General features: G+C 50.9%; 3 protein-coding genes across 6 annotated transcripts; 1 reads left to right on the plus strand and 2 right to left on the minus strand.

Annotated features, from left to right (window-relative positions):
* Window positions 1-7,223: 7,223 nt before the first annotated feature.
* On the plus strand, window positions 7,224-51,104 carry ZDHHC9 (zDHHC palmitoyltransferase 9). Of its 3 annotated transcripts, XR_016444022.1 has the most exons (11): window positions 7,224-7,355; window positions 8,181-8,455; window positions 35,491-35,651; window positions 36,224-36,382; window positions 39,942-40,079; window positions 43,455-43,501; window positions 43,793-43,897; window positions 44,807-44,910; window positions 46,105-46,288; window positions 48,187-50,261; window positions 50,321-51,104. XR_016444022.1 is itself a non-coding variant. In XM_090061713.1 (10 exons), the coding sequence occupies exons 2-10, from the start codon at window positions 8,289-8,291 to the stop codon at window positions 48,289-48,291; spliced, it is 1,170 nt and encodes a 389-aa protein (XP_089917839.1). In that variant the 5' UTR covers window positions 7,224-7,355; window positions 8,181-8,288; the 3' UTR covers window positions 48,292-51,104. The 3 variants fall into 3 exon arrangements, 2 of the variants coding, with proteins under 2 accessions (XP_089917839.1, XP_089917841.1); XM_090061713.1 differs by having other exon boundaries at window positions 48,187-51,104; XM_090061715.1 differs by lacking the exon at window positions 7,224-7,355 and adding an exon at window positions 7,460-7,478 and having other exon boundaries at window positions 48,187-51,104.
* SASH3 (SAM and SH3 domain containing 3) lies at window positions 49,790-76,539 on the minus strand. Its single transcript, XM_090061716.1, has 8 exons — window positions 71,265-76,539; window positions 64,166-64,261; window positions 63,380-63,529; window positions 60,437-60,578; window positions 58,955-59,112; window positions 57,661-57,867; window positions 55,083-55,233; window positions 49,790-54,497 (listed from the first exon to the last, which is right to left on the minus strand). Exons 1-8 carry the CDS (start codon window positions 71,319-71,321, stop codon window positions 54,310-54,312), a joined length of 1,149 nt encoding a protein of 382 aa, XP_089917842.1. The 5' UTR covers window positions 71,322-76,539; the 3' UTR covers window positions 49,790-54,309.
* A 1,050-nt stretch (window positions 76,540-77,589) lies between these two features.
* Window positions 77,590-99,516, minus strand: XPNPEP2 (X-prolyl aminopeptidase 2). 2 transcript variants are annotated; one of them, XM_090060981.1, is made up of 21 exons: window positions 98,592-99,509; window positions 93,797-93,870; window positions 92,510-92,620; window positions 92,052-92,115; window positions 88,849-88,953; window positions 88,348-88,434; window positions 87,906-88,052; window positions 87,321-87,422; window positions 86,838-86,919; window positions 86,346-86,541; window positions 85,530-85,619; window positions 84,972-85,081; window positions 84,427-84,504; window positions 83,860-83,931; window positions 83,312-83,372; window positions 82,678-82,747; window positions 81,716-81,820; window positions 81,075-81,134; window positions 80,666-80,742; window positions 78,057-78,155; window positions 77,590-77,975 (listed from the first exon to the last, which is right to left on the minus strand). In XM_090060981.1, exons 1-21 carry the CDS (start codon window positions 98,638-98,640, stop codon window positions 77,775-77,777), a joined length of 2,040 nt encoding a protein of 679 aa, XP_089917107.1. In that variant the 5' UTR covers window positions 98,641-99,509; the 3' UTR covers window positions 77,590-77,774. The 2 variants fall into 2 exon arrangements, with proteins under 2 accessions (XP_089917107.1, XP_089917108.1); XM_090060982.1 differs by lacking the exon at window positions 93,797-93,870 and having other exon boundaries at window positions 98,592-99,516.
* Window positions 99,517-124,860: the final 25,344 nt, after the last annotated feature.

Below are 124,860 nucleotides of genomic sequence, written 5' to 3' on the forward strand. Positions count from 1 at the left end.
GGCCCCAGGACCGAGCCCTGCAGAACCCCACTGCCCACGTCCCTCCAGGTTGAGAAGGACCCATCTACTACCACCCTCTGGGTGCGGCCCTCCAGCCAGTTGGCGACCCATTTGAATGTGAAGGTGTCTGCACCACAGCCCCCCAGTTTCTTAATGAGAACAGGGTGAGAGACAGTGTCAAAAGCCTTCCGGAAGTCCAGGAAGATTATATCCACTGCTACCCCTGCGTCTAATGATCTGGTGATCTGATCGTAAAAGGCCACCAGGTTGGTCTGACAGGACCTGCCACTGATGAGCCCGTGTTGGTTGCCCCTAAGCATGCAGTCTCCTGTTCAAACTGAACTGTTCAGTCCAGTTCCAAAAGTTTCAGTGAAACAAACAAATTTAAATAAAACCAATCAGAGGTCATTTATTTTAATATTAAAACCAGCCATCTATAAATACTGGGCCAGGGAAATTTGGAAAATTCTGCAAATTCAGGAAGACCTGTTGCCAATCTGTGTGCCACTCACCTCCTACTTCTCGAGTCTCTCCAGTCAGTATATGAGAATTTATGTTGTGCTGTTGTGGGTAGCCAGATAGACTTTGGGAAAAAATTTTGTTCTCATGTTTTAAGGTGCAAGCAAATAAAAGGTTGGGCTGTAGACCTGTTTCTGCCTCTTTTATCAGAAGGAGTGCCTGCCACTTTAAGGGCTTGTGCAGGCAAGTGGAGCCTGCAGGGTTGAACAGCAGAGGGACCTCCCCTTCCCCCCCCAGGAAGGATTTAAAAGGCGGGAAGGTGTGTGGTGGGAAGGTGTGTTGCCACTTTAAGGGCCTGAGCAGGCAGCAAAGCAACCTGCAGGTGACTGAGAGCCAGTCAGATAGTCACATGACAGCCAGGAGGCTGCCTGATTGGAGGAGGGCTTGGCTACTTGACTATAAGACCAGGCTCAGGGAGCAGGACCACCACTTGCAACTGGGAGGCAAAAGGGTGAACACTTCCCAGCGAGAGTACTGCTGCTCCCAGAAACATTTGGAGGTCAAGGGTAGGAACTATAGGGAAGGAGGATTTTAGGGACCCAGGAGGGTCCCAAGCCCCAAGGAAATGGCTATGGGCCTACGGAAAGCTAGGCCAGCGTAGGGAAGGAGCTTAAAGAGTGTGGGCCTACTGAGGGGCTAGACCTGCCTACACAGTTTCAATTTACCTTTGGGATGAGGCTATAAGGGGAGGTGGAGGCCTCATTAGTGCCCAGAGGGGCGCAGCCACAGGGTCTGGAGAGCCCAGCACCAGAGGGGCATCGCTACACAGGGCCAGGGTCCTGGAGATGAGGAAATTGATTAAAGCTAGTGTCTCAAAGCTGAGCCTGACCCAGTGAGTCTAGGCTAGATGGCCTAGCTATGTTAAAGGGGCAGAGGCTGAGTTGACTGAGGGAACAATACTTATATAGCACCTGAGAGGCATGGGGCATAGTTAAGGGATGGAGCTGTGCAATTAGCCCTTAAGGCAGGAGCTCCCCACCTCTGAGTGCTCTGGAGTGAAGACCTAATCTGGGAGCCACTAGGGTAGCCTCCCTTTTGAGAACCAAGAGAAACATGAAGGTGTGGCAGGAGAGCGAAGGGGAGACTGCTTCCAGAAGTAGATTGGAATAAAAGGGACTCTGGAGTGCCACCAGGAATTCTTGACCACCCTGGAGATGGCACCCTGTTACAAAGACCAGGAACCTGCTCATGAAGAGACACATGAACCTCTCAGTTGAGGACTGTATCAAAATAGGACTGTGAGAGCTGAATGTGTATTACATGAAAGCAAAAGAAGAAGACAGGGAAGGGACAACAGAGATCATATGGAAGAGGAAAACCTGGCACAGACTGTTCAGAAGCAAGACACCTGAAGAGAACAACGGCAAAGAAGATGACGACAATAGAGATGACAATAATGATGATTACAATAAGTGAAAGGACTGGGGACAGGGGAATTGGAAGAGGAATGAGGAAAGAGGAGAGGGGGAGCAGGGTACTGTGGCAGTCCCTTGCATGATTGTGACAGTTAAAGGTGAGGGTGATGGGCACATGGACATGTGGGTGTATGGAAGTGCAGGTGCGCAGTAGTTGTAACAGGAATGAGAAAGGTGTAACTGTAAAGGCATGTTTTGGACTGTTGAGTGAACCATATCGTCACGAGACGGGTTTGTAGAGGTATACGAGTGTGTGTGTGTGTGTGTGTAAAATGCATGATTGTGTGTGTGTGTGCGCGCATATATATATATATATATATATATATATATAAAAAAACACACACACAACACACACTTTTTTTTTTATATATATATATATTTAATGTGTGTGTTGTATGTCGGGTTTTTTGCAAAAAAGAATCAGTATATTTGCCTAATATAGGTGATATATTTTATAGTCATGCTCATTGTTGACTGCTTTTAATCAGTTTCATAGTTGGTTTCTATTACTAAGCACGTGCTGTTTTTTGGCAGAAGTTTAATGATAGATTATGTATTTCATAAGGTTCCTTGCACGTACATGTAAGGTAAGGGGCTTTTCCTCTCCTCCCCACCGTGGGGAAAAAACAAAAATGTATTACTGGTGCCCCAAGACTGGAAGGGCATCCCTATTCATTCAAGAAATCATAACAGGGAGACTTATCATGCCAAAAGTTGTTTTTGCCAAAAAGAGATTTCTTTGTCTGAATACTGCTGTATCTCACTTGCAGACATGCACAAAGTGCACTGAGATATAAATAGTGCTCCATAGGAATTGCCGTGAACATGTTAACAGTGCTGATAATGTAGCTCTACAGTCTAAGTATTGCTCTGTCTGACTTTGGAAAATCCATCTTCTAAAACACTAAGATACCTGAAAGCTCCTGGAATTGATCAAATTAGAAACCAAAATACATTTTATGTCACCTTTTTACTGCACTGCATATTTCTATAAACAATTTATATAATATTGTTTTCTTTCTTGAATTCAACATACTGCCAGGGGCCAGACCTGGTGGCTGGCTAGGAAAGCATAGGAAAGGGAAGCCAGAGAGGCTTGGGGATGGATGCCAGCTTGGTTAGGGCCAGTGAATTTGTCTAATTTTGGTGTAACCATCTGTGTTAGAGCAAAAAGTCCCCCAGTACAGTTCCCATTTTAAGTACGTCTTGGGCAGGGGTGGGGGATGGAAATTGAGTCTCAGTGGACTCAAAAATGGGCTCCTAGCCAAAATGGTCCTGTTCATTAGGCACCCTAAATGAAATGTCTTCCACATTGTTTTATTTCATAGAGCACATAATAAGGTTTAATAGCATATGTTGTATGCTCTTCATAATGATCATCTCTGATGTCTGAATGGGTGTCTGCTCTTTGCTTTTCAGGATAGCCTTTCAGAAAAACCCCTGCCTACTTCCTTAGGTTGCTGGGCAGTGCCAGAGGTCCTGCTTCTGTCTCTTGTTCTCTTATAATTTTGCTGGAACCCCTGCCTGTTTACATTATTAAGTGGAATACAAGGGATGACTTCTCTCTCTTCTTAGTTGTACAACCACATATTTGCTTATTACAGCAATTGTTCAGGCGGGATGGCACTGTCATTTCTCCCCCACTGGTGAAGAAGTCAAGGACTTCTTCACAACTCTAGCAGCACGGGGCAGAGCTGCTATAATGCTTCAGTGCAGTATGCTAGCAAGATGCATGACTCCAGGGATGTCCTACTGACTGTAGATGGCCTCACCCTAGTTGCATGGCAGCATGCTAGGGTCCTACTATGTTTCTCATTTAGTAGGTTAAATGCACAATTGTCCACCCAGTGGCATTCACAAATGTCCATCCCTGTATTTATTATGAAGGGAGAAATATCAGTATGTTTTCCTCCTATGTTTAAAATATGACATTGCCTAACTGAGAAACTTAGGGGCTAGAAGAACACTCATACCAATGATGAAATAAGAGTTAGTTAATTTACTTATAATTAACTAACCATCTTTACGATTGGTAGCATTGGCATCCTAAAAGTTAACCATTGTTAGCTTTGGAAATTTAGCTGCTTGCCTGTTGCCATGCATTTGGGACCTTAGTGTAGTAGTGAGACTTCTTCAAGTCCTGAGATACCTTTTGTGAACCCAGAGTCCAGCTTGCATTGTTGAGAACTCTAATTCTCAAGGACTGGTGGTTTCTGTTTTGATTTGCCCTGCAAGGGTGCCCCAGTGGATTACATGAGCTGGAGGTGATGGGATCATTATATTCCTTAGGGCAGGTTGGCAAATGTGTGGTCCACAGGCCAGATCAAAGTTGCAGTGCTCTGATCTGGCCCACTGGGCTACCAATTTTTTTGGGGGGAGGTGTCTGAGGGGATATGACGTGCTGCAGAATCTGGGTCCCTTGGGCTCCAGTAGACATAGTGGTTAGCAGCGGGAGGATGGAAGAAGTCTGATACAGACCTGGTCACCCTTTGGCCACTTCAACCATCACCACCACTGTGGCCCCACCTCCTTTGCTGCTGGCTACACTGCCACCCCATGATGGAACCACTACTACCACTGCTTCACGCACCATGCCAGAGCTCCTGCTGATGTCGCTGCCATGGCATGCTCTAGGCTGAAGTCAGCTCACGAGGAGCCCCACAATACAGATCCTGTCTGAGGGACAAGGTAAATTTGACACCCTTATCTTAGGGAATCTAATGAGTCAGTGATACGTTACCCAGCGTGTTAACTCCCTGCTCTGTACAGTGAGTAGTGATACAGTAATAGGGTGTAATTTGAAAAGAATACAGAAAAATTTTATTAAACATGAATTTAGCAACATAAGCTTAAGAAACCTCAGGGTTTTGTTCTAAATATTGATTATTAACTAAATCTTTCAGCAGAATTGGATTATTTCCATCTTTTTTTAAGAAAAGGGGGCGTTTTAAAGACTTATTCAGTCTTAATGACTATAAGTGACCAAACTTCGTTATTGTAGCTAAATCATTTTGATGGTCTTAGAACTGGATTTTTTTAAAAGAAAATTGCTAAATGTACAATAGTTGTGATACCTGATGACATTGAAAAAATAGTAGTATTGCTTATTAGGTATTTTAAAATAATTTACGTGGAAATAATTAATTTGTAGATCATTATAATAGGAAAGTCAATAACAACAATTCCAGATTAGCCATTTAAATTTTAGATTAAAAATATGATTGCTTAGACTAAAATTATAAGGTTAAGACAGAAAGCAGAAAACTTTGTTTTCAACAGAAAACTCTAACACCTTTCCCTCAACTTTTTTTTACTACCATATTTTCTTGTACACAACACTCACCTTTCCCCCCAAACCCAATCACTAGAAATAGGAGTGTGTATAATATGTAAAAAAATATGATAACAGCAGTTTTTCCTGCTCACCAGGCAAAAGCAAAAGTAAAGTCTAGATGCAACGCACAGGGAGCAGAATGGTGAGTAGGCTCCACTCCCTAGATGCTGCCACTCAATTACTTACCATAAAGAAAGATCTCTTTTTTTTCTTCATTCAGCCTTTCAAAAAAAGGATGTATATCTTATTCTAGAGTGCACTGTATGCAAGAAGATGAGATATATTAAAAACTATCTTGGAATCTAACCCAAACCTTAATCCATAACTCACATCATAATCCCAAAACCTCATCTACACTATTGTCCTAACCTGGCCCTGTCTCAAACAATATTCTGAAGCCCAACTCTTTGTAAGAATCTTCAGCATGGGATAAATAGAAAGGGCATTCCCAAAGTAGGCAGGTTCAGGCCACTGAAGCCCAGGAATGCTTGCTCAGGGCAGCTGGAGAGTGCAGGCAGCTCCAGGCTACACACACTCTTCTGCCTTAAAGCAAACAGATGGCTGCTGCAAAAATGAGCAGTACAAAATTATACTGCAAATTTTGGGGCCAGAGAAATTTTGGGGCATAACAAGGGGCATGGAGGTCTATTTGCTCGGCCTTTGTGTGGCCATAAATGTTTTCATAGTAGCACAAATGCAATGTTTATTTATACCCTGGATATACCCTGGATCTCGTGTTTATCCATCTGCAAAAGGGGTCCAGCTCATTAGAACTGGTGAAGTGGTATGGGTCTTGCTATGCAAAATCCTACCAAGCACAAGCCTGGGACACACATAAGTATTGTCTGGGTTTCTTGCCTTAATTGCCAGGCAAAGATAAGAGGGAAGCTGCAGATGGTGATGCAGGCAGAGCTCTGAGCCACCTGTCAGGGCGCTAAGGGGATATCAAATACATATTTTATGCTGTAGGAAATGGATACAGTACCAAAGTAGAGTGCACTCCTAAGCATGCCTGAGACCAAGCTGAAGTGTGTGTGTATTTGACTGCATGCTGTGGTGAGTGGAAAGAGTAAGCCCCTGGCCTTTTCAGCTGCTCTCAGAACATTCAATGAGTACCTTGATGGGAGTGCAGGAGGTTGTACCACTCAACACAGCATTTTGATTACAGGATGCTGCTCCAAGCCACATTTTGACTAAATTTATGGGGAAGATGCCCTCTGTCCCATGCTTTGTTCATGGCCTCAAACTGCACAATTAGCTGCCGTTGCCAGAACCAGAAATTAAGCTTGTCTCAAGACATCAAATTAAGCTTTCATTTTACACCCTTTGTCCAGGATCTACAGTACTGTTGGGCTTGGCTTGGTCGGCGACAACAGTATGTCATCTTGAGTACAGGGAGCCTGGTGTACAGGGAGCCTGGCATGCCTCTGACCCTGGCTCACGAGGACAGCACCTCAGCCTTAGGCCGAGGGGCATGCACTGCTCCAAGCACCACGAGGATCCTGCTTGCCCTTCTGTGGCCTCCGGGCGTGGTGACCTGGTGGGGTTAGACATGGCAGGCAAGGGCAGGATCGGGAGTAAACGTGTGCGCGGGCCCTGACACGCACCCGGCTGACATGAAGGCGGCAGAAGCGCCTGGGCCTACAGGGGCTCGCTGGGAGCGATCAGATCATCACCTTGGCAAGGGAAACCCTCCCCATGGGGCGGAGGGGACGTGTCCCCCAGAAAACGATGACGCTGCGTGTGGGCTGGGGGCTGCAGCCTCTCTCCGGGCAGCCTGCGGCGGAGCAAAAGGTGGAAGATGCCCTTTCCCCACCCAGAGCCGCTAAGGCGAGGATTGCGACCGGGGGTGGAGCGGGGCGAGGGAGGCAGGGAGACCAGAGGCGGCTGCAAGCCTGGGGCGCGGGAGTGACAAGCCCCTTAGCCAATAGACTGCGCCGGAGCCTCGCCTCGGCCGGGCCAATGGGAACTGCCGCCCCTCCTCCCTCAGCCATGCGGGGCGGGGCGCCCCCAGCTCCCCACCCGCAGCCCAGCGGCGGCGAGCGGCCCGCCCGGCCTGGCCCGGGGGCAGCGCGAAGCGCCGCCAGGTGAGAGGCTAGGCCGCGCCGCGGGCCGGGGGCGGCGCCATGTGCTGGAGAGCGGTGGCCCCGGCCCGGCCTGGCCCAGGGCAGCGGGCATTGTCCTTGGCACGTGCGGCCGCCGCCGCGGGGGTGGGTCCCGCTCCGTGTCACGCCGAGCTCGGGGCCTTTGTGCGCCCCCCGGGCCGGCCGGTGGGGCGGGAGGCAGGAGTGGAGCCTCCTCGGCCGCCCTTTGTGCAGGGCCCGCAGCTCCTCGCGCTCAGCGCGGCGCCATCGGCCGCGGTGCCTGGCTCGGGACGCGCCTCCTGCCCAGGCCGCTCGGAGCCCGGACACGGGGCGGGTGTGCTGCTGCGCTGCACTGCCGGCTCCCGAGGGGGAGCGGTGAGATCCAGGCTCTTCCCGTGCTGGTGTCGCGGCTTGTGGAGGCTGAGCCCGGGCCATGACCCCGTGCGAAGGCCGGCAGAGAGCGGGGCTGGGGCACGGGCAGCCCCTCCGGCCGGAACTCTGCTCTCAGGCTTCCTGTGTGACTTGCTTCCCCTCGGCGAAGTTGGGGCCAGTGCAGCCCTGCCCTGGGAACTGTAGGCTGAGGCCCCTGAGTCCTGAGCTTGAACGAGGTGCTAGCGTAGGACACCAGTGGGGTGCCAGGAATACTCCTATGCAGGCAAGCAGTCCTGGACTGCCTGCTTTCCCCCTCTGTGCATTTTGTGTATGGGGGAGCTGGAAGAGAGCTGGTGGGAAGGAGGGAGCACCATTTGTCATCAGCGTGGAGAGTTCCCTCAGTTGGCACATTCAAGGGGATTATCAGACCACGCTGATGCATTCTTGTCTTCCCAGTTTCTTTAGCAAATGATGCCTGGACTCTGAGGATGCCGTGTGTACCAACAAGTTTGGAGCAGAGCCTGGACGTTGCTTGGTTGCCCGCCTCCCTGTGAATGTGCGACCATGTCTGTGATGGTGGCAAGGAAGAAAGTGATTCGGAAATGGGAGAAGCTGCCAGGCAGGAACACCTTCTGTTGCGATGGTCGCATCATGATGGCCCGGCAGAAAGGCATTTTCTACTTGACACTCTTCCTCATTCTCGGCACTTGTGCCCTCTTCTTTGCTTTTGAGTGAGTTCATAGCAGGCTGAGATCCCTGCTCATGCAGGTGTCTGTGGGGCTAAAGTCGCTGTCATAGGTTGATAGTGAGAGGGTGAATTTGACCACTATTGCTGGGTTATGTTGGCTGGGATATGAATTAAGGGATAGGGAAGACATTTGCTGCTGACCTATGAGGCTCTTACCAGTTGGGTGCAGTGCACCAGCTTCAGTTTTGTAAGTGCTTGAGCTCCTAGGGCACTGGTGCAGCCAAGTTAATTTTATTCTTTTAAGAAAGCCCCCTTCAGAGATTCTCAGCCTGTGGCATGACATTGGTGGAAAGGAAAAGCAGTTGGGGCATGAGATTGTGTTTTGGGGTTGGCTTCAGTAGGCAACCTACAGCACCTCATTAGTGTAAGATAACTTTTTACGTAGGCTCAAGTCATGCTGTTTCAACTGTTTTTAAAACGACTTTGGTTACATTGGCACATTGGCATAACTTGTACAGACAAGACCTTGTTTGCTCATTATTGCAACTTTCTCTTCATGTGGCATATGTGGGAACAGAAGACAGAGTAAAGTTGCATTTTATAGACTAAATCAGAGATGCATAAGCTTTCATAAGCAACTGCTTGCTTCAGGAGTAAACCTAATTGTTGGTGGTAGTAAGGCTCCTTGAATATACTTGGGGCCTATTGCATTATAGAGCTTCTGCCACTTCAGCTGTGCTGGCATAGCCATTTTGGCAGAGCCCGTAGCAGAGACATGGCATAAGCTGACAGAAGGGTTTTTGCTACTGTGCTTCCTGGCAGTAGAGCCTGTGAGCCCCTTGCTTGTTCGACCCTTGCAAGTCCTGGGTCGAACTGCCTGTTCTATATAATAGGACTGTATAGTTCTGATTTAAAAGAATGTTTTTTCCTTCCTCCAAAAAACAATAAAAATGACAATCAACTTGCATGTGAGACTGAAATATAACTGGAACAATAAGTTGACTGTCATTTTTATTGTTGTGTTTGAGGAGGGTGGGAAGTGGTCAGTTTGAAATGGGATCAGTGTGAAAGGCGCAGACCGTACCTTCAGTTAACGACTAACGTTTAATCCATCGCATTGTCACATGGTTTGTATAGGGGGTGGAGACCTAAGAGGAAAGAGTTCCTTTTATGAATGGCCTATACACTGTCTCCAGATTATTACCATTTTGCACATTCCTTGGTATCTGTTTACAACTGATTCCTTAGGTGCACAGACTCTGCTGAGTTTTACCTTGCTTCCCCAAGGGCATTTTCATTGACTGTCCTGAATGATTCCCTGGGTAATATGACAGGTTGTATAAATGTCTCTGAGATCCAGAACCAAGGCAGACACTAAAGAGAAGTGGGAGACCTTGAATGTTGTACTGTGTTTGGCAAAAAAGCATGTCCTTCTGGTAATCTGTTCAGGGCTTGTCTGTTTACTAGTGTATTAGATGTCTCACTCCAGCTAGGAAATTTGGCTCAATCCCTAAGTCACAATCTGACCTGGACTTGCTCCTCTACTTACAGGGTTATGACAGAAACCCTTTCAAGTATCAAATGGCCTTTCTGGAACATCCTATAGAGATATGTCATATCTAAGCAACAGTAACAGAGGGGCTAGAGTTAGGCCATAGTCAAGGTCAGGTATAGTTCCCTTGTTCCTTTGGAACTCATTCTAGAGAGGAGTATAATGGAAGCATGAAATAGGGAAGTTAGGTTTCTTAATATTGGCTCTGTTGCTTAGTTCAAGTCACTGTGCAGGAATCATCACCTCTCTCTCTTTCAATTCCCCACCTGTAAAATAAGAATAGTTTCCTGCCTTGCAGCTGGAATTCATAGGTATAGAGGTATTTCTGGGCACATGCTTACTACGGTAGATGGCTACCCTTGTTCCAGCAGAGCAAGTCCGGGAATGAAAGAGCAAACTCTGTTTCATCAGTCTTGTACACTCTTGCCAGCTGCCGTCTGCTGGCACAGTCGCTATTAGTGGTGATGATGAGTGAGGTGGAGTAAACCAAGTTTTAGCAAGACTCAGCATAAGTGGAACCTGTAGGGCTGGAAGCATGAGATATACTTGCTACATCCACAGATCAAGTCAGTGACAGGAAATCTTGGAGGCCCACCCCACATCTCTAGGGTAGGGAAGGCCACTCAGAGGGTCGGAGGAGGACTGCTTCCATTCTTGCTCATTGAAGGAATCTAGCTCAATTTTTGAGTAAACATAGGTGATTTATTTTTAAGGGGACCTTAATGGTTTGTGGATTTTGGTTGAATTGACAAATAGTTACAACCAGAAAACTAAGAGATTTTAGGGAAGTTGAGATGCTTCATTTAAGTTCTTTGATTCAGATTTGTTTTTTGCATTTTTTGTATTTAAATTTCCAAGAATGGAGTTAAACCCCCAAAGCAAATTGCTTCATCTTGTTTGAAAGAAACATTTCATTTTGCTCTAAACCAGTTTTTTTGGCCTGAAATGAAAAATAAAAAAACCCTGAAACCTATTGTTGCACAATATCAAATAATGGGTTGGGTAGTGAACAGAAAGATTGGTTATTAGTGTAACTAATGTCTTGATAGCCTGTCTTCCCTGACACCCCTTGTTTGTGTGGGGGCAAAGGACAGAACAAGTGTTATCTTAATCTGTGTGCCTGGTAGTGTGGTGTCCTTTCTTGTGTTCATTTTAAGAGATGTTGGGTTGCTATTTTCTTTATTCAATAGTTAGTGTTTTTTCTCTTAGGGCCATGGCTGGAGAAGGAAAGTCCAATTGCTAGAAGAGAGGGCTGGATGTCATGGGGTGCTAATGTTGAGGTAACGTTGTTACCCACAGTCCAGGAAATATGCAGGAGGCAAGGCTTCTTGTGGGTTGTGTCTCTTATTGGACCAATTGCCCGTAAAGAGACCTTCCACAAGAATTCTTGCCTCCTGAGGGGTAGAAGCATCTTTCCTAGAGCTTTTCATGCTAATGAGGAAGCGTGTGTTGTGAATGTTCATGTCACTCAGTTTAATTCTATGCATAATTACACCTTCTTTTGGAGGTGAGCAAGACTTGGTAATGCCTGGAATGGGAAGTACCTGACTGCTCCTTCTGAGCCAGCAGTGACTTGTTCACATGTCTTGCAGGCCATCCCTGAGCAGAGTCAGAACCCTGATTGCAAGCATCCTGGTATTAGATCAGTCACTGCTGGTTTTGTATCTCATAATAAGCTCAGGGATCACTGTAAAAGCAGTTCAACAAAATACCCCCCTGCCCAAGGTGAAAGTGAGAAATGTTGTTGTTGAGCTTTGTTTGTATGATCAATTTTTTTAACAAAGCCAGACTAAATTCCAAGTGCCAGTGACTTGTGTCTCTGCTAAGATGACTTGGGGACACTCACTGCCACTTTCAGAGACATGGTTTTTTTGTTGTTTCTTTCTTAAGACCTTAGCTCTCTTTACTGGGTAACACTGGAAAGTGGTTCTTGGGTCCTCTTGAGGTGCCCTGTGAAATGATGATCAAGTACTGTGAACATTAACTGTAGCTTGTTGGGCAGCGGTCTGGCTATCATTGCTGAGTACTATATGAAATATTGTTTGCCATGTGATGATCAAAAAGTGAATTTAACACTGGGTAGAAAAAGATGGCAACAATAATACTCATTTGTAGAATGACATTGTATCCTGCCCAGAAATAGGGGTCCAGGGTTAAATGACAAGAGTGCTTAATGGCATGTAAAAGACTTCAGTTCAGTTCAAAGCTGGATTGAAGATGGAAAAGATAAGACCAAAGGTAAATGAGATACAGACTTATGAATAGGGTAAGAAAAGTAATTGGGGATTTATATTTATCCTCCCATAATATAGAACTAGAAGGATAGCAATGTAGTGGATGAGTCGTCATTGTAAAGCTGTTAAGGATATGGGGTTTTTTGTTGTTGTTTTGGCCTGGGTTTTTTTTTTTTTTTCACTCCTTGTATGATTAAGCTGTGGTATTTGTAGTCCCAAAATACTGTTGAGGCCAAGAACTGAGCAGGATCAAGGGGTATGGATGGCCACAAGTTGAGAGTTTCATAGTTTCTAGGGTCAGAAGGGACCTGAGCAGATCATCTAGTCCGACCCCCTGCCATGGCAGGAAAGAATACTGGGGTCAAACGACCCCAGCAAGATGTTCATCCAACCTCCTCTTAAACACCCCCAGGGTAGGAGCCTGCACCACTTCTCTTGGAAGTTGGTTCCAGACCCTAGCCGCCCTGACTGTGAAGTAGCGGCTCCTGATATCTAACCTAAACCTACCCTCTGCCAGCTTGTGACCGTTATTCCTGGTCACTCCTGGCGGTGCTCGGGGGAACAGTGACTCCCCCAATGCCTGCTGATCCCCCCTGACTAGTTTGTAACAGGCCACAAGATCCCCCCTCAGCCTTCTCTTTTGGAGGCTGAACAGGTTCAGGTTCCGCAGCCTGTCTTCATAGGGCCTGCCCTGCTGTCCCCTGATCATACGAGTGGCCCTCCTCTGGACCCTCTCCATGCTGTCCACATCCCTCTTGAAGTGTGGCGCCCAGAACTGGACGCAGTACTCCAGCTGCGGCCTAACCAGTGCCGCATAGAGGGGGAGGATCACCTCTTTGGACCTGCTCGAGATGCATCTGTGGATGCATGAAAAGGTGCGGTTGGCCTTCCTAACTGCCTCTCCACGCTGCCAGCCCATGTTCATCTTGGAGTCGATGATGACCCCAAGATCCTTTTCCGCCTCCGTGCTGACAAGAGGGGAGTTCCCTAACCTGTAGGTATGGTGCCGGTTGTTCCTCCTGAGGTGCATCACCTTGCACTTGTCTGTGTTGAAACCCATCCTATTCTTGTCCGCCCACCCTTGTAACCTGTCTAGGTCTGATTGCAGCCTGTTGCTTCCTTCTAGTGTGCCCACGTCCCCCCACATCTTAGTGTCATCAGCAAATTTGAACAGGGTGCTTTTTACCCCCTCGTTCAAATTGCTGATGAAGATGTTGAACAGTGTGGGCTCGAGGACCGAGCCCTGCGGAACCCCACTGCCCACGTCCTTCCAGGCTGAGAAGGACCCATCCACTACCACCCTCTGGGTGCGGCCCTCCAGCCAGTTGGCGACCCATTTGACTGTGTGGGTGTCTACACCATAGCCCCCCAGTTTCTTAATTAGAACAGGGTGAGAGACAGTGTCAAAAGCCTTCCAGAAGTCCAGGAAGACTATGTCCACTGCTACCCCTGCATCTAATGATCTGGTGATCTGATTGTAAAAGGCCACCAGGTTGGTCTGACAGGACCTGCCGCTGATGAACCCATGTTGGTTGCCCCTAAGCATGCAGGCCCCTTCTGGCCCCTCCTGGATGTGTGCCAGCATAATTTTCTCGAACAGCTTACCTAGGATCGAGGTAAGACTAACCAGCCTATAGTTTCCTGGATCCTTCTTCCTGCCTTTTTTGAAGATGAGGACCACATTGGCCCTCTTCCAGTCCTCCGGTATCTCACCAGAGCACCACGAGTGCTCGTAAAGTTGTGCCAGGGGACTTGCAGTGACCTCGGCCAGTTCCTTTAGAACTCTAGGGTGGAGATCATCCGGACCGGCTGACTTGAATACGTCCAACCCCTCCAGAAGCTCCCTAACTAAATCCTCGCTAACTCGTGGCCCAGGTGTGCCTCCCCTGGGGCCCGAGGGGGGCCCAGCAGGGAGATGGCTGTTCTGGTCCCTACTTAGGAAGACGGAGGCAAAGAAATTGTTAAACATGTTAGCTTTGCCGTCTGGTGTGACGACCAAGTTTCCCATTGCGTCCCGTAAGGGCCCCACATTACCCAGGACCTTCTTTTTACCCCCTATGTGTTTAAAAAAGGACTTCGTATTGTCCCTAATCTGGGAAGCTAGTCCCAGTTCCATCTCTGCCTTGGCCTTCCTAACTACCCCCCTACATCCCCGAGCAACTACAGAATAGCCCTCCCTGGTGATGACCCCTTCTTTCCATTCGGTGTAAGCCTCCTTTTTAGCAAGGAGACATTCCCAGATGCTTTTGGTGAGCCACGGAGGCTTGTGTGCTCTCCTGCTCCCTTTGATCCTCGTTGGGATGACCTTGCTTTGGGCTTGGAGGATCATCTCTTTAAGGAGCGACCACTCTCCTTGGATACCTGGCTGCCCTCCCCTCCGGGACCTCAGTGCTTCTCCAACTATCCTCCTTAGCTCGTTGAAGTTTGCCCTCCTAAAATCTAGGGCCACTGCCTTACTGCATGCCTTTGCCACCTTGCGCTGGATGGTGAATTCCAGCAGGCGATGATCGCTGTCGCCCAGGTAGTCGAGCACCTGCAGCCCCCTCACCAGGTCATCACCTGTGGCCAGGACTAGGTCCAACAAGGCGTCTCCCCTGGTGGGGCTGTGCACCTCCTGGGTTAGATGGAGGTCCTGCACTCTGGCCAAGAACCTACGTGAGCGTAGGTGAGTGAGTATTGAGTTAAAATGTGTATGGATTATACACTCTGAAGCGGGATAGTTTAAGCCAAAAGCACTCATGGTGGGGAGGGGAAACAGCTTCTCTTGGGGACAGTTTATAGAAAATGCCTTTTATACCTTTCTTTGGATCATCTAGAACTGGTTTCAGAGCTGGGATACAAATTTAACTAGACTTCAGTTGGGCAATCCCTGTGATTACAGGGGGCGGCCAAGCCCAGGGAGACGCAAGAGTCTTGTTGGCATCGTGAAAAAATGGACCCAACAGACTTGAGGTAAAATTTTGTGTTTAGTTCACCCTAGTAATTTTGCATAAAATTAGTGACTTGCCCTGCCTTGTATTTGCTAGGATTTTGTCTCATTCATTGCTTTAGGTTAGCTAATACATGTTAAGGACGTTTCTGTCTCTGTCTCTGTGTGTGTGTCGCCCCCCCACCCCCAAGAGCTAAAGGGCAGGGGACTTGCATTCTGACCCTCCCCAAAAGCAGCCAGTGTTTGAAGCCAAGTGCTTAACTGCAGGTATGGTGATAGAGAGTGCAAACCCATGTGCAGTCTTGTTGGGGATGTTTTGGGGAAGATCAGGATTGGGTATGTCCTAAATTTCTGCAGAGTTCCTTTTAAAGTAAGTTCTGGAATGTTGCCACTGAAATGGCCTCTGTTCTTTGGTATTTGCTTAAGTTGAGAGGGTCCTGAAGTTTCCCTGTTTTTTTTCTGCCCTGCTCCAGGCCTTGAACATCTTGTCTCTCCTTCTGGTGAAGAGGAAGGAATCCTTGGAGGCCAGTTCATAAGTTGCCAAATCAAGGGTGGGTGGGTAATGGGAGCCACTTGCCAGGTCTGGGTAGGCTTTCTTTGCCTATCTGCATGTGTGTAAATAGAGGTAGCAGTGACTGAGTTGGATGAGAAGACAAGCCATATTTTGTCCTTGTATATACACCTAACTGCACTCCCATTGCAGATTCCCAAACCTGGCCTACTAGAGAAGTCCTACAGCTGGCTGTTAAACTGGGTCAAGCCACAAGTGTTTTTAAACAGAAGTCGTTTCTATGTAGAATTGAAATTATCTCATTCTTGTGCATTTTCTATGACATTCTTGTGCATTTTTTGGGTCCCTGTCAGGATTATACTTCCAGCACTGTGGCTACTGTACTTAGAGTTCAGTTTCAACTTCCATGGTATTTTTACTAATGGGAAAAAATGTGGGCTCCCTTCTATGGCCAGAATTATCCCTTTTGAATTTATTTGGCTGGTGTTAAAACTGCATATCTGGATGGACCAGGTATATTTGAAAGGCAGCAAGTTCACATTCTATTGGATCTGTTAATATCTTGTTTTTTCCGTCAGCATGATTATAAATGAATAGTGGTACTTTTCTAAAGCAAACAAAGCTGGGCTAAAATAAGCTTTAGTAAATTTAGGTTTTTATTTGTCACTTTGTGCCTGAATTCTCTCTCACTTGTCTTTTTGACATATGTAGGGTTTTTTCTAACTTGCATTTTGTATCCTGAAAACACTCGCTGCTTCTCTCCCACTTGCTTGGCCTCTTCCATTATATCTCCTTTCCGTAGAGTTTGTCAATTGCTCTTTATCCTTTCTTCCCAGGAATTTTTGTGTTTATGGGGTTATCTAACACACCTCCTGTTCTCTTGTCAGGTTGTGAAAAGCGAAAAAGGGAATGAATCTCCTGGCCCTAAGTACTTAGTATGAATTTGATGGATATTTTATTTCACTTAGTTCAAGTCTGTCTGCCTGTCTCTCTTCCTCCTCCCTATGTACTCTGACTTTTTTTTTAGATCATCTCCTCTGTTTTCCAAGTCATAGCGCTTCCACTAGCCTTAACTCTTTACAGTTCTTTTCCTGGTGCACCTGTAAACTCAGGTTCTAAATGTTTTCTCGTCTTCCTGGCAGCAGGAAAACTGCTCTTTCTGTCTTTACTTTGGAGACCTCATGGAGTCCTTGGGACCTCCTACTGTGTTACTACTTTGGATGTTTAGAAGCTGATGAAAAAAATCATTGCTTTGTAGCTGAACTACTGCACTCCCCAGCACTTGACCATATATGAAGTCTCTGTTGCCTGCTTATGTCCTTGCTGAGTCCCACAAACACAGGGAAAGATATTGTTCTCTTCTATGAACACTCCCCAAGATGCAGAGAAATAGAAGGATTCACTTCAGAATTCCAGGAGAAAGCAAACTTAAGGTATCCCTCTGTCCTTGTTTCCAACACCGTCTCTCCAGAAAGGTTGCCTCTTTAAATAGTTTTCCACACACACATATTCTCCCATTTGGATGAGCTTAGGCTATGAGCCTTTTGATTTGAAGACCCCCCACCCCCCAAAGTCTTCCACAGTACTTGTTCCAGCCTCTCCCGTCAATGTCTCTCTGTGCACTCATGAATAGAACGCATGTCCCTGTTCCTTGGTTTCCTTCAGCTCTGTCAGTTTGCAGACTCATTCTCAGGGCAGGGTAGTTACTGTCTGGGCAAGGTGTTAGACCTCCTGGTCATATGAGGATGTGGCAGAGGCTCACAGTTCCAGGACTGAATGCCCCTCTGTCCCAGAGAATGTCTACCCCTAGAGAATATCCTTGGATTCTTATAAAGCATGTCAGATCTCATGTCTGTTAGTGACTGCTGATCAAACTCAGTATCCCAGGAGAACTCCCAAGCTGAGATATGGACAGGGTTCTCTAAATTGGCATCGTAATCTTCAGCTCCTAACATGACAGAGTTCATGATTGACACGGATGGATCCATGTGGAGCATGTCTTGACCATGGGTGTGTTTATCTTAGCACTGTTATCTCTGAATTGTCTGTTGGTCGGATGTCCAGATACTTGGAATGTCCCGTTGACTTTGTTGGCAGCACCCCCTGTCTTTTCTCCTGGTCTCTTGGTGCTGTCTTTTACTGTGGCATTCTTCGGTTCTCATTCTAGCACTAAGGGTGACTCTGTTCTGATCCTGCTTTTTCAGTTGTCTAGGGCTTTGATGTCACAGTCCTCATGGAGACAATTGCACCCAACACCATGGTCCCAATATCTGCCCAGTGCATTTCAGAACCAGCCCTTTTAACTCCTTGGCCCCTTTGTGCTTGCAGACTGCATGTGCTGACAGAACCAACTCAGTATTGTGTTTGTTCAGGGTAGAGGTGCACTGATATTATCACCAGTAACATTGGCACCAATAAAAGGAAAACTGACATTATTGGCAATCAGCTTTTTTTTGGCTGATGTGGCTGATAATGTCGCCGATTAAATGCTATGTGCATACGCGCAGCCACAGCACGAATGCAGCCTGGTACTGTGGAGAGCGGCATCTAGCTAGTAAGTTTGTGGGGAGAAAGGGGCATGAGGGAGGGAAGGAGCATGGGGAGGGGCAGTTCGAGGCCCTGATGGTAAGGGAGGGAGCGGGTCAGGGGCAGGTGCTGCCTAGCCAAAGCAGGGCATGGGATGGAGCCACAGCTTGTCTGGTGGGGTGTGGCTCCTGCCACTGTGTACCCTGGAGGAGGCATTGGAGGTGCTTGCCCCCATGGATCTGTATGGAGCAAGGGTGGGCTGCCCATTGCACACTTGGGGCCTGAGGCTGCACTGGCCTTTTTCTGGCTGGGGTGGGGCTGGGCCCAGGTTGTGCTTGGAGTGGGTGGTGGCAGCACTGTGGGGGTGGGAAGCTACAGTGAATTTTGGGGTGGCTGTAGCTCCCTAGTGCCCCCATCTGCCCTGAGCCCACAGCGGACAGCCTATCCTCCCTCCTGCTCACAGATCCAGGGGGTACATGCTCCCCATGCTTCCCCTGGGGTGTGTGCAGTGGCGAGAGCCACCCTCATACCTCCCAGATGAGCCACAGCACTGTTCTGCACCCTGCCCTGCTCTGGATGGTTGGCCCCAGCCCCACTCCCTCCATTGCTGTGGGGTGCAGCATCAGTCTGCTTCCCTTCCACCCCACAGACTTGCTGGCTGGACGCTGTTCCCCAAGCTCCCAGGCTGCGTATCAGTGATTGGATTGGTATCAGCCAATATGGCTAGTAATAATTGGCCATCAATATTGGCCCCAAAAATCTTTACTGGTGCACCCCTAGTTCAGGATCATGTTCTTCCCTCTCCTTCAAGTGCACATTGATCCTTCCCACTTCCCAGTCCATGAGGTTCCCTGTTACCCTGGCATACTTGTCCCCTCCCCTGCCCCCAGTGTGATGACAGGACATGATTGTTATCAACTTCGTTAGGTGGTGCTTCTCCATCCCTCTCTTTGTTGGAGGAACCCAGAGGCTTCCTTCATCTCGGACACATGACAAGGGACTTCAACCTTACTCGGAGGAAATTGTGGAGACATCTGTATATGTATTCATTGGCAGATACTTTGCATCAATCACATGCTTTGAATATGGCACTCATATTGTAACAAAACTATCCTACTGTCAGCCCATGTTTTTAAGAACAGTGGTTCTCAACCATTTTTGTACCAGGACCCATTTGTAAACAGCAATGACCTGTCCCTGGATCCTGGTTTTCTCTGATTTATAAATTGCAAATTCTCCGATTTTAAAAAAATCCAAAACCCGTGATAAAAATTAAAAGCCCCCTTCAGTGCTGTTGGTGTCCTGCACGCACCCCCCCACAGCCTCAAGAGCCCTCTTGGTGCCCCTCACAACAGACCCACAGGCACAGGCCTTGAGACAGAGGCACACACTGACACCTACCCCAGCAGGTAAGTGTGTGGGGGGAGGGGTGGGGGGGGGAAGGTGCTGGGGGTGTAGATCAAGAAGTGGGGGAGCATGCCCCTGTGCCCACTCCCAGGAGCAGAGGCAGGGGGTGAGGGCAGGGGTACCACTCTGCGGGCCACACACATGCCAACCGGCCTGATGGGGTTCACACACGGAGGCCGCCACTGCAACTCTGCCACTGCACCCTGTGCTACCATCCCATGGCCACCTGCACGACTTTGTGGGCAAGTGGTGTAGGGCACAGCAGTGGCAATGTGGTGGCAACCACCATGTGTGGGCCACATATCTGCTGCCCGGGTGGGAGGTGGAAAGGGGGGCTTGCATGCAGTGGCCACTTGTGCCCTGTGACTGGCTGCCTGGCTCTGCGCTGGTGTGGAGTGGTGACTGCTGCATGTTGGCTGGGGGGGCTTTGCGGGCAAGCACTGCTACCACAGAGCCATGCCCTTTGCCCCTGGATTGTAGAGGTAAGTGGGGTTTGGGGGCTGTGGGGCAGGGCTGGAGAAGATGGTTGGGGGCTGAGGGAGCGGGGGGAGGTGCTGCCAGCCCCAGGCAGCACACCACAGCCAGGAGCAAGGACCAGGGTCGGGGTGAGGGCAGGGGTGCCCCTCTGCAGGGGGCTTCACAGACAAGCGATGTGGGGCACGGTGTGGTAGTGTCCACCATGTGCGGACTGCGTACATGTGCTGGCTGCCCGGGGCAAGGGGAGGCTCGTATGTGGCTGGCTGCACAGCTCCGTGGCTGGCTGCACAGCTCCGTGGCTGGCTCTGCAGCGGTGGTGAGGGATGGGTGCTGCAGGGGCAGGGGGGCTCGCATGTGGTGGCTGCTGCCGCTTACTTGTGGGGCCGTGACAGCTGCTGCATACACAGTCTCCCCATGCTGCCGCGGAGCCATGCCTGGAGCTGTGCAGCCGGCTGCCCAGCTGCCACCACACTGCTGCTGCCGCCCTGCAGCTGGCTGCGCAGCTCCAGGCATGGCTCTGCAGCAGCAGTGACACAGGGAGGCTGTGTATGCAGCAGCTGTCACCGCTGCAGAGCCACCCACAGAGCTGTGGGGGGCTGCGGCCTGGAGGCAAGGGGCAGGTTGGGAGTGAGGGGCACTGGGCTGAGACTGGCCATTGATGTTTACAAATCGGTCCTGGTACAAAAAAGGTTGAGAACCACTGCCCTAGATCTCCCTTACCTTGTCCATGTCAATTGACAAGCTCATTGGTAAGATGCACAGAGTTCTTTTGAAAGGAACTCAGCTTTTATTCACACCCAGCACCTTCCTTGCTTGTGGTTGGAACTAAGATGGATCCCGGATGCCTGAACTTCTTCGGCACAAAGGTCCTACTCCTCAGCAGATTTATTGTTCGAATTGTGAACTGTCTGTTCTGAATTGTAAGATTGTCTAGTCAGCTTTGCAGCTGTGTTCATTTGTAAGGTTTCAGGGGCTGTTTCATATCAGAAGCGAGACTTGTGTGCAAAGCTGCCTTGAATACAGTGGACATAGTATTTACTCTCCATAGCTACTATTATAATTCTGTGAAGGTTGTTGGGGCTAGTTGGCTCTAGGTTCCTTTAAAAAAAAAAAAAAAAAAAAAAAAGGTCTAAAGCTCAGTGGATTGCCACCGTTTTGAGGGCACTTAACAGTTCTAAAACAGACCCTCCGTTCATTGAAGGTCCCAAGGGCATTCCCTTGGTGGCTGCCTATCCTGTTCCAAGCTTTGCTTCCACTAGTTCCAGTCCTGCAGACATGCTGTAGTAAGTCCATTCTTCCTTCCGGCACCGCCCCTTCCAACTCTGCATTGTGTGAGCATACAAAGAAACTGACTTTCTGATCCCTCCTACCTCATCTCCCATCATAACAACATTTGGGTTTTGATGGCACATGTTAGAGATGCTTCCTAAGCCCTCTGCTGCCTCCTTTTCATTGCCACTTGTTTACCTTCCTCTTGATCTGGATTACAGGCTGGGGTTCGAGGGCATCATGCAGAAGAGTAGGGGCTAAAGGGTTCCACGCAGCTAATTGCAGGCAGTCCTAGACCAGTCCCACCTGGTGCAACTGGTGCAGGCACTTTTACATGAGGTCCAGCGGTGGGGGCGGGTTGCGCTTTAACGAGAACAGCTCTGATAGCTGGTGTAATTAAGATGTCCCTGCATCTTGTGTATCAGCATGCTTAAAAATGAGCTTTAGTTCAAGCACCCCCACCAACATTTTTAAGTGCAGGGATGCTGATACACGAGACAAAGGAGGCTGCTGGAGCATGCTATATATTTAAAAAATGTTATTTATGTCAGTAGCTTAAAATCCTTTTTATTATTACTAAATATCAGTTTGGCATTGGCCAACATGGTTGGTTAATAATCGGCTATCAGTATCGGCCAATAAAATTTTTATTGGTGCACCCCTGTTAATCAGTAACTTCCTTTTTCTGCTCTGTGGAAAATATTGGGGCGAGTGGCATAGAAGCATTTTGCGAAGGTACAGGTTCATCACTTTGACTTTCGGGAATAATCCTACTTGTTCTTCCATGTAGAAATTGGCACAGCCCAAAATGGTGCTGAAAATATTATGTAAGTTGTTCCCTAGAACTTCCATTTCAAGTGCACCATGGAAAGACCAGGCAATCACTTTTGACAGTAAGACTGTCCTGCAGCAAGTAGTTGCTCATGCCTGTGCTGCTAGTCTCCAGTATTAGTGCACTATGAGAGCTGATGTGTCTCCAGTTGAGGATGAGAACCACGTTTGCAATAGAGAAACTAGCTTTCTTCTCTTCAACATATTCCCATTTTGGGGAATTCACAATCTTTGGTCAGATTAGTGTGGAAAACTATTAATCAAACAAGGAGCTAGTAAGGAAATTAATGCTGGGGGGGGGAAATGGTAGACTAGCTAGGAATCCCTCAAAGGGACCTGCACATCAGCAGAAAATAAACATAAGCAACTCAGTAAGGACTAGAAATAGATTTTGAAGTGCATAAATATCCAAGAACCCTTCTCTACTTTCCCCCCCTTTAGGAGGGAAAACCACGCAAGTCGTACAATACCAGAAGCGACAGTGGTCACAATGATAATACAGAGGCATCAAGGCACCTAGCTTATAGCACTATTAGGGTAGCAGCTGCCAGATGCGACTCTCCCTGCGTTTGGATCCTTTGTAGCGCCTTATGTTGTTTTGGTAGTACTTAGGCTGAGAATAGATCAGTTGTTAGTTTAGAAAAAAAATCTTTTTTGTATAGCTTGTAGAGAGGTCTTTGGTTCCAGTTCCTGGTTCTGTGCTAGAAGTGAGGGTGAAAAAACCTGCCTTTTAAAAAGCATGTCTTGTCTAGTGTCCACTAATCTTTCTGGTGTTGGATGCCCTTAAGAGAAGTGGTGTTTGGGATGCCTGGGGTTCTCCTTGCAAGAATATCCTGTTTAAAGCGTTTTAAAGTCCAAGCAGTGTCAAAACAGGCCACAAGCCTTTTGCTTTAAGAAATTTTGACTGCAGTCTCTCGGTTCTGATATTACTAAAGGATCTGACCTGAGGGGGAAAAAAACACTAGTTTCTACTCTAAGAATGGCAAGACAGGTGCTTTCTGTTTTGTGGTTCTTCTGACTCCTCCTAGTCTGGTTCCAAAGTGGCTGCCAAGTAGGTTTCCTCTGTCATCACATCAGACTGAAAAGCTTACAGACTCCATTGCTGTCAACTTTTGAGACAGGAGCCAAGCCATGATTGAAGTTGCTTGGATCTGCCTGTCCTTATTCTAAAGCGGTGGTCTCCAAACTTTTTTGATCGCGCACCCCTATCAGTAAAAAACTTTTGAGCACACCCCCCCAATATATGTGTTTATTTATTTATAAATTATATACATGTACTAATATATTATGTACATTATAAAACATACACAACAAATAGAAATTAAAAAAGGATGAGATGAAAAAATGAATATAAATAGAAGTTCTAATATTTTCTTCCCGCACCCCAATGGATCATCTTGCACACTCCACTTAGGAGACTACTGTTCTAAAGGAAGTAAATAAATCCAGTTGTGAAACCTGGATTGCCAAAACTGCAACACTGGACAGTAATGAATTGGACAGTGTGTTTTTGAAGTTGATCATTCTGAGTGAAATTCAGCTATCCTTGTTCAGCCTCAAGCTCCATCATTAACAATCACAATGGATGCTTCCCAGAGTTGGTAGGGAATGCATCTCAGTGGAATAACAGTTTCTGAGATCATTTAGAGTTGGCAAGGAAAGAACATAATGGAGCAATATTCCATGTAACTATAATGGAGTTCAGGGCAATCTGCTTAGCTCTCAGTTTTTTTATTTTGCATCCAGGAGGAAGTTGGGCAGGGTATCACAGATCAGACAACAAAATGGCAACATATTACCTAAACCAGCAGGAAGGCACATACACTAGCCTGGTAACTTGACTTCTTCTTTGCACCACTTGGGCAAGTATCCAGCGTGGTGCAGAGGAATCAGTTAAGGGCAAAAAATGTTAGATCTGTTCAGCAGAGATCTTGTACATTGTATGAGTGAGAATCGGTTTTAGTATTTGGCATTCAACATTTACATGTTTTTAGACTGCTCTGTGCCATCCAACAATGCAGAGTGTTTTTCATAGAAAATTAGGGTTGGAAGGGACCTCGGGGATGAGCCCCTTCCTCAAAGCAGGGCTATCCTCAACTAGGTCATCCCAACTAAGGCTTTGTCTAGCCAGGTGTTAAACTTCAAGGATGAAGAGTCCACAACCTCTAGGAACATGTTAATGTTACCCAGAGTGTTTTCCTTCTTTAGACTAAATAAGCCCAGTTCCCTCAGCCTCTCCTCAGAAGCCGTGCGCCCCAGCCCCCTAACTATTTTCCTTGCCTTCTGCTGGACTCTCCCATTTGTCTACATCCTTTCTGTAGTGGGGGGCCCAAAACGGAACACAGTATTCCAGATGTGGCCTTACTAGTGCTAAATCGAGGGGTATAATCAACTTCCCTTGACCTTGCTGGCAACATTCCTACTAACGCAGCCCAGTATGCCGTTAGCTTTCTTTGCAATAAGGGCACACTGTTGTCTCATATTTGGCTTATTGTCCACTGTAACCCCCAGGCCCTTTTTTGCAGAGCTTCTGCTCAGCCAGTCGGTCTGTACCAGTGCATGGGATCATTCTGTCCTAAGTGCAGGACTTTGCGCTTATTCTGGTTGAACCTCATGAGACTCCTTTCAGCCCAATCCTCCAATTTTATCTAGGTCAGTGTGAATCCTAGCCCTAGTCTCCAGCGTATCTATTACTACCCCCAGCTTGGTGTCATCTACAAACTTGCTGAGGGTGCATTCTATGCCATCTTCCAGGTTGTTAATGAAGATATTGAGCAAAACCAGCCCCAGGACCAACACCTGGGGCACTCCACCTGATACTAGCTGCCAACTAGACACTGAGCCATTGATTACTACCCTTTGAGCCTGACGCTTCAGCCAGTTTTCTATCCACCTTACAGTCCATTCATCCAGCTTGTACTTCCTTAGCTTGCTTCCAAGAATGATGTGGGAGACTGTATCAAAAGCCTTGCTAAAATCAAGATATACCACATCCACTGGTTTTCCTGCATCCACAGGTCCAGTCATCTCATCGTAGAAGGCAATCAGGTTGGTCAGGCATGACTTGTCCTTGGTAAATCCATGCTGACTGTTCCTAATCCTCTTTTCCAAGTGCTTAGAAGTAGAGCAGGTCCTCAAGGAATCCATGATTTTTCCAGGGGTTGAAATGAGGCTGGAGTTCCCCGAATCCTCCTTTTTCCCTGTCTTAAATATGGGGATTGTTTGCCCTTTTCTAATCATCCAGGACCTCTTCTGATCACCATGAGTTTTCAAAGATGATGGCCAGTGAACCTGTTCTTTTACTGCTGTTGATTGCTCACCTCCTCCCGAAACTGTGCTGCCAGATGCAGTAGTCTGGGAGCTAATCTTGCCTATGAAGACTGACGTGAAAAAGGCATTGTGCACTTCAGCCTTTTCTGCATCCTCTATCATTAGGTTGCCTCCCCCATTCAGTAAGGGACTCCCACTTTCTCTGATCCTTCTCTTGTACCCTTAACATCCCTTACTAGCTGCAACTCCAATTTCACTTTGGCCTTCCTGACTTCATCCTTGCATGCATGAGCAATACTTTTACACTCCTTCCTAGCCATTTGTCCGAGTTTCTACTTCTTATAAGTTTCCTTTTTGTGATTTAGTTTACCGAAGAGTTCCCTGCTAGGCCACGCTGGTCTTCTACTAGTCTTCCTGCACATTAGGATGGTTTGTTCCTGCATTCTCAGTAAGGCTTCTTTAAAGTACAGCCAGCTTTCCTGGAGAGCTCAAGAGTGGGTAGTCTCGCTACACTGGACATCTTTCTCATGAGTTTGGTAAGGATGAACAGACCTGTCCCCCTTTCTTGCAAAAGTTTGTGCCTCTCTTAAAACCAGTTAGTGCAGGGGTGGGCAAAATATGGCCCATGGGCTGGTTTCAGCCTGCCAGCCCATTCTGTCTGGCCCGTGGGGCCTCTAAAAATGTTAGAAAATTAATTTTTATCATTCCCTCACTGCCTCTCAAAGATGACAGGCAGCCAGTGGCAGCAGGAGCCTGGCTCTACTCCGCCCCTAGCCCCTACTCCCTTCCCCGTCCCACCTTCAGCTCCAAACTAGAAGCCTCTGTGGCTTCTGGCCTTGCGACCCTGGCGTGGTGTGTCCCGTCCCCCGTCCCCACTCCGTCTAAGTGGAAAGTAAGGTAAGATTGGATGCAGGTGGGCAGGGGGAACGGACTGCTGGAACAGCCCAGTGCCCAGAAGCCCCATGGTGCTTCTGGGGTCAAGCTGGAAGAAAGTGGGGGGGGCAGAAGGAAGCTGCTGCGGAAAGCAGCGGGGGCCCCAGGGGGTGGCGGGAGCATGCACCACTCAGCTGCTTTTCCTCCTCACTGGTGCCAACCCGGCCAGGTCCATCTCTTCCCAAGCAGCATGTGACGAAGCAGTGGCTGGGCCAGCTTTGCTGTGTGTCACTTGGTATGGGACAGGCCCAGCCGGGTCAGCACTGGCTGAGCCACGTGCTGCTTCTCTGCACCACTCAGAACGGGTTGGCACCAGAGAGGTAAAGCTGTGGCTGAGCCTGTATCAAGCAGCATGCGAGGAAGTGGCACACAGCTCAGCTGCTGCTGCTTCTCGCTGGTGCTGACCCTGCCAGGCCCATCCCATCCCACGCAGCAAAGCTGGCCCAGCCACTGCTGCCCTGCATGCTGCTCAGAATGTGACAGGCCCAGCTGAGTTGGCAACAGCAAGGAGAAGCGGCAGCTGAGCTGCGGGCTGCTTGGGACTGGGCAGGCCAGGCCAATGTAGGTAAGTGCGCATCTTTTTGCAGCTGTTCACAGAGCCCCGGGAGCTCCTGTCTCAGCCCAAGGGACTCCACCCCACTCATGCTGAGCCCAGTGTGCACAGAGGCTGAGCTGGGAGCCCCCCAAGCCCAACGTCCTGCCCCTGCCAAGCAGCATCCTCTCGCAGACAGGGTGGTTGCACCTCATCCCATGGACCTGTGTGGGCCAGACTCCACTTTAGGTGCTGCTGGGGTCCCAGCTGTGGCTCAGATCTGTGGAGCTCTGGCACAGCCCCCACTCCTCTCCTCCAGCTGCCACCTCCCCAAGGGCCCGGCCAGGCCAGCCTACCTGCAGTGCCTCTCCCTGCGCCTGCTTCTCCCCGCGCGCCTCTCTCTGTCTCTCTCTCTGAAGTTTTATTTATTGTCACCAGGTTTAGAATTTTTAGAAAACCGGGCACTTACCATAAAAAAGAAATATTTATGATTAACTGTATTAATATGTAGTGCATCCTGCCATATACCCCCTGCCCCAGTTTTGGTTTTTTTGCCATGCTGGCACTCCAGTACCTTACAAGGTAGACATTGTGGTTTTTTCAGCGCTCTGGCCAAAAAACATTGCCTAGCCCTGGCATAGACCACGTGACCAAGTGTAACTTCCAGTTCCAAAGCCATACTACCCCCTCCCAAAAGCAGTACTTCTGGGGGGCAAAGGGAGGGACTTCCAGTGGCCAAGAGTAGGGATTAGGGGGTGGGACTTAGGGCCACAAGATGGCGACTAGGGGGTAGGGCTAGCCATGCAGTCCTCGACAGCTCACCAAAATTTGTGAAGTGGCCCTCCAGCTGAAATAATTGCCCGTTCCTGAGTTAGTGTCTTAGGTAATACTCTGCACTGCCTCATACCAAGGGTGATAAAGATAGGATTCAGCCATGACGACGAGTGTGATAACCCCTTTAGTGTGACAGAAGACTGGTGAATAGATCTCTTACATGTATCTGATGGAATGTGCAAGTATTTTTCATTGTTATTTGACGTACTGTCTTGAATTCTGCAGCCTTGTTGTCACCTGAGATTTGCTTTTACTACTTCTCATGCGGTATAGGCATTTGAAACCTTGTACCTTTTAGAGGTTCAGCAAGTTTTGACAAATGGTGGAAAAGAGTAAGAAGATAGATACTCTGATGTTAGTGGTTTACATGTGTGACTTGGATAAGTAAGAAACTTAGATACATTGATGTTATTCTGATTATATTCTTCTGTGGCTAAAGCTTTCAGATCTTTCTATATTCTCTGGAAGTATTCATAGCAGCATATCACACGCTCACAAATCTTTTAATCATTGCCCGTTTTACAGTCAGATTTTTATGAGGGGATGAGTTTTTATATATTTCCAACAGTAAAGGACTTGGCTCCATCATTAGATATCAGTTTGGCCTTAATGCAGTTCGTGATACTTTTTTTGAGCCTGCGTTTTGTTTTGGGGGGGGGGTTGTTTTATTTTTCTGTTGAGTATTTTTAGAATAGCCATGCCATCAGCCAGATCAGGACATGAACTACTTGCCCTCATGACAGACCTACTGTTCATCTTTCACAGGAGTAAACTTGGGTCTGGATTTCTTCCCAAGGTAGTACAATATCTTGATTCCACATCAGCCAAATAATTCATTTTACCAGTGCCCTTTTCTAGCCTTACCCTAATAAAAGGAAGTCAATATTACTTGCTTTGATCCTACTAATGTAATAAGCCAAAGTATTCTTAGCATCTAAAGAAGTTTTTCAAATTGTTTTTGTAATCTCTCTCCTATACAATTAATTGTATAGGTCATAGTATTTCTTCACTCCTCATCTAAATAGCCAAACAGAGTAGAGGCTTAATAGGATTGCGTGAATTATTCCTCCGACCAGGGGTAGGCAATGTTTTTTGGCCTGTGAGCCGAAAAACACCATAATGCCTACCTCGGAAGGTGCCGGAGTGCCGGTATGGCAGAAAAACAAAATGGGGGCAAGGGGTACATGGCAGGATGCCCTGCTTATGCCCCTGCCTCCCAGCCCAGGCTCTGTGGCTGTCAGCAGCTACCCCAGCTCTAGGTAGCTGCTGGAGCCTGAGCTGTTCCCAGCAGGGCTTGCAGTGTCCCAGCTAAATGCCGGGAGCAGCCCGGGATCCTGCCTGGCAGCAGTTCCCAGAGCCCAGGCCAGCTGCAGCCAGGAGGCTCCAAAAAGCTGTGCCAGGCTCCAGCATCATCTCCAAACTGGCGCATGTAGTGGGCTGGCTACAAACAGCTGTGCCAGGCTCATAACCTCTGTGCCAGGAGCGGAGGAGAGACAGGGTCTCGGGGCCCCTCCCCACCACTTGCTCTGTGGCATGCCTGCATGCGTTGGTTCGGAGCTGATTCCGGAGTCCGGCACAGCTGTTTGGTGCCTCCCGGCTGCAGCCGGCCCCAGCTCTGGGAAGCTGCTGCCAGCCGGGATCCTGTGCTGCTCCCAGCAGTTAGTTGGGATGCTGCAAGCCCTGCTGGGAGCCGCCCAGGCTCTGTTGCTGGCAGCAGCTACCCGGAACCGGGACTGACTGTGATGTGCCAAGCAAAATGTCCTTGCATGCCACACTTGGCATGCATGCCAGGGGTTACCAACCCCTGCCTCAGACCAACATCAGAACCCACTTTCTGCCAGAGCGATGTGTCCTCCCTGAACAAGCCTTAGGCTTATTCCAGTTGAAATCTGCAAAGATGCCATATAAAGCACTGTACGCTTCATTTACAGAACTCCCGATCCTTACTTTTTGGTATCTGGATCAGATATTTTAGTCCTAATGTCTGTTTGGTGAGGCCTCCCAGAATTCCACCTCTGTGCCTGGGGTGCTTCATATCAAACTCTTTGATGCAGAAGTTTCTTTAAAGTGGCCTCTGCATTATTCCCTGCCTCTGCCGCGCCCCCCCCCCCCTTAGGAGTCCTATAAAATCCCCGCTCTGAGGACATGTCAGAAGGTTTGGAAGTAGTCAAAAAGTGTTTTCAGAAACGCAGAGGAAAGGATTAAGAGGGGCATGTGTGCATTCTGCTGGATATTTAAAATGAAGAGGGGCCAAATGACATCCCTGCGAGTCTGAATATGCAAGCTCCACTTAGAAGAATTCATCTGTTAGCTGTGCTTTACAGTGTTGTGCTGCCTGAGCTCTTTTCACACACAGATTTGCAGCAGAGTCCCCAAGCAATTTCTTTCTTCCTCTCCCTCTTCGGCTTTTTTTTCTTTCTGGGGTCAAAACTCTGCTTGTGATTTTTCACATCTGTAGTTGGCAACTTTTTGAAACCATGGGCTGGAGTAATCCAGCTCCAGTCTGAGGTGTGCTGGTGTTGTGAACCAACCACTGCTGCTTTTGCCTAGCCTTTGGGGGGTGGGGAAGTGGAGCCTCCTACCACTGAAGCCTCTTGGCTCTGCAGGCCAGACAGATTTAGTGGTTTTGTGCGCCCTGTATTGCCAGCCCCAACCTTACCAGATTCCAAATTAATTGTATCTGCTTGGGAGAGAGACTTGCATGTGATTTGGAACAGGTCTGTGGAGACTTCTGTTTAATTTGCAGCTGCAGCTGGCACACACGACGTTGGAATGCAAGGATGGGTGGACTAGCAGAGAACTTTGTACTGTTGTGGGGCTTCTCTCTACTGCTACGCTGGTCACCCCCTCAGACAGGACACTGCAGCACTAGGTAGACTCAACCAACAATGACCAGAGAGCAGGGGGAACTTGTATGAAGAGTGCAAAGATCAGAATTCCTGTCCCTTGGGAAAGGTATTACTTGAGACCTCATAATAAGTGTGCCAAAAACTTGTGGTCTGGAGAAGAGAAATTGGAGGTTTCTGTTCTCTGCTCCAAAATGCCAAGTGGAGTCAATGAAATTGAAAGACAGCAAATGCAAATGTAGCAAGATTTTTTTTCTTCTGTAGTTTTTGTCTATGATTCAGTATTACAAGAAGTATTTCAAGGCAAGGACTTAGTAAGGTTCAGGGAAGACGTGATATTATATGGTTAATGATCAAAAGGGGATTTCTGGGCCATGGAGTTCAGTCCTCTGCCTTTTTAGGAACTTATTAGCCAAGCAGGGAGTCTCCAGATCACGTCTGCATTCACCTACAACTTCAAGAACAATATTTTAAACGCCAAGAACACCTTACAACATGCCATAGCTAAATGCAGAGGAGCCCAAGATGCTGTCAATGTCTTGCCACTGCAGTAATGGAGAAATAGCTGGTTAATACACATTCAGAAAACCCTAGGAAAAGAACTATGTGCTGTGCCATAGAGGAAATCAGAAAGCCCAAGAGTCTGTGGCAGTTTGCTTTTTTTGTGGAGGGAGGAGGAATTTCCTTGTCCCTAGACTTGGTGATTTGTGTGACCCTGAGTAGAATAGCAAGACCCTCTATCCAGAAACCTCTAGGTTTCCTAGTACTGGCACAAGTATCAGTGCCCCCCCAGTCAAAACCCTTTAGCCTTAGCTGTGGCCAATATCCTGGTGCTTCAGAGGAAAGTGTGTACTCTCCTTGCCCCCAAAACTGGTAGCCTTAATGAGAGGAGGAAAGATTCCTTCCTGACCCCAACTGACAAGTAGCCAGAAGCCTGAAGTATGGGATTACAGATGCCTTCCATGCTGCAAGAAATGTGTTTATAGACCAACCTGGAAACCCCAATATCTGACTACCTGTCATACAGGTTGGTATGATTAGAGTTCCCTGTCTTGTCATATCATTTCTATTTCTATTCTGTGACAGTTCAGTCTTAGAATAGAAACAGATGACTAAAAGGGACCATGGAAGGTCATCTAAATTCTCTTCTCATTAAACTCTACAAATGACTCTTTATACTCTTATAGAGTGTTTTGTCTGCAGCTGAGGAGTTAATGGGGATCTGAAGCCAGAAGAGATGTTAGAAGTGGTGTCTCTGAGATGCTTCTGGTGAGGTCTAGTGCCAAGCTCAAAAGTAGTTTCCTAAACCAAGTTGAGACAAGGTCATTTGAATTTGTTTGTTGCGCAGATGATTGGAGTCTCTTTGGAATTACATTCCCGTGTAGTGCAAAAGTGAGGGCCCTTTTCTATCATGCAGTTTTGTGCTTTGGGGGAGGTTGCACAGGACTAAGCAAGGAAACAATTCAAGTCTTTTTCTTCTGCTAGCCTGAAGTTAATATTTCTGTTTACTTCATAACAGTTATTGACCAAGGAAGAGGCAGTTATCATTCTTGGGTATTTGAAAAATGAAGGGGAGGGAGAAGGGGAAGTTATACAAGGTCACTTCAGGCAGAGAATAGAATTCTTGTCTCTAGTATGGCGCACAGTTTTGCCTATTCTTCCGAAGGAGATGAACTTGCCAGGTCTCTACTTTGCTAGGCTCTGACCAGTACACCTACTTATTTCCTGATTTTGAGAAGGAAGTTTGAATTCAAGAACCTTAAGTCAACATTTTCTTGCTGTCCAGCAAATACCCATAAATGTGTAATGCACTTGGCAAATGCATTGGATTAAGTGGTAGAAGGAGCTTCTGTGTAATTCAGTGTATCACACTTAAATCCTGCTGGAAGCCCATACAGGGAGTGCTGCGATTCCATAAACAAAGAGCTTGTCCTGCCAGTTTAGTCTGATGTGGCAATGAAACTTATTCGTAACAGAATTTGCTAGTCTTTGATTCTTTCAGAAAAAATTTTACAATAAACATTAACATTGGCAGGTTAAGGGTGTTCCAGAGTTTTGTCCACAGAGTTCATGTTTCTCCTATTGAAATACATGCCTATATGCTTAGCTTTTTAATGAAAGTGACAGTTTACAATCAAAATGTGTGCTTGGCTAGGCTGTGTATGTCTGAAGGAGTTCCTCCTGCATATCTGCCTCTGCAAGGCACTGAAATGCTGCAGTGCATTTCCCTGACAAATACTGCGACAAAATGAAATCTTTGCATGGAATGAAGAAGGAAAAGAAGGGTCAAGACAATGGGCTATTGGCACTGTTTATTGGACTCTTCCTCCATGAAGGTGCCAGATTGATTTAAACTAAACTATTTGGAGATAGTGACTAGTTTTCATTTTATATATTCTGTGTCTCCATTTCCTATATGTAAAAGCAGACAATAGTTCCTGCATCATGTGCTGCCATGTAGGTATATTCACTCCAGCCAAGTACTTGGATAGAGTTCTAGTGGACATCTCAGAAGCACCTGGCTCATTGCTCCCCTTTGTGAGCTGTCAGAGGAGCTACCCCCACCTTCCAGCCTTGGGATTGTTGGGGGGACACAAGCCCTTTTGAGACTTGGAGACTACAATATATGCCCCTTTGGTTTGGAAAAACATTTTTGATACTTTGAGGTGCTGGCTATTCTTGTTCATGGCCCATTCTTAAGTATGGCAGTACAAGCTAGGGACATGAAAAGTGCCTTGTCCTTTGCTTGAGAAAATCATTGTCCCTACACCTGATGCAACAACATAACATGATTCTCAGTTCACATGGTCCTTCAGTATAGCCTGTCTAGCTGTAGTAATCTGGGAATTCCTTGCTGCAGATGTCCAAGGATGATGCATGATATATTGAATGCCTTATCCTTGTTTTCAGGGATGCAATCCCAATTAGAGGCTGACAGCATAGATTTCCTCTAATTAGTCTTTGCTATTTTAAGAAAACCTGTAGTATGTGACCACATCATTACCAAGCTGAGATTCATTTGTTTGAGGGTGTGGTTGGATGTGACACTTAAAGCACTTCAAAGGGGAAGCAGAAAGGTGTACACACCCTTTAAAGTGCTCTGAAAATGGCGGAAGTGCTCCAGAAATAACCCTGGATGAAACCATTACTATTTGCAAATGAAATGTTTCCTGTTACATGCAAATACTGTATAGAGCATGATGAGGAGGGCTCCATCCTCCAGTACCCTCTAGTGCTCTGATCCAGTCTTTCTGATCTGCTCATCCTTCCCCCCACCCACCTGTGTGCCATGAGGCAAGGGGAGAAGCACGGCAATGCTGCTGCATTTAAAGGACTTCAGAAGTTGCATCTCTTTTTATGCCAAGCCCTGTTTTGTACCAGGATAGCTGGTTTACATAGAGGAAGGTGAAAGGGCACTGATGCCAATATAACTAAACCAATGTCCTTACTCTAGTGCAGATCTTATTGTAGTCAAGGCCTTAATCTCCTGTAGTTCAGGCAGATGTGGCCTCTTCCACAAGAATGACAAAAAGTGGTGGTATCCCAGACAGGTCAAGATGGTTATGGTGGTTGTGTATGAAGGAGAACTTTTCCTGAGTGAGTGTTTTATTTGCTTTTATAATCCTTGTGGAAGTTTCAAATCCTGTATCTGTAGGTTGCGGGGGGGTTGAAAGCCCTTTTCAGCAACAACTTCAAAGGTTTAGAAGTGAATCCAGATCTAGTGGGTACAGGCTGTAGTTAATGTTGCAGGAATTGCTTTCCAAGTTGTGGAAGCAAAACTGTTTGGGCAGGGGCGGTAATCCCAAACGTTCTGCCTTCTTAAAAGGACAGAGCCCTGTGAGGTTTTCTCTTAGGAATAGTCCCATTTTAATTGCTTCTGTTTCTAGACATAATATGAATCTAAATAATAATAATACTACCTCTGAGTGTGTAGCCCCCCTGTGTAACGGAGATTCTCAAACTGTGGAAAGAGCTGGATGGTTATGTGGTTCTGGTTGCCCTTGTCTCCACTTTTGTGTGATTCAGAAACAAAATAAAGAGCAAAATGCATTTCCTGCATTACAGCCAGCTTAAGAATCCATAACAGTACCTCCATAACCGGTAGGGCTATACAAAGCTTCGGTTGCTGATTTGATTCAGCGGAGATTCTGCCTGTTTTGGTGGCTGAATCTCCAACTCAAATCGGGAGACCTTTTAATCTCTGAATACGATCGGAACCCTCCGAATCAGTTTGAAGAGATTGAATGAGTCAGACATAGACACAGCTTTAAATGGTTTTTTTACATACCTCAAAGTATCAGGCAGCTCATGAACGCTGAGATGGTGAGGCAGATGGAGCATCCCACGGGAGTGTGGGGGGGTCCCCAGCGTGCTGAGCAGGAGACCCATAAGTAGACCAAAAGCACTAACAGTCTACTTCTGGGTCCACAGAGGAGCACGCAGGGGCCCCTCATCCCCTGTCTCAGTGACTGGTGCCTCCTGAGTCTGGGGGGGGCACCTGTGGGACATGCCATCCACCCCGCCATCCCAGCGTTCACAAGCTGCACCTGGTACCTCGAAGTGTGTAGAAAAAACATTTAAAGCTGTGTCTGTGGCTGAATCACTGATTCTCTGAATTGGCATCAAATCTTCAGATTTGGATTTGGCCTAATTGAATTGGGACAGTGATCCAAATGAACTAATCAAATCACTGTCCCCAATTCGGGCCAAATCCAAATCAGATGCAGCCCATTTCACACACCCCTACTAACCAGACTTTCCACATAAGTAGTTGCTGCAACTGCCAGAGATATTTATGCAGCCTGTGTGAACAGTTTGAGATCTCTCCTATGGCTGAGTCTGGGGTCCAATGCCTTGTCTTTTGAGGAGCTATTTTTGCCTCGGCCTGTTGTTTGATTCAGCATCTCCTGGCTTTCCCATTTTGCAGGTGTCGATACCTGGCAGTTCAGCTGTCTCCAGCCATCCCTGTCTTTGCAGTGGTCCTTTTCTTGTTTGCAATGGCCACACTTCTGCGGACAAGCTTCAGTGATCCTGGGGTGATCCCAAGAGCTCTGCCTGATGAGGCAGCCTTCATTGAAATGGAGATTGGTGAGTGGAAAGCTTTCAGGCAGCAGAGTCTGTGTTGGTGTGGAGCTGGTGTACCTTCCCTGCTGGTCTTGGGGTAGGAGGGTGTGTGTATGTGCCTGGTGCCTATCAAGTTGGTGTCAGGAGTGTGTTGACATCATGTCTCCTGCTGACCTGATAAGTGATGAGTGCCCAACAGCGGTATGGGGTGGCTGAGGGAGTGTGCACTAGAAATACTACTTTTATGTGCCAGTGCTGTGTGCCTGGCCCAAATGAGGGGACAAACTCATATGGCTTCTTTCCTCTCCTCCTGCAGCAGCACGCGAATGCCTCTTGACTGGGAATGGGAGCAGGAGCTGGGGAGGGGAATGACTGCAACTCATTCTGCACACAGGCCCAGGCCTATCTTAGCAGTAATTTGCCTTCACTCCAGGTCCCACGCACTTGAGGTTGGCTTTGGATTCAGTGAGCACAGCTGCAGCTATTGGCTCTAGGCACAGCAGGTTCTCTTGGCCTTCATGGTAGGGATGGGATGGGATGGGATGGCAGTTGTTCCTAAAATAACCGTCCTGAGCCTGACTTGCTCTTGCTTTCAGAGGCGACAAATGGAAGTGTGCCTCAGGGCCAGCGCCCACCCCCACGTATTAAAAACTTCCAAATCAACAACCAGATTGTGAAGCTGAAGTACTGCTACACATGCAAGATCTTCCGGCCTCCCCGTGCTTCACACTGCAGCATCTGTGACAACTGTGTGGGTGAGGAAAAGAGCCCAGTGTCTCTGTCCAGTGGGAAACTTCAGAGTAACAGCCATACCTTATGCTGCAGCACCAGGGACATAGGAATTGGCATAGTACGGGGGGGCTGTTTTCTGTCTATCCTGTGTAAGCGGAGAGCTTATGGCCACACAACTACTGTGGAGGAGGAAGGGGTCTGATCTGAATGCAGAGGGAATAAAAGCCACTCTGGTGAAAGGAAAGGGAACAAGGACCTGAGACTTGAACTGGAAGCCAGGGTAGTGGGGAGAGGCTGGAACCAAGGTGGGGGAAGGGTAGAGGAGAATGAGATTGGGAGTTAGTAAGGGAAACTAGAGTGGGAACCTCTGGACTGAGACTGGGCTCCTAGGAGGGAGATTATAGTAAAGATTGAGGGGAAGAGTGTAGGGGGAGAAATGAACTGGATGAAAAGCATGGGAGGGAGAGTAGTGTGGAGGCATGAGGGGAGAAAGATTAAATGAAGAACCTGGGCACGGAGTTGAGACTGGGACTGGATACTGGGATGACGAGAGACTCAAAGTGGTGAGGCTTGGGGCCCGGGGCTGCAGTGCATGGTTGCAGGGCCCCAGCAGGGAGCAGGATGGGGCTGTGGGTGGTGGGGGAGGAGGAAGAAGACAGCCAGCTTCCTGCTGCTCCATGCACTCCCAGGGGGCAGGAGGGACCTGCACCACCCCCCCCAGATCTGTACCCAGGGCAGGTGCAGGGTGCAGCCTTGGGCCCTCGTCCTGCTTCCCTCCCTCAGGGCCTCCGCAGCCCAGTGGGCATGACCCAGTGCAGGTGGAGATAGTGGGGCCATGCAGGGGTCTCCTCATTGCTGCTCTGCACTGGGAGTGCATGTGGTGGTGGGGAGCCAGCCTACCCGAGTCCACAGCGGGGGGGGAGCGGGAGCAGGGGTCTGCGGACCCAGGTCTGTAACCTTGGCAGCTGGGGGATCAGGGGCTGTGGGTGCGGGGTAAAGGGCACCAGCAAGACTGTGGGTGGGGAATGAGGGGCACCAGTGGGGCTGGGGGAGCTGTGGGGGTGAGGGGCTTTAATCTTAATCACAGATTTTGGGGGGGGGGGTTAGCAGAGAATTTGGTATTTTTTTTTATCAGGGAAAACCAGGATCCCTGAGATGGAGACTGTGTCTGGTTTTGGGTGGAGATCTGGCTGGGGCAGGGACAGATTAGAAGAGATGCTGCAGAAGGGTCTACCTGCAGACCTGGGTCTGTCCAGACCCGGAATGGAAACTAGGGGTTTTGAGTTTTGCCATCCTGTGCTGTCAACAAGTATCTGAAACCCACTGGCACAGCATTGATGTCTAGTTTCCACCAACACCCCCAGAGTGCTGGTACATAGAGGATGACAGCCCGTTATGCTGTGTCAGTTTCAACCTTAACTCAAATGGCAGAGGGTTCTGTGATGGATCAAAAGTTTCCAACCCTGCTGATGACCCTGTTGGGTTTCCAAAACTTGCTTCATGACTAAACTTCTAGGGTTTTTTGGATGACTTTTTTTTTTTAGAGACTTTAAGATGTTACCTAAGAAACTTAAGTTAAAGAAAAATATATAATTTAGGCTACAAAGTTAAAGCTATGAAGTCCAAAAGTGCAATCAAAAATGAGGAAATGTCACAATTAAGCCTGCCTTTAATTCAACTCTAATTTCCCCACTTGTGTGTATGCAAATGATTAATCAACAGATGATACATTTTCCATAGGATTCCTGCCTCTTTCAGTGCATAATTTGGCCATGTGGACTATGTGAGCAACTATTCACTATTTTATCCTGGTTGCCAGTGAGTGGCCTTGCGCCTGTGTTTACTGCACATTATGGAAATCCTGCTCTGAAGACCATTACTAATTTCTGCATGGGTTTTTCTTTGGTATCATTACTGCAGCATCTAGTGCCTTGCAAACAGATTAATTAATCTTCACAACATTGTTGCAGTATGTAAGGCTGATACTTCTACAGGCACAGGGAGTGGAAAGTTTCCTTGTGCACTTCATTGCATATCTGAACTCAGAGCAGTCCAACTGACAGCCTGCAGGCCACGTGAAGCCCATGAGAGGCCAGCATAAGGCCGTGAAGCCTGTGCAGCTCTACCTTCCATAGTCATGTGGTGGGTCTGTGCGCCATTTGTGCAACATTGGGGGGTAGTGTTAGAGTGGTGCTAGTACTGTCTGTGTGGTGAGGAGGGGGGGAGAACTCCTAGAGGCCTGCTCCTGAAGCATATGGATGGCACAGTGTGTGGCCCAGGGACCACACCATTTCTGTATGTGGCCCCTGGTTATGAGGAAATTGAACAGCTCTTCCCTAACCTCACCACCACAGCAGGACCATCCTGTGTACTGAATGGTGCAGCTCCTGGGGGAAAATAGCATATAAACACATCATTAAGGACTGCATCACAACACGTATGTCCAGTAGGTGCAATGAAGATTGTGGAAACTAATATTGGAAACTAACATCTAAGCTATAACTGGAAAGGTGCTGAAGGCACATCTCTGGAGCCAAATATCAGTCTGAAAATTACTCATTCTTGTGCCTCTGAAGCTCTGTCTTCCATGGAGGGGCTGTTCCAGCCCCTTTTTTTTTTTCTAGTCTCACTAGAGCATGAGTTCTCACCAGGGTGCTATATATAGATTTGCAGTGATAGCTACCCTCCCACTCTAGAGTAGATGGGAGGGGGTCTTGAAACTCTCTTTGTAGCAGGAAGTGTCAGTCTGGACTGGAATTGTCACTTTTCAAAGGCTGCAGCTCAAGGGGGAAGCCTTTTCTGTGTTCCATCAGGGAGGAGCAAGTTAGAAAGTGTTTTCCATCTCCAAGGATCCTGCCTACCTGAAGGGTTAATCCCATCACAATCTAAAGGTACTTTCTACCAAGAGAAGCTCCTTGCCCATTGTCCAGCTTAGGTATTTCCAGTAGGAAAAGGGAAGTATTCATGTTACCATGAAAGTTTGGGAGATTTCTTCTGGAATGCTGTGTAAGATTTTGACCCTTATTTTGACTCTTATGACCTTTGTTCATAAAAAGAATTCCAAGTGGAAGAGGTGCAGAGAAGGGAAACTAAGATGATCAGAGAAATGGAGGGACTGTTATGTGAAAGAAGACTAGAACAGCGTGGCTTGTTTAATGTGGCAGAACAAAAGCTGAGAAGGAATTTGATTGTGTACTCTATGTATCTTGGAGAGCAACATCAGGGAAAGAGATGAGCCATTTAAGCTAAAGGACAAGGTTGGCATAAGAACTGTTGGGTATAAATTGGCCTTGGTTAAATTTAAGCAGGGAATGAGAAGAACCATCAGGGGAGTGAGATTCTGGAACAGCCTCCCAATAGGAGGAGAGGGGGCAAGAAACTCAGTTTGTACCTTGAAACATGTATGAATGAATTGTGTGTGATCAGGAGACTGACCCTGATAACCAGGAGGTCATTTCTGGTACTGTGTACCTCAGAAGCATTTGGCAGCAGTGCTGCTCTTGGGAGTTGTATTGGCAGGGCTTTGCTCTCCCTGCCCTTCCATCCTCTAGAAGTGCTGACATCAGTTTCCCACTCCCACAGAGCGCTTTGACCATCACTGCCCCTGGGTAGGCAACTGCGTGGGGAAGAGGAACTATCGCTACTTCTACCTCTTCATCCTTTCGCTCTCACTCCTCACCATCTACATCTTCACTTTCAACATCGTCTACGTGGCGCTCAGTAAGTCCTGGTCCTGGTGGGAGAGGGGTGTGGTTCTGTGAGGCCAAGTGGGGGAGATCAGAATAGCAGGGGTGCACTGATTAGAGATTTTGGGGGCCAATAATGATAGCAGATTTTTAAGGTGGCACATCAGCTGATACCAATCCAATTTCCAATACAGCTTCACGCAGTTGGTAAGTCTGTTGTGGTTGGGGGGGTGGGCTAGATCAGCATCTCCCTGCGGTGAGGGAGGGAGTGGGGCTGGAGCTGGGGCTGGGGCAGGTGGTGCCCGGGCAGGATGCAGGATGGAGCTGCGCCATGTCCGGGGTGTGCAGAGTGGCTCCCGCCACTGCGCACACCCAGGAGGGCACTGGGGATGGGGGGCCAGATCTGCACAGGGGGGATGAGGTAGGCTGCGGACTGGGGTGGGGCTGCACCAGGCTCTTCCCAGTGCATGGGGGCTGCGCTTGGGGTTGCGGAGCCACGCTCAGGGCTAGCGGCACTGGGAGGGGACCTCTGGGGGTGGGGAGGGGAGCTTCAGTCACCTCAAATTTCACCGTAGCTCCTTCCCAGCACCACCACCGGCCCTAAGTGCAGCCTCCATGCACCAGGGAAGAGCCTGGCACAGCCCTGGTCCCAGCCTGCAGCTGCAGCATCCCGTGCCCTCCCCCCCCGCGCAGATCCTGGACACAATCCCCGCCCCCCAATTCCCTTCCTGGGTGCACACAGCCTCAGGAACTGCCCCATGCCCCCCAGATGAGTTGCAGCTCTGCCTCGTCCCTCCCTCACCACAGGGGCCTTGATCTGCCCCTGCACGCCCCTTCCCTCCCCACTCCCCTTCCACCACAACAGACTTGGATTCATAAGATTGCAAGGCCAGAAGGGACCTCGGAAGATCATTGGGTTCAGCCCCCTGCACCAAGCAGGAAAGATAACTGGGGGTCAGATGACCCCGGGAAGGTGACTATCTAGTCTCCTCTTTAAAATTTCCAGAGTAGGTGATTGCACTACCTCTGGAGGGAGCTTATTCCACAGTTTGGACACCCTGACTGAGCAAGTTTTTCCTAATGTTGAGCTTGAATCAGTCTTCCAAGAGTTTGTGGCCATTACTCCTGGTTTTCCCCTTGGGTGCCCTAGTGAACAATTGCTCACCAAGCCCTTGATGTACTCCCCTAGTGCAGTGGTAAGTTGCTACCAGGTCCCCTCTCAGCCTTCTTTTCCTCAGGCTGAAGTATCCCAGATCCCTCAGCCTTTCCTTATATGGCTTGCCTTTTAAGACTGATCACATGGGTGGCTCTTCTGTGGACTCTCTCAAGTTTGTCCACATCCTTGTTAAAGTGTGGTACCCAGAACTGGATTCAGTACTCCAGCTCTGCTGCAGTCTCACCAGTGCTGAATACAGCGGAAGAATCACCTCCTTGGTTTTGCTGAAGATGCATGCCAGAGTGTTATTTGCCCTGCTGGCTACAATATTACATTGCCAGCTCATTCATACTGTTGTCTATTATCCCCAGGTCCCTTTCATCAGCTTGGTGCTGCTAAACCTGTAGATGTTGGGGGTTGCTCGTCCCAAGGTGGAACGCGTTACATTTTTCAACGTTAAATTTCATCAGGTTTCAATCTGCCCAACTTGCTAGCCTGTCTAGGTTCGCCTGTATCTGTAGCCTATCTTCAAGTGTGACCACGCTTCACCATAACTTGGTATTGTCTGTGAACTTGGCCAGTGAGCTCTTCACCCCCACATCCAAATTGTTAATAAAGATGTTGAAAAATACTGGACCAAACACTGGCCCTTATGGGACATCGCTGCCCCCTCCTCACCACGATGAGACGGATCCATTCACTATGACTTTCTGGGTCCTGTCCTGCAGCCAGTTTCTCACCCACCTGACTGTCTTCCAGTTAAGCCCACATTCCAATTTTCTTGTGAGGACATTGTGGGATACTAGATCAAATGCCTTTTGGAAGTCAAGTTATACAATGTCAACCTGCTCTCTCCTACCTGGTCATAGAAGGAGATGAGGTTGGTAAGGCAAGACCTGCCCACGACTAAGCCATGGTAGCTGTCATTCAAAATCTTACCTTATGCAAGCTTATCTCAGATAGACTCCTTGATCAGCTTTTCTAGTATTTTCCCTAGGATGGAAGTTAGGCTGATTTAGCCTATAGTTACCTGGGTCCTCCCTCCTGCCCTTCTTGTGGATGGGCACAGCATTGGCCCTCTTCCAGTCCTCAGGGACTTCTCCAGAGAGCTGTGAGTTGAGAGAGAGTTTCGCCAGGGGTTCGCCAGTGACTTTCGCTAGCTCCTTCAGCACTCTCAGGTGAAGATCATCCAGTCCTGCTGACTTGTATACATCTAATTTTTTTGAATTGGTTATACACCAGTTCTATGGTGATAGTAGGAAGCCAGTTATTCCTGCTGTGCTCATCCTCTACTCTACCTGGCATGGTTTTCCCCTTTGGTCCAGTGAAAGACCGAGGTGAAGTAGTCATTTAGGAGTTCAGCTTTTTCCTGGGTACCAGTAAACAGGTTTCCTGAGTTGTTGAGCAGTGGCCCTACACTTCCATTTGTTTTCCTCCTGTTCCTTATGTACTTAAGGAAGGACATCTTGGTGTCCTTGATTCCTGTTGCTAATCTAAGCTTGTTCACTGCTTTAGTCTTTCTTCTCTGTTCCCTGCAAATGGTCCCTGCTTTAGCCTGTCTTATCTGTTCCCTGCAAATGCGGCCATTGTAGAATAGTCCTCCTTGGGGCCCGCCCCAAGCTTCCATTGTTTATAGGCTTCTTTCTTAAGAGGCCGTGTTTTCCCTGCTTCCCAGCCCTTCTGATACCCTTTTTCCGCATGGGAATGAACTTCTTTTGTGCTTCAAGGATCGTGTCCTTAAGGAACAACCACTCTTCATGCACATCTTTTGCCTTCAGTCCCTGGTCCTGCAGCACTTGCCCTACTAGTGACCTACGCTTGTTGAAATTTGCATTTTTGAAGTCCAAGACTTCAATCCTACTATCCGATTTGTCTGCCTTACATCAGACAGTGAACACAATGACCATGGGTTGATATTGCCCAGACTTCCCTCTATATTTAAGTCAGTCACTTACCAGCTGCACACAGCTCTCCATGCTGCCAGGCTGTGCTCCTCACATGCATGGGCATTTATCGGCCAAATTATTGGCCACATCAGGCCAATTTATGATGCAGTCAATTGTCTTTTTATTGGTGCCGATCCAATATTGGACCGATTTATATAGGTACACCTCTACAGAATAAGGACAGTTTTGGAGGTCTAGTGATGACCAGGGGGCCTGACGAACATGGACAGGGATTAATTGGGAGGGACTTGTCCAGGCTTATGCTGATTTCTGAAGATTAACTTCTGTTTGTCCCCTCTGTTCCCAGAATCCTTGAAGATTGGCTTCCTGAACACATTGAAAGAGACCCCAGGAACATATCCTTCTACACCATGCTGACAGGCCTGCTTCATCCTTTCTGCCTTGGGGCAGGGTGAAGGGTGGGGCACAAAAGCACAAGAGGCCTCTTTTCTGCCTTTGAAAAGAGAAATCTTGGGGGATGTTTTTTTTAGTATGGGATGCAGCTGGAAAGAAGGTAGAGCACAGTGCAGCACTCATCCCCAGCATCACGGGAGGGGAGTGCACAGTATCACCTGGGATGCAGCCAGCTGCCAGAAACATGGCTGGGAAAAGTGCCTTGGGTTTTGGGTCCTTAACCAGCTACTCACGGTCCTGGAAGTGCTTATCTGCTTCTTCACCCTCTGGTCAGTAGTGGGTTTAACTGGCTTCCACACATTCCTGGTAGCACTGAACCAGACAACCAATGAAGATGTGAGTGATATCCCTTTGTGCCGTTCTGCCTCTTCCCTTGACCTTTTGATGCTCCCCTTTCACTAATTCTCATTCATAGCTAGAGTCCTCTGTGTTGACACTGGAGGGAAGTTGCATGTTGGTGTAAGCGGTATGTCCAGAATAGACCAGCACCACACTGGTTCTCTACTGCCACAGGTGCTTGAAGTATAATACAAGCCGTCCCTGAATTGGACAAGTACTACTGCTGCTAACAGACATGGGGAAAAAATAAAAAGAGCAACAGTACTTTACCAGAGGAGGAAGTGAGTTAGTTTGACCCAGCTCCCCAGTGTCTGTATAGATTGGGTGCTTCAGCAGGCCTTGTTGGCACTTTTATCTAATAGCTGATTCAGTCAGCTATTAAATAAGTGCCAAAAAGCTCTGCTGAAGCACCCAATCTATATAGATTTTGGATGAGCCGGGTCAAATTAACACAATGCCTCTTCTGGGCATGCGCTGTGCTTGTTGCAGGATTGCACCAAGCTTAAAAGTGAAGTGCAGAGCTGAAAGTAAAATGCCTTTTTTTTTCCATATGTGTAAGCAGCCTAATTGTCTCCCCAAAGTCCCTGCTTCATCAGTGAAGCAAAAATAAAGCCAAGACCCTTATTCTGTCCCATGCCTGGGCTGTAAGTAGTGGGTGTATGGCTATCATGCCATTGCTTCAGCTCTCATAGGGATAGCTACCAGGTAGCCTGAGGCTTGCCAAGCAGGGTCAACTGAAACAGTAGGGCCCTGTTGTGACATGTCAGTGCCCTCTGACTCCCCTCCCTCTGCTGTGTGTGGAAGTCAGAAACAAAATACCCATGGTGGTCAGTGGAGGCTGCTGACTCTGGTGCTCAGGCTGAAAGGCAGCTTATGCTCTGTTTGGGTGGTGTTCTCGTCTTTCAGATTAAGGGGTCATGGACTGGGAAGAACCGTGTGCAGAATCCCTACAGCCATGGAAACATTGTGAAGAACTGCTGTGAGGTGCTGTGTGGGCCTCTGCCACCTAGGTAAGTGGTAGGGGAGGAGCCCAGGTTTGCTCTTCTGAAAATGTTAGGCCTTTGGTAGGCCTCTGGTTACTAAGGAGTCAGTGTGTTTTGAGGCAGAAGGCACAGCCTGGCCTTGCCAGCCCTCGTGCAGTGGCGCTGCACAGCTAGACATGGGGTAATACCAGCTGTTCTAGGGGAGTAAAGTGTGGTGTCTACAGAACACAAGGGGTTTGTTTGGAAGCAGAACCAGGATTTCCCAAAGGTGCTTGTGAGAGCAGCAACTCTCACTGCAGAGGTGGATTCACCCCCTGACTTCAGCCTGTTTTGCCTCTACCAGTTGGAGCAGACTTCGTTTAATCTATAAAGCAGGTAAAAGTCCCTCCCTCCCTTCCTCTTTCTGCTGAAAGACACACTTCCTCCCTCTCCTCTTTCCCCTCTCCACCAGCTCCCCTGCCTGCTGCTGCTGCCTTCTTCACCACTCTGGGCAAGAGAAGCTCCAGAGCAGGCTGGGCTCAGCTGCGTGGGGAAGGTGGTGAGTGTGGTGGGAGAGTAGCTGACCCCACCTTGCCCAGTCCTGGAGCAGACATGGACTGGAACCCCTTCTGTCAGGTGGAGAGAAGGGGCAGAGAGGGGGTGTGCCTTTGAGCCGGAAGGGGGAAAGGAGTATTTTCATATGCTTTAGGATGTTAAAAAGTCCTTGGAGGCTCCATAGTACAGTGCAATCCAAAAGAGAAGCGTAGCCCTGCCACTGCGCCCCCTCGGGATCTGCCCCTTTGGGCATGTTATACATCTCTGTAATTTAGGTGAGTTCACATTCCTGGGACATGATTAGAGTATCAGTCCTTCCTCTGACAAAAAGTGTCACCCCCTCTGAATGGCACAGCCTGGAGACCTGGCCCCTAGGGAGCTAGCTTCCTCTTCTGACATCACAGGCTCAGTTCCGGGTGACTTCAAGGTTCTGCTTCAGACCTAGCCATGATGTCTCACATGAGGCTCGTGCTGGCAGGGGAGCAGGTGGATTTTTTTTCCAAATGTGCAGATATTAAGAAGCCAAGATCAAGAGTAGAATAGATCTGTTCTGGAGAAGTTCCCTCCCATTTGTTATGTTCATTCTTGTTTCACACTGACAGGGCTGCACCTTGCTGTTCGTCTAGCAGAGGGCTTGGGTTTAAGACCTAGGTGTCCCTTCAGCCTTCCTAACTCTGTTCCTTGCAGTGTGTTGGATAGACGGGGCATCTTGCATCAGGAGGAAAGCAGTGCTCGGGAGGAGAGCAGCACTCGAGGGCCCAGCGTGCAGAAAGAGAGCAGTGCTCGGGAGCCTGGTACTACTCAGGGGCTCGGTGCGCAGGAGGAGAGCTGTTCCCAGAAGGGCCACAACAGCCCTACACATGACGCTGCTGTAAGTGCTCCTTTAACATAGGCATAGAAGGGCATGTAGAATAAGTGCCCTCCTCCCATGCAACCAGGAACTCTACACTCCTCTCCCATTGGCAACACTGACCAAAGGCCCCAGAGCTGGCCCTATAGACGTAGTGGCTGAGCTGTTGGGAGTGAGGAGGAGAAACACAGTTGTCCGTGGAGTAAAGCTGAGTCCTGGATTGAGGGACCTGCTGGCAAGGGTCTTGCTTCAGGGGCATGTGGGTGGGATGGAGCTGTTAGGTGGCTGGCCCCCTTGGCCTTCTTGCCTGCGGTGCCACAAAGCCCAGCATGGTCTGCTGGGATTGTATTCCTTGATGGTGGCTGGTTGCCTGCACTCCACAGCAGAAACAATGTACATCATACTGAATAGTGAGCCCCAAAAGCATGGGCCTTGTTCTGGCTTTTGGTTGCCAGAGTCTTTCCTCTAAGTTGAATTTTTCACCCCTAGGTTATCAGTTATGTGTGAGGGCATCTCTTCAGCACCTCCTGTAGAAGTGCTATTGCACAGGTTGCTGTACCTGTTGTTCCTCATTTTCTTTCCTTTCCTTCTCCTTCCATCTCCCCAGTTTCACCCTGCTTCCCCTTTCAGCAGTGCTGTTCATTGCAGACTCAGCTGAAAATGTAAACTAACCAGAAAGAACAGTGGTTGTGGGACTGCTGGTCTTTTTGGAGGGGAGGGTGGATATGGAGGCAGGCAGGCAGGGCTCCTTCAAGAGTTATTTCTCTCTTCCTTTCCATACTGCAGCTCTTCCACATGTGGCCTTTGTGTTAGAAAACCAGCTCAGTTTACACTGTGAGCAGCCCAGGTACTTCTCAGGGGCCGCTGAGCACCATGGCTGGGCAGTGGCTTCTGGTTCCTGGTACTGATTTAAAGGAGTATTTTGTGCCTCAGGTGGGGATAAGATGTGATGATCCTTTATTCCATTCTTGTAAGCTCTGTAGAGTCTTATACAGAGGAAAACCTCTGCTTGACAGTCATTTTCTTTGGTGTTAACTGAGCTTTTGAAAACAGCTGGTTTAAATGTCCTGGATCTGCTAAGTCAAATGTGATCCTGTTTCCTTTAAGTCCATACAAGACGAACAGTAGAGGAAAGAACAATAAAGACAGAGAATGTAGTTTCTCTCTGGCAGTCTTGCTGCTGGGCAGTGCAGGCAGCACATCTCAGCTACTCTGAGATCAGGCAAACTTCTACCAGTGCTGGGCTGTTCACAGTGCTGCTTCAGCCGGCTCTCATGTCAGTGCCACAGGAGGGGAGCTGTATTGGCAGTGAAGCCAAACTCTCACTAGAGATGAGTCATGAAGTCCGTCAGTTAACATTCAAGACATTGATGGCAGAGACTGCAAGCTCATGTTCCTTGCCAGGGTCAGCAGCCAGGCATAATTATTTGAGACCTTTGAGTCCATTTATGGCAGGATGTCTTTTAGGCCAGTGGGGGGTGTCATGGTGTGTCAGGGCATGGGAGCAGCACCAGCCATGGTGATGAAGTTTGCACTTTCCCAGCCATGCTTTCTGCAGCTCCCTGGCTCTCATGGTGATCCTTGCTAGCCATGTCCAAAAAGGACTGTCACTAATGCTAACCAGTCACCACATGTTCTGGTGACTCCAAGTGCCCCTTCCTAGACTGGCTAGTTATCATGCCAACCCATGCCTTTACCAGAGCCATAGAGAACCCTTCATACTTTTCACAATCCATTTTTTTGCCCGTCTTTCCTGAGGGCCTCTCTACTGCACTTATGTTTGCTTTCGAGGTAGAACTAGGGTCTCTACTATAGCCAAGCAGTGCTGTGCACATGTGTAATTGGAAGAGCGCACATTCTTATGGGATGGGGAGAGTACCCCTCCAAACCATCACTCCCTCTCTCTCCTCTCTCACCAGGTCCCCTTGCCACCACTGAACAGTGTTAAAACACCGGAGGAGACTCAGCCGACTGTTGTGGAGCCCCCAGCCCAGCCTGGGGATGATGGTCAAGCAGAGCACTAGCCTGTTCGAACAGGCGAACTTTCTTGTTTTGTCTGATCAAAGCTGGAAGCGATTGAGGAAAGGAGATGATGGGGCCGGATGGTGTGCGAGTGCGCGAGTCCTCATGGCTGTTTTGCTTTAGTCTTTATCAACTTCTGTTTGCGGCTGGTACGGTGCAGACTGCAGAATGCCTGGCACAGGTGCCAGTGGATTGAGTGTGAGCAGAGCATGTCAGTCGTTTCACTGGGTCTATCTCCACCCTTGCAGCTGGTCTCCCTGCGTGGCTGAATTGGGACCTCCTTGGTCTGTGGTTGGTCCTCACCAGTTAAACACTAGTCCTCTTGGTATTGATCATCTCTCTCCCAGGTCCCAGTTGTGGCCTATGACTGATCAGCTACCTTGTAGTGGAGTTGCCCAGACTACGGCAGAATCGACCTGCTCCCTGTTGCTAAAGAATCATGATGGGAAGGAGAATGCATCCATAGTGGTATTCTTCTTCCTCCTCCTTCACCCAGACTGTGATATTGTTTTATTGCTTAAGGTGGCAGGGATGGCCAGGAAATATTATTTTGGTGCCAAAAGGGCCAAAAGCTACAGGGGAGGTGTTCTACTTGGAAACACTTTTTAAGTAGCTCCCTTCCCAGACTTCTCTCTCTTCATATGGTGCCGCAGCTGTAAGAGCACATAGGGGATAGGCTTTGCGTGGCAGCCTCCTTTTTCTTTCCATGGGAGCCAAGGCTAGGTTTCCTGGGGTGGCTAGGAGCAGCATACTGTCCTGCTGCATGTCTTGGCCCTGCAGTACATGCAGATTGGTAACGTTAGGGGTAAAGCAGAAGGGAGGAGCCCTCAGGTGTCTGGCTCCAGTGCTGAGGTTGGGGCAGGATTTGTTATTTGGTGTCTTCTCCTTTCTGGTGTCTATCCCAAGTGATGGTGCTTCCCTAGGGAAGCTGTGCTGGGGCTGAGTAGCCCTTGCTCTCAGGAAGTTTAATCTCAAGTTCACTCATTTTTTTTTTCCCCTTTCTCCCTCTATCTCAGTCCCCCCCACTGGCTTTTCAGTGTTCTATGAGCTTCCTCTCCCCTGCTCACTAGTGCTTGCAGGCTACTCTGTATACAGATGAAGAGGGGTTTTGTTAAGGACTTGGCCTTGGCCTAGTTGTGACCCAAGGAATGAAAAGGGAAAACTCCCAGCACCTCTCAGGGGCTCTGGTAGGCCACTGTGGAGTGCTTGGGCAAATCTCCCTGGCTCTCACTGACTCTATCTGTCTGATTTCCATATGTACTGAATTTTTCTGCTAGATACCCAGCCCTCATCACAGTATTTCATGGCCACATCCTACCTATCTGTAGCAGCTCACATTGGACAGGGCCTGCTGTTGCAGGAGGAGCTGTCTGGCACCTCACTGCTCTTGGCCTATATGACCTAGTCCCAGTCAGTGGGATGGGAGAACTCTGTACTGGAAGACAATTCTGCTATGTCTCCTTTATAGCAATTCATCTCACTTCCTCCTTCTTGCCTTACCTCCCCCTCCCTCCCTCTTAGAGATGGCTCTTTCAAGGGAATCCTGCAATTGCCAGCCCCTGGAGAAGGATTCCTTTTGTGAGTACTCCATACATCTTCAAGGGAGACGGTGCTGCTTGCTGCCAGCTTATCTGAGGCAGTTTCCATCTGTCCCCAGACCCAATGCCTGGTGACTTTGCTGGAGGAAGGAAAGGCAGCCTTTTCTTCTCCCCCTATCACTTGTACTTTGACTTTCCCTGCAAGCTGCTGAGGGCAAAAGGAGTTGGGCCTAGTGCTGCAAGTCATTTGGGTCTCCAGCACTAATAAGGAGCTCCATATTTCTCTCTCATTCCTCCCACTCCTTTGGCCCCATGCCCACTGCTCTGTGTGTTTCTCAGTTGACATTGAGTTTGATGTTTCATTTGCTCCGCTTTGCTTAGGATGGGTGACCTGCACCATGTTCCATCTCCTGCCCCTGCAGTCTGTGTGCAGAGCAGCACTGAGCTCTCTGGGGCAGGGGATGCTGCTGCCTACCAAAAACTCCCTTGGTAGGCAGCAGCATCTCCTCCCCCCCTGCCTGAGAGTAGTGCTGTGTAGATTTTGGGGAGGAGTAGGAGGTAGGACTTCCATCCTGCTACTAAGAGTAGGATGCACAGGCTTGCTATCCATTAGGATTCCCTTAGCTTTGCTTGCCTGGATGACCTGGTCCCATGTCCATTCAGCCCTAAAGGACCTCTCTGTGTGATCCTGATCTGTCCTGCAAGCAGGGGCTAAGTTTTTGCATGTCTGCTCTTCTCTCTTTCCTACACCTTGAGCAGGGCTCAAAGCTGCCATTTCCTCTCAACTACACTGCAAGCAGTACTTCCTAGTGCCTGTTCCCCTCCAAGATCTGCCTCCTCATTGTGGATGAACACAGAGGAGTCATGAGTCTGACTGACCTTCTAGTATTGCTGAGCCCTCAGCCAGGTTCTGGTTCCCCATCTCCTACCCTCTGGAACCGTTATTCCTGTAGCATAGGCTCAGGTATCTGCCACTATTGGTGCTCTGCCCTGGCCCATGCTAGTGCCCTCTGCTGAAACTGTGGTGGAGGCAGCAGCCAGTCCTCTCCCGCCTGTCCTGCCACACTACTGACCAAATCTCTTACTTGTTGCAAAAAATGTATTTTTGTTTTTACTAATCTATTTTCTAATGTTACGTGTTAAACTTTGCCCACGGGGGCAGGGCACAGATGCTGGTGACACCTGCTGCTCCTTGTCTGCTCTGTTCAGGTTCTCAGTGAAGGAAGCTTTTTTGGAAACAGTAATGAAGGAATCTTAATCAGTTTGAAAACCCCTGAGGTGTGGCCTGTGCCTCTCTGCGTCTGTCTGCACCTTACTCTGCCCCACCAGGCCCTTCTGTGCAGCTCAGCCAGCTGGTGGTGTACAGCCCTGTTCTGTGCTCCTTACTGGGTCTCATGGTAAGCACGTCTCCCCTCTGCCAGCCACCAAGGATGCTGCACTTCATTGTTACTTTCCTATTTTGACTCCTGCCTTTCTCTGGATACCAGCCAGAACCAATGGCCCTGTTGACCCCAAGGGCTGATGGTAGCTGTGCTTGTGAGGCCCTCCAGGTTACTGCTGGAGGGTCTACTTCCCTCCTGTGACGAGGAGCTTTCACTTACTCCCAAACAGGGTATTTCCTCTGCCTATCCAGCATTCCCTCTAAGCTGCGCGGCCACGCAGGTGTGCTCATGCTGACCTGCCAGGTGCGGCTGTGCACACCACACAGCTTGGAGGGAATGCAGCTCATTGGACTTGGGAAATGACAGCTCAGCACGGAAACAAAGGAGACATTACAAGGGCAAAGTCTTCCAGCTAGATGCAAAGTCCAGTCTTGCATAACACCCATGGCAGGGCAGGTCTGACCTAAGGTGTGCTTGCATGGCCAAAGGCAGCACCACCTGGATCTAGCTCAGTGCTAGCACTGAATCAGAAGCAGTATAGCCATGTATGTGCAGCACTGATCTTGCTGTTCTGAGAAGCAGAACAGATTAACTCATCCACAGTACCCTGCTCCCATGTCTGTACTACTTCTCAGTGTGCGATTGTGGGGCTATTTCAGCAGTTTCCTTCTGCCATGTAAACATCCTGATGATCTGTGCCACATCCTGCTTCATGCTGTACTGGTTCCTCCATGGCCTTTTTATGCAACCTACCTTTACCATGCAGACAAATGAATATATAGCACATGTACAAGTTCAGGATCAAGAGAGAAAAAGTTCCTTGCTCCTTACTCTCTCTGTTATACTGTTTATAATGGGGACAGCTCCATCCTTGTGCTTATCTTGTGAATCCCAGCTGTAGCTGGCTCAAAGAAGGGTCAGCAGTTTGGACTTTTAGCTGCATGTGTGGAGAGTTAAAGGGGACAGAGTGATGGAGCAGGGTCTCACGGAGACCCACGTGTTGAGAGGACCATGAAGAGATACTGCAGTGGAATGGGAGATGGCAGCTTCTTTCTGGGGAGGGGTTCGAACTGGTTGCAGCCCAAGGGAAAATGGCCTTGTGCCAACTCACCCCCTGAGAGGGGGTGCTGCCTGGGATCTAAAGCCCTTTTACTATGGTCCAGGCAGACAGAAGACCACGCTGTGGAGTGCTGGGTAGCAGAGCATGCTTTATTGAGATGAAGCACAAGGTAGTGAGTTAAATGCCTAAACCTACATGGCTGGAACACAGGCTGAGAAGTCACAGGTTTGGAGACTCAGCCCTTGGGCCAAACGGAACCTGATTTAAGCATATGTAATTCCCATGAATAGCTGTGGGTGTTGCAACCTTGTCTTCTGGGATGAGTTGGCCTGTTACTGTGTAGGTGAGATGCAGATGAAGCCTGCTCTGGTGCATAATGATGTGCCGAGAACATGAGAACTTCCCTCAGTTGGGCATGAACTTAGTTTCTTAGCTTGTTATCCCAGTGGAAAGCTAGCCAGAAAACAGCTTCAGTGAAGATGATCTTGTCCGAGTTGCTCATGGGCCCAGTCCTGATTGGGACGAAGCATGTAGCTCTTAAGCTGGGTAGGCCCCTGGCTCCTCTGCATGCCATTGGTCTCTGTTGCACCATTAGCTGCACTCATAATCAGTTTGTCTGTCCCACAGTGCTGCTGGGAATGTTGGTCGGGGGCCACCTGAAGTGAAGTGTGTGCTCTGTAGAGGTGGCTTTGCACCTGGCAGGACTTGCTCTTGCTCTTTCTCTTCTGGCTGCAGTCCTGGGGACACGTGGAGCAAATGCTGAGGATTCAAAAGCATAATCTCTGTATCTGCTCCCTTCCTCTTTTCCATTCTTAGGACAGGCACCTCATACCCAGGCAGGCTTAGCCTGCCCCCCTGTGACTAGCCCCATTCCTGCAGTAGAGGGAGGATCGGTCTTGTGCAAGAGTCTGATCCAATTACAGACAGTGTTGTGAGACACAGCTACACCTCTTTCCAGCCTCCCAGACAAGCACTGCTGTGCTGGCCCCAGAATCATGTCTGAGATGGGGGAGTAATAGCCTAGTGCAGCTTTGCTGTGCTGAGCCAACTCAAGACTTTAGTCAGGGGAGCTGCTGTAGCATGGCTGCATTTCAAGCCCCATGCTGTCCTCTGACCAAAAACAACCAGCTATGGGACCTGATCTCTGCTTTCTGTTAAACCTGCTCCCAACACAGCCAGCCACACTTTGCTGGGAGTGAAAAATGCCTGTTACTACAGAAAGGGGGCTACAGCTTCTCTCACAGCTGTCCATCCACTGTGTCTTAAGGAGACAGGTTTGGTCATGACAGCCATCACTGTTACCTGCAACCTGTCTATACCACTCCTGGATCAGCCTAGAAACCCATGTCTCAGACCTCCTTGCTCAGTGCCTGGGCCCATCCCCCTTCCAGCATCAGCTGCTACCTCCACCTGTAATGGCCTGTCCCAGTGGGGAGGAACGCTCCCACCCACCCACTGGCACATAGTAGCCTGTGTTTGATACTGGGGGTCTTCAGCTGGGAAATGCATCCCCACTGCACATAAGAAACACAGCAACAAGGCTTGCAGTATCTGCCTGGGAGTGCATGGTATAATAGCTGACCTTTGGGGAAGGAGCTAGGCAGCTGCCTAGTGAGGCCCCTACCACCAGCGGAGGCCTGGCAGAGGAGGCAGGAAGCAGTAGGGACGGGGCAGAGGAACAAATTAAAAGAGTCTTTGTGGTTAGGAAGATGTGGGGGGGAGGGGGGCATGGCATAAAAGTAAACTGTTACAGAAGCAGGTCCTGTGTCTGCCAGGAGAACAGTGGCTTGGGGCAGGGCCTGGCACAGTTCGTAGGGGAGAGGCCTATTCTGGTGTGGGAATTGTGGCAGCCATGAACTGTTCCCAGTGTCCCTTCCTGTGACACTCGCAGTGCCAACAAAGGAGAATTTGTCCTGCTTTGGACATCTCCCAATACTGGTGGGGGCCTGAGCAGTGTCCCAGTGGTGGCCCGTGGCCAAGCAGATTCAGTGCCTGGATGGGGCAGTTCTGGGAGGCTCGGGGCAAGGTGGGGTGGTGGGTTCAGGAGGATTGTTCCAGAGAGAGAGCCTGAAGTTGCTCCTCTGTGCTGTTCAGCTCTGTTTCATCTCGGCTGTTCTCCAGTGTCTCTGATCCCTCGAAGCAGCCTGAGTCACGGGGAATATCCCCTTTGGGGTCCAAGGGTGAGGGGTGTAGCTCAGAGCTCTCTCCTTCTTCGGCCTCACTGGCTGCTGTGTGGAGAAGGCAAAACGTTAAAGGGCAAAGTCTGCTCCTATATAGAGCTCTGAGCAGGCCCAAGTTGTCTTGAGCTAGCTCTAGGGGTTGGTCCTACTGCCCATTGCTATGAGGCTGCTCCCTGGGGCTGTGTGGAAGCATTCTGGGTAAAGGCATGCAACCTGGTCTAGGCCTAGCTGCCTGCAATAGGTAAGCCCTTGGCATCCTCCATCACACATTGCACCTACCCCCAGAAGCACTGAGCAGCCTATAGCTGGGCTCTGGTGCTCTCATTTGCCTGGCTGGGGACACTCCCTTGGCAGAGCAGTTACTACATGGGATTGCAGATTGAGGCCCTCGTGGTCCAGCGCAGGGCAGTCTGCCTCTGATTGCCCACTGGGGCTCTAGGGATTGGCCAGTCCTAGCTGGATAGGCCTGCCTACTGTGGCGTGTGCTCAGAGCAGGAGCCAGACTAAAGGGCCATATCTGGCCTGGAACTCGCAGGCTTGTGGGTCTATGATTCCTAGGAGGAAGAGAGTTTAGGGGGAGGGGGCTCTGGCAACTGTCCATTCAGACTGACTCCAGTGTTGTCTGTCTCTTACTGTCATAATCCAACAGCAGGTCAGCAGCTGTGAGCAGCTTGGCGCGGTGCTGGGGGTCCATGATATTCAGCTCATTCAGGTGGGTCTCCCGGAGCTCCTTGAAGTCCTCCAGGGTCTGGTAGCCATTCAGTAACAAGGTGGAGATGTGCTCCTGGAGAAGGGGAAAACCAAGAATGTGGCACAGCTGCAGTCATGGCAGTTGGAATTGAGAGCGAGGGCCCTGATGGTCCCACAGCCACAAGATTTGTGCGGGGCCTCACCAGGCTACAGATCCATGATCTTCTTTAGAACATCCTAGTCCAAGCACATGCCTAAATCCCCAGCTGCCAAAAGCTCCAGCTACCTTCTAACAACATGGCCACTTCCTGACAATCAGAGTGCTAGAGCTGATGGCAGAAAGTAAGGGAGTGGCCTTTGCGATCTACAGCCTACAGGCAGGTCATATACACCAGGCTAGCACAGAGTTAACGTTCTCATAGCTGCCTTGGGCCCCTTCCATACAGTGTGAGTGGATAATCTTTGCTCTCTGAAAGGCAGGAGTCTCACACAAGACAACCTAATTCTACCCTGTGGAGCAGGCGCTAGCTGAGTGTGGCTCAGAAGAGGGAAGCACTGTAAATTGGCTTGAGGAACGATGCAGACAGCACTGGTATGTGTTGCCTTGTGCTCCCCAGATTTAATTGCAGCAGTTGTCTGTCTGCACTCCAATTGCATTTGCTGTGCTCAGTGGAGCTGTACTGAATGGCAGGCAGAGCTATTGCTGATGTGAAGAGAGGAGCATGTGCACCATCAGGGCTTGAGTGCCTCATTTCAGCATGGAGTTGTGGGCAGTGGTAGAAGGCTGATAGCACACATGGCAGTGGTCCTCAGGGGGAAAGGTGGGCTAATAGGCAAAGCCTTGGAAAGAGCCCTCAGGCAGCAAGTGACCAGCGGCAGTGGTTCAGGAGTCTGGGCTGGTCAGTGCATGCTGGACTCTGGGTACAGGTAGCTCCTGCTCACTGTTCCTGATCCTAATCAAGGGAGAAGGCAAAATGCCATCCTGCTGTGTTTGGGCTGTGGCCCCAGAGTTGGGCAGAGCACTGCCACTACTGGGACACTACTGGGCTGTGTTGAAGGCTTGAGGTGTACCTCACTCTCATTCTTCAAGAGTAAAGCATAAGCTACTTGCCATGTGCTGTGGGGGCAGGTTTGAGGTACCTGTGCGCAGGTTTGGCAAAGTTCTATGCACTCTTTCTCAGCCCGACTCCTGCCTCCTTGGCAATGCACATCCCAGTTGCAGAGAACCCTGGGGCAAGCACAAAACTGATGCACAGGAGGCACATCTACACATGAAATTAATTTGTTGCAATAAATTCTAGCATATTGCTTCTGGGCACAGGGTTTGCACATGCACCTGGGACTGCAGCACGTTGAGCTGGGGCAAAGTAGCCCTGGCTGGCAGGGAGCTCTGGGGGGGTGCAACTTGCTAGCCTAGGGCTGCACCGACCTGGCTCAACATGCTGCAGAGGGACTGGCTGAGCCTCAGCCAGCCCCAGTCAGTATCTACACGTGCATTACAGTGAAGTAAATAACTCTGTCATAGGATAGGATTGTGTTGGGCAGTACTAGCCTACGGCAGAGTTAATTAGTTTACTCCAGCCTAATAGCACCACATGTGTAGATGCTGACACTTTACTGTGGAGCTAATTAGATGCACCTAGGGTGTGTCTGCCTGCCCAGTATCCCAGCTCTTCTTGTGTGGGGCATTGGGGGGGGGGGAATTGAGAAGTCCCTCTTAGGAGTAGCAGCAAGGCCTGCGGAGGCAGGAGCTGCCAGGGGCTTGGTGTGGGTGTTTCTTGGAATCCGTGTGGAGTTTGGGGGGATAAAGCTAATGCTCTCCACCCCTGCACAGCTTTGCATCCCCTTTCCTCCCCCACCCCCTGCACTTCTTTCCTCTCTCTTTCTGAGAAGCAGCAGCAGCATGTTGGTGCCTGCTCCACCCCCTGTCTTCACATTGGGATGCCCTTTCAAGAACTGCCCCAAAGCTATTTTCCATCCCTTTCCCTTCCATCTCATACCCCTGTGCTCTCCCCTTCTCAGCACCCCTACCCCATCCTCTCTTCCTTTTCAAGCCCAGCCCTCAGGAAAGCAGTGCCTACTCCACTAGCTAAGAGCAACACTTTGAGAACCGAAAAACAGACTTGTGACTTCACAGTGGGGGAACAGCAGCTCTCTGGCATGGGGCTTTCTAGAGCAGTTGTTCCCTGCAGCACATGTACACAGCAGGTTCCACCATTGCCAATCCAACAGCCACAGCCAGGAGGTTTTCCGAAGAGCTGAATGAGCTATGGCAGGTATGGGAGCTGCTTAGGGTTGTGCTTCCAGCTTTTTTTTTTTTTTTTTTTTTTTTTTTTAAATGAAAGCTGGGCCTTGCAAAAAGCCCAGTTCTCCTGAATCTCTGCTAGGACCCAGAGGTGGTGGCAGAGGCTATCTATCTGCACCTTTCATTCAGGGAGTGCTGCAGAGATGCTGCTTGCCTGCCCTGCCCTCTCCCCATGTGCCCTCCCTGGAGCCACCAGCACCTGCCCTGCTCTCTCACCTGCAGATTTATGCGCTCCAGCAGCTCATGCAGGGTCTTGGGCTTGGGTCGTTTGCTCTTGCTCTGCCTGCGGCTCTTCCGCACAGGCACGGTTTCCTCAGGGATGATGTCCACATAGATGAACTTGAAGGAGCCCACCCTGTTGTTCAGGAGGCCAGTCCAGGTGCCCACAGGTGGCTTCTCAATGATCCTGATGATGTCCCCTTTCTGCGACAGGCACCAAGGAGGCCCATAAGCAACTGCCCCACCCAACATAGGGTTGTGCCTAGGCCAGGGTGGGAAGCTGTGTTTGGTGGGGCTGGGCCTGTGGTGAGGAGTGGGGACACTGGGAAGCCTGTGCTGTGCTGCTTCTCTACACTTCCCATAGTGCCACCAGGCTTGGGTAGGGCTGGCCTACTAGCACTGTGACACCTGGCTGCTCTTCTACACTGCATGGGTTGCCTAAGATGTCAAAAAGCAGAAGGTATCCAGAATTTGGGTATCAGCATTTGGAAGGCACCAGGGCAGGCAACCTAGCACTGGGGCTACTGTCAGTGACTTTTTTTGGCCCAAATGTTTGTACTCCCTCCAGGCAGGCAGCTATCCTAGAGAAGGCCATAAGGACATGGAACCCCAAGATGAATGACTTGCAGTGGGGAAAAATTTGGGTTGGTGCCCTTGGTGTAGGTCCCTGAGTAGAGAGCAGGTTTTTCCAGCGCTGTCCTATGAAAAGTATGTCTCACCTTGGTTGGTGCTACAGATCTGCCAGTTGTGGGGTATCTTCACAGTGGGTCAGGGTTACAGATCAGCTGAGCAAGGATGGGAGGTGTAGACAGATAGGCCTGACTCCTACTGTCTTGTAGTTTAGGCTGTGACCTCCACTTGCACTGAATGGGAGTTGCCCATTCCTACATTTGACATTTAGGGTCCTACCATGCACACAGGGGAGGCCTGGCCCCTTTGTTGCCTTTCCATTATGCCCATGTAACTCCAGTGACTGACTTACAGTTTGGATAAAGGGAATCTTAGTTGAAGATGCAGCACTCCAATCTCCCTTAGCTATTGGGAGAGAGGCCAACAAACACCCCGAGTCCCCTCCCTTGCAGTGAAGCCAGGGCTCCTGGCTCAGTGATTTCTAACACCAAACAAGCAGGAGCCTTCCCCTCCTGACCACATTTCTGCAAACCCCAGTCCTGCCCCGTGTAGCAGGAATGCCAGTGCATTTTGTTTTCAGAGACAGCTTGTTCCCTCTCTCACTGCTGCCTCCCCAGAAACTCACTGGCCTTCCCCTTGCCCTAAAACATCAGGGACTTACCCTGAGCTTCAGAGAGTCCTTGTCATATGGGCTGGGGGTGAAGTCTGTGTGGACACGAGCTTTACCACAGAAGGGGCCAGTGTATGGTGGGCTGGTCTCTTCCATCCTCAGGCTGTCACGGTTGTTGCCTGTGTAGCTGGGGCTGATCACTTCACTTCCTGCAGGTGGGGGGAACCAAGTCAGCCTCTCCTCGTGACCCAGCACAGCTTGCGAGACTTGCTCCCATTCTCTGGGGGAGGATGCTGGCCAAGTGGGCTCGGTTTTGCTGTGTGCTTGATGGATGTGGGTGTGCCTTTGTCACTTGCACTGGTCTCAAGTTTCTTTTCCCCATACACTCCTGCACCAGACTATTGCATGCCAATGAGGCCATTCTGGGCAGAATAGCTACAACCCTGGGGAATCCACATAAGAATCGCACTGTAACACAGGGCTGGAAATCAAAGCTGCCCCTCTATCGCCTCAGCTGTGCTTAGCAACGTTCCCCTTCCCCGCTCCACAGAGGAATGCCAGGGCCCAGGACCTGGCACCTTTGAATCCCTGCAGAGCCAAGCCAGACAAGTGGAGGCCAGTTGTTTCCTGCAAAGCACCAGTAGGGAGCAGGATCCATGGCCTTGGAGGAGGGGTGGCTATCCAGGCAGCTGCCATGTGTTACAACTAAAGCAAGTTTGGTCACAAACCCCACAGAAAGGTGCAAGAAATCATAGCTGTGTGTGCCAGGTATAGGTGCCTGAGCTGGCCCAACAGTCACACAGCCAGCTGAGTGTGAGAGCCACCAGGCAACTCCTGCACTAGACTGGTATGGAAATCCCTCACTCTTAAGGGTGGTACCACATTGTGGCAGGAGTATACAGGGCACTGCCTCCTGCACCCTAAAGGGCCAGGCCAATGTGGGCAGAGACTTGGCCTCCCTAAATAGTGCTCCTTGACTGTGCTCTGGTAAAGAGGGCTAGGGCCCCTCAGAGCTAGTAGTGCAATGCGGGAAGGGGGAGGACTCTCCCCTCCTGGGCTGGGGGTGTGGCTGAGCACAAAGGGGGAGGAGCCTGGTCTATGGGCAGTGCCGGATTATGACATGCTGAGGCCCTAAACCATGTCCATCTCAAGAGCAACAATAATCCATGAAAATTAATTTTCATGAAATTCTAGGATGAATTATTGTTATTTCTGCACAAATTTATGTACTCAATATGAATAATAACTGTGGAGCCATATATATGTATATTTTTGTCATATTAGAATGAAAGTGTCCAGGTTTTTGCAGCCCTAAACTATCTTAAGTAGCTTGAACCTAAATCCGGCACTTTCTGTGGATCTGTCCCACCCAGCCACACCTGCCCAGGCAGCTACCAGTCCTTCTGGGCTATCACCTCCTGCAGAGGAAAAGCTAGTGGGGACCTGGAAGGGGATGATGTGAGCTCACAATAAAGAGAGCACCGAGGTGTGTGAGCACATAACTTTAGGGTGCAGGCCTGCCCATGCACTCACCACTGGACAGCTGGTGGCTAAGCTGCGAGTGTACGCTATCCTCCGCCTCCACGTAGGACAAGGGCATCTTCTCAGAACTCTGCTCATCCAAGCTGCTGTCCAGAGATAGGGGTGACATGGAGCCCTCCTCTCCAGCTTCCCCCTGCAGGTAATAAGCAGACACCATGGCAGCTAGTCCTGCTGGCCTGTCTTGGTGACCTTGGTAGGCTCCACTGAGGCAGATCAGAGAGCCTGGGAGCTGGCACTAATCCATATTGGAGGGTTGGAGCCAGGGTCACATCTCCCCTCCCCACATCCAAAAGTAAAGCAAGCTGGGGACTCGGCCACCATGGTGCAGATCCCAGCCAGGCTGGTTGACTTCAGAAGCAGGAGACCCTGGGGGATCTTCCCATAGGAGGCAGGAAAGCTGTGGAGACCTGGCAGAGGTTGCCTCCCTCAGACTGGGTTTCCTCACCATGGGATGCTTTGGGGCAGGGCTGTCCAACTTCCAAGTGGCCAGGGCCCACAGACCCCTTGGGCCACACTAGAGCAAGCTACAGTCCCCTGCCCTTCCCTGGGCTGCACATCCCATGGATGCCTCCCACTGCTGCCCCTCATTACAGCATGTATCCACAACCCTACCCCCACACCTGCACTGTATACCCAAAACCCCCACCCCCCTACACCACGTGCCTGCATGGGTACTCCACTAAAGCAACACGAGCCTGCACCCCCAACTGCCCTCCACTCCCCGCTGCACTGCACACTTCAGAGGCACCTTCAGCTCTTGGATACCACACTGCCTACCCTATCCCCCACAGGGCAGGCACAGGAAGCCTCAGCTGGAGGAGGCAGAGGGAGCCTGGGGACTTTGGCTGCTGCTGCAAGCTGAGCCATGGGGGAGCAGGAGCCCCCAGGCTGCAATTTATCCTCTTGCAGGCTGCATGCAGCTGCCAGTTGGATAGCCCTGCTTTGGATGAACATTAGTGAAGCCCCTTCCCCTGATAGGTCAGTGGGTACCAAACCCCAAGAACTGCATGGAGGGCCAGGAGAATTGTCAGCCCAGGCATGTTGGGCTGACAGAGGAGGCTCAGGGGCATGAGGTGAGTCCTCAGCAACCTGCAGTGGCAAAGAGCAGAAGTTGGAAGAGTCATTACCCAGCTCAGCTCAGCCTTTCCTCCTTTCCAGGTTGTGCCGAGTTCAGCTTGCAGGAGATGCCTGCCTGGACTTGTTTAGCATGTTCCCCCGTTCCCTCTTTCTTCCTGTTCCTGCACTTCTCTGTACTTGTTCCTGTGCTGTGCAGGCAGCCTCCTGCTGGCTAAAGTGGTTACTTTGCATGCCAGGGTGACGGTGAATCCTGGGACTGTTTAATTCAAAGCTTACTTGGCTACAGTGGTTTGAACCAACCTTGGTGGCCTCTAGAAAGGCACAGTAAGGGGCCTCAACGACAGCAGGAGGAGAACTGTTCTGGTTGGAAAATATAGGCAGAGGCATAACTAGCAAGTTTTGTGTCCCAGTCAAAACTCCCCTGGGTACGAGGCAGAGGGGAAAGGAGGGTCTTACCTGCCCCAGGGACTCAAAGATTCCCCATCACTGCCCAGCTCCTATGGGCATGGGGAATGGGTATAGGGCTCCACACAACGTGAGGCTGCATGCTATTGGGAATGAGTCATTCCATAGCTGGAGCATGGCTCACTGATTAGGACCCCAAATGGCAGGCCAGCAAGGGACAGAGAAAGACCCAGAGCAGACCTGGAACTAATGAGGCTCAAAGGGTGACATCAGGGGCAGTCACCCAAGCAGGTACCTGCCAGCCCTATGTCAGGTACAGGCATTCCCATGCCAGAAGGGGTCAGTAGGCACCTGTGATGTAGACAGTCACCTTCTTGAGGGTCATGCTAGCAGCACACTGCTCATCTAAGGTCCATCTACACAGGAAACTTTCAGGCCATTAGTGCAGCTCCTCCTGAACTGTACAGCCATGGCCTTGTGATGCTGGTGTGGAAAAACTAGCATGGGGTAGATACTCATCTCTGCCACTTATCAGTGCCATTTAGTACCATGAAGCACCATGCCCACATGGTATGGCTCCAGTGCTTCCAGGTGAGGAAGCAGCTTGCTATAGCAGAGCAGCATGGTGAGGGCAGAGGGCACTGTAAGTCTACCATGTCGGTACAGTTATGGGAGCAAGTGAACAGTCAAGTTATTCTGAAGGGGGTGAGCTGGATGTCCATCAGCTGGAGGCATGTGTGTTGCTGAGCTCACTGCTCAGACACTGGCATGTGTGAAGCTGGGGGGCACCCAGGTACTGAACCCTTGGGGAGTCAGTGGGGTCATTGATACAAGACCAGTGAATTGGTGCAGCCTGGCTCCACACAGGATAAACTCACACCTCAGGCCAGGTGGAGAGTCCCCTTCTACCCACAGGCAGGCAGCTGGGGTTCCTCTCCCATTCCCATGCAGGGACTGCTAGTATCTGTCCCACACATCATAGGAAACAATCAGTGCCCTGTGCAAGTGCCCCCGTCTCTTCCCTCCCGCCCTCCACCCACCCACGGGTGACCTGCACTGGGGCGTACTTCTGGCATGTCAGAGGTCTGACTGAGGAAATGATCAGATTCAAGCCCTGCTCAGCTGCCCCCAATCCCTCCAATGAGCAGCAATGAAATAGATAACTGTTAACATTCACAGGGTGACCACTAACCTCCAGAAGTAACAGCGCTCAAAGAGGCCTGGGGCAGTCAGCCCTTGTCTCCATCGCTTGTCTGCATGGTCCTCTCTGCAGTGACAAGGACTACAGGCTCTCCTGGACCAGGGGTTGTCAGAGACAAGCTGGGCTGGCTGGTATTAGCTCCATCCAAGCCCACTCTCAATCCTGCTCCAGGCCTTAATAAGCCTATGTGGCTGGAATACTAGGCTTCCACCTGGTGCTGACACTATGCTGTTTGAGTACCAGCTCCTTACCTTCCCTTCAGACAGTGCTTTCACCGCCACCCTGCCCATCTTCCTGTTCATGGTGCGGGAGATTACAGCCCTCCACTTCTTGCCCAGCTTCATTCCACTGCCTTTGGAGGGGTCCTCTGAAGCAGCACTTCCAAGGGCATCCTCAGGAATCTACAGGGAGTGACATGGCCAAATGGTGGTGGGTGCTGGACAACAGAAATTACCCAATTTTCCCTTGACAAAGCAGGGATGGTGAGCCCCCTTGTGCTGCCACATGAAGAACCAGGGGGATGAGGCCTGACTTTCTGCCAAGCAGAAACCTCCCCAGGTAAACCCCAGAGAAGCAAACTGGAAAGCCTATACACTTGGCCTTCCAGAAAGAGGCACGTCTGTGGGTACCAGATTTGCCAGCACCACACCTGGCACCTCTGCTAGAGCTGAGAGATGGGAGTGGAATTCTCCCCACAGTGACCTCCCACCAGCCTGGAGAGAAGTCCTGCCATGGGGAGCAGGGGGGCAGGCTGTGGGCCTCTCCAGCTCCTCTGAGCAGCCTAAGTGGGGGCAGGATGAGAGGCAGAGCAGGGCCCATCTTGGCTCCAGAAGAAGGCTGGGGATGTCTGTGTCCCAAAGAGGAACAGACTGGGGATTGGGTAAAAGGGAGACTGCATGGTCCAGAATGGAGGCCCTGAGGGGGAAGCAGTGCCAGGTGGGTGCCCCTGTGGGCGGATAGCGGAAATGGCAATGGGGCATGCCCCAGGGAGTGACAATCCTGGCTGCAGGGGTGCTGATATCAGGACAGATACTCACGTTCTCCTCCAAGCTAAATTCCTTCTCGCTCACCCCAGGGGAACTGGGCTTGGACTTGGCAAAATCCTTGAAGCTGCTGGAACGTTGGAGGGAGAGCTGCAGGGGAAGTGGGGACACCGTAAGAATGTGAGCCCTGGTGGTACAGCACAGCCACCGGCCAGGCAGGGCTGCCCTTTTTGGAAAGGCCTGGCTCTTACCCCTGCCCTTCTGGGGCAGTTGGGGGTACCTCCTAACAAGGGGGGAGGTCTACAAGCAGAGACCAGGGCATGGATCAAGAACAAGGCTGTGAGGCTATACCGCACCTGGACCTTTCCCACCTGCATGTCCCATGGCTTTCACTGGCTCACTCCCCCTGAGTGAGACCTCTCCTGTCCATGTCTGGCTCAGTTGTCCCTTTCTTTGGCACAGACCCACCCCCGCACTTACCCCTGCTTTGGCAGTGTATTTGTTTCTCTTGGCCCCTGATCCAATTCACTGGGCAAGACAATGCTAACAGCAGCCCTCTGCCTTTCCCACAAGCCACTGCAGGTGCCTTACAAACAGCTGCAGGCCATGGCAGTGTGGGGGGAGGGCCATCTCCCAGGCTTTACAGAAAAAGAAACTGAGCCACAGCCACTGGCCAGGATCATACATGTAATTAATGCTCCTGGGTGCATGTCTACATATGTAATTAATGCACACAAATAAACTCCAGAGCTTATTGCTCCTGAGTTTTTTGCTCCTGGGTGTGGCGTTTGAACATGCACCCAGGAGCAAAATACTCCAGAGCCATTAGCACTGGAGTTTATTTGTGCGCAGTGCAGGGAGCCTGGTGAAAGTAACCCAGACTGGCAGGGGACCAGTGGGTCAGCCCTGGCCTATCTGCTCTGACGGGGCTCTATGTGCTAAGGAGTGGATGGCTAAGGCACAAGCAGACCCCGTGCTGAAGCACCCTCATGCATCAACGCCGCCCCCCAACACTTCTGCCACAGCACATGGCGCCTCACTGGAGCAGCCCTGGTTACCTGCCAGCCCAGGGCTGCCCCCAGGGCTCCATATGCTGTGGAGAGGCTGGCTGGGGTAACAAAGGTGCTTCACCGTCAGGGGATGCCTGCTGGCTAGCCCCACACTGAAGCATCCTTGTGCCCCAGCCAGACCTGTCACATATGTGCATTTAACTGCAATAATTTTCTGTGGCATCAGATATTACTTGTATCTGACGGGAATATCCGACAGTGCAGTAAATTACTCAACCCCAGCCTAATTACCATGCACGCATAGGCAGTGATGCTTTACTGCACAGTAAATTAGTCTACTGCAAAGTAAAGTGCATGTATAGACGCAACTACTGTGAGTCAATTCCAGAATAGGTTGCAGAACCCTACTTCCAGGACGCCATCCCCACCGCCTTTCCCTGTGACCAGCCCCTTCCACACCTACAGCCTTGCTCAGGCTGATACAATGTCTCCAGTCTTCTTGGCCATGCATGCACAATCCTTGCTGGTTCATATAGCCTGGTACACATGCACTGGGGTAAAACTGGGGCAAGTTCACTGGTGTCTGGTGATACCAGACAAAGCAGAGAGAGACCAAGGCACACCCCAGAATCTGGCAAAAGCAGCCCAGCTTCTGAGGCCTGTCCCTCCAACTCAGCCATGGCCATCTCATCTGCAGTCACTGTGCTCAGCAAGCCCTGGCCTTTAAGCTGCCCCCTCCCCAGAGCAGTGACCATTCTGGAGGGGAGGGAAGCAGAACCCCACGTACAGCCCTCGACAGTTGTGTTGAAGGCCTGTATACCTGCAGAGCTGCACTAATGTTATCTTTCTTCCCTGATACCCTGACTGATACACTGACTCATACCCAGGACTCAGCTCCCTCTCTCTTATACAAAACAAAAGGAGGCAAAACTGCAGTGCTTTGCTTTCACCTTGTCAGAAGCCTAGTGTCAGAGCTACCACCTCCTTCAGTTTGCAGGTATGTCTTGCAAAATTTGACGCTTACTGGAAACCCTGGGTCCAGGAGCTGGGAGATTCTCAGAGCAGGCCAGATTATAGTTAAAGAGTGTTTCCAATGTTTTTTTATTTTTTGTACAGAAAAAGAATACAGAAGAATCACAGGGGCCCTGGATGATGCAAACAGCTACGTTTGCATAATATGTGGGCCCTTACTCCACTGACTTAAAGATCCATGCTGGTGCCTGGGCTGCAACATTGCTCTCTGCCTGAGGGATGTGGGAAGGCAGCAGGGAGCTCCCAGCTCCCTGATTGGGACAGGGGACTTGAAAAGAGCTGCGGGGGAGGGCCAGGTCCCAGCCCCCTCCCCAATCTGCTGGTGGGGTAGCTAGCAGTGAGCAGGAAGTGAGTGCTACACAAACTTTGGTGCCTGACACTGCTGCTGCCCAGGCCTAGCTGGGGGGGAGGGGGAACATTCTGGTGCCTGGATTTGGGGCTCACTCTGCAGCCTATTAGAAGCCTCTTCATGTCTACAGAATATAACTTTCCAATGGGGGAGGGAGTATGTCACAGTCCACAGGACTAGAAGACATCTCCTGGTTCACTGAGTTCAGTCCCTGGTATCTCAAGCAGCCACATCATATAATTGAGCCCATACATGTACCAAGCGCCAAGCAGGCTTTCTTGCTTCTCTTACTCTAAGAGGTCCTTAACCCCACTTTCCTGTTTCCAAGCTGGGTCATTGGCTACCACAGAATAATAGAGGCCAAAAGGACAGAAAGTGAACAAACAGGGAATGGCCCAGTGAACTAATCTCTGCTGCATTCAGGTCCCTGCACCCCATGCTAGTTATCCATTTTATCTAATGACTGTGTAATGCCAAGTGGTAGCAGGACCCAGAACCCAGGGCTCTCCTGAGGTGAATCCCATAATGAATGTGAATGCCACAGAGTTCTGCCCCCGGGCCAGCGCATGCACAAGGCCAGCGCAAGATGACACCTATCGGTAAGCGGGAGAAGCCATGGATGAGCTGGGGCTCATTGATATGTTTCTGGGTGAGCATGGGGGGGACACATTGTGAGAGTGATTCTTCCTTGCAGAGAGTGATTTTTTTCCATGGAAATGACATGTTTTAGGAAGGCAGACCAGAAAAAAGTCTTTACAGGGACAAAGGGGCCCTCACTGGGTATGAACAGGATGGGGGAGGAGAGGGCTGCCAGGGGAGTGGCTGGGGGAAATGAAAAGTAACTGACTAGTTACCATGAGAAACTGGAAGGCAAGGCACACTCAGCAGCAAAGAAGGCATAGAAAGGAAGGGAAGTGAGAGAGGAGGGTGTGGCAGTGAGAGGCGAGCTGCAATGATGCTTGCTGATCTGCCCAACCATGCCTACCCTCCATAAGCGGGACTGTTTCCATGCTGCAGGGAGTGGTTTACTCTGATTTCCCCTCTGAGATTGATGGGACATGGACTCCCTGACAATCCCGTCACATCGGCGAATAGCTGCGCACCCGAAGTTGGCTGATTCATTAAGCTAGAATAGCTAGTTACCAAGCCACCATAATGCCCTGAGCCTGCCACCGTCCTGCTCAACACTTCCCCTCCAAAGAACTAGGATGCCCCCATTATGCTAGTCACTGGCTACTGGCTTTCTTCTTCTTCTTCCCTTAAGTCGTCAGCTCTGATGCTTCTATTCCAAATCTTATGACAGTCAGAGATGGGAGGGGTTTGGTTTTTCATTTTAACCTGGTTTCATCTTAAAACTTGTGGCATTTTACCCTTATCCAACCTGGCTGTCCTCTCTTCTTACTACCAGGAGGACTGAAGCCAAAGCTTCTTTCAGGCAGGATGGCTGCCATTCCTTACATTCTTTGGTAAGGCACGTGAGGCTCCTCTTGGGGTCAATCTGAAGGGAGGGGAGTGCTGGCAGGAATTCATACAATTGGCTACACCCCGTTGAGATATCAAAGTGAGACGTGCTCTTGACAGGTACCCAAGCATAACATGCAAGCTCTTCATACCCCTCTAGGACCCTTGGGTGGGCCTAGGGTGGCCATTGTAGAGGACAGTCTGGTTGTCCTCTGTCCTTTTGATACGAAATCCGACACCTTTATGTCCTCTATTTTTCTCTTGAAGAGAAAAATAGAGGACATAAAGGCGTCTGGTTTTATATCAACGGAGAACAGGGGACAGAGCAGCAGAAAACCAGAATGTCCTCTCTGATGGCCACCCTAGTGTGGTCTTCTCCTTGATCCAAGTCAACAGCAAGCAGTGTTTTTGTCTAGCCCTCTGCACCGTAATGGTCTCTCTCTCAGAGGACTGTATAGATCTCCATAGCAGACTCTGTAGACTTAGGCATCCATTGCACTCAAGGTCAAGTTTTGCATTACAGCTGTAGTAGGTAAAGATCTTCTTTCTCAAAGACAAAAGCTGAGATTCTGAAGAACAGGGAGGTAGTTTGGGGCAGGTAATTTTATGTGGTACAACTATGGACTGACTTTAAGCAAGCCCTTGGCTTCCCCCAGGAAATACACACACCATTATTTCCAGTAGGGTTGAAGCCATGCTCCCCTTACAGAAGATGACAGTCCCTTAGCTACCACATAGGGGCTAGTCATAGGACGTCTCCCAGGGGGGAAATGCAGGGCCAAGAAAGGGCCATTTGTCAAGCAGTCAAGAAGGGAGAGCGTGTTAAGAAACTGGAGCCAGGGACCTGGGGAAAAGGAGGCAGAGTAAAGAGAATCTGAAATGTAAGTCTGAGGCACATCAGTGGCCAAACTGCTAGAAATGAGGTGGGTTGGAGAAGCTGCAGCTTGAGGTAAGGCCTAGGGAAGGCCATGCCAGACAGGCAGATCCTAGCATTCAGAGCCGTGTGCTGATGCCCCAGAGGCCCAGCAGCCTGGAGCCTGGCTTTTCATCTCTGGGGTGAATTCCCCCTATGGAATCATAGGGAGAAATGCTTTTTGTAGTGGAAACCAGTGACTCAGCTAGGGACTGAAATCCCAGGGTGCTATGAGTAGGCCCCAGACCCACTGTCTAATGCCCCATCACTCTAGGCTGCTACCACACCCCAGAATTTCACCCTGATGCCAGGGTCTCAGTGTAAAATCTCCTGTTCTCCATGCCCATGGTTGTATTCTCTGCTTTCTAGTTACTTGCCAGGAACAAGGGAGTTCTTTGGGCATGCAAGTGTAAGCATAACAAAGTGTGGCAGGGATAAGGGCACCTAGAACTAACTCTTGTCTAAGGTCGAAAATGGCTTTGTGGGAGCAAGGGTGTCTTTAGGGACAGATCCCTGGCAGGAGAAGTAGCAGCACAGAGCAGGCTTGCCACGCTCAGGGTCAAACAGCTGCTAAACATTGCTTCAGGGCAGCACTAGCCTGTCTGTGCTCCTGAAGAGGTGAGTGAAGGCAGGAGGGCCTGGGGAGGTCAGTCCTGAGTAACCCCACTTCTTGTATCTCTCTAGTGCTATGTACTGTTGGCTGTGCCATTCCCTCATGGAGCCAGGCATTGACAGTGTGTGTTTGCTGACACGTAGCTACTGCAGAGGGCCCCAGAGCCAACATGAAAGGTCTGACTTTGCAAAGCCGCTCCCTGGAGCTGCATCAGCCTTGCAGGTGGGGCTCGTCATTGACACTGCTCTCCAGAATATCGTTGTGACCAATATGCAGCAGGGTCAGGCTACTTGATCTTCAAGGGTGGGGGTCTGGGGTGGCCCAGTGTTGGCCAGAGCCAGGCCTCCTGTCTGTTGTAGGCTCCTCCTGCCTGAGGTACTTGGCGTTGTTGGTGTCAAGCAAGGACTAAGCTGCAAGAGGAAGTGGTTAGCAGCATGTGACTGACAGCAACCGAGAACTGCCTGAACCACAAACACCTTGACGGGCTTTGATCCAGTAGCTGCAAACTTCAGCAAATTTCTGCAGTCTGTGAGCAGAATGGCTTCAGGGCTTTGGGCCAGATGACTCTCAGCAGGCACACAGCAGCCCTGCAGCAAATCCCCAGGCAGGAAATGACAGGCAGTAAGAATGAGCAGGGGAGTCACACCCCTGTGCTCCACTGCATGGCAGCCAGTGTCCCAGCCCCCTAGCAGGGCCGGGATCCCCTGGCAAGTTCCCTGTGCTACCAGTCACCCTCCTAGGCGCAGGCTCTGCCCTCCCTGTCACCAACATAAAGCACTTCCATGCACTTCAGTGGGCTTTAGTCCAGATCTACACCAGTAGGCTTGTTCTGGGATCTACGGTGCTACAGTTCCATTCCCAGGACAGAGGGATACACAATTCAGTCTCCTTCAGCCAACAGGCAAAAACAAGCCCTATGGCCCAGCTTGCTAATAGCAGGAGATATACTTTGCATTTCCATCCTGGTGGGATCCTAGGCTCAGAGCGATTGCCCCTGGAGCAAGCTTGGCACAGTTCACTGTTGTCAATCTTGAGCAATTTGTCCCTATACAGATCTCAGCAAGTGAGAGAAAGCTCAGAGAAGAGCAACACCAGGGAGTAGGTGCAGCTGGGAAATAGGGAGATAAGGCAAGAAGAGAAAGGGCAGCCCACTGACTGTGTGAAAGGCAAGGTTGTAACTCTTGGAGGGGGAAAGTTAAGGAGCTGCAGGAAGTGTGGGGTGACATGAGGACCTGAAATGTAGGTGGCCATCAGGACAGCCATGCTGGCAGTGAAATAGATCTGCATCCCAAGAGAGATAATAGGGGCCCCGAAGCATGGGATTTTCAGTTCTAGCCCAGTCCAAGCCCCGGAGATGCATGCACAGTACTCGGGCATTGGATTTTGTAGAAAGGGCAGAGGACTTGGCTGTCTCATTCCTGTGGCCCTGTAATTCACTGAAATGGCCTGCCATCCACTTGCAGACATATCAACCTCCCTCCCTCACCACAGTCATTAGGAAACATCCCTCTGCGGGACTGGCCTGGCTGGTCAGCTCTGCCACAGTTGAAGTAGAATAACAGGAGCTCAGAAGGCTAGAAGGGTTCACAGGGGCCACCTAGTGCTACCCCTGCACAAAGGCAGGATGTGCGGTTCTTAAAGCATCCTAGACCAATTGCTGGCAACTGGAAACCAGTCAGAGTGGATGCCCAGGGGACAGAGAGATCATGTAACTAGTTTTGGGCCCATAGCAGTACTGTCAATGAGTCAAACAATTGGCAGTCTCTTACACTCACCTTCTTCTTCTGCACGGGCTCCTTCTCACTCGCATTGGACGGCTTGCGGCGCAGCATAGTGTTCCTTCCAGAAGGGCCAAGCCGTAGGATGATGGATGAGGGCTGAGCTACCAAGTGCAGATCCCACTGTGTCACTTACTGAAATGCTGCCGGCACAGACACCAGGAAACATGCAGGAAGCCGCTGTGTCACATGAGCCACTCTTACAGCAATCGCTGCTCTAGAGCAGCTGGCCCCGCCATAGCAGTTGTGAAGGAGGAAGGAAGTAGCAGCTTGAGGACCTCATCATGCCTAGAGTCCCTAGAGCCAGCCTGCCAGACAGACCCTTGCCTTCATGCCTTGGCAAAGGGAGGGCCCACTCTATGTGGGCAAGGGGCTCCTTCTGAGCAGGCACTGCTAACACACCTCTCGTAGTAGTACATCTGCACGGCCAATGTAGATCCCTCCAGATGGGCTTCCATTCACCCCCAGAAGGGGGCTCCCAGCACCACCCCCATGGGTGGCTTGTCTTGGGGAGGGTTGCTCCCCTCTGCTGTGTGTACTCCCTAGGAGTAGATACCAGGGGAGCACGTGCCCCACCAGATTTGTGCATGGAGCAGGGGCAGATACAGACTTCCCATTGCAGTTTTGGGGCTCCCTGCCATGCTGCTTTTGCCTTGAGAGCCCTGCACTGGCTGAGCCACCATGGCAAGGTGCCCCCTGCCAGCCCAGCAGCAGCAGGGATGGCAGTGGTGTGATGTTTCCCCTCCACTGTTGCCAAGAAGGCAGGGGGTGTGCAGCTGGCATGGAGCTCCCCAGGGGAAAGGCAGCAGGGTGGGGAGCTCTGAGCCTGCAGCAAGCAGCCCACATCTGGCCCCACTCCCCTCCACTCTGCTCAGTTCTGATACAGCCATGACACTGGTGTGGGAGTGGGGGAAGGTAGGCACATGTCCCACCTTTCCATTTGGAAAAGGTGGTCACCCTAGTTTTTGCCCTACTAACACAACTGGCAAGCAATACTTATCAGTTCCTTAGGTAGGTGGTCCTCAGTTTCTTTGACAAAACTGTTCTTCATTACAGATCTGGCCATAAACTTTTGACCAAACTATGTCCCAAAATTGTGACGATATACACATAATTAATATGATGAAAAAAATGACATAACTGAACACTGGACAGGTATCTCTGTGGGAGACCCTCTAAACCTCCAAATCTGTTCTGCTGTTGGAGGTGGTTCATGACAGTGAGCTGTGCCTTGAATTGCTCTGCTCCTCTGTGGGCTCTTTAATTCACCCCACTGTTAGACTGGACCAGCCAGGATACAGGACCACACAAATCACCTGCCTGTTTCACCTCTGACATGTTCAGTGGAGTTTAGCTGTCTCCACAGACTTCTTCTGTGAAGGCAATGACTGAAAATAGGAACCAACTCCTCTCTATCCCACACTGGAATCTAGAAATGTTCTGGATGCCCTGAACTGTGCAGTGGCTATTCCCCAGGGGAGCAAGCCATTCAGCAAAGCAAGGCTGCCAGAGTGTTTTAATGCCTAGGCCAGGGGCAGGCAAAACATTTTTTGGCAGAGAGCCTCCCAGCCGCCTGGTGTGAACATCCTGGGCTCCATGGCTGGCAGCAGTGTGCCGAGCAAAATGGCCTTACATGTCATGCTCAGCATGTATGCCAGGGGTTTCTGACCCCTGGCCTAGGCCAGTTCCCAGTGTTGTCTCAAGTGTTACCTGTGGTACAACTTTGGATCCTACAGGCTGGGGAACTCCCTTCTTGTCAGTGCAGAGGCAGAAAAGGATCTTGGAGTCATTATTGATGCCAAAATGAACATGGGCCGACAGTGTGGGGACACGGTCAGGAAGGCCAACTGCACCTTGTCATGCATCCACAGATGCATCGCGAGCAGGTCGAAGGAGGTGATCCTCCCCCTCTATGCGGCACTGGTCAGGCCGCAGCTGGAGTACTGTATCCAGTTCTGGGCGCCACACTTCAAGAGGGATGTGGACAGCATGGAGAGGGTCCAGAGGGTGGACAACATGGAGAGGGTCCAGAGGAGGGCCACTCACATGATCAGGGGACAGCAGGGCAGGCCCTACGAGGAGAGGCTAGGGGACCTGAACCTGTTCAGCCTCCACAAGAGAAGGCTGACGGCGGATCTAGTGGCCTGTTACAAACTAGTCGGGGGAACCAGCAGACACTGGGGGAGTCCCTCTTCCCCTGAGCACTACCAGGAGTGACCAGGAATAATGGTCACAAGCTGGCAGAGGGTAGATTCAGACTAGACATCAGGAGGCGCTACTTCACGGTCAGGGCGGCTAGGATCTGGAACCAGCTTCCAAGAGAAGTGGTGCTGGCTCCTACCCTGGGGGTCTTTAAGAGGAGACTAGACAATCACCTTGCCAGGGTCGTTTGACCTCAGTACTTTTCCCTGCCCATGGCAGGGGGTCGGACTTGATGATCTGCTCAGGTCCCTTCCGACCCTGCTAACTATGAAGATGCCTTCTGTGCCACACTTGCTGACACCTTTGTTGCAGCTTCCTCTCTGACCTCACTCATCTCCACTCCTCTCCCTCAAAGAAACTGCAGCTCAACCCCCACTGTAGTCAGGGACCAGAAATACAAGAAAATAGATGGAGCAAGGGCTCAAGAGCACTGCTGATGCCAGGTACCCCACTGCTTCCCTCCTCCACTATGATTCATAGCAGTGCTCCTTACCGCGTGTGTGTTTGGGGACGGGAGGAAGCAAGCAGAGGCAGGGAAGGGACTTGCCCCAAATCATGTGTCAGGAACAGGGCAAATCCAGAAGCAAACTAGCCCTCCTGAGTTCCAGCCCAGTTTCTGGACCATGTTGTCTGCTTCTCCTACATTTACTGTCTGCCCAAGCCCCCTGGAATAGCCCAATAAATGGGAGATAGGAAGGAGCTTCAATCAGCCCTGCCCAGCTTGTTCATTCTGCATTGTACCTCTTGAGGAGCAGGGTCTACAGAGAAGTGGGTCCCCCCCACTTGCTCTGTGGTCCCCCTTTTCCCTTTCTTCACTGCCTTCCCACCTCTGTTGGCATTCTACCCAGTGCATACACTCCTGTCCTGCAGTGCCAAACTCTTCCCTCCTCACCTTTGCCCCCGCTCAGTGCCCATCTTTTCAAACCCTGAAGCAGCACCAAGCATCTTGGAAGGCTTCAGGAGTTGTGGAGGAAACAGTGGACAGCCCAGAATAATTGGAAGCATTTACATGTATGCACAGGCACACAAAGGCACTCAGGCATGTCCTTACATACACACACACACACACACACACACACACACACACATGCACGCACGCACACATTTTTAAGTGCCTCCTTCTCCCAAGCTGAAATTTGGCAGTAAAGGACCAATAGTCTCCCTTGCCTCTGTACTCATTCAAGTCACTCCTCCCCTGTCTCCCACTGTGCACAGTCTGCTCACAGGCTGAGCTCAGATTGGACATGTGGGGCCTGATTCTCAGTTACATTGCATTTGTGACAGTGCTAAGGGGTCAGACTGTGAGTGTGGGTGTGTATCTGTACATGGGTCTCATTGCCAGAGCAGAGGGAAGTGCCTTGCTGCACCAATAAATGTGTTTCACAGGACAGCGCGGGTCCCTCAGCATCGGTAATGTTGCACTGGCTGGCTGAGGGCTGTTTACTGCCCCCTTACCAGACTTCCAACTACCAGTCTCCATTGGCCCATGCTGTTACCTCAGCTGTGCTGCCAGGTGCTGACACCCATGGAACCCGCCCACAGCTGCATGGGAAATCTGTGCTAGAGCAGGGAAAAAAGCCAGGATCTTCTAAGCTCTGGGCTTGGGCCCCAAGCACTGGACCAGCCACACTTGTCAGATCTCCTGATGGAAACCCTACTCGTTGATTCTCGACCCACCAGGGCTAGTTCACAAGGGCCCAGCTATACTCATCCAGGGAATGCTGTACCTTCTCCCTCTCTCTGACTTCCCTTTACAAACTGACAAGAAAAGTCAGGCTTCTTGCACTGGGCATTACTGTCCTCAGGGTCTTTAACTGAGGCCTCCAGCGTCTATTTCCCCCTCAAGTTCAGTAGAAAGGACTGCCCGAGGTCTGGGCCTGCCAGTTTTTCACATCCTATTATTTCTTGGGTCCGAGATTAGGCCTGTAATAGAGACCTGGGAGCATCCTCAGATGGGCTGCTGAGAGCATCGTACATTCCCATGGTGGAAATGGCAGGAAGCAGAGCTCTAGGACAGCCTAACTGCAGGTCACCCCAGGGCCCAGCAAAAGACAAGGCAGGTTTTCTTCAGGCCTGTCTTATTTACTGCAAGCCAGAGCAGAAGGCTGGACCCCAGGGCAGGCAGTCCAGGTGTGGTGTCTTCTTCTCAGGGCTGCATATTGCTCTGCTTCCCACACCTCCCAAGTGCAGCATCCAGGGCCTAAGATGGCTGCTCCCCACCAAGATCTCTGGGCTTCCACACCAGGGCCAAACCACAGGGAACTTCAGAGGGTGAGGAAGGTGCCATGGAGGAGACATGGCAAGTCTGTCTTCCAGCTCAAAGCTGCCCTTCCCTACTCACAGAGACCAGGAGCCCCTTGGACTGGACCATGCAGTGCAGGAGGAGCAGGAGTCAGGCTCCAAACACCTCCTTTCTCATGAAGCTGGCCTTGCCCAACCCCTCCATCATGGAACCTAGGCCATGTTACGCTGACGTCACACTTCTCATCCAACAGTCTCACCTCTGTTCTGTGGCTGAACCCAAAATAGTACACTGGTCTACCGAGCCACAGCCAACAGCTCCCATGTCATCAGGGCCACACCTTATAGGCAGTTAGTTGTACTGCTTGTGGTCAGATATGCTGCAATTGCACCAGGTCCAGGGGTACAAGGACCATGCTAAAGGCAATTGTCCCCAACTCTTTGCTAGGGCCAAGACTGTTCCTAAGAAGCTAGGAACTCTCCCCAATGCCCATGAAAACACAAGATCCCTGTGCTCATACTGGCTGTCCAAGGATAGCCAGCCTGTCTGGGATCAGCTGGAGCTTTCTCTCCACTGACAGCATTTATTGCCTTCCCTTGGGTGCCTGTGTATACAACTACACTGAGGATGACAAGGATGGTGATGAGGATAATGAAGACAACAGAAAAGAGGATAAATACAATGACAAGTGAAAGGACTGGAAAAACAGGAAGGGGAGTTTGGAAGTGGGGGAAGGGAGAGAGGAGGGGGCTGAGGTAGTTCTTTGCATAATTGCGATGGTTTAAAGGTGACAGTGATGCATGGGTTGGTGTACGGGCTTGTGGGTGCATAGTGCAATCTTTGTAACAGGACTAAGAATGGTAACTGTAAAATTGTGTTTTGGCCATCAAGTGAACCACAGTGGTCACAAGGCAGGTTGTTAGAGGTGTGTGTGTGTGTATATATATATATATATATATATATATATATATATAAAAAATATAGAAATAAATATTTTTGCAAAAAAACCCAGCTATCTTTCCCTGAAGAAACAACACCCTCAGCCTGCCCAACCTAGCTCAGCACTGAAATCTGAGTCCATGATGGAAGCTCAGGTGTATTCTGGGGCTCTGTAAGCATAAAGGAACCTAACTGTGGGGTGAAAACAGCCCTCTAGGACCCTGCCGGTACAAAGCGTGTGCACAGTGGGATCGGTGCTGTCCCAATGTGTCTTCAAATGCACCAGTGCAAAGTGGTATAAAGCCTCCTCATTGGGATGGGCATGTACATACCCACCTGGCACTAGTATATGTGACATACATGGCATTAGGAATTGGGGATCCAGGACTTTGCAAAGGTCCTGGGCTTGCATCTTCCGGGGGGGGGGGGGTCAGATTCAGGGCCTTTCCTGCCAACTGGGCCACCCAGAACCTGTGGGATTAGAAGAGCATGGAAGCAGGCTGGGAGAAGGGGGTACAGTCTAGGGACCCAGCAGGGATATGGGAAAAGGTAGGCAGGACCAGGAAAAGCTGGGCTTAAGGGCAATGCCAGCAGGCAGAGGGACATTAGAGAACCCCAAACTAACAACCAGGAAGCATCCTGGGACCAAAGCATTTACTGGCTGGCAGGCATATGCCCCCAAAGAAGAACTGAGTGCTTCAGTGATCTGTGCCTTTTCTCAGGACATTGAGCCCCCGATTTGAACATAGTGCACACAAGCTGCAAATACACCAGCCTCATGAACTCATACCTTGCAACCCCACAGCCCTCAGTCCTGCACTTACATGCTAGCCCCACACATTCACACCCCTCATTCCTGCACACACACGTTAGTTCTGTACGTTCACAAAGCCAGATGCCAAGGCCACCTCAGCCACAGCACAAAAAGCTCACATCATCTTTCCTGGATGTTACTTATTTTTAATTACAAACAAAAAAGGAAGTGAAGTAACAAGGGTGAGTGTGAGAAAATACATGAACCTCAAGCTGCTGGGAGCAGGGAAACATGCCTGGGAGCACTCAATGAGTTTGGACCTCTGAGTATGGGGCAGTAGAAGAGCTGAATGGATCAGGCACAGCACCCCTCAGGCCTGCAAGTTAGACAGGAATTCAGATATCAGGATGGTGACAGCCAGGAGGCCCAGGGAAGCAGCCACCAGGACACCCTGAGAGAAGGGCTCAGTGTTACTTCTCATCCACTCATACTCCTCCTGCAGCTGGCGTCTCTGCAACTCTGGCCCTACATGCTGACGGACGGTCTTATAGTACGAGTTGAGGTATTGAATCTGGAATCAGGCAGGGTGAGGCCATGAGTGTCCAGTGCAATGGGCAGATCTCAGCTCCCGCCCACCCAGAGCCCCACACACCTGCTCCGCAGACAGGAGCCTGACGTCAATGAGGTTCCGGTCATATGGCACCAGTGACACCACCTCGAAGGTCAGAAACGGCTTGTCCCCCACCTTGTGCTGTAGAGAGAGTGGCAGTGAGGGCCAGCCTCACACACCCACCCACCTGCTCACCTGAACTCAAGGGCTCTCCTGAGCTGGGAAGGCCCCATCATATCCCTCCCCGGCTTCCCCCACAAGCTGCCAGAAAGGATATCACCTGACATGAACAGGCAGTTTGGGGGGTTCGACATCCTATGCTTACCCTCACTGTTCTTAACTGGTCAGTTCATTATATAGCCTCTTCCTTTACATAGTCTTAGGAGAATCACCAGCAATGCCCCCCCATCCCTTCACTGTAGGACACAGCAGTGGCAGAGGCCAGTGCTCTAGCACAACAGACCCAGCTTTTGGTGCTCTGCCCCTCAGTGCTCAGGCTGCTCTCCTGGGGTGATTCCATCTGGGGCAGTGTGGCACTGTGCCTACAGGGCCAGAGCATAAAGAGAGGGTCACCAGGCTATGGCAGCCTCCATGTTTCCGTGTCCTGCCATTCTGCATTGGTGACACAGGCTCAGACTTAGAGACTCCATCCTTGCAGATCACTCTAAAGGGGCAGCACCACACTTGGATGTCCTGTCTTGCACCCCTCCAGAGGAAGGAGGCCCCAGCAAGCAGGGCCCAGGGGACACATTCAGGTCCCTGCTCTGCCACAGACTACCTGTATGGCCTTGAGCACATCCTCTAGCCTCCCTGTGCCTTTGTCCTGTGGATGCACTGCGGGGTGCCTGCCCTGCCTTGCTGCCCAGGGGGCATGGGTAGTAGGGAATGATTGTGTTAGAGAAGGGGCTATTTTGGTGTCCAGCCATGTCCCAACGTGGACAGACCAAACATGCTACACCCACATGAGGCATGCCCCAAACCAGGAACTGTGGTGGTGAGGCTGTTCCAGGGTTGTCTCCAGTGGCCACTCTCAAGCATGTTGGACACTGAGGGCTCAACTGTGGCTACAGAAGGACACCTGTGAGTGCCTTCACAGGCAGACTTTGGGGTGTGGACCATGCATGAGGATGAAGACAGGTGGAAGCCTGGGCCAGGATGCACCTCTGCTGGGCTGTAAACAAGCCCTGGAAGATTTGCCCTTGGCCCTCAGGCACATCACCATCCTCCCCTCAGCATAAGCTGGCAAAAGAGCTGCCCAAGGCTCCTTTGGTAGCTCCAGTCTGGGTTTTACTTGAAGTATGGCCTAGGAACCGTTATCTTCCCTGGCCTTCTTCTTTCAGAGCTCTGGCTCATTCTGGCCTCTCATCCACTTTGGCCCCAGCATTGCTGTCCCCAGTGAGCCTCTCCTGTGGTGTTGCACCCCAGTAGTCCAGGATCCTTTCCCTTCCCCCAGCACCTCTGGTTTTGCCGCCCTTCTGGAGACACCTAGGGTTCCATGGCTCATTCCCATTCACGTCCCATCCATGGCATCTCCCATACACATTTGCACTGGCTGCTGGCCATACCCTTTCCAGTCCTTGTTGTCTGCCTACACCACTCTACTCTGGGTTGTTCCCAACTCCCTGCAGTTGGACTGGGCAAGTTGTCCCCACCCAACTCACAAGGGGCTTTGATGGGGCCAACACCAAAGCCCCATGCACACCCCAGAGTTCTACTCATCTATGTAGGGTGTGTAGGGAAAGGAGGAGATGGCAGATGAACTACCTATCTAAGGGGTAGGAACATTCAAGGCAAGGACTAACACAACCTCTGAAGTTAACCTCATTCAAGGGGCTATGAGGACAATCCCTATATTGATATAAATCCTTGGCATTTCCATTTTCAGTGTTCTGGTGCTAGAGGTGGTCCTACAGGACCTGGAGTTGGCATCTCACCGTGTGTGCTCCTTAGAATAGTTGCTGAAGAGCAACGGCAGGTTAAACTGCTTCAAAATTCCCTCTCCACATTACCAGATGGCCCAGCCTCTGAGAGCAGGGGAACTACAGAGCTAACTCAGAGGAGGGGTCACTGGAATGATACAACCCTGAAAGATTGCACCCTGGAAGGATGACAAAGGATAAGGGGCATAATACACCTGCATTCTCTCACCAGCTTTGTTGCATACTGGCTCAATGTTCTTGGCCAAGTCACACTGTTTTCTCATGAAGGAAGCCCCCATTCCCCACTTTAAGGTGTAGCAAGATAATGATTTTCTCCCCTGTGCAAAGAGCTTATGCCCATTAGTGCACAGCAGGTTAGGGCAGCACCTAAAGGCACCAAGAGGCAGACCACATTCCTGTACACAAGCTTTGATGAATCTGGGCAAGACCGTATCCGCTCACTGCCTGACTGTATGTGCTTCAAGCTCCTGGGATGGACAGAGCCAGCAAAGGTCAAAGGATTGAATCTGTGACACTCAAACACAAATCTGGAGCAGAGTTTTCTGAAGCCAAATGCCAATACCAACTCAGCCTGCTAAGTGCCTTATGCTCCCTGCCAGCTGAGCACTTTTCATCCATCCTGCCAGCTGGGGGAGGAACATGAACCAGGCTGGACCTAAAGTGCCTTTCCTGGCTGACAGTCACCTGCCAGGGGAGAAGGAGATAAGCTACCTCAGTCTGGGTTTCCACCACCAGCGCCACATCTTCAATGCGGATCCCAAACTCGCCATTTTGGTAATATCCAGGTTCTGTAAAGGAGAAAAGTGGGCAGTGAATCCAGAACCAGAACAGCCCTGTCACTGTAGCTGTGGTCTCCCTCAGGCAGACTTCTATAGCCCCAATCCCAGGCCAGTTATTTCCTAGGAGCCCCTCTGCCCAACAAACACTTCCACACCGAGCTCTGTACTCCAGGTCAGTGTCCTATAATATGTTCCAACCCACCCTGGCAGGACTTGTGATGGTACCACAGCCCCATGCTCTTGGCCCAGGGCCAGGGGAGTCCCTGAAGAGTGATGTTTTTTGAAAGTCCAGAACTCTGCTCCACCAGAGCATGGGATAAAGTTGTGGGAGGCACACATACCTATGGAAGTGAACATCCCTGTGGTCAAGGGCACGTTGTTGGACTGAAATCCCACTGGCCCTGTAGGAGGGAGTTGCCAAATTCAGTTTTTCATGAGTTTAGATCAGGACAATCCCTGCGGGTGAGACCTTGGACACAAGGGGTTGCACCTTCCAGGTGCCTTGCACCAGGGCCCCTGCACTTAGCCTGCATTGTTACTGCTCGTGTACAAATCTCAGAGGGGCCCTGCAGGCCTTTGCCCTATGGAGCCCCTAACAATTCCCTCAGCAGTGCCCCCTAGCAGGAGCAGCTCACTCCTCGCTGGGCCCTGCTGGTGACCAGACACATGAGGAAAGGTTACCAGGGTCCCTGGGGACCTGATGAACTAGTGTTGGGGGTGTGATGAAGGTCAATGTGGGGAGAGGGGGTCTATCTGCTAATGGGGAGCAAGAACTTTTGCTGGATAAGTGATGTTGCTGTAAGTTATAGGTGGTGGCACAGCAAGGGAGTGGGGTAGAGATGGGGGCATGGAGCACGTGGTTTAGCACCCCTGAGCCAGCCTTGTCTAAATACCAGGTAGGTGGGCAGGAAGGGAAGAACCAAGAGTAAAATAGAGTCCTGTGGGACTTTTCCTAGGACCAAGCTAATGGGAGAGCACTCACACTCATGAACAGACAGGAAATTGCCGATACCGTGGCCAGTCCCGTGGCCATAGTTGAGCCCAACCTTCCATAAGGCCTGGCGAGCAAAGGCCTCGATCATTCGCCCTGCAACACAATGCCAAGAGATACAAAGAAAAGCAGAGGAATGAATGTGCTCCCTACCTGGGCCTGGTCTGTGGGAGCTTCATCCACCTCCATTCCTTCCATGGGCTCACACACTGAGTGCTGGCCTCAGAAGTGAAAGGAGGGGCAGGCTGGTGGCTGGGCTGGAGCAGTCACAGCTGCCGGGACCCCTGGGTTCTATTCCTGGCTCTGGTTATGTCTGCATGCGCCTGGCCAATGCACTGGCCTTCTGTGTACCTCAGTGCGCCCCTCTGCAACTTGTGCTAAGGGCACCTGTCTTTGTAAATGCTTTGAAACACTAAAAAGGCAGCTAAGTTGCTGAGTCTGGGCTGGGTATGAGCTGACTGAGGATGGCCTCACCTCTGGCCAGAGCCAGGGATCACATACGAGGTGCAGAGACTCATCCAACTCAGGACACTCCCTTGATTATAGCCCTGAATTGACAGTCACACATTTTTGCTGACCTGGACAGTGACTGGCTAAGCATGGTGGCATTTCAGCTAAGGGGACCCAGCTTTCCCCTCCTCCTGTGCCTCTCCTGAAAAGGGACTGCTGGGACAGAGCAGGTCTGACTGGGAGAAGGGAGGCTGGCTGCATCCCCCGCTCCCCCTCCCCTTCCTCCGCCCATGGCTCTGAGCCTCTACTGAGGACACTGAGGCAAGCAAAGCAGGGACAGGCACTGAGGAGTCCCTGGCCCAGGCCAGGGGCAGGACTTTCAGGCATCTTCCTGCCTGGGAAGTGCTTGCTCTGTCTTGCAGGCTCTCACAGCCTTTGCTCTCTGCACTTGGGCCAGGCAGCAGTGAGCCCTCACAGCAGAGTTGGGCTTGTGCAGTACCTACCTGATGTGCCAGAAGGGAAGACAAGTCTGGACAGTTCAATGTTGCCCATCAACACTCGCGTGTATGCTTCCTGCGGGGCACAGAAAGTGAGGCTCAGGCTGGGCTCCCAGCAGGGCTGTGCAGAGAGAGTATCCCTCCCAGGAAGCTTGCCCACACGCATGTGCTGAGTGTGACCACAGCAGTCACTAGTCTCTAGCCTCTTGTCTGGAGCAAGCATAGCTCGGCTGTGTGTCATGGGGCCTCAGGACTAGCAACTAATGGTGAGTCTTTTCCAGTGACAGCAGCGGAGCCTGTGCCCTGGCGCATAGGCTAGGGGCTCTGTTTGAGCTGTGCCCGTGAAGGCCCCAAGCCTGTAGTTGACAGCATCTCCATGACCTTGAAGCTCAAGCTGACCAAGGTCTGAGCTCCCTAGTCACTCCCCTGTCTGAGTGACCTGCTGCCTCTGGCTCCTGTTGGGGTAGTGCCCAGGAGCTGGAGGCCACCTTGTACTGAGAAGAAGATAAGAGCACCTGCTTCCTAATATCAGCCAGAAGCACAGTGCCCAGCTGCCTCCGCCCAAATTGGACACCATCCCAGGGCAGCTGCAGGCAGAGCCTGCTGAAGGGCGAGGGGTCATGCTAGGACTGAGCCGTACCTTCTGGAAAGGGGTGGGAGCCCCCCAGTGGACAGTCCGGGTTATATCCGTTGTTCCATCCCTGCAGCAAAATGAGCTGGGTGAGCAGCAGCCCAGGAAACACATGGGGACCTTTGCTACAAGCTCTGGGAACCTGTCATCCACAGCATGCTGGGCCCACTCGCCTGGGGAAGCACAGAGGTCACCTGCTCTCTGAGAGGCTGGAGCAGGTCTGGGCTGAATGTGCCCGGGGACATAGGTGACTGGTAGGAGGTGCACAGGGGTGCGCATGCCCCCCCATGGGGCCAGTGCCCCCCCAACCGCCAACACTGATGCTGTCGGTAGGGCAGGTGTCCCCTCTGACAGCCATCGGCAACTTCTGCAGGTGCTCCCCACAGATTCAGGAGGCACCAGTCACTCATGCCCGGGGGACCGTGGTCAGGACAGCATCACAGCGTGCCCATTTCTGGGCACCTTTGGGGATGTTTGGGATGGGATGGAGGGGGAAGGGGGGAAACTGATACGACATACAGGAGCCATCTGCAGGGGCAGGTGGGAGGCATACTTACAGATATTGCCCTCCGGAGTCTGTCAGATACATTTCATCCACTGACAGCTTCCGGCTGCTGACATTGGAGGGACTAGAAAGAAGAAAGCTCAGAGGATCAGGGATGGAGCTAATCCCTTCCCCCACTCGGGACATGCAGCAGGCTCCCACTCACACTCACTCGCATGCAGGCCAGCAGTAGAACCTGAGCTGCAAGTGAACAATAGAGCCCTGTGGGCCACAAACCCCCCATCTTCCCCTGTCCCAAGAGACCTCCTCTCTGCAGGTGTACATGCCTCCTTCCTGCGCATCCCCAGCTCATGTCTTCCGTCCCTCTCCACCTGCCCAGCTGTAAGGCAGCAGGACTGCCCTCCACACTCCCTGTGCTATAGGAGACTAGGGAAACATGTAGCCAGGGTCCAGCACAGAGGACAGCTCTGGGCTCACTGGGCCATGGCTCAGGGAAGAGCCCTGGCTGCCCAAAAGAGCAGGGCCAGGATCTCTGGAGGCTGCCCTCGCTCCTGGAATCCCAATGTATGGCCATCCCCTGTTGCAGAGCACCCAAATTGTGAGCCTGCCCTGTGAATACCTGTAGTGGGCAAGTGCAGCATTGAGCCCACTGGCAGAGATGGTTTCAAAGCTGGGCCCCCGCCAGTGCTCCATCTTTCTGGAAGGGAAGAGAGAGGTCCTGTGTGAGGCAGCCCCCAGCTGGTAGATAAGGGAGGAGTGGGGATGGTGAGCTAGGATAGCCCTGGGCTGCAGGCCTGCAACTCACTCCACCCCCACCAGGCAGCACTGCTGGTCTCTACAACGTGGGCTGGCGGGACCACGGCCACAGGGAGGTTGATAGCAGCACTCCAGGGTACATGATCACATCTTTACTTGATTTTAGACACCAGCCTGCCCCACCCTTACTCAGCACCAGGGGGACCCGGGCTATGCCAGACTCCCTCTCCCTGTGGCCACACCTACTTATGGAGAGTGGCACAGTGCACAGAAGGAGTCCCTGGTCATTGAGGTCTGTGCTAGAGAGAAAGCTGAACCAGGGCCCAACCCCTCACATGGTGCCATATGCAAGGGAATAGGGCAGGTAAGGACAGGATGGAGCCTGGTAGGGTCTGCCCTTATACTGACTGTCGTAGCTGGTCCACGTAGCGTGCTCCAGAAAATTCATTCACTGATCCCAGTGGCACATTCTTCTTCAGCCAAAGCAGGTACTGGATCACTGCCACAGCATCCCGCACCTGGGAAGAGCTTGCTGGCAGTTACAGGACAGAGCAAGGCCAAGCTGGGCATTGGGAATTGGGGCTCATACAGAGTGTGGTTTCCCAGCTTCCCCTGCATGGTCTAGTGCAAGTGGGTGATTGTGGATGAGCCACTGCACCTTGGTGGTACACCATGTGCAGCAGTGCCCAGACAACCTGTGCTCTGGCAGCTGGTGCTAAGAACTGACAGGGGAGTGCTGCACCTGAGAATAACCCTGGGATTTGCCCTGCTTAGGGCAGAGGGAATGGAGCCCCACATTGCTTTCTGAAATTAATGCCATTTCCAAAGCACCCAGGTGCCACACTGGAGGCACCCATAGCACCCATACCACGCATTTCCCACAGGCCTGCCTCTTCCATGAACAGAAGCCCCCTCCATTTGTTGGCCCAACCTGCTGAAGAATGAAGGCTCAGGCCAGACACTCACATGAGCTGCTCTAAGAAGTTCTTGCTCCTTGGTGTTCTTCACTGCCTTGGTGGTCATTACTGGGGAATAGCTTTCCTGCAGGCACTTCTCCTGTGAGTGGGGATAGCTGTGTCATGCCACCTGAGGAGCAGAACTATGCTAGCACCCTTACTAGGACTGGGTTCTCTGTGTAAGGGAGCTCCATGCAGCTACTAGATGGGCCAGCTGTAGCCTATGCAGCTAGCAGGGAGTGGCCAAGAGCACAGTTCTATGCATGAGATGTTCCTCCCAGCACCCATTGGCTTGTGTTTTCAGCAGCTGCATAATCCACATGCAGGAGTGTTTTACCTCCCTCTGCTCAAGACGGGGCAGATCAGGACCTATGGCCTACCAAGGCATGTAGCCGTACCTCAGCAGTGGGGAGAATAGCTGCAGGTTACCCAGAAAGGCTGATAGGCAGGAGTCATCTCCACTGCCTCCCATTGCTACACTCCCTGATCATTCAAGTCCCATTTTCACTATCCCTGGCTCATGTTTATTTGACTTATATGCTGCCCTCCCCACAAAAAGGCTCAGGGTGGCTATTGATACCACCCCTTGCCACAGGCAGAGACGACTCCGGTGGGCCGAGACCTCTGAGGTCCTTTGCCCCTTTGTCTGAACCTGTGTGGACAATGTCCACCATAGGCTCCTCCAGACCCTCACAGACAGGACTCGCTCAAGCCCTTCACAGCTTTGGGCAGGGGCTGAGTGTCCTGGAGAATCACAAAGATGTGATGGTAGCCTCATCCCTTTTACCACAGTTGGGTTCTGCAATCAGCCAGTGGTGCCTCTTACCTCAGGGATCACTCTAAAGAGCCCATAGGTGGTGTACTCAGTGCCAATCCAGACTCGGATGTCTCCCTGGACATAGTTCTGCAGATGGGCCTTCACCTTGTTGTAGTCCTCAAGGCGTACACACAGTGGCCCTGGGCATCCTGCTGTCAGGGACTGAAGGGCCTCTTGGGTCAAGCGGCTCTGGTTCACAAACAGGCTATGAGCAAAAAAGGGGATGGGATTGAGTTGCAGCCACCTGCACAGTTTGGCAAGGAGCTGGCAGGAGGTGCAGGCAAGGAGCCAGTACATAGCAGATGGAGCAGAGAAGGGACTGGCATGCTGGGAAGAGAGGTCAGAGGAGACAGGGAGCCCCAGAGATATCCTTGGGTCCAGAAGGGATGGGGAACTGAGGGGTCATGCTGGGGTCCAGAGGTGAGAGCTAGGGGGTCATACTGGGCTCTGGAGAGGATTGGGGAGCTGGTCCAGTCCTTTGGGACTGGAAATCCTTCTTACCTGATATTTGATTTGGTCAGCAGGGCATAGGAGTAGAACACAGGGTTGTAGGGAATGTCATCTCCTCGTAGGTTAAAGAGCCCTGCAGGAAAGAAGGCATTAGAGATGGGTGAGCCAAGCTGCGTGTGTCTGCCCCTCTTGCCCTGTCCTGCTTCTCATGGATTGTCTGGTGGATTGGCAGAGGTTGTGCCAGACATGAGGTTAGCTGGACACTGGCTTTCCTTTCATGTTTGTTCAGTGCCCAGAACCATGGGCTCTGAAATCCCATGCTGGGCTTTAGGTGCCACTATAGCAATGATAAACTATCTCATGTTGGCTCAATGGGGTTGGGGAAGTGATAAGAAGGCTGGCTAGCCTGCATGGCTCAAGGGCATTTGGGTTGTGGATAGTTGGGAGGCCAGTGCTGGGAGATGGTGAGGGATATTGTAGACACCAGGATGGTAAGGATGCAGTAGAAGGAATATGTGGCTCCCCTGTGCTCACAGGCTGTCTCCTCCAGGCCAGACAGCAGCACAGCTGTGGGCCTCTTGGGATGCTTCTCCATTTGGGTTCGGATCTCAGAAACTTTGTTCTGCCAGGTGTTCCCTGAAAGAAAAGCAAGAGACAGGCACAGTTCAGATGAATGCCCAGAGTCTTGGGCTGGCAGGACTCAGGTCAGGATGGAAAGCCCAGCACTAAGACTAAGGAGGGATCTGATCCAGCTGTAGTTCTCACTGCAGCTGCTCAGCACTTCCATGGAGGTGAGATGACTGGTGGCAGCTCTGGCACTGAAGGAGCAGGTGGATGAGCTGGTCCTTGTAGATGGGCTCCCCTGTGCTTGTGGGAAAACATCTACCGTATGATCCAGGCCATTTGCACTGACATCTTGTGAACCTATGCCTTAAACATCTGGAGACCAAAGCTCCTGGCAATGCAGGCACTCAAGCTGTGTGTGTGATGTTCAGCAACATCTGCTTCTGATCAAGAGTTGTCAAAGCCTGGATGCTAGTGCAGACCCCACAGCAGAGCTGGCACATGGCTCTGTGAATGCACTCAGACTCCTGTGGTCAAGAAGAGGTGAGGGCTTACCAGTGAACTCATCCGAGAGGGCATAGATACTGTGGGTGGGTGGAGGGGGCTTCTGGGCATCCCAGACAAGGTCCACTAGGTTGATGTCAATGGGAATCAGGTTCCTGCCCGAATTCCGCAGCGCCTGGCTGTAACTCTTCCAGTTATCTGAGGAAGCAGTGCAGTCAGCAGTTAGATACAGAGCGACAGCTCTCTGACCCTCCCTCCTAACATTTCCACACTTCCCCACCATCAGGATCACCCCAGCCAAAGGTCAGAGCAATGGCAACTAGTCTGCTGTGTAGTCTTTCTCATCCCTCCACCAAGAAAGGGCCCATAAGGTCACTGTCAAAGGAATGGGAGGCTCTCTGACTTCCCCACCTGCCAGCAATGATCCATTAATTGCAGGGTGGAAGGACAGACCAGGGGGGACTGGAAAAGCCAAGTGGAGGTGGGGCCATACCAATGGAAAAGAGGAAGGGGTCCAAGCCAATGCTCTCCCCAGCTGGAACTTCCTGGAGAATCCACTCCCCAATAGAAGGGATCCAAACTGTAAGACAAAACAGAGCAGCACAGGGGTACCCTTGTCCTGTGGGCAGTCCAAGGGCAGGATTAGCTGCAAGGGAAGGGGGAGCTGGTGCTTGTAGCAACGGCTTGGGCAATAGCAGGGGCCAGGACAGCAGCTAGGAAAAGGCAGGCTCAGAGCCAGGCTCCCAGACTCAGTGCCAGACCTGCAGTCACATGCTATTGGGTGTGGGGGCTTATGGCAGAACATGGGGCTGCTGAGAGCAGTGGCACTCAGGGTTCCCCTGGGAGAGGACCAGACTTCAAATCTGGGGCAGCAGCTGGGCACAGGAAAGTCTTTAGGGCCTGGAATCAGTGTGCACTCAGTGAGGTTGTGGGACTGGAATGGGCAGGAGAGGCCAGGCCCAAGAAGGTCTCCAAGTGCACTTTGCCTACTGACCTGCCTTCTGAAGCTCCCAATTACAATCCATCTGGCGTTCAGCCTGGATCCAATAGCGACTGTCAGTCCACAGAGTTGCTTTGTCCAGAGTCACCACCCCAGTTCCTCAGACACAGAAGGAGAGAAGCTAAGCACCGCGTTTCCCTTCTCTGTGGGCCTGCCCTGGGTCCTTCTGTGCATGTATGCAGACATATCTGATTGTCCTGTCTCTCCCATTGCCATGAGACACAATGAGTGGTTCAGGTCCTCACAGAACACACTGGCCTGTAGGGCTCCTGGCTTTGGACCCCCCACTGCCAAAGTGGTGCCACCACATCAGTGCAGCAGAGAACCAGGACAGGCAGCTTGCAGAATCCTACATCCTCCAGGCAGACCCACAAACATAGGTGGATGAATGCACTGGCCAGCTGGGCATGAGCCCAGGAGCCCCTACTGATCTGGGGCCCAGGCCCCGGGATCGTCATCAGCAGGGAAGAGGAAGCAGCAGTTTTAAACTCGGAGCCCATCTTTAGTGCCCAGTTTAAAACTGCGGCTTTCACATTTGCTTCCCAGGGAGCTGGAAGTGGGAGGTCATCCACCAATGGGGCTGAGGGGATGGGGGGCAGGGCTGGGGTCCGGCTGAAAGAGCCACACTGAGCCTTGGGGTGGGGAGGGGAGCAGGAGGGTGGCCCCGTGTCTGGAAGGGAGGGGGCCAAGCCAGGCCGGGCTGGGAGAACTGTGCCCTACCTGGTGGGGGGCATGTAGGGCCGGGCCGACCAGGCCAGGAGCACCCCGCCTTTGCAGGCAGTGGCGCTTTGTGGGCCTTGAGGCCTATAGCCCCCCCAAATTCAACTTAGCACCCCCGCAGCCACCCCTCCCTGTGCCGCCGTGGCCCGCAGCATCTTCCTGCAGGTCAGTGTAACAGGGTGCCAGCCACAGGCAGGGTTGGGCGGGGGGAGAGGAGGCTACCTCCGTGTGACCGAGGGTGGGGGAGGTCTTGTGAGGGGAAAGTGTGTGGGTCTGTTTTTGTGGGTCTGTGTGTGGGTGTCTGTAGGTCTGTGTCCATGTGCAAAGAGAGAGAGTGGAGTGCACACACCTGTGTCTGTGTGTGCATGTATCAGCCATAGCAGGGCCTGGGAGCAGGAAGAAAAGGCAGCCATGTGCCCCTCAGCCCAACAGGGTCCACCCAGTCTCACCCAGCACTAGGAGGGGTAGGGGCCCCTGTCTCCCCCTGCCCCGCAGCCTAGCTCCCATGGGGGGAGGGGCCTCCAGTTTTGTGCTTACCCAGGGCCCCAGCGCACCTTAATCTGCCTTTGCCCACAGAGAACTCAGTTCTCCACTTGGCCAGGCCCACAGAGGTACAGCTGATGGCAGGAGGCCCCCTTGTGTCCAGAAACATGTGGACTGGCTTCTCCTTTTAGCAGCTTGGACTTCTCTGTGCCTTGTAAAGCAAGGTGGCCAAAAATGCCCAGATGTCCCGGTCCACAGGCATTCCCCCCTGTCCTTTCACCCCAGCTTAGAGCAAAAAAGGAGAAATCTCAGAGGTTTCCACAAAATAAGAATATTCGGGCATACTCCGTATAATGCCATCCCTGGGTGATGTTACATGGACCACGTCATGACATGGCTCAGCTTCACTAAAGCAGCATTTTCTGGCCACCACTTTAGAGTAACTCTGCTTATAACTCTGACCCTCCTGGCCACTTCCTGCCCCCAAGAGAGAGCCTTACATTGCAGCCCCAGGGAGCTCCCTCACAGGGGGACCCCATGCAGAAAGGTAGCCTCCATCTCTGCCCTGCCCTGGGGAAAGAGGCACACAGGTCTGCATGTTGTTACAGGGGTATGCTCCTCCAACTCCAGGTGCTGTCTGCACTTCCCATGCTGTACAGCACAGGTAGACAAAAGATAGGCCAGATTTGGCCTGCCAAGAGATTTTATCTGGCCTGTGGCAGGTCCCTTGGTCCCACCTCAACCCAGGCAAGGGAGGCAGCCTGAGCCAGTGCACATCCGGCCAGTCCTGCCTCCCCCACATGCACAGTGGGGCTATCGCGGCACAGCAGCCAGACTTGCTTCCCAGCAGCCCCAGTGGTGGTGGCTCCTTCTAGCTGCTGCTGCCAGACCTGGTCCCACTGCCTGAGCATCCCTGCTGGTCTACCCCGCACTTACCACTGGGCAAGACCTACACAGGCAGAACATGCAGCCAGTTGAATGGGATGGGGCCGCAGGCAGGTGGGGAGTGGTGTTTGGGAGTGGGATGGGCAGGGAAGGCCAGGCAGGATTACAGGCTGGGATCTTGGAGTGGTGACAGCACGAGGCCAGAGCACAGCCACAAGCCACTCCCCGCACACCCCTGCAACAGGTGCAGGTTCTATGGGCAGGGGCATGCAGGGAGCAGATTGCAGCCCTGTCCTGGCCCCAGGCCTGGCCCCACACTGTCACCACTTCAAAATCCTGGACCCAGCCCCAGATGCAGCTCCCCACTGCCTGCGGCACCATCACGTCCTCCTGGCCATGCGCCCTGCCCATGTGGGTCTTGGCCAGTCCCCATGGAGACCCTGGGAACAAGAAGCAGTGACAGCAAGGGGCCAGGGCCCAGGGCAGATCTGCTCCCCACATACCCCTGCCCACAGAACCAATGCCCATTGCAGGGGTATGTGGGCAGCAGATCATGGCTTTGCTCTGCACTCAGCCAGGATGGGGCCGGGGCTGGGATCCAGGGGAGCAGCATCCAGAAGTAGGACAGGTGGGTGGGCAGGACTGGGGCTGGGATTGTGGCGCCCTGGGCCCACGCTATCACCACCCTGCAATCCTGAGGTCTCCATGGAGACCAGCTGGGATTCACGGCCAGGAGGGTGGGATGGGGCATTTAGGGAATTTTGTTGAGTGGCTGTGCAGTGTGTGGGGAAGGTGCTGACCCAGTCCACAACAGGTCACCAAAATTCCCTATGTGGCCCACAAACCCAAAAAATTGCACACCCCTGCTATACTGTGGGCCCTGACTCCTTTCTGCCTTGGACCTGTGGCTGGCATCCACCTGCAGATCAAAAGAAAAGTCTATGTTCCCCAGGGAGAAGGTCAGGTTTAGAGCAGGTGCTGTGGGATAGTCTTTTCCAGGCATGCCAGAAGGGACCTTCCCAATGGGAAGAGCTCCCAGAGGGTGATAGGGTGTCTGGGAGACTGGGCTGAAGCAGCAGAGCAAGCAGGCAGTGGGGATATGTTCTCACCTGCAGATCCTGTAAAGCCTGTCATCCATGCCAACCGGGCATCCTGCTCAGCTATGTACTCGCTCTGAGAGACAGAGAAAGCCCATGACTACTGGCATCCCTCTCTCCACACACAGTTACCCCTGCCATTGCCCGTCCCGGAACAGGGCGAGAGATAAAGAGCTGTAACTCTGGCAGGTAGTCATTGCCTGAGGGAGCCTTCCCCAGGCAGCCTGGCTCACAGTGTCCTCCAAAGAGGTAGAAAGGAAGGATTAGGCAATGGGAAATAGAGACAGGGGTGGGCAGGGGGCAGTGTTTGGTCTGCAGGCATTTGGCAGTGAGGTACTGATTTCTCTGCAGGTGTGGCACCACAGATCTGAGCCACAGCCTGGTCACTGTGCAAGGTGTGGGGTACAGTGGCATCCAGGGAATGAAGGTGAGAGAGGTCTTGGGTGGAATGGACACAGCTCTGGCCTTACCATGTGGGCATCAGTGGCTGGAACAATGTAGGCTCTGATTTTGTAGAACTGCATGTGTTGACGCAGGGCCTGGAGTCGCTCAGCTGTGTTTGTCACTGTGGAGGGCAGGTACTGAGGTCACAGGGAAACACAGGTTAATGAAGGGTCCAGGGCTCGAGGCAGATCTCTACCCCCCAACCTCCAGAGAGCACCTGCTCAGTTAATGTGGGAAGCCAGCTGTTCCAGGGGATTGCTCTGTTCTGCTTCATAGCTGTCATCTGCTTCATAGCAGATGCATGACAAAGAGAACCAAGGAGGTGATACTTCCCCTCTATCGGGCGCTGGTCAGATCACAGTTGGAGTACTGCGTGCAGTTTTGGGCGCCACACTTTAAGAGGGATGTGGATAATCTGGAAAGCATCCAGAGAAGGGCCACTCATATGGTTAAGGGCTTGCAGGCCAAGCCCTACGAGGAGAGACTAGGGCACCTGGACCTCTTCAGCCTCTGCAAGAGAAGGTTGAGAGGCAAACTTGTGGCTGCCTATCAATTAATTCATCACTGGGGCACAGAAGGGAATTGGTGAGGCTCCACTCACCAAGGCGCCCCTGGGGGACACAAGAAATAATGGCCATAAGCTAGCAGAGAGCAGATTTAGACCGGACATTAGGAAGAACTTCACAGTTAGAGTGGCCAAAATCTGGAATGGGCTCCCAAGGGAGGTGGCGCTCTCCCCTACCCTGGGGGTCTTCAAGAGGAGGTTGGATGGGCATCTGGCTGAGGTCATCTGAACTCAGCACTCTTTCCTGTCTATGCAGGGGGTCAGACTCGATCTATTGAGGTCCCTTCCAACCCTAACACCTATGGATCTATGAATCTGTGTGACATGGCCACACACACACCTCCCAACAGGGCTCTCCTGAAATTGAAGGGCTGGTCTGCACAGTGCCCTTAAGGACTCTTTTGGGCCCTGCCTCAGCCAGGACATAGACTCTTCTTGGAGCACTATGGAAACAGACTCAGTGTTGTGGCACCCACCTGGCTATGCTGAGCATTTGGTTTTCCTCCTCCCCAGCCCTTTAGCTAGGAGCCTGATGAATGCTCCTTGCTATACTGACCAAGGCATGGAGATGGCAGCTGTGTTCAGAGGAGAGGCCCAAGGAACACAAAGGTCAGTGGAGAGCAGGGAGGAAGCAAGAGAGCCCAAAGTTTGTGCTGAAAAGAATGGGGGAGGATTCAGGTCTGCCTAGAGCTGCAGGTGGGACAGGTACATTTGCAGATGTTCCCTGAGATGCCAGGAAGGTTCTCACCGGAGGGACTGTGGTGCAGTTTCTGACATCACTTCCTGCAGAGCGGGTTTGCTTTGACTGTCCCAGGGTGCAGCCTGGAAGCAAGGGGGAGAGCAATAGATACACAGATGCCTACCACATTGGCAGCTTACAAGGACTGCTGTACCAGACAGACACTCTGCTTCCCCTGAGGTGCCGTCCTGGCCTGGCTCCCTGCAGCATGCCCAGCGTGAGCCAGTGGCCCCATTCAGCCTCCTGACCAGGGTACAGAGGGCTCCAAAGGCCATGTAGAGACACAGGGATGCCAGAATTTTACCAAAACACTGGCAGGGTCCAGAGTCGTGGATCAGGGCTTGTTTCCAGATCGTCTGGTACTCAGTAGACTGTGAGTGTATGACCCGCAACCTTGGTACTAGGTCAAAATAGCTAACTCTTCTGCGAGGTGGAGGTGTTCACAAAGCTCCAACCCCTTGGAGGCCAATAAACCTGGGAGAAACTCAGCAGACTCCTTGGGTTGTGCAGAAAACTATGACAGCCCGACCCCCCACACAGCCACCTGATAGCACAGCCCCAGCACTGCTGCCTGACAGCATGGCTGCCAGACATCACAATCCCTACGTAGCTGCCTGACAGCGTAGTCCCTGCATGGCTGCCTGACAGCATGACTTCCTGACAGTGCCATCCTCACATAGCCACCTGACACCACAGCCCTGACACAACTCTGATCCTGCCTGAAAGCACTGCCTGAAAGCAGCTGCTTGAAGGCTCAGCAGTAAGATGGCAAAAGAAAACAAAACCCATGTTTATTTTTCTCTTAATGATTTTTGCAACAATCTTATGATTTTGGGTGCTTTGGCCTGGCCATGATGCAAGCTAGGACCTTGTCTGAAGTTTGATCAGTCTAATCCCCACTCCACATAGTCCAGCAGCAGCCTCAGGCTTCATTGGCTTCCCTGTCCTGACACTGTGCAGAGATAAAGAACATATGACATTAGCTGCAGAAAGACGCACAGGCCTGTGGGAGAGCACTTCAGCCTCCCTGGATACTCCACTGCTGACCTCAGGATTGCTGTTCTCAGGCAGAAAAAAATTAAAAGCCAGTTTGAAGAGAAAGTTCCATAGACTGGACTGTCCAAAGTATGGTCTAAACAGGGACTATGGATTCTTATCACATTTCCTGGATTAGCTTTTGTGACCCTTTGTTTGTATGGGTTCTTTGCTTGCATGCTTCTCCTAGCATTCCCCACCCTCTCCCTCCTGCTTTCCTACCTGTTGTATTCTAATCACTCACTCCACTTCATACTCTCCTTTCTGCACATCTTCCACAGCATCTGATGAAGTGAATTTGGTTTCCTAAAAGCTTGTGCTCTCCCTATATAGCTTAGCATTAGTCTATAAAGGTGCATATCTACCCTGTCTTCAAACAGGCCCAAACTTGAACTGCAGCAAATGGCAATAAGAAAACAGGGTGCAGGATGAGCTAGTGGCAGGAGTGGCTTATATGGTGGCTGCCTGCGGGAACTCCTCTAAGGCAGAGAAGACCTGATAAGGAATTAACTTGTGACAGTCAAAGCGGTGACCCACTAACCAAAGCCCTTCAGTTACTCTGTACTTAACCGAGGGAAGTTGGGACCCAGAGGACGGGACCCAAGCTATGTAGGCTCCCCCACAGAGCTTATTGCAACTGAGTTGCTACCCTGGATGGAGTGGGAAGGCAGAGGGGCAGGAGGCATACTGAGAATGGCTCAGAGACTCCCCACACTCGGGAGCCCCATCACTAAGACAGTCTAGCAGCTACCCTTCCAGCACTGTTTGTCCTTGTCTCTTCCTCAATGTTACTCTGTAAGTAGCAAAGGAACAGCCCTCGAAACGAAAGGCATGGGGATTCCCATTATTGCTGGGATGCAGAAACCACTCCCAGTGACCAGGAATCTGCTGTAAACTTAGCACAGAGCAGCACTTTCAGTAAAACTTTCAGTCTCATCTCCAAGGCATGTCAGTCAGCAGGGCTGGAAATGCCAAGGCTGGGCGAGAGAGCATTCCTGCAGTCCCAGGGAGACAGCATAGCTATTTGCAGCCTTTGGAAAGCAATAAATTGGAAACAGGAGTTAGGCCAATGCTCCATGTTTCTAAGTTTGTCATCTCTTATCCAAGGAACACAAACAATACACCCGTGGGCTCAGGACAGCAGGATCAGAGTAAGGGAACCCTCTGCCACAAGGGGACAACAAGAGAGAAGGGCAGCAGAGGCCCAGGGCACACTCATGGACTGTAGCAATGCCTGGGACCTCCCTCTGTGGCAGTCTCATGATTTCCTCAGGACCAGGCCCAAAGGCAGATCCAAAGGGGGTGCAGTGGCATGGTTGCACCCTCCTTTCAGATCACACAGCAGAAGCAGCAGTCAGGAACATTTTTTAAATCCCAGATGAATGTTAAAAGCCCCCCTTGGCACTCTCTCCCTTTTCCTCTGTGCTAAGTGGCACTTCTTATCTCCCCCCATACCCACCCAACCCCACCGACTGCTGCTGCTGTCCCCAACCAGCTGACCAGGAGGCTGGGAGAGCTTCAGAACTGCTCTTGCCCTGCTCCAGGCAGGTTGCAGGCGGAGCCAGGCTCAGCTGCACACAGTGGCAGCAGCAGTGGCAGGTTGGTTCGCTCTCCCCTCCCAGTTCCCCCCCCCAGTGATTTTTGGCCAGCCTGAGAGCAGTTGCAGCAATGGGGAATTCCCCACCACCACCTCCACCAGTGTGACTGTTCCTGGCCAAGCCCTAGTCTCTTTGCAGCCACTCCCTGCAGCCCCAGCTGGAGCAGGGCAGGAGCAGCCAGGAGAGTGGTGGTAACAGGTAGGGGCCTAAGTAGAGAGGGAAGAATGGGATAGGAGGTGGAAAGGGGGGCGGAGAGGGGGCAAAGATTCTTACCCAATTCAGGGACTTCAAAAACGTCCCCAGCTGCTGCTCCCAAAGCATGGACTGCCCACCCTGGTGGTGGGGGAGAGTCTAAAAGCAGAGGTGCAGTCACCCTTGTCGTGTAGCTCACTGCTCCCATACTGCCTTTTTGAAAATCCCGCATCCGGCCATGGCTGTGACCTGTCTGTTCTCTCTGGCAGGGGAAAGCCCTGCTATCCTCTCGCTGAATGAGGCCCCAGAAACGGGACACCCCTTGTGGTGTCTTGGAAGTGCTGAGGATCAGGGGACATGAGAATAAGATGGACTGAGCTGGTCCATGAGGACATGGGGCTCGTAAGGGTGTGGCTGGGTTTGGATTTGTTTTACTTCAGTGCAGCCTGGTGCTCTTGGCCTGGCAGGAGGCATGCAGCTGAGGCATGTGAGCTTTCAGCTCAGAATCATCACAGACTTTAACAGAAGCCTTTTCAGCCAAGTAGTTAGCAAGTGTCTGAGTTGCATAGGCCCCACTCTGAGACTGACCTTGCTCCTCAGGCTTGACTGCTGCCTTGTTGCCCGCATGAGCCTGAGCCTAAGGCTCGGGGAGGGGTGGGGTGGTTGAGGATGCTCCCTTGCAGCCTCTTCCTAGGGGGCTGTGGAGCAGCAGGAGGTGGCTGGGGTAGTTCTGCTGATCCCAATGTTACTCCCACTCCATGCCCTACAAACCTAGGAGCATGCCACTCCCCCATCCCATGCTCTCTGAGAGGCTGGTGGAGCATGGCTCCCATCTGCTGACTCCTACAACCCTTAAACCAAGGTAATTACTGGCTAGAAGCTGGAGGGGTGTGTGGCTAAGATTCATGGCCCAAACATGGTGAATTTAGATCAAAACCCAGCAAAAGTGATATAGAAATTCTAACACAACCAACAATAAGCCAGGCCATTCAGAGCAAAGGTGTCGCCTACAGAGATCCAAGCATATGACAGTATGGAACTCATCTTAGAAACACAGGCCCCCTTAATTCTGGCTTTGTAGAGATATCCCTGTGTGCTCAGAAGCTGAGATCGTCTTAAACATTCCCAGCATATGGGTGCTTCGTAATTGTGACCAGAAATTGATACACCAGTTGTGATCTGCAAACTACAGATCAGCCCCATACCTGCCCACTGATGGGAGCTGTCCCATTATTCATCAAGAGCTTAGCCTGCTGCTGAGATGCTGTTTGGCGTTTTGCCGAACAGGGCCCTCTACCAGATCTGGCTCCTACATTACCAAGTACACCAAGGTGCTTTGCTGTGTAGTTCTTGGATGAATCCCTCCTTCCAGAATATAAATACCTTTGCTTTTTCCTGGTGTTGCCTTCTCCAATTTAACTGTGGCATGATCTACAGCCCTTGGCTCTCAGTCCATTTGCACAGCTGCCCAGAGGGCATCTTGATCTTCCCAGCAAAAATCTGGGCTGCCCTGTCTAGTGCTTGGGAGCTTTAAACTCATATCATACTGCCAGAGTCTGCCTTGCTGCTGGCTGGGGGGTTGCAAGTCAATACCCAGAGGTGGGTTGAGTCCCCAAATCAGGCAGAAGGGCATGCCCAGACACAGGGGATGCAGTTAAAAGGGTGCAGCACTCTTGCTCTCAAAGAAGAGAAAGAACCATGCTAATTTTTTCCGGCATGCAGAACAAAAGAACTTGCCTTAATTTAACCTGAAACTTCCGACTCTGCCTATGCAAACCATAGAACTCCCAGCCACCAGAAAGTGAAGGGAAAGCCATGAGTTGGGCCTCCAAGTACACAAGCATTCAGAAGCCAAGCAGGTGGGTGACTAGTTGGCCAAAGTCTAGCAGCCCATAGTCTAGCTTTCAGCTACCTTTCCACCAAGCCCAGACTATCTGTCTAGGCCAGTACCATCTGAACAAAAAGTCTCACCGACATACCGAGAAAGAGAAGCATCCAGACCCATGAGGTGCAGAGGGAAAAAGACATGTTTCTTCAGAAGCCTGGAGACTCCTATCAGATGGGAGCAGAGGGAGCAAGAGGAAAGTTTCAGTTCAGGGTGGGGCTTTTATCTCTCATTGCCCTTCTCCTGTAGGTGTGCCTGCTAGGTAGCAGCTGCTCCATTGGTAGCAGGTAAGGGCTCTGCTTCAGATCCTTTGTACTTCCTGTATCCTGAAATTCAGAGCCTGTCACTAGATAAAGCAAATAGTTAACACACCACAAAGTCCAAAGATCCTCCCCGAGGCAGAGCAAGGACCAATCAGCAGAGAAGCAGCTGTCCTTGGCCTCTCGGCCTGGGCCCTCCCTTTGGCATGACGGTAGCTGGGGCAGAGGATTAAAAGTAATGCTAAAAGAAGACACTCTGCTTGTGCCCTGGTTTGCTCCCGCATGGTCATTAGGTGGGACCTGAAGGAAACATTTCCGAAGGGGAGTTTTTGCCAGCATGTGTTAGATGGATCAGGGCCAAGGAGTCTCTCTGAAGCCCTAGCAAGCTGGTGCAGGGCTATCCTCTGCCCCCACTGGGGAGGGTATTAGTTACAATCCTCTATGCTCCTCAGAGCTGGGCCAAGACAGGTTTACAAACCACAGTGTGCTGAACAGCCTAAAACCTTCTCCCCACTCAAATACCGAAGAACCAAGGCTCAGGCACCTAACCCTGCAAGCTCCCCAGCCAGTTGCAAGCTTCCAAAAAAGACAAGGGAGATGAGACCCAAATTGCTCATCGTGTAAAAGCCAAGCATTGGACAAGCAGCTGCTTTGGATGCTCTCTTCTGGAACCATAAAGAAATAACCAAGGTAACAATGACTATACTTCTCCACTGCAGGTCACTTGGCTTCAGTCAGAAGGAGGTCACAGAATTGGACTCTGAAGTTAAGGAGCATTGGGAACAGTTGGATCTGGTCTCCTGGCCAGGTGGGGTAGGGACAAGCAGAGCTCACTGCCCTGCTCCACAGCTTCCTCTTGCAGGTTCTGTATGATTTCTTTGGCCACCCACAAATTTAAAAAAATCAGCCCAAACAGCCCCAAACAGCTACTTCAGCCAATTAATAAATGACACCAACAGGAAGGGGGCTCACTGGAAGCCAGGGAAATAGACATCTCTCAAGTAGAACCAACTCTGAGGCCCAGTGGCTGCCTTTTCATGTGGCGACCTCCTGTCTTTGTGTGTTTCCTTCTGCAATGGCAGACTGGCTGCTAGGTGGACCTGCTCCCTGACAAAAGTGTTAATCCTTTTCAGTGCATGCATAGGCTAATGCTTACTGATCTCACTGCACAAGTGTTACCTCCCAGGGACAGAAAGCCAGGATCTATCTTAGTTTTATGCAGATGTGTGTTTGCTTCAGGGCAGACTCATGGAGCTGCTTATGACCTCAGTGCAGGTGCTTAGCAATTACCTGGGCAGGTTACCAGCCACTGACTGCTGGAACTGAATGTCCTTCCCCATTTGCAGGAGGTAACTGGTAGCCAAGACTTCTAGGGTTGATTGTTTTTTGTAGCTTCCTGGAGCATATGTCTGTACCTGTGCCTAGCGCAAGGAGATCTAATACCTGTTGGCACGAAGGCCTTTAGTCCTGCTGTCCATGAGACTTTGAGCTAATGAGCTTGATAAAGATCAAAATAAAGAGGTGTGTCACTGTCAAGTGTGGATCTGTGGAATCTGACTGGGCTTGTTTCTATAAAGTTTTTTGTTGTTTTCCTGAGAACTGATTAGACAGCACATAGTCAAGACATGTCATGGGAGGGGGCAACTAGGGAATAGTTGCTCTGAATCAGCTAGGGAGTAACATACAAAAAACTGAAACACAGGTTAATTTTCTGCTGCCCCTCCCTCTCTAACTGCACCCTTCCTGTGCCACATTTTCCCACTCTGAAAAGTACTTTGAATTCAACTGGTGAACCTGTCCTCTAAGAGTTAGGGATGGTTACTGTTAACTGAGTCAATCAAAAGAGCTTTGGAGATGAACTGTAGTGAATTGTAGGTTAGCACCTATTGACTCTTCTGGAGTCCTCTATGAGCAACTTACACCTTATAATGTGTTGCTGATCCATAGCCCAGCTTGGGCTAAAGGTTCTACTCTCCCAAGAATGCAAACCGAAATGTCTAAATAAGATTTTTATACTTAAGTGTAATTTACCTGCAGATGAAATGGGATCCCTTTTCCCAGTCCAGCTAAAAGGGACACCAGCAAAGTGGCCCCATGTATACCCAATGTGAATAGAAATAAAGAGATAATGATCCTGAATCAAGATCAATGTGATGGATGTTGAGAGTTTAGACTGGTTATGAACAGTTTGCTGTGTTATTTCAATTGGTTTGGTTTGATTCTCCAACTAATTCCCTTGTTTTTAACCCCAAATTAAACATGACAATGTGATGGATGTTGAACGTGTATAAGTATACACTTATCTGCCTTAAAGATCAAACATTCTGCTAATCATCAGTTTTGTTCCTTCAACAAACTTTTTACCCCAAATTAGAAGTTGTACATTTGTCTATTTTGTAAATCATATAAACCTCTCTCTCTATGAACAATGTCTCTGCCTTTCCTGTAAGCCCCAAAAGATGCAAAGTGCTAGGTATTAGATAAAATTAAGGGATGTATGGGCTGCATCCACAAAACGTACAGGAACTATACAGGATTTTATTTGTTTCCTTAATGATTGCTACCCTCTGGATATTACCTTAATTGTACGGTACAGTGATATAAAGCTAAAAGGATTTGAACAGTACAAAACTCTGAAATGGGCAAAGAAATAGTTTAAAAGGGGATTATAGTTAATATATGGAGAAAATTGAAAGACCCATGGTTTCTAAAAAAAGAACACAGCAGAACAGCTCTCCAACTAAGAAATGACTGAAGAAACTAGTTATACACAGATGCCATCTACTGGGGATTGATAGAGGCAATAGAGACTAAGTGCAGAGCCAGTTCATAAGTGTCTGATCAAGACAAGCAAGCATCTACCTTCTGATGACCTTGGAAGCTGGATATAAATAGGGGTCATCATACAGGAATACTGTACAGGAGCCTGCTGAACCAGTGTGGACAGCAGTAGTATAAGTGTACAGCTTCTCTCCTTGGGCAAGATACTTGTTGTATCTATACTTGAGCAATGAACTAATGATTATACCTGTGCAGATCTGGTACACCTACCAATTGGTTGATAAAAGCAGGTGTTCTAGCTTGAGAAATAATTTCACAGGTAAAAGTTGATCACTTAGAAAGAACTTAGAATTAAAATTAGAAAGCTATTACACCTTGGACCCAATAAAAAGTGTTTATCCTAATTGCTCTCCATTCCAACATTGGCTATAATACCACCTGGCAAAAGGAGTGTGTTTGATTCGAGGGCTGATGTCTGAATGGCATTTAATCAAGGACTGAACTGTGCACAGGTTCTGGGCATCTGTGTCCAGGTTGGGGGTTCCAGTCACATGTGGAGGCAATAGCCATAATAGTGGAGGAGCAGGCCTCTTGCCAGGCAGGAACCATGTTGTGCCCTAGGGACACATACTTGCTTTGCTAAGATTGCCTCTGTTCTGAACTGCAATTACTGCACTGGAGATCTCGGGCACCTCTCCAGGCATAGCCCCTCCTTGTGAACAATAAGGGGAGGGTAGGAAGGCTGAGCAGTGATAACTGCTTACTCCCCGGCTGCAGGTTGAGGAGAGCTGCAACTGTTTTCTACATGGCTCTGTTAGCTGTGTTTTGAACCTGCTGTGGTATGAGTGAGAGAGACACACGTGCATCCATCTTGTGTTGTAACCTTCCTTTGGGGTGCCTGCTCTTTATTACTGATCCCCTAATACAGACCTCTGGTCCTCTCCAGTAAGTCTGGAGGACCAGGGCTCTGGTCACTCCACACCTGCAGCACTGCGTATCTCTCTAGCACTGTATCCTCTCATCTTGCTTTGCCCAGGCCCTGCTGCCTCTGGGGCTGTGGATAAAACAACAGAGACACTGAGGCCTGGCTGTCTTCGTGTCTCTGCTTTGCCCCCCACCCCTGTCTTTCCAAGCAGCAGCCAGAGGGCAAGCATTAGTCCCCAGAGCTGATGCAGTGTCTGTGGCTGAAGCTTTCTTCCACAGTGGGAAACAAAAGGGAAGGGAGACCTCCCAGGCCCAGGGGAGGAAAGAGGTCCTGCAGGGCACTGGGGTGGGGAGGGCTGCAGCAGGAAGGTGGCTGAGTATAAGCAGGGGCTGAGGGATTGAATGGGGCATGGGAGAAGCCCTATGTGCATGGAGATGGACAGCCGGGCTCAGGAAATCCTTGGACCATAACAGCTTGTACGTTGCTATAGGAACCACACAGCAAGGACATGCCAGGCCCAGCAGCGCCATTGGTTCCCAGTAGCCAACACATTACACATCACTGAGTCATTGCCTCCCCCACCCCCACCCCCACGTGACTCCTACCAACGCACCCTACTCTGAAAGGGAGCAGAGTGCTTGTCCCAGTATTGCACACCCTCCACCCGACACAGCTCTGGCCTGTGTCACTATTAGTGCTAAGGAACCTGACCAAGAGCCTGAATCCCATTGCACAGGCCCAGTGCAGAGAGAGAGCTCCTGACAAATAACTGTGCCCAGCCTCTCTCCCCTCAGCCTAGTTGTGCTCAGCACAGGCGCCACAGTGATGCAGGCAGTGTACAGCTGTGCAGCTGGCTGAGAGCTCCCTGGGCCTCTGCCTGTTATGTAAGAGCAATAAATGTTCAGTTCCTCCCACTGTAGCAGCCTGTGTAGGGCACCAGGCTCCATTGGCAGCTTAGGTCAATCACTCATGCCCTTCTCTTCTGCAGCAGCAGCAGCAAGGCATCAGAAGGGGGCACTGCAAACCAGAGTTGCTGCCCTGCTCCCAGTAGCTGTCCTGCCTCGTCTCAGGACCTGCTACAGAAGGTCATACCCACCTGTCATGTATAAATTTGGGGATGGGGACAGCCTGATGGGACAGTAGCATGTTGTTACAGGCCCGTCCATGCTTGCTTTGTGGGGTATGCAAGGCAATTTTGATCTCTGCTCCACAGAAATGTGCTGCGTGGTTGCAGTGTGCGAGCGATTGGAGGAGACTCTTTTAGGACTTTTTGGATAAATGGCTGCCTGGGAATGCAGGACACTGGGCTTGAAGGGTCAGGAGGACCCTTCCAGTCTCACATTCTCAATGTAATTTTCACTCTACCTCACACACTGAACACATACATGGTAACTGTGTTCTCCCTGCCAGGCCAGTGCCCAGTGCTCATGCTCAGTATCTGAGTGGCTGCTTTCACGTTCACATGGGACAAAGGAATGACTGTGCACGAATACTCAGAATGCCACTTACATGGCTGGAAAACTGATATCTGAGCCATTAACATGCAGCGATTTTACTTTTAGCACACACACAATACTACACAAATGAGGTTGTTCACCAAGTCCCAGCATGCTAGAAATTAGGTGACAGGTTTAAAACTAACAAGAGAAAGAATTTTTGGATGCAATGTATAGTTAACTTGTGGAATTCATTGCCACAGAAGGTGGTGGAGACAGATAACTGCCGTGATCCGTGGTGGGACTCAACGCATGACTGGGCAGTGAATGTCAAGGGCTATAGGCTGTACAGGAGGAACAGGATAGGAAGGAAAGGTGGGGGCATGGCACTCTACATTAAGGAGGAATACCCATCCTTGTCAATTAACAAAGATTCAGAGGAGGGGCACTCTGAAGTGCTTTGGGTTAGAATACAAGGCAGTCGAGGGGAAAGTGACTTAATGGTGGGGATCTACTACAGACCTCCCAACCAAGGGGAAGAGCTCGACCAGGAATTCTTAGGTCAGCTCATGGAGATAGCGAAGTCTAAGGATGTGGTAGTCATGGGGGACCTGAACTTCCTGGACATCACATAGGTTCCTAGCCAAAATACAGGACCTCCACCTAACCCAGGAGGTGCACAGCCCCACCAGGGGAGACGCCTTGTTGAACCTAGTCCTGGCCACGGGAGACAACCTGGTGAGGGGGCTGCGGGTGCTCGACCACCTGGGCGACAGCGATCATTGCCTGCTGGAATTCACCATCCAGTGCAAGGTGGCAAAGGCCTGCAGTAAGGCAGCAGCCCTAGATTTCAGGAGGGCGGACTTCAATGAGCTAAGGAGAATAGTCGGGGAAGCACTGAGGTCCCAGAGGAGAGGGGAGCCAGGTGTCCAAGGAGAGCGGTCATTCCTTAAGGAGACGATCCTCCAAGCTCAAAAGGAGGTAATCCCAACACGGATCAAAGGGAGCAGGAGGGCACACAAGCCCCCATGGCTCACCAAAAGCATCCGGGAATGTCTCCTAGCAAAAAGGGAGGCGCACACCCAATGGAAAGGAGGGGCAATCACCAGGGATGACTATACTGCAGTTGCTTGGGGATGTAGGGGGGCAGTCAGGAAGGCCAAGAAGGTGATGGAACTGGGACTAGCTTCCCAGATTAAAAAAGGACTTCTTGTTGTCCTTAAATACATAAGGGGTAAAAAGACGGTGCCGCATAATGTGGGGCTCCTGCAGGACACGTTAGCAAATTTGGTCATCACACCAGATGACAAAGCCAACATATTTAACGATTTCTTTGCCTCCATTTTCCTAAGCAGGGACCGGAACAGCCACCCCCCGCTGGGCCCCCTCAGGCCCCAGGGAAGACACACCTAGGCCAAGGGTTAGTGAGGAACTAGTTAGGGAACTTCTGGAGGGACTGGATGTATTCAAGTCAGCTGGTCCGGACAATCTCCACCCTAGAGTACTGAGGGAATTGGCTGAGGTCATTGCAGGACCCCTGGCACAGCTTTACGAGCACTCATGGTGCTCTGGTGCGGTGCCAGAGGACTGGAGGAGGGCCAACATGGTTCCCATCTTCACAAAGGGGAAGAAGGAGGACCTGGGAAACTATAGACTCAATACTCCAGCTGTGGCCACACAAATGTTGAGTAAAGCGGGAGAATCACTTCTTTGTATTTACTGGAGATGCATGCCAGAGTTTTATTGGCCCTAGCAGCTACTGCATCGCACTGCTGACTCCTATTCATCCTGAAGTCTACTGTTACCCCCAGATCCCTTTCATTTGTAGTGCTGGTCAGGTTAACGATGCCCAGCTGGTACACGTGCTGGGGGTTCTTCCTTCCCAGATGCAGCACTTTGCATTTCTCCATGTTGAACCTCATCTGGTTCTGTTCTGCCCAAACATGCCAGCCTTGTATCTGCCACCTATCTGCAGGTGAGTCCACACAACCCCATATCTTGGTGTCATCTATGAACTTGGCCAATGGGCTTTTTACTCCCTCATCCAGGTCGTTGATGAAGATATTGAACAGCACTGGGCCAAGTACCGACTCTTAGGGTATGACACTGCCCACATCTCACCAGGACAACACCAATCCATTCATTTGGACTCTGTGTGTCCTACCCCGCAACCAGTTTTGCACCCACTTGATGGTCCCTCAGTTGAGCCTGATATCCTTCAGTTTTTTGATCAGTACCCCATGGGATACCAAGTCAAAGGCCTTCTGGAAGTAGAGGTATATGATGTCAACTGCTTTTCTCTCATCCAGGTGACAAGTCATCTGATCATAGAAAGCAATGAGGTTGGTGAGACAAGACCTGCCTGCAACAAAGCCAGGCTGGCTGTCATTCAGTATCATGCCTTCTGCAAATTTGTCACATATAGCCTCTTTAATGAATATTTCTAGGATTTTCCCTGGAATAGAAGTTAAGCTAATTAGCCTGTGTCACGGCAGGGTCCTGCAGGATGGCCATGATCTGCCATGTCTTTGTTGGTAAATATATATTATGGAGTCTGCCTTTACATCATCTTGGACATGGTTTTGCTGTACTCTGACCCTGTGGGCTCCTGGACCACTTTTGGGTCCCATTCTACAATGGGTGTTCGGGGCACCCTAGCCTTATGGGCTATGCGTGGCTCCAACCACACCTTTGCCACACCCCAAACCTTGCAGATGGAACTGGTGTTGTACGGTCTGGGCCTTGTTACAATTTGGCCCCCAGTCCTCCTCGGGCTCTCCACAGCCTTGTCTCGCTCTGCGCCTCACTGGCACCGCAGTCAGTGCACCCCCAAATGCTGTGCCCCCTCTGGCACTGGGGTCTGTGCACCCTGAATGCTGCACCCTCTCTGGCGCTGGAGTCCCCATGCTGCCATGGGTCCCCTATGAGGTCTCCTCCATCCCCCAGTAGCCTCACCCAAGCCACCAGTCTTAAACAGCAAACAAAACACAAGCCCCTGAGCTATAACATAAATTCAAGCCACCCGGCTATAACATCATCCAAGCCACACCCGGGGTGCTCCAGCCCTCACCAGTATCAGAGGCTGTACCCACAGCCAGATCTCTTGCCTTTGCTTACTCTGGGAGAGCTCCTTCCCCCTTGGCTGCTGGCAGAGAACTGCTGTCCTGGCCTCAGCCCTGGGGTTTATATAGGAGCCAGGCCCTGCCTGCAACAGTGGTCCTGTCAGGTGACCACTGGCAGGTGTGGGCCACTAGCTCACTCTGGTTGCCTTGGTAACCAGCAGCTGGGGCTCCCCACTCACTGCTAGGGCTCCTTCCCTAGCAGTTTCCGCTCTTCAAAGGAGCAGGGCACCTAAGTGCTCTGCGACAGCCTGTAGTTTGCTGGGTCTTCACGCCTCCCCTTCTTGAAGATGGGCACAACATTGGCTCTCTTCTAGTCCTCTGGAATTTCTCCAGAGGCCCATGATTTTTTAAAGACCTTTGCCAGGGGCTCTGCAATTACTTTGGCAAACTCTTGCAGCACTCTTGGGTGCAGTTCATCTGGTCCTTCTGATTTATACAAGTCTAATTTCTTTAATTGATTGTACACCCAGTTCTATGGCAATGGTGGGAACGGTGTCAATCCTGCCCTGCTCATTCTGTGCCCTACCTGGCATGTTGTTCCCTTTGGTCTTGTGAAAGACCGAGGTAAAGTAGTAATTTAGGAGTTCTGCTTTTGTCCTGAGTGGTAGTAACCAGGTATCCTGAGGCATTGAGCAACGGTCCCACACTCCCATTAGTTTTCCTTTTACTCCCTACATAGCTAAAGAAGGACTTCTTGTTGTCCTTGATTCTTGTAGCTAGTTTTAATTCAGTTTCTGCCTTAGCTTGCCTAATCTATTTTCTACAAGTGCGGGCCATTGTCAAGTAGTCTTCCTTAGAGGCTGTCCCAAGCTTCTTTTGTTTGGACACCTCTTTCTTTTTCTGTAGGAGGGCTGCGACTTCCCTTCTTAGCCAAGAGGGTTTTTTGACCTTGCTGCTACTTTTTCTCCATAACAGAATGGATTTTCTCTGAGCCTTGAGGATTGTACCCTTAAGGAACAACCATTCTTCTCATGTTCCCTTTACCTGTGGTCCTTGGTCTCTCAGGGCATTCTCTACTAGTGACCTGAGCTTATTAAAATTTGCTTTTGTCAAGTCTAAGACTCCGAGCCTGGTAACTGTTTTGTCAGCCTTGCGACGGATGGTGAACATAATGATTTTGTGGTCACTATTGCCTAGGCTGCCCTCTGTGTTTAATTTGGTCACCAGGTCATCCCCTTTGGCTAGGATCAGGTCAAGAACTACATTGCCTCTAGTTGGCCTGTGAACCTCCTGAGTCAAAACTCTTTGGTGCCGGTCAGGAAGGATCGTGATCAATCCGAGCTGGCCGAGCACTTCTCCCAGGAGATGTTGAGGTAGTTGAAGTCACCCATGACAACCATGTCCCATGCACAGGCGGCCTCTGTTAGTTCACAGGTGAACCCTAGATCAAGTTCCTCTCCTTGGTTAGGCAGCTTGTAGTATACACCTACAGTCAGGTCTCTCTTGCCACACCTCCCCTAGAGCTTGACCCAGAGGGTTTCAAGCTGTTCTTCTTTGGGACCAACATCAGCCTGTAGGGAGGTGTACTTCTCCTTAACATAGAGAGCAACATCCCCACCTCTCTTCCCTACCCAATCCCATCTGTGAAGGACATAGCCCCTTTATGGCCACGCTCCAGTCACGAGAGGAGTCCCACCAGGTCTCCATGATCCCTACTAGAAAGTAGTGTCCAGGGGAAAGCAGGAGGACTAGTTCCTCCTGCTTGTTCCCTGTGCTTCTGGCATTGTTGTACAGGCACCTAAGTGCTTCTACTGAGGTCACTGGCTTCCTGTTGCATTGAAGAGGAGCTGTTTTCTCAGCTCCCATAAGAGTGGCTTGCTTGTTTCATTCTTGATGGAGCTTTCCTGTATATTGGTCCTTGGGTAGGCTCCAGTTAGCATTTCCCCATCCCCCTGTGATCTTAGTTTAAAGCCCTACCTAAGAGATTGACCATCCTGGCCAAGAAAAGGGACTTACCTTTCTGCATGAGGTGGATGCTGTCTCTCCCCAGGAGTCCTCTGTCCTTGAAGTGGATGCCGTGGTCATAGAAGCCAAAGCCTTCTTGGTGGCATCACTATCTGAGATGCCAGTTCACCTCATAGATGCGTTCTTGCCTCCTTTGACTGTGGCCTGCAACAGGGAGCACAGAGGAAAAAAACTACCTGAGCCCCTGATCCTTTAAGCCCAGCTCCCAGAGCCTCACAGTCACTCATGATGTGGTCTTGATTGCTCCTGGCTGTGTCATTTGTTCCCACATGGATAAGGAGCATGGGATAGTAATCTATGGGCTAGACAAGCCCAGGGATCCTCTCTGTGACATCATGGATCTGTGCCCCAGGGAGACGGCAGACGTCGTGCTGTGGGATCTGGGAAGCAGATGTCTCCGTCCATTCCTCTCAGCAGAAAGTCACCTACTACAATTACCCAATGTCTTCTCTTTTGGTTGCTCTGTTGCTTGCAGCCTGCCTGGTGGTAGTTGTGGGTGCAGTTGTGTGTCCCTCTGAGGTATCTTCTCCTAGCCATGCTGCAGAAGAGACCAGAGCAAATGGATTCAGGATTGGATTTAAATGGATTCAGGTTTGAGCCTGTCTAGCAGTTTCCTTGCTCCTGTGGCATATTAATGGCTGATTCAAGCCACGGATTTCCTTTAGGCACTTGGGTGTATGGTTCAGGGAAAGGCAGCATGAGCCCTCTACCCTCTAGTTTGTGCTCTTGCTGCCTTTCCCCCAGCCATACACCAATGTGTTGATGGCTGTGGGTGGAGGCACTGAAGGAACTCCATGGCCCTTTGTTGCCTAAAGGACACTCCTAAAGAGCCCTGCTGCCCATAGACCAGCCAGATCCAGCTAGGGGGATCTGGCTGGTCTTTTCTCCTTTTCAAAACTAGGGCAGAGCTTTTCCAGGTTAAATCTCCCATTGATTTGCCTTTCAAATAGGGATGGAGGGCATTTGCCCAGTATTTGCAATGATTTCTAGGTTTTATCCGGCAAGTCTGCTCCCAGTGAAGGGAGCTGCCAGAGGAAGCAGTGTTCCTGTGGGCTCTTCAAGAACAGAAAATTATTGTCAGCCAAGCTTCAAAGAAGGTGAATAGCCACAGGGAATCATGATCTGCAAGTTGCCACTGGCTAGGAATTTTGGAGAAGCTCAGAAAGGGCTGAGAAGACATTGTTCCTCCGGCTTGTTTGGCTCTGAAATCCTGACATTGGTTTTCAAACACTATGGCTGACTGCTGCTGATAGCTGATTCTGGCTATAGCCTGTACAGGATGGTATGCGCCCACATGAATGGCCATTGCAAGGTAAATGCTGGTGTTGCAGAGCTAGACTTCAGAGATTTCAGACCAGCAAACACAGACAATAATGGGTCTGTTCTTTGCAGTTTGGTATTTAGAACTGTTGCCTCTTGGGCTTCTAGGCCCCTGGCTGCTGTGGTCCTTCCAGCTTGGACAGCGGCATGGGCAACAGAGAGAGACACAGGAACTGTTGCCAAAAGAAGCTGACAGCTCCACTGGCAATCAAAATGTTTTCTAATACTCAACTTGCTATGTTTGAGGTCAATAGCTTAGAGGTTAGGCGTGTGGGTGACCTGTATTCTAGCCTCCTCACCCAGAGGGAGCCAGAACCTGCATCTCCACAAAGTACTTGCCCACCATCCCACAGGCTGAGTATCAGCCTCTTGAAGCTGGCCCTGCTGGCAACCAAGAGATGGAGATATGTAGACTGACTCAGAGATGGCTGCTGCCCCTAGAGGGGCCACCCTGTGCCCTTGCTCTCAGTGGGGTAGAAACGTTCCCGGTCCTGTTTATGCACCAAGTATGAAATGCAAGCCTCATGGCTCAGCTTCTACAAGAGGCCTGCAGATGGCTCTGCACAATGCTGAGCCTTTAGCCTGCTGATTAGAGTACTTTGCTATAGATTTCATAGACATTAGGGCTGGAAGGGACCTCGGAAGATCGTCGAGTCCAGCCCCCCGCCCAAAGAGCAGGAAGTCAGTGCTATGATGTAAAAGATGTTAGTGCAAGCTCCTTCTGGGTGAAAGGGGCCTAGAGCAGGGTCTTCCTGTCCTCTGGGCAAGTGCCCTAACCACTAGGCTGTTGGGTTAAAAAGTAGGAGGGCCTTTCTCCATCTTCTAGCAAGTATAAGTGCAGGGAGTTCATATTTTGCCGCAGTTCTGTTGCTGTGTGTGTGACTGTGATGGGACACTGTATCAGCCAAGGCCATGAGGTACCAACTCCCCATGCCACAGGACAGTTAATTTAAGGATAAAAAAGGAGATAATTACAGATTACAGGATAGCTCAATTTAAGGATAATCCCCCCCCGCAACTTTAATAATGTGAAAGTCAATGAAAGGCTGTTTCCATAGCCAGGGCCCTAGCTTGGGACTGCTCTGCCACAGGCTTCCTGCGAGACCTTGGACAAGACACTTATTAATGCTCAGGGGAGTTAAGCTCAGTGTTGCACATCTAACTCAGGGCCTTGCCACCTGGTGAGATCTTCTGCAGCAAGGTAGGATCCAGGCTCCCTGTACAACACGTGGAGAGAGCTGGATACCACAGAATCTAGTCCGCAGAAGCCAGTGTGTGGCACAGGCTGCTACCTAAACTTCAGGCAACAAAAGCTAAGAAGGGTGGCCTTGATGTCCCCCAAGGAGGCAGGTACCTAAGGGAACAGCAGGGAGGTACCTCCATCTGCTGGAGATTCAGGGACACAAGCGCTCATTTGGAGTTAGGTGTTAAAGCCCAGTCAGTCATGCCCACAACAACAACAAAAAAACCCAAGAAGAAGCTGTCATCTCCCCCAGAAAACAGCGCTGTCTGGGACCCACACTTCTCACCTTCAAGTGAGTGCCTAAGTAGCAGGCTATAGAGCAGAGTGTCTGCCTCAGCCCAGCAGGCTTGGGTGGGGAAAGCACACATAGCTCCCTGAGCTGCTTCCCCCTCACAGGTGTGGTCCCCCTGGGACCTTGGGCTACTAGCCCTGGCCCACCTCCAGGCCAGTTGGGAACCCCAGGCCCTCAGCTCTTGGGCGTCCCTCACAGTGGGCCTCCGGCCCTTAGACCCCCTTAGACCAGTCGGGGGGATGTTCAGACAGGCATGAGTCTATGGCTAGAAACTCTCTCTCTGGGGGTCCACCTCCCAGACCCTACAAAGGGGGTAACCCACCCAGTTGTGGGAGCTAAGGGTTAAGGCGCCCCGACCCACCTTTCACTGAGGTGGTAACTGGCCTGGCATTTCCTGGGGGCTCCAGGCAGGGTGCGCTTTTAGGTCATGCCCAGGGCAAGGAGCCTCCTGACCATCCCCTACAGCTCCTCCCTTACCTCCAGGTGATACCAGCAGCCCTCCAGCCAGGTGATGTTGTTGCCTGGCCTTCCAGCAGCAAAATGCCCTGTTTATATGGGCAGCCCTGAATCTAAAACGGCTGCCCTAATCAGGCACCTGCTGGCTGCTGCCTTCTGGCCCTTTAACGTGGCAGGTACAAACAGCACACAGCCAGCATTTATGGGGCTGGGTAAAGGTTTTTTGGGCATGATTCTGCCATGGGTCTGTGGATCCCAGCAGGCCACAGGCACTCAGCAGCTCTCAGTCCTGTCCAGGTTGTGTGGTTGTGGGCTTCCGAGGACTTCATTGAGGGAACTGAGGCACTTCCAGCTGACCAGGAGGTCCAGGATCTACATTCAGGACTTGGTCACCTACGTCCCTTTGTGGATCCAGCCCATAATCTTTCTTTGGCCCAGTTACTATCTGTGCACTGGAGCTAGTAGCACTGCCTCACCTCACAGGGATCTGTGAGGGGAAATTATGTGGAAGACTGTTGGCAATCAGATACTGCAGTGACGGGAGCTGCAGAAGTACAGAATTGTAAGAAGTTGCTATGTCTACTCAGTGACTTGTCAAATGTGCTCAGCATCCCCATCTGGAAGGAGATTTCCCAAAGGGCACAGTACCTGTTGTACGCCGATGTGCTGAGCTCATCTGAAAATCCATAGATTCCTAGATGATAAGGCCAGGAGAGTGACTGTGATCACCTAATGTGGCCTCTGGTATCACACCAGCTGGAGCAGAACCCAGAGCAGGACCATCCAGTGGGAATGCCTGCTTGAACCAGAGCAGATCCTTCAGAGATACATCCAGTGGATTTAAAAATGGCTAGTGATGTCTCTGCCACATCTCTTGGTAAGCTGTTTAAACAACTAATTAACCTCACTGTTAAATTTGTCCAGCTTCAACTTCCAACCACTGAATCATGTTATACCTTTGTCTGCTACACTGAGTCCTCTACTAACAACTTTCTGTTTCCTGTATATGTATTTATAGACTGTGTTGAAGTTACCCCATAACCTTCTCTTGGTTAAATTCAACAGATTGAGCTTCTTGAGTTTCTCACTACCAGGCTTGTTTTTCAAGCCTTGGAACATTCTTGTGGCTCTTCTCCGAACCCTCTCCAACTTATCAACATCCGTCTTGAAGTCTGGGATCCAGAACTGGATGCACTGTTCCATCAGTGTCAGCACCAAGGCAAATGCAGAGGGAACAGAACCGTCCAACTCCTCCTCAAGACTCCCCAGTTTCTTTGTCCATAGCTCGCAGTTACCCTTTTGCCCACTGTATGGCACTGGGAGCTTGGGTTCAGCTGATTATCCACCATGACCCCCAAGTTCTGTGCTGAGTTACTGCTCTCCAGAAAAGAGTATCCCACATGGGTGGATCTAGGATTTTGAAAAGAGGGGTACAGGTGCTGTGGTTCATCATTACATAACACCATGCATATTTTTCTCCTGGCATGTTACTAATCAGCTAGGGGCCTAGGCCTGTATTATTCAGTTTAATAATTAATGCAAAAACAAAAATAACTTTATCGGAATGTGCATTAATTTGCTGTATATTATATATAAAACCACAAAAAACTAGGGTGGACCAGAAATCAAAGGAGTGGGGTGGGGAGGAGGGAGCATCTGCACCACTGCACCACCCTGGATCCACCCTGGTACCCCATCTTGTAAATCGCTCTGAGTAGGAGAAGGTTAGGAAGTAAGTAAAGACATCATGTTTGGGGCAGTTCAGAAACACCAATTTAGGGTCTGGCTTGGTGCCCTGGGCTTTCCATGGAATGTAAAGGGTAAGAGTTTATGAGCATGAGTTGGAAAAGGATGAGCTGGGCTTGCTGTGTGCCTGTGGTGAGCCCACAGTTAGCCGTTAAGTAGCAGCAGGTCAGCAGTAGTAGGCCTGCTGCCAGATGTCTTCTGGACCACATGGTATGCCAGCAGCCAGCCCCAGAAGGGAGAACTTGATGAACACATAAGCAAACCCCTTTGCCATCAAGGATTCAGAATAGGAAGTCCCTGAAATAAGGCAGAATTCTCTTAAAACATATCATTCCCTGCAGGGGAAGGAATTTTAAAACATGCAGTCAAGCCCCCAGCCCCCTCTGCATGGCTTAGAACAGATTAAAAGTCAATATGGAAGAGGAGGAGGCCAGTGGAGTCCTAAGGGCAACAGTAATAATTAAGAGCAGCCCTGTCTGTTACTATGCTAGCTTTGATTGGGAGGCTCACGTCACACCTGTGCTACCAGCACATGCTGGATACCAGCAGCCAAGAGATCTCAATGGAGCCTTGTTTTCTGTCAGTACAGATTGCCCCTCATCCTATGGCTCTGCATGCTCCAGGGACACCATCCAAGGCAAACTCAGAGCGAGTACAAGGGCACGGTGGCCCAGTGCAAAGCAAAGATTCTAAGGGGCAGCTGGGCTCACAGCTGAGATGGGGCAGGCAAGCTAGCAGAGTGGAGGAGAAGGGGAAACCAGACTCACATGGTGACAGTGGGCAGCTTAAAGAGAAGAGGATAGGAGGAAGTAAGACAAGGACAAGAGAATGTGGGGCCCCACTGTGATACTTTCTGGTGCAGCAGGACCTTCATTGCCTAGAAGTGCAGCATAGTGCAGAAACCCTCCAACAATGGGCTGGCAATGAAAGTGAGACAGGATCCTCCCCCTGCCCCCTCCCCCTCAACAGCTTTGGCCAGAATGGGACCAGCTCTTCCCAATGTTTCTGTTCAGCTATCCTGAACTTGGTCATCCTGACCCTGCCACCTTTACCCCGAGGAACACGAGAGAAGGAAGACAGTGTCTTTCACAGTTCATATCTCAAACAAAATACTGAATTAAATGTCATGGGACAAAGAAAAGGCACATCTCTGTCTGAGGGCTCTTTCCTGTTGTGTTAATTGACCTACTGAAAACAGCGGAGGCCTCAGAACTTCTCAAGAGTGAAGAGGATCTTTCAGAATTTAAGCTCCCTAAAATAAAGGTGTTGCTGCCTATCCCAGTGAGCCCCACTGGCATCTGGTAGCAGGTGGAATACACTACCCCATAAGCAGACATCAGGCTGCACCCCAAGATCCTTTATAACTGCTGGGGATGCACAACTCTACCCACGTGCTCCCAGGGCAGGCTTGTTAATCCCAGCCCAGATACTCCTGCTGCATTATAGGATGGACATTGTACCAGAGCAGGTCTCCATGACAGTAGAACAATACCTGACAGGTACCAGGATTAGAAGAAAGTCTGGTGGAGCTTCCTGGTCATTCCTGTTCTGGACCATCCAGCTGGGTGACTTAGTGTGGCTTGCCCTTTGAGTCCAGCAGGACCCTTACCATAAGCAAGCCTATTTAGCTATCTGCCAAGTGGTGGCACCTGAGATGAGCCCTCTCCCTGGGCTACTGAAGAGAGGCCTTTCCCTGTGAGCCAGTGCCCACCCATCAGGTACCCTTCTCCTTCATTCTGCATCATAAATTTGCTCTTGTTGTTTAATTTCTGTGCTACTAGATGGCGCTTTAGCTGCACTTCGGCATAGCACCAGGCAGCCCCTAGGACATATCAGGCTGCTCTCTGGAGTGGTGTGTGCAGGGCCCCTCTCTCCCAAAGCCTGTGGCGTGATGGATATATGCTGCTGGGCTGGGACCTACAAACTGTAAAAGCTGTTGTTACTTGCTACTGGGCCTCAGCAGCACAGTCTAAGATTTGGCAGGAAGGCTCTTCCCCTGCAGGGTTCCTTGTTAAACCAAGCTCCTATTAAACATGAGGACCAGCACCAGGGCCCATCTAGACCTGCTGCACATGGAGAGATGCTCTCACTTTTAAAGGGGCTCCCCAGATCCCCATCAGCATCAGGGCTCCAGAATCAAGTGGTCCCTGCTGTCAGGGAAGGGGGGCAGCATAGCCCAACCCAGCCCATCAGAACTCCAGCCTGAGGTTTCTCCACAGCTTGGGCCTCATGGCAAGAGGACACTGCTGGTGGGCCTGAGCACAGGCTGGGCTGAGGGGGCTTTAAGCACTAGGCAAATGTCCTCTCTCCTGCCATGGTGACCCTGGGCACTCACATCTCTGCCCCTTGGACCTTCAGCAACAACCTGTGACCTGGCACATTCATTTCACCAGTGACCAAGGGCTGGCAGTGCCTAAAGTGAGATAGGACCATGACCCCCTGGGCCTTTGTCCTGCTCGTAGCCCATGCATCCCCTTCTCAAGGAAGAGGAGGTGGCTTGCTCCTTCACAAGCTCAGCTGAGGGATGGCTAAGCTAAGCCAGGTGGGATGAAGTCTGAGGACACAGTGGGGCTGGGGCCTTGGGAAGCCCAGTGAAAGGAGGCAGCTCTGGTCACTGAAGCTGCCTTTAATTATTATGGCAACTAAAGTTACTTGACATTGATGATGTGAAATGCAGTTGCCATGGCAACAAACAGGCTGTAGTTTATTTCCATCTCTGCAATTAATGAAATGTGCAAATGAATTTTGCTCTGCATCCCCACCCCACCTTGCCTTGTGCTAGGTTCTTGCCTGGCTGCTGTGATGGGAGCTGGGAGAGAGCTCAGCACTGGAGGGGGCCTGTGCTGTAGCTAGAGGGAGAGCACACTACAGGACTTCCTGCCCCCTCCTCCATCCTCACTCCTTACTGCCCTGGCAGGATGCTGCGCTGCCCTGGGGCTAGGTGGCAGTGCATTATGGGCAAGCATCATGATGCCAGATGACAGCCCTGGGCTCTGACAGGGCATAGCTCACAGACTAGTCCCAGCTCCTGCCAGCACAACCACTCCAAGGCAGGGGAGGCTGGTTCTTGACCCATGTAGGTTGGTCCACATGTAAAAGATTTGTGTGAACTTTCCCGCATACAGGGGGTATCAGGCTTAATGCTTGGGCAAGGGTCATGACCCAAGGGGCAGAGGACACAGATCGAGCATCCACAGCCATGAGCTAATTATTCTGACCCTTCCAGATGTCACATTCCCACGGTTAACCCTATGAGGACCAGACAGGGGAGCTAGCTTCTACGGAGAGGGCTGGCTTGCCTCCCACTGCCCTCTTGACTGACCCAACAACGCCTCTGGGACCTATCCCCATAATCAGGGATGGCACTGAAGAAACAAAACCTCTCTGGAGCAGAGACCCCAGAGAGTTCATGAAGGGGCAGGAGAAGGGAGGGGCTTGAGCCCCTCAAACTATGGCCAAGTCTTTTCTTCATTGCATGTGAGATGAGGAAATGCAGAGCAAAGGCAGCAAATTAGTGAAGCCAGCCCCCTCCCCCTCCCCCTCTGCATCCTTTGCACCAGAGCTCCCCATCTGTCTACCTGGGGGGTTACTTCAGCCTTTTGCAATTCTGCTACCCTTCTCTAGCAACTGCCCTCCAGCATCTTCATGAGCTTAGTGGGGTCTGTTGAGGGACAGCCCTGGGTGCAGGCCTTGTCCCTGGGTAACTCACTGGTTATCTCACATAGCACTTACTACATGGAGGAAAGGCCTCTAAAATGGTTGAAATGTGTCTGCCTTAAGGGTCTGAGCCATTGCAGAGAGATCAATTTGGTCATGGTGGTGCTAGTTCTCCAGACAGGGTGAGCCTTCTCCTCACTGCACCTCTGGGAGGGGGTGTTGCTAATCCACTTGAAAGATAGAGAAGCTGAGACACAGAGCAGTTATTGACCTTCCCAAGAGCACACAGGGAGTTGTGGCCAGAACTGGTGTCCAGATCCCCACCCCACCTCCACTAACGTACCAGAATGCACTTTACTCCCAGAGCTGGGAACACAATCCATCTACGTTAGCTCCCAGATCACCCTGTAACACTGCCGACAGAGCAAGCATGTACATGCAGGTCCATTATCCCCATGACTTTAGCAGAAGCTGGGTTAGGCTTCAGGATAGTAATTCAGGTTAAAGGGGTGGATGGGGAGGTGGGTGCTAAGGAGCTTGGCATTTGACAGAGAGGAACTAAAAAGAGTTAGGCATTGCAGTGAGACCCATCAAGGTCATCCTTATTGCCCCACCTCTTCTGTTCCTTAAGCAGGTCCCTGCCATCTTCCTCCAAGGAGTGGGCAAATGATGGGGATGGTGGGTGGAGTACAGTGCCCTCACCAGCCAGCTAGATGTGCTAGTGAGACCTGGGAAGCTTCACCCCACCAGAAGCATTCAACTTTCTCATCCTAAAAACCATGAGAAAGGGCTTTCTTCCCCTCCACCACTTCCTTCTGAGACCTGCAAGCTCTCATGGAGTATAGGGAGGACTGGAAGGGGGCTCCTGAGTCACCATATCCAAACCCCCTAGGCTTCTCCTCAGGATGAACTGTACCTATTGTACAGCCCCACGGACCAGCCTGTGAGTCCTGCAACCCTTCTATAAGGGAGGGTGGAAGGAAGAAGAAGCAATGCCAGGCCTCCCTATGAATTGGGCAGAGGGCAGTGTGACCATGTCACCCTGTCACCTGTGCCAGGTGTGCTGCTCCTAGCTGAGCTGACGCCCTGCACTATCCTTCTGGGACTAGATTCCTTTCCCTCCTTCCCTCCCAGCCCCAAACAAACACTGTCAGCCGGACAAAACTCATCAGAAGGCCCATGTCCTGTGGGGACTGAGCTGGTCCCTGGGCTGCTGTCTTCCCCCATTACAGTTTCCTGGAAGGTCCGCCACAGAGGATGGTTTCCAGGTTAGTCTAGGCATGCATAGAGAGGAGATATCCTCCTTTTGTTGCCTATAGTTAGCCTTCCGTCACCTGCAGAAGCCACTGAGGTGACTCAAACCAGAGCTATTTGCTTAGCAAACAGGATGCACGATACATGTCAGAGGCCAAGGAGTGCAGGAATGTGGCAAGAATGCGGAAGCTGAATGGAAAGAATTTAGAGCACTGAGATGAGGTGAAAACTGTGGAGTGGGGATGGGGTTGGGGGGTGGGAGCTGGCATCTCCATGTTTTTCTGAGGACATTCAGAGGCATCAGGATGGTAGCAGGAGCTGTGTTACCAGGAAGCAGTACTAGGGGCTGCCACAGCTGGAATGAGCCCTCACTGCTCTGAAAGACAGGGAACTGGCCCATTAGACCCTGACCATGGCACTGGGGATGAAAGAAACATCTGCTAGAATAGATGCTTAGCCACTTGCCACGGTCCAGGCTCCCTGGCCTGACACAAACTTTAGGACAGATGAATGCAGAGATTCCTTGAAGGTTGGAGAGTTGTAGCCATTTTGAAGCACAGGGATGCTGATACACAAGATACTGTGGTGCTTTAAGTACAGCAGCTCTCAGAGCTGCCCCCTCCCCCCCCCCGAACCCACATAAAAGTGCCCTGGTTTATAGAACTGTTGAGAGTCCCTGGCTCCTGGGAAAACCAGTAAGAGGTATAGGTGCTCAGTGTTTTTAGCTGTTATTCCTGTTCCTTGTAACTTTGCACTGCACCTAGAGATAAAAAACAGACAGGGTGAAATTAGGGCCCCACCAACTAACATCAATAGACCCATGATTTCAGCTAAGCCCCTGCCCCAGAAAGCTTAAAGTCACCTAGTCCAGTCTTTTTGGCAGGCATGCCACTACTTAAACTCTGGATGCCCCTCCACCCCTGAGTGCCACTCTGATCTACTACCCTAGCCTGATCTGCTGCTGTCTTTTCCTCCCTGCCCTGTGCTCCCTGCCTAAACTGCTGCTTTGCTTTCTGCTCCCTACACTGTCTACTGCTGTGCTGCCTGTCCCCTCCCCAATCTGCTATGTGCCACACAGAGAGGCTGACTGTGCCATTTGTGGCACGCGTGCTATGGGTTGGCCATCCCTGACCTAGTGGATCGGGGCAGTTAACCCTACAGAACTACATATGAAAATATTGCCCTGAACTTGGAGGATCTTGGAGTCATTATTGATGCCAAAATGAACATGGGCCAACAGTGTAGGGACACAGTCAGGAAGGCCAACCGCACCTTGTCATGCATCCACAGATGCATCTCAAGCAGGTCCAAGGAGGTGATCCTCCCCCTCTATGTGACACTGGTCAGGCCGCAGCTGGAGTACTGTGTCCAGTTCTGGGTGCCGCACTTCAGGAGATTTGTGGATAGCATGGAGAGGGTCCAGAGAAGGGCCACTTGCATGATCGGGGGCAGCAAGGCAGGCCCTATGAGGAGAGGCTACAGGACTTCTACAAGAGAAGGCTGAGGGGGGATCTAGTGGCCTGTTACAAACTAGTCAGAGGGGACCGGCAGGCATTGGGGGAGTCCCTGTTCCCCTGAGTGCTACCAGGAGTGACTAGAAATAATGGTCACAAGCTGGCAGAGGGTAGATTTAGGTTAGATATCAGGAGCCGCTACTTCACGGTCAGGGCGGCTAGGATCTGGAACCAACTTCCAAGTGAAGTGGTGCTGGCTCCTACCCACAGAAACTAATCCACAGAACCAGTTCAGGTGGTATGGGAGCTGTCTGCCTGCATCAGGAGGGGGAATAGGTGGCCTTAAAAAAATCTAGGCCAGACAGCTAAGCACAATTAACAGCCCCATAGGAGCTCTAGGAGGCTCAAGGTCCTGCACAACTGTGGTGGCTGGGCTGTGAGTGGGTGGGACATGAGGAGAGGGAATTGACCATGAGCTAGCCAGCCTGACATCAGGGTCTACAGGAAGGGGTATACTGGATGCCTCTACCTGGCTGTTCTCTGAGCATTCAATGGCTCACTTGTTTTTTGACTAAGTGCAAGTCACATTTATGATGTGTGGGGCCTGTGTGCACACGGTTCCACCTGTGCACTTGCAAGAAGCCAGTGAGCTCTTATGGTGGCACCAGGCAGAGAATATGACCCTGTTTGTTCACTATGGCTCTGGTCCTTCCCAGAGCAGAATAGAAAGGCAAGAGGATAACCAGCGATTCCTGCTCGTTCAGCGATACAGCATTCCCATCTGCCTTGGAGCTCTCTGGCAGAAGGCTTACATCTGGGTGGTTTGTATAAGGCCTAAGCAGATGCATCTGAGTTTCCATCTCCCTTCCATCAGAGCCCACTAACAGGGCTGTCAGTTCAAGCCCTGTCTAGCTGGTTGGTAACAGTTTTTCTGCTGTTCTCTACTTGAGGGACATTTCTTCCAAGCATCCAGAGCCATAGGAAGCTGGGTATCCTCCATATTTCTCAGGTGACAATAGCAGGACAGCTTGTTCTGTCTGCAGTCAGGTGTGGCGGATTTACCAATCCAGCTCCGCTTGAACAGGCTTAGAAAATCTTCATTTTAATTGGTGGAGCCTGTCCACCAATCAGCTAGGGGCTGGGTGGGGCTGGCCCCACCCCTTACACAGAGGTGGGGACAAAGAGCCTCCTGGACCTGGTTGAAGCCTGCATTCAGGTGGAGCCTCCAGACTGAATAAAAGGCTCTGCATGCCCAGCATGCGGCAGACACGTTGGGGGACAAAGAAGCAGGCAGGGCTAAGAAGAGCTGGGGAGAGCTGCCCAGCAGACAGAAGTTGTTCCCCAGAAGACTTCCTTGGCAGGACCAGAGCAGTGAGCGGCTTCAGCTACCATCCCAGCCAGTGCACAGAGTGGTGCATGGGGCAGACCCTGGGAGCTGCAGCAGGTGGCTTGGGTCCCCGGACGCTCGGTGCACACAGAGGTGCATGGAGCCACCACACCCTGGGAGCCGCGTGTGGTGACCCAGGTCGACTACCCTCGACATGTGGCCAAGGATCCCAGTGCATATGGTGGTGCACGGAGCCAGCACACCCTGGGAGCTGCATGTAGCAGCTTGGGTTTGCACCTCTCCCTGGTGTGAAGCCGGGCACCCGGGAGGCACCAGCGCAGTGTGGCTGAGGTCTGGTGGGGCCTGGGTTTCGGGACCCGCATGAGGCGGCCCAAGCTCCAACAGAGTCCAGAAGGCAAGGCCTGGGTTTCAGGACCTACACAAGGCAGCCCGAGCCCCTACGGAGGACAGAAAGCAGGGCCCTGGGTGGCCCTGACAAGGCACCCGAAGCTCTGGGAGACATTCCCAGCCTGCTCCCCAGATCCTTGAGTACCCAGGGAATGGGTCCCCACAGGGGAAGAAGCCATGAGAGGGGGTCCTGAGGGATTGGGGAATGGGGGGGCCCATCAGGGGCTGAGGAAGTATTGGGACCCTCCCCTTACTTCCCCTAGGAGAGGGGAGGTGCCCAGGTTTGGCACCCTGGGGGCACGCCCAGTGGTCTCTGCCACTTGGATACCTAGAAGGGGGGACTTCCATCTCATATTTTGTAAATAGTTATTTATATATTGTTATCCTTTAATGTGATCTGGGTTGTCATCTATTTGAGGTTTACCTGTATTTACTTGATGTTGTTGTTGTTCTTGTCTGAACTTACCTGTTGATACCTGTTGTTTATCTGCCTTTGTTGTACTTACCTGTTGCAGACAGCTTCTTACCTGCATAGGGACCTTTTGAAGTGGTGGACCTTGGGCCTTTGATTATACAGCATAATGGTATTTGGGTGATCTGGATATTGTATATATTTACCAATACTCTCTTATAAATCTGTAAATATTGTTACCTGTATACTAATAAACCTGTAAATAATTAAGCTGTCCTGGTCTAACTCTACAGAGGATAAAGAGGGGGTTAGCCTGCACAGCAGACCCCTTTCACAGCACTCCTGCCTGGCCACCTATCCCCTCCAACTGAAGTGGTGGGCCAGCAGGCAGCAAAGTGGGGAAAGAGGCGGCAGGGAAAGGGGAGTGGAAGTGAGCAGGCATATGGGAGCACAGGGCCATGCCAGGGTCCCTGGGGCAGCAGGAGCGCAGCGCGCAGGCTGGCAAGGGTCTATGGAGCCAGGCTGGGCTGCACCTGTTGGGAGAGAGGGGAGCTGGCCCAGATCCATAAAGCCCCTGCCAGCCAGGACTTGGTGCTCCTGCCAACCTGCTGCGGCCCTGCTAGCAGTAGCATGGGCCTTGTATTTGCATGGGCCCCACACTTTCATCCAGCTGTCACTGCCTCCCACATGCCATTGCTTGAGCTAAAAGGACAATTCCCTTGACACAAATGGCTCCATTTACTTCCAACAGAGAGCAGTGGTGCACACATGTGCAACCCCGTGCATGCTACCTCAGTTCCTTGCAGTTGCATTGCTTCAGCAGCACTTTTCCCTGGGGGTGGGCAGGCTTCCGACAGGTATTCCATGGTTCTCCTCCACGATGCTGAATCTCCACAGTTTTACGGCACTGTCTCTTATTAGCCACATTAGTGCTTTCAGCCCCGGGTGGTTGTCAGGAACTGTTCTGTGGGGTTGGGAAAGGTCTTATCCATGTGCACGTCATCAGCCTTTCCTGCATGTCCTTGGGAAGTGGGTGAGATCTTTGCTCAGAAATAGTTGCAAATATGTGGGGAAGGACATGTGGAAAAAGGGAACCTACAAGCCTCTCAAGCCGCTCTCCCTGAGAACAAGGGAGAATCCCTTCTCCCAGAGAGGGCTGAGGCTGAGTGAGCACTCTGGGGATCTGGCTCATGGTGAACTGAGGCAAGAGACCTCTCTGGCATTGTGATAACCCACTCCCACAAGGAGACAGCAGGATGCAGACAGCAGCAAGCTGTCACAAAACCATCCAGAGTTGGGTAGGTTTGGCTAGGGTTTGTCACCAACACCAGTCCTTCAAGATTTGTGCCCCCAACATGGGGAGAAGAAAATCCCTAACACCCCTCACAAGACGGGATGGGGAGTGGGTTAGATTTGGGGAGGGAGTTACTGGGTGGGGAAGGATGTTAGAGTAGTCTCTATATCAGTAAAACTGGATTAATAAGAAACTCCTTAACAGAACACAGAGTGGAGCAGAGGTGGCTAACCCCAGGCACATTTCTTTTTTTGTGAAAATATGTATCTTTATATATATATATGTATGTGTTGCAGGACACTAGGGTGCCTGCTATTGATAGTAGGAATAATAGTAACTAGAGGCAGCAGGACATTAGAGTTTATGTTACTGAAAGCTTGAATAGTAGTAAAAAAGGCTCAGCTGCCACTCACCAGGGCAGCAGGTGGGAGTTGTTATGGCAACTAATTGGGTCAGCTGATCGCCAGGGGGCAGGGCCTGGCCTTTATAAACAGAGAAGGCCATAGCCGGAGAAAGAGGGAGGTCTGTGCAAGCAAGCTGAGCAGAATATTAGAGAAGCTGGGTAGCTGGTGGGTGACTGCTTGTCAGCATTGGGTAGAAGAAACCCTGATGAGGCGATGTGAGAGGGAGCCAGGTTTGCTTGGAACTCATGTTGGAATCCCGAAGGAGAGATTTCAGTTGTGCTTGGAAGTTATGTTGGTAACCCAGGAAGGGGAGATTTTTGGTTCAGTTATTGTTAAGACCGGAGGACCAGGCAAGGCTGTAGGGGTGGAGGAGGCCTCAAGGGAGCTCCCCAGTAGAAGGGGGGTTCCTAGTGCTGCAGGGGTGCTGTGTTTTGGGGTGACCTGACCCCAGTGTGAGTGACTAGCGGGACAGGCCTGGTGGGGCATAGGCCCAGGAAGGCGAGTCTGGGGGCCAGGTAAAGCAAAGGCCGCCTGAGCCCCAATTGCGAAAGGCCTGAGTCAGGCACAGGACCCAAGCAGGGGTCTAGGGGCCAGGTAAGGCTGAGGC

Source organism: Crocodylus siamensis, chromosome 8 (genome assembly GCF_052110815.1).
Source record: "Crocodylus siamensis isolate JL-2025a chromosome 8, ASM5211081v1, whole genome shotgun sequence".
Lineage (NCBI taxonomy): Eukaryota > Metazoa > Chordata > Crocodylia > Crocodylidae > Crocodylus > Crocodylus siamensis.

Bases quoted from the DNA above. Each gene is read 5' to 3' on its own strand.
- ZDHHC9 (XM_090061713.1), top strand. From the start codon at position 8,289: ATGTCTGTGATGGTGGCAAGGAAGAAAGTGATTCGGAAATGGGAGAAG. The intron at 40,080-43,454 runs GTAAGTCCTGGT...CTCTGTTCCCAG, and splicing joins CATCGTCTACGTGGCGCTCA to AATCCTTGAAGATTGGCTTC. The intron at 44,911-46,104 runs GTAAGTGGTAGG...TGTTCCTTGCAG, and splicing joins TGTGGGCCTCTGCCACCTAG to TGTGTTGGATAGACGGGGCA.
- SASH3 (XM_090061716.1), bottom strand. From the start codon at position 71,321: ATGCTGCGCCGCAAGCCGTCCAATGCGAGTGAGAAGGAGCCCGTGCAG. The intron at 59,113-60,436 runs GTGAGTGCATGG...CCCCACCTGCAG, and splicing joins TAGCCACCAGCTGTCCAGTG to GAAGTGAAGTGATCAGCCCC. The intron at 57,868-58,954 runs GTAAGTCCCTGA...TGCCTGTCGCAG, and splicing joins AGGACTCTCTGAAGCTCAGG to AAAGGGGACATCATCAGGAT.
- XPNPEP2 (XM_090060981.1), bottom strand. From the start codon at position 98,640: ATGTCTTTTTCCCTCTGCACCTCATGGGTCTGGATGCTTCTCTTTCTC. The intron at 83,373-83,859 runs GTAAGTATGCCT...ATTTTGCTGCAG, and splicing joins GACTCCGGAGGGCAATATCT to GGATGGAACAACGGATATAA. The intron at 80,743-81,074 runs GTATGTGTGCCT...TCTCCTTTACAG, and splicing joins AGGGATGTTCACTTCCATAG to AACCTGGATATTACCAAAAT.